Source organism: Erithacus rubecula (genome assembly GCF_903797595.1).
Source record: "Erithacus rubecula genome assembly, chromosome: 11".
Taxonomy (NCBI): Eukaryota; Metazoa; Chordata; class Aves; order Passeriformes; family Muscicapidae; genus Erithacus; species Erithacus rubecula.
The window spans coordinates 14505002-14632747 of NC_136663.1; the positions used below are offsets into that span (position 1 = coordinate 14505002).

General features: G+C 37.4%; 1 protein-coding gene across 1 annotated transcript; it reads left to right on the plus strand.

Annotated features, from left to right (window-relative positions):
* The first annotated feature begins 1286 nt into the window (after nt 1-1286).
* Nucleotides 1287-114232, plus strand: DNER (delta/notch like EGF repeat containing). Its single transcript, XM_079315604.1, has 13 exons — nt 1287-1645; nt 48984-49316; nt 59908-60002; nt 62402-62568; nt 76168-76313; nt 82309-82462; nt 85087-85200; nt 93069-93293; nt 99109-99231; nt 101430-101543; nt 102594-102725; nt 107795-108041; nt 113147-114232. The coding sequence occupies exons 1-13, from the start codon at nt 1406-1408 to the stop codon at nt 113256-113258; spliced, it is 2202 nt and encodes a 733-aa protein (XP_079171730.1). The 5' UTR covers nt 1287-1405; the 3' UTR covers nt 113259-114232.
* Nucleotides 114233-127746: the final 13514 nt, after the last annotated feature.

Below are 127746 nucleotides of genomic sequence, written 5' to 3' on the forward strand. Positions count from 1 at the left end.
AGCAGAGACATCCCGGGGAACGGGGCTGAGGATGGAGGAGCAGAGACATCCTGGGGAACGGGGCTGAGGATGGAGGAGCAGAGACATCCCGGGGAACGGGGCTGAGGGATGGAGGAGCAGAGACAGGCTGGGGAACGGGGCTGAGGATGGAGGAGCAGAGACATCCCGGGGAACGGGGCTGAGGATGGAGGAGCAGAGACATCCTGGGGAACGGGGCTGAGGATGGAGGAGCAGAGACATCCCGGGGAACGGGGCTGAGGATGGAGGAGCAGAGACATCCTGGGGAACGGGGCTGAGGATGGAGGAGCAGAGACATCCTGGGGAATGGGGCTGGGGGATTTTGAGGAGCAGAGACAGGATGCAGGGACAGAATATCGTGGTAAAGCTGCTTGAGAGCCTGCCTAATTTTCAGTTCAATTAGCACCACCAGTTATTTCTCTTCGTGGGAGAGCTTTCGGCCATACGTGAAGTGCGAAAGTTTACGAAAAGTGTAGCCAGGAATCCTCCTGTACCCTACGATAGGGATGTGAGAAGTATTTAGTTATGAGAAATTCAAATACTTCACTTTTGCAGAAGCAAATGAATAGAAGGCCAAAGAACAGGGGTATCTTTCTCTCTGTTAGCTGATTTACAGATCTTGTACCTTAGTTCTAGTAAGAGGCAGTAAAATAATTCCCAGAAGACTGGCAAAATATAAATCGATTTTTAAAAATCAGGCGTAGATAACCTCACTTGAGAAAACACACAGGTTCTTTGCACTATGAGAAATTATAGGATTAATGTTTATGCTTTTCATCTGACCCTGCTTCGGTCTCAACAGAACTTTAACTATCAGCGAATTACACTTGTGAAACAGTAAATAAGCAGCAAACGGTGAGCTGATCTCACGGAGTGTCCCTTCCAGGCTGTGCCTAAGCCAGGGCAGCGCTCGGTCCCGCCGGGGTCCGCTGCACCGGCCGCTTCAGCAACGCGCCGCTCCCGTTGTGCGCCAGCGAGCCGGGGCGCCGCGCCGGTCCCCGTGCCCCGGCAGCTCGGCACAGCCCGGCGCCGCCCTGCCCGGGGAGATGGGGCTGGTGCACGGCCCGGGCTCAGCCGGGCCCGGCGGGTCGGTGCGGCCCCGGTCCCGGCCCCGCTGTCGGGCCCGGCCGCTCCCCGGCCCTCAGCCCGTCCCGGCCCTCAGCCCGTCCCGCCGGGCCCGCGCGCTGCGGGCGGGCGGCGCCCCCTGGCGGTCGCGCGGCGAGGCGGCAGCGGCTCCGCCCCGGCCCGGCCCCGCCCGCCCGTTGCCCGGGGAACGCGGGCCGGGAGCAGCAGGGCGGCCGCTGCCTCCATCCCTCCATCCCTCCTTCCTTCCCTCCCCGCCGGCGCCAGCAGCGGAGCGGCGCCCGCATCCGCACGCCCCGCCGCCATGCCCCGAGCCGCCCCGCTCCTACTGCTGCTGCTCGCCCTGGCCCAGCGCCGCGCCTGCCTTCCCGCGCCGGCCAGCGCCGCGCCCCCCGGCCGGGACCCCTGCCTCAGCCAGCCCTGCCGCAACAACGGCACCTGCTCGCCGCTGCCGCCGCCCCGCCGCCTGCAGCTGATCCTGCCCCAGCCGCCGGCCGGCTACAGCTGCACCTGCCCCCCGGGGGTCACCGGCGACTCCTGCCAGGTAAGGGACGCGCCTCAGCGCCGCCCGCCCGCCGCGCGTCCTTGTGCCTGTCCCTGCCCTTGGGTGTCCCCCGTCTGCGGGGACAGAGCGAATGTTCTCCTCCCGCCTGGCCCCTGCCCCGTCCGCGGGCGGCTCTGCCCGCCCTGCCCCGCTCCGCTTGCCGCCCTTCCCGCTGCCCTGCGCCGCCCCGGCCGGTCCCGGTCCCTGTCGGGCGCTGTCGCGTCTCCCCCGCCCCGTGCGGCCGCTCCCCCCCGGCTCCGCTCCCCTTCGCCGCGGGCACCCGGGGCTGCGGTGGCCCCGGCGCTTCCCGAGGGGCTGCCGGCCCTGCGGGCTGCGAGCCGCGACCCCGGGCTCGGCCGGGGCGAGGGAGGATGGGGCTGAGCTCAGCCGGTGCCTCCTGGGTTAATGTCAGTACTTCAGCACCTCCCGCCGCCCAGACCCGCAGGTTATTTAACACTGACTTACTGGAAGGTGACAAGGATGGCCCTTGGAAGCGGATGCTCCATTGCATTGAATGCTAATCCTTAAATCGCGTCTCCAGTGGTCATTTTCATAGGCTAGAAGTGCTCGCTCCCACGTTACGGGTGCCTTTTGAATTGATTTTAAATTCTGAAAGATCGGAAAGCTCAGAGTAGGGATTATGATCTAAAATACAGAGAAACAGTAACAAACATCTTTCTATTGTGCTTGGTCATATTGGGACCTAATGTAATAACGTATTTGAATTACATTATTGTAACGTGAAATAGTATTTTTTTCCCATCTCTCTTCTCTAGCACTAAGGGTCTTTGTTGTTAAGAAATTCACAAACACTCAGTTTTGTCTATCTCCAGATAAGGAAAAGCAGGTGCAGATACACAGAGGTTTGTTTCCTGCATGTGCATATGCCGGGGTACTTTCTGTCACAGCGGTGTACAAAAGGCTCTGTGGATTGACGACCATTGCTTTGTCAGTGCTCTCGCTTGTAAGTGCGTTTCACACAGAAGTAAACGACTTCAAGTAATTTTTAGTCAGCTTTTTAGTCTTTAATTTCTCATTCTTTTGTCGTGTAGTATCTGAACTCTACTGCTGAATAGATGAAAGGGATAATACGTTTACTGAAGACTTAATGTGTAGTCGAGTGTAAGAGTCATTGTAAAGTGGGAGTGCTATTCACAGTGTTCTCTGCTTGCCTTGGAATGCCTCAGCTGGTTCAATGTAACAATGAAAGTGAAAATATTTACACTAATGAGATTCTGTAAAATCGGAGAGATGAAAGTGGATTAAATAGATTTTTCTTTGGCTATTTTAGATCTTGTCTTAGGAGTTTACTATGTTTCTATCTCTACAAAGAGACAAAGAGAGCACTGTGTGTTTGCTTCTGCATGTTGCTATTAGATTTTAATGACTGAAAGATTAATGACCCCTTTGAAGACCTAGTAAAATGTAACACTTGCTGCCATCACACCTCCTATGAAGTGTTGTGCCTGGGGATCTCGGTTTAATTGTTTTCATAATAAAAGACATAGTCACTGTTTTTGTAGCAGTTATGCATTCTATTAACTAATAACAGGAGCCTTATGGTGTTATACATTTTGTTTCTTTTTATAAAATAGTGAGTAATGACCCCTGCAAGGAATTCTGATAAAGAAATGAGTGTCACTTCTAGTATCACATTGGCAGTTGAAGTGTGGATACCATGTAGTTCTGGAAAGTTAATATGGTTTTGAAATGAAACTTTAACTGGAGACCAGGCAGGGATTTTCAGAGGTGTGGTATAAGCACAGTACACCCATCTTTGAGGTTTTGCTCACTTTATCAAAATAGGGAATAAATAAACATTGTACAAATGCATTACTTGTCATTCAGATATCTCAGAGCTTAACAGATGCCTAATGGCTTAAACTTCTGCAACGAAAGGTCATGTTTTCTAATCCAGTGGCAGTGAATTACCATAATGATTTAAAAACAACTGTAAGGATTTTTTTCATGTACCATTACAGGTTATGAGAAAACTATTGGCTGAATCAGGGTATTACTGGGATGTATCTAGATATGGGCTTTTGTCGTAATGCTTCAGTTATTACTGAACAGTTGGACTCATAGTGGGAAATGACAGGAAGGGAAGAAAGAATAGGAGTTACTGTCTTTAAATACTCAGATTTTGGAAAGTAAGTTTGGATTTTTGGAATTTATGGTGGAGCTGGAGTTCTTTGGGGACTCCCTATTCCCTAAAAAGATAGAATTACTCTCATATTGCTTCTTGTAGTGAAGGCTACATTTCAATGATTCTGCTCAGATGTGTTGAGATTTTAGAATGAAGACAAAATGTTCTCAATGTGCCTATGAGTCAGCTGGGCATGGTGAAGTTGATAATGCAGAAAGATTGCTGAGAGTCAAACTTGGAGATTGCACATCAGTTTTACCCCTGAAGATTTTACCATAACTGATTTTGATGCATCTGTGGATGCTGGTGCTGGTGTGGGAAAAGAATAAAGCTGACATCACGTACACATGAGATACTTCTAGAAGTCCAGAACTTTCCTATCACCATGTTTTTACTGGGGCAAGCCAATTACATGATTTCATGTTATAATTGCTTTAGTAACTCATTATTTATTTAACAACAGAAATTGCAGGTCCTTCTAGTACATCCATCCCCATGAATTATGCATTTGTATATATCTCACATTATTTATGGTTTGAAGATACTTTGGTTTGCAAACTTCAGGTTTTTTTTGGTCATAGATTGTCTGCTTCTTCTTTGTGGGACATTGCTCTAATTTACCTCCATTTATTTTCATGGTTCTGGATATTTTTACTTCTCTTTACAATACTTCTAGTCTGTAAGTCAGACATAGAATTACTGTGTTGAAGTATCTCAAACTTTGGTCTGAGCAAAAAAAATCACTCCCAAGGAAAAAATGTACTCCCAAGGAAATTGTACAAATTTCCCAAGGAAATTTTTTGTAGAATAGGATTGTAGAGTCCAATAAAATAGTTTTTCTTGATCAGGAAACTTATATATAAAAATTAATTTGTGTTAGTGCCTCATTAAATAATTCTAGAGACGTAAGGTACAAAGTAAGTAGTTAGGAAATGAAAAACCTTCATGATCAACTTGGAAATTTGCTTAGAAATACAGAATTGGAACTTAGCTAATTGTATTGAATGGCATGATGTTTATTTGATCCCATGCTAGTGCTAATTTCTTAAAAGGCTATCACATGAAGAAATATTAAATTATTAATGTATTTTCACTGTCCTACGTGCTTTGTTTCAGTTGCTTGTCTTGTTATTTTTTTAAATTTATTTTTTTCCCTCTCTCTTTTGGTTGATAATTTTCTCGAATTCTTTTATTTTGGTGCTTTTTAATATATTTCTAGTTATTTTATAGATTGTCAGTAATCAAAACTAGAAAACAAGTAGTGTCCAAGCCTACTGAAGCAGCACTCTGGCTTTGTAGCAGTTCTCTTCTATCCAGTCTGATTAGTGATGACTGAATGTTCCTCTTCTGAACGCGATGCACTGTGCATTTTTGAATTAGTGTTCAAGTTATTCTTTTAATAGCAAAGAGATCTCTACTGGTTGTATTTCCACACCTGGAACAGAAAACAGTTTTTAGATTCAATTGTGGACATTTTATTGAAAATGGAATTCTAGAAGGATGCAGCCTGAGTTTAAAAAAAATCAAGGAAGGAACCGATATAATAAAAACTAGGCAATAGATTGTATTTTAAATTTTGTTCTTATAATTGTTTTTATAATTTTTGAAGTTATTTTTTATTTCCCCTCCTGAATTTCTGCCTGATTTTTCTTCTTCATTCCCTCCCTTTTGTTATGTACCTTTGAATGCCAGATGAATTTACTCTTGTCTTTGATCACAGTATTTGAATATTTGTAGACTTCAGTGCAGTGATTTCAGGATTTTTTGTCCTTTGACCCCTGCTTTTGTATTTTTATCTTGAGTTGGGTTTTTACTTCTTTTTTCTTAGTATTTTTTTAATCTCAATATATTTCTAGTAATGTGTTTAGTGCTGAGTGCAGAAATTCAGGTTTAACAAACTGCTGCAGGAAGAAGGATTGTTGTTTCTTGGCTCAGTCTAATACTTCAGCGTGAGCAGTATGAATTTCATTGGCCAGGTTATTTCAGGTTGCACAGGGCAGTGCTGTGTAAAAGGACATCTTTTAATCTAACTGCTAAATCACCTTGGTGTCAGTATCCTGATTAATTCCTCACATGATCCTGTTTTCCATTAAGCACTGACATCCCTTCTGAAAGGTCTCTAATCCTGAAATTCGTAATGAATTCTCTAATATATTTAAAATGCTATTTTTCTGTTCTGTACTCATTAATGAAGAGTATATACTTAGATTATGTGGTTATTGTGATTCAAATGTTTTGTGATGTGTTTTCTCCTTTGCTTTTAATAACAGTTACATGTCCAGCTAGCAGATGCCCTTGAATTTTCTTCTTTCATTTGGATGTCCTTTAGCCTGAGTTTTGAGATACCATGTTGTTTCCTGGTGACTAGCTCTTCTCACTCTTGCAGTACTTTAAGATGCAGAATTTAAATATTTGCATTGATGAATATACTATGCATGAGAAGAGTCTGTGAGAGCTCAGTTTGTTTTTCTCGGAGGCAACAAAGGGGGATCCAAGTTCCCTTCTCAGCCACCTAATGGATGGTCATAGAGAACAGGAGCAAGATTTTTCCCATATGTGATCAGTGAAAGGAGGAGAGGGGACACACATTTATAGTAGGGAAAATTCCACTTAAATCTAAAGAAAAAATTCCTTGTAATGATGGTGGCCAAACGCTGGAACAGACATCTAGAACAGTTGTAGGACCTTTGTCCTTGGAGAATTTGGGCTTGAGTGGCCAAAACCCCAAGCAGCTTGCCCTGAGCATGGCTTAGAGCAGACAACTCCCTCAGGCTCCTTCCAGTCTAAACCATTCTGTATATGCACAACCCTGTGGTTTTTTCCCCCGTAAGATTTTGCATTTGCCTATCACTCTTGTCTTGCTCCTCCCTCCCCTTTGCTGGACATCTGAATTATTTCCCTGTTGTTGTATATGTCTGTTTTACATCAAGTTGAGACTACCTGGACGCTGACAAACCTCCTGCCATGATAGCAAGACTCCTAAGATGGCAATGTTACTGTTAGATCTGAGAAATGAGTTTCAGGACATTTAGTTTACATCTCCTCTAGTCACAAATGACTATATTCACATTTCACAGTCATTGTTGAGGTTTTTTTCAATTAACAATTTTGTGTCACATGGAACTTAAGAGTGCAATTTGTTTCCTGTGAGTTCTTGTGGTCTGCAAGTGCAGTGTTGTTCACGTCCACTGTGAACTCTGATCTCCAGGGTTGCTGGAGCTGGTGAAGTTCTGCAATGTGGCAAGGTGTGGTTTCAAATAGCACAGAATAAATGAATGTAAAAACAAGGTTCTCCACCCAATTTATTTTACCTGTTATAACATCTGGTTTCTCTAAGGGTAGTAGAAATGTATTTCAAGTCAGAAATTTAAGCTTTTCAAATTAGCATCTTGCCTTGATGTGAAAATATGTGAGTAAAGAGACTACTCAATAGTTTCCTAAGCAGTCAGAAAGAATTGTGCAGTGATTTTTGCCATGGGATCTAAACAAATTTATTGTAAATATCTGTAGAATAAAACTGGAGTAATGTAATAACCCAAACTGTCTCAGTCATATAAGAGGTTGTTATTTAGGTATCATTTACACATTGACCTTTGGAATCTTTGTATCATCTTTTCCAGCACCTCAAAATGCTCTCTTTAAATGTGTTAAAAATAGTCCTTTTTAAAGGCTAGTCAGGTCATTATATATAGTGCAAACTATTTTGTTCTGAAAAATTTCATCATGTAAATTAAAGTTTTATGTGTTTGCTTTCAATACAATAATTTGTTATGACTAAAGATTACAAAAAGCTGGATCAAGTGTAAAGTAACTGAATATTAGTAGAAGATATGCTACGCTAAGATGCTTCATCTTTTCATATGTTGGATTTTATTGCAGTTTATGGTCTTTGATCTAAGAGAATCAATCCTGTCTGCTTAAAAACCGTCATTGTTTCACTTTCCTTTGAAATAAGGTAACTTGATGTTGTTATGTGTATATTGTGTGGCTCTGGAACTCATCTCCAGTGGAGCAAGTTCCCAATAGAAGTGGAGTTGTATGCCTTGATTCAGTGTTACAGGAGGTAGGATTGCTCCCCTCCTTTTGAGGGCTCCAGAGTCTTGTGCATATTGCCCTTCTGAGAAATACTTATTTGAGACCAGTAATTTCAGAAGTGGCATTTAGCAGGACCTCACTTGATCACAGGGTCATGAATCTAGAAATCCTAGAAAATGATTAATTAAAATTAAAATTCTGTTTTAATAGGCAAATATGGGTCTGCTGAGAACAGTATCCACTTGACCACAAACATAGGTTGATTGGTTTTTAGTTTTGCAGTTGCTTTTGGTGCTCTCAGAACTTACTCTTCTCTTGTTAAATATAAAACTCTTTGATATTTTGTGTTACATTTGTATTCCAGTTAATCCCAGATCTTAATGGTGTAGAAAAAAAAAATTTGCTAGTTTCTATTTTCTGTCTTTTTATTTAATTGCATTCCCCTGTTGTATTTTTTTCCTTTAAAAAATGAGTTATTCCACTCTTCCCTCTGTGTGCATATAGTGAATATTTTTCTTTTTAAATGCTCTTTCTGAACTGAAGAAATCAGTTAATGGTATTTCTGTTGTTTTTTTGGTTAATCTAAAAAAGGGTTTTGTCCAATGCTAAATCCAGTTTTTATGTATGCTTTTTATGCAAGAGATTACCTGTTCTCTTGACAACTGCACTAGAGGGAAGGCTTCAATAATATTAATTTTTTTAATGTATACTTTCAGTTGATGTGGTAAGCTGAGCTCAGCTCTCCCCAGTGGTATGATGATCCCCACGTGAAGGGATCCAAATTTCCAGTGCACCCACATCAGTTGAAAGCACGTTTTTTTTAGCAAAAGTAGTGCTAATTGAATTTAAATTTCTTAGTGGCATTAAAGTCAAAATCTGAAGGTAAAAGCTGTTTATTATGTGCATTTGATGCTGTAGAGCACTGTTTACTGAAAGTCTTGAGTTGTTTTTTTATGAAAACAAAGTATTCAGCTTTTTGTTTCTGTAGAGTTTTTCCAATTTATATGTTACTGGAAAAAGTAAACCCCAAAATAAATGTTCTCTAGAGTGAAAATTTTCACTTGTCAATATGAATTCACAAAACATACATTTTAATTGTATTATTAGAAAAACGATCTTAAACTCTGATTCAATTGTAATTCTCCAACAATTTCATAACAAGAGAAAGGGTACATCAAAATAAACATTGAGGAAGTATTGTTTGTTTGATCAGAAAATTCTTTAATTTTTCCATTGGCTGAGTGTAATCTCTTACAAAGGTGCTCTCAGGTTGTATGCTGCATATGGAGCCTCTTTGAGTTCAGCAATACATATCACTGCCCTATATTATTTTTCAACTTGACCTTGGTTTGCTTTACAATAATACAGGCTGTGAAAATAATTATATATTTTTAGTATTATATTCTGAGGTAAATCCTGAAAAAGTAGCTGTAAATTCTATAGAAAGGTCTGGAATTGATACGTAATGACTAGGAATGGGAATATCAGGATTTGGTGCTTGCAATCCTCACTGCCTTGCTGAGTCACACTGGGTGAAAACTCATAGAACCTTCTTACTTACATTTCTCCTCTATAAATTCAGTTAATCCAGGGTGTTTGAAAGGTTAATTTGTGAATACGTATAAAGGCTCTAAGAAAGCTGAGTGAGAAGCACTTTATAAGGAAGCATAGTATTGAAATGCCAGATTTTGAATTACACATCAGTGATCCTATCAGGATATATTTAAATTCTAATGACAAAAGTCTTCTTATTAAAGAAAAAAAATCAACCACTTGGGCTATTTTTATATCTGGCAAATATTCAGTCTAGCAGTTTACAGATTAATTTAGTTTCATAATGTTCTTTCCCACTGGAAACAGGGCAATATATCAATGACCAGTTTTTCAAAGACTTCAGTAGCAAAAGGTGTTTGTGAACAAGGTGCTCTTGAATAAGGTAAGAACAGAATTTAAATTGACAGTGAAAGTAGGGTTGTTTTACTGAGATAAGGTCGCTGAATGTTAATGATTTTGAGAACTTTGTTGTACTTCATGTATTAGTTCCAACAGCAACTGTATTGTCAGTTTGAGAACACTTTGGGGTAGCTGTAGGAACAATAGCTGTATAGAAAGTAACAAGATATGGTTCCTTTCCTTTCCAACAAGCCTCTCTTTCAGCCTAGGTAGCCCTTATCTGCTCCTTTGTGCTGGATCTAATAAAGCTGAAGCTTGTTGATGACAAGTGTACAAGAGGAGGAATAACTTCAGTCAAACTTCAACCATGCCTATTCTGAATAAATAAATAAGTAAACTGATTCTTTGGAAGGAATATCCATAAGTTTTGGTGGGTGTATGTGATATAATCTTCACTGAGCCTGTGTGTTCAACATGCCATATAAAGATGTGCAGATAATGTCACAAGAGAACAGAAACTGTTCTATAATGTTGTTCCCTTCTATGAACAAATAGTACTTGGTTCCCTGAAATCACATTGAGGTAACTTTATTTACAAGACAGAGAATGCAGAAATAGATAGTACCCTGAGAAAGATTAGTAGATGTGGAAAGATTTGAATAATGTGGGATGGACTACTTGTTCACTTTTGTACAGAGACTAACAGGAAGAGTCTGAAGGTAATCTTGTGACAAGGACAATCCTTTAAAAAAAACCAACATCAGTGAGACAGCTGAATTCTTCTGGGCATCAGCTATTAATGAAATCATGTGGCTAAAGAAAATAAATGGACAAATTTCATAATTTTCTGGGCTTGATTAATTGCTGTGATCTCCCTTTGAAATATGTATTAGCTCTGTTTGTCCATAAGGACAGTAACTATCACAAAGAACCACATGACAATTCTTAGGTTTCTTATTCAGCCTTAATGATTTCTGCACTTAATTCAGCAAAAGAAATTATGCAAATTTTATTTTTATCTTTGCTTTAAAGGTCATTTAAAGGTGATTTCTTCTGCTGAAGAAATTAAGCGAATTGTTAAATACCATTATCAAAATCAAATTAATGAATGAATTTTTGTAATGGCTAACCAAAACAAATTTTTTAGATTTCATACACACCTAGCAGTCTATTAATAACTTGTTATTGACTATATACTTGTACTTCCACTGTTGTCTAATTTTCAGGCAAATTTAACCATTTTCAGACAAACTGAACATTAAACAGAGGAAGGAGGCTGCGTAAAAGTCTAATAATAGATTATGAGCTAAATGGCTTTTGTGTTGAGATTTCTAATTCTGCCATCCGGTTGCAAGAGAGTTTTCTGGCATTTATTGTGACTATGGAACACCAAAGTTGTGCTCTTAAATAGGGGGATCTGAGAAACTTCTTCATTTGAGAATGTCTTTGAATTGCAGGGAGTTGGGTTGCATGAGGTTTAGTGTAGGCAGGGTCTGTAAGATCAGATACTTGATTAATTCTTTTTAAGGCTACAGTGTACTGTGTGATGATGGCATATGTGACAACTGAAGAAAATGGTGTTGAGTCCCCTGGGAAATTAACATGTTTAATTGACGGAAGGACAAATTGACTTAATTTATATAACTGTAATAGATTCTAATGTTAAAATTTGTCTAACTATTGCCTTTTAAAAGTAATGGAAAGTTACTGAGTTGATGCTATAGAAATTGTTGATAATCTTTCTGAGGGTTTGTGGGGACCTGACTTGTACAGAGGATTCTAAAAATGTGGAACATTTTTAGAAGGCTACTTGGGACTTGACTGATATCACTTAAAGGTGGTGTAAACTCACAGTCATTTCTATGTCTATGAAAACATAAAATATAAGTTTAGAAATTGTTATATCAGTTTGTTATTTCAGTAAACCATTTGAGCTTTGGTTTCTTGGGATGTACCAAAGAAATCCTCTAAGGTGAAAGAATGCAGGAACAAGTCAGCTGTGCCACTTGATTCCAAAACTCCTTTCTCCCCAGTTAAACATCTTCCCCTGCAATCATCAAATTCCATCATTTTCTCTTCTGCAGGTGTGTGAGAAAGGATGGATCAATAGTTACAGTGGTTCTGCCTTTTCACAAAGGCCTGCATAAGAACAGCAGGATAGATCTATCAGTTACAGTTTTCTCTCTGATTATCAAGTCCTGATGGTAGCAGTGTGTAGCAAATCAGGGTATGGCCCAAACTTTGCTGGTTTTCATTTAGGAGCATAGAGTCTTTTCTGTTAATGTAACATATTTGTGAGTGATTAAACCATATTTTAGGCTTGTATGAGATGTAATGTAAATCATACTGATCAAATGAATGATACTCTGGAATGACAGCTGTGCTAAGAAACCCTTAGAATGTGACACACAGCAAACGAACAGCAAGTGTAGCATCTTAGTTATTTTTGCATGATGCATGTGCTTTTCACTTTGTAATGAGTACTGCAGCATCTTCCAACTTCAGATTTCTAGTTCTAAGGACATTTTTCTTTACCAAGATACATTTGCATCCAGCTCTATTCTGTATTCTCCTATTTTCTTAGCTCCTTGCCTGTGGTGTGGAAGCTCACCCTGCTTGGAGGTGGGGCCTTATCTGCCAGCAGCTATTGAGTTCTGGGAGCTGCTGGCTGGCAGAGGCTCCTGCAGCCTTCTTGGCACTGAGCAGGGCAGTTCTGTGAAGTCTTGAGAATTCCAAGTTACCCTTGGCAGTCTTATGGCTTTGAAATTCTCTTCTCTGACTTTGAGGGCTTAAGGGGCAGCATTCCCTGATGTTGGAGCAGAGCATTAGTGCTGCAGGAGGGAGGCAAAGTGTCTGTCAGAAACACAGCTGTGATTTGGCCTCCTTGGATCAGAGGTGCCAGCACAAAACTCATTTTAATCAACGAATTGTCATTTTCTGATAACCCCCATGTTCAGCTAGAAGTTTCTATCACTTGTGGTATCTGGAGAGAAGAGTTCCTGAGTATTTAATGGTGTATTGATTTAGATGTTAACTTTGTCATTACCTAATCTAATTTTGGAGATAACTGTAAAACTGTTGAGTACCGGTTGTTCATCTGCACACTTTATTTTTCTCAGTCTTTTTAAAATAACAGAGATGAGGTTTTCTGTTTTTCAAAGGGATTGTAAAGGTGTTAGGTTGATTGCTGATCAGGCTGATCTGATGAAACTCGTATCCCTCATTTTAGAAGAATTTGCTTTCTTCTTCAAGACAAGCATGTCAAACCCAGAGGAAACCAAAGTGTACGTAGGGATGTTTTAGTGCAGAAACTAATTTGCAGTCATTTTACTGCAGTTATGGATGAGTAGAATAATAAGTCATTCATAGTTACTTTAAACCTCATGAAGTAAGTGGGATGAAGATGAGTATGGAATACAATGTTGTGTGTTAGCATTTCTTTAGTTAAGACATGAAATGCAGGCAGCATTGGCAAAAAAAAAAAAAAAGACAAAAGTTAAACTTTATGAATGACTTTTTAGCCTGTGTACCAGATAAGCTGATATATTTTCCATAGATATTCATCATAGAATGAGGAAATCAATACATTTAGGCTTAATCACAAAGCACTTGTGTCTGTGCTCTGGAGCTGGACCCTTACAGAAGCTTTGATTTCATGTACAAAATATGATCTGAGCAAGGGAAGTTTGCATTGCTGTGTTGGCTGGTTTGGAAAGGGAGAACTGGGCTGGCGCCCTGGTCAGACATCCACATCCACAGCACTGCTGCTCCTGAACCACAAAGCTTGTCTTTGACCTTCACAAGGTTTAGAATACTTTTGAGAATACTAGATAGATGAATAAATATATACTTCAAATGGCCATTGGAATGCAATCTATTTGAAATATTTTCTAGGTATGTTTTTCTGGTTTTCCTCTACCTTTATCAGAATAACATCTGTTCGATTCCCAGTTTGTTTGATGGTTAGGCATCTGTTCACTGCAGTTGCAGGAATGTAATTTCTGTAGCTTCTGGTGTTGTCTTTTAACTGTGAGTTGCATAAATAAAGTTGGCTGCCAAAAATAGATTTTATTTTCTTCTTAGACAAAGAGGATTTAGATGCTGAAAAAGTCTGATAGCTTATTCTCTTGCTTGACTTGCATTTCAATGGCATTGTGGGATTTTCCTTTCAGTACTGACAGTTCTTTAGGTAAAACTAAAAGGATAGCTGGTTAGAATTTTCAGTGTCTCAGCTAGGTGAATTCACATAATATATCAGAAAGTTTGACTGTTGGCCTTTCCTTTGGCACCTGCTTATATTCCAGGTCTGAATAAATGCATTAATGATGCTGAATAGTGTTCCAGGTGTCCTTAGCACTCTCACAAGTATGAAAGGATTATGAATTTCTCAGGTCCTATTATAATGTTATATACCATTGTTCATGTGGATATAGCAACCCACATTATTTTTAGCCATCTGTATGGATTTTTGAATTTTGCTTCTTCTAAGGCCTGCATTGTTCTTTAGTACAGAAGCAGACATAGTTAGACATCTGCCATAGGATTTCACATGAATAGAAATATTAATAACTTAATTTTTGGTATTAAGGTATGAATCAGGATATATGAGAAGCAGATAATTTAGAGAAAAAATAGTCAGTTTTCATTGCTGATGAGTTTCCAAATATAATCATATTTATTCTCCTTTCCACTTTTTTTTTTTTTTTTTTTTTTTCCAGCAAATCTGATTTGGATTTCCATAGTGAATGCTAGAGAATTAACTAAAGTGATTCCAGTTAGTTTTCATTTACTCCTATTAGACAAATTATAGACTTAGAGGTAAAATAATTTTGCTCAGCAGAAGTAACCTCAGCAGTGACTTACCAGCTAGAAATACTGCCCACCTTTTAGTTCTAAAAAATTGAGTAAAATTTGCTCAAAAACTTGCTACAAATTTAGTAGATTACCCTGTTTTTGACCATGTTTTTAACCATGACTTTCACTTATGACTTCCACTTATGACTGTTAAGTGAATGTATTTAGATCTTTAGCTTTTTTAGATCTCATTTCCTCTTTGACCAGTAACTAATGTGGAGGTCACATGCATTTTTTCTGAGATAATATTGCACAGTCATCTATATCAACTTGGAAATATGAATGGATTGCATTTGTTCTTATTTCAGATCGAGTGAGAAGATTCTGCTAGAAAAGAAGTTTCCCTAAAATTACCTTTTCTGAAATATGTTAAGAGTCAGTCTTAATAATTCTTCGCTGTCAATAATTTTCAGTTTTATTTATAAGATTGGATTTCTGAGGGATTAAGTCGTTCAATGAGTTTTCCAGTTGTAATTACAATTTTGTAATTATTTTGCTGTTTCTGTTTATTCTAGAAAGGTGTTCCTGGAGCAAGTAGATGGCTCCTATCACCAAAATGGCTGAGAATGGGAATTGTACTTGAAAATCCTATGAAGCACAGAGGCATCATTCTGAACAAATTTGTTTTCAATATTTTACTATAAAATTAAAAATACTTTGTGGAAAATCAGATGACAAAAGAACTCTTACTAGTCTACAATTCATCTTCTTGTTTTGTTTCAACTAACTAGACCAGGTAGCAAGTTTCTTATTTTTCAACACTTGTGATAAGTCAGTGCAGCTTGATAGTGTAAGTAAAATCTGAGATTTCATTTTTTTGAATAGATTTAGAATAATCTATTGTTGAAGCTATGTAACAATAACTTCTTTCTAGCAACACTTAACATAATTATCTACAATTATGCATTTAAGCTGAACAGTTGAATTGGACTCCTATCATTGATATATATGCACATACACCCAATGGAGTGGCAAATGTGGTTTAATTTTTTCACAGTGGACTGTAGTGCTGCTGACAGTCTTCAAGAAGCTCATTTCCCCAGGTTCTCTGAAATGGCTTGAATAGAGCAGTGCAAATCAGAGGCCTTACTCTGAAACCTTGAGTCATTTGGTGTCCTGTATAGATGTAGTAAGCACAGTTTGTTCTAGGTGCCCTTGAGTTTTATGCTTTTTTTAAAAATTTTTTTTTTAAATGTTTTTCTTGTGTATTGCTATAGGGTGAGGTCTTTGTTGGATTCTATGTAAAGACAGAAGATTTTATGTGATTCAAGATGAGATAAATGAAGAAATAAAGAAATAAGAATCTGTTTTGCAGGCATATTTAAATTCCTAATTAAAGGCTGTTTCCATTGCACTCAGTTGATGGTGGATTAGATCAATAAGCTGCAATACTGGTCAATATCTGCAAGATCACATTGTTGGTCAATTCAGATAAAATAGTTCTGGCTGAAAATAATTAATAGATGTAAGGAAAAAAATTCTGTTCTCACCCTGCTTGTTCTTCCTTGTCTCCTGCCTGATCTGTTAATGTTTTTTGATCTAAAGTTTTGGAAACTTGGTATTGCAAGTCTTGAATTATAATCTGCCCCTAGAAATTTTGTCACAATTTTCTCCAACATCAAAAGTTTCTGTATCTCTATAATGATGGAAAAAGATATGCTCGCTCTTCACTTTGGAAATCTCTTAATCTTATAAGAAAAATATAGACCTTCAGACCACAAAATGGACTCTGTATTTTTCATTGCAAGTATTGCAAACTTTCTTGTACAATTTAACAATATGGTGACCTTTTAGAGCTTATAGAGGTCTTCAATGCTGATAGAAGCTGTAGGCTTTTACCTGCTGATACGAATTTACTTACCTTATTGTCCCTATTAGATTTATTCTAGAAGTGTTTTGGTAAATTGTCCAGCAATCTGGTGGATTTTGATGCTATATTTAGTTGTGCCAAAGTCTTAATTTTGTCTCCCTTTGTTTTTAGGCCTTCATTTTGTTCCCCCTTTTTTTTTTTTACTTTTACCAGTTTACTTTCTCACAGGATGTTGTTCTGCTAAATTGTTTTTTTTTTTGTTTGTCTTAATTTCTATAGAATGGTTCTGAATCCCTGAAAGTGTTCCTTTGTGTGGATTATAACCTTAAAGAATTATCAGTAATGGTTAAAACTCATCTCATTATGATGAAATGTTTTCACTCTCTAGTAATAAGCACATCAAATGCAAATTCTATTTTTCACTTTAGTGCAGGTTTTTGTGCATCTGTGACAATGCAAAGGTCTGGTTTCTTCTACTAACTTCCTGCTTTCCCTGTATGTTTTTGGGAAGTTTTGTACAGGAGGGCTGAAACTGGAGCAGAACAGCTTTGGACAAAATCTTTCTCCTGCTAGTAGTCACTTTCCATTATCTGTTATTGGGAAAATAGCATACTCCACATGGAAGAAAGCTCCAGGGTACTGATGAGGATCATGTGGAGTCACCTACATTTGTCTGCGTAGAGCTGAGCTTTATTTAGAATGGTTAATGCTGATCAGGAGCTAACAAAGCTCCTGACTCCCTGCCAGCTCCATGCACAATTACCCCAGTCCCTGGAGTGTGGTGCTGAGGCACTGCAGCTGACTGGTAATGCAGCATCATGCCAGAATTAACCCTGCTGAGCCAGCTCCAATGTTTTCCCCATCTGTAGTCTGCTTATTTTCCACCCTAAAAAATCTGCTAACAAATGAAAGCTGAATGTAGTCATCAAATTGTCCACATGAAATTCTCTTATTTTGTATGAATAAAATGAGCCAGTTCTGATTTTGTGTCTTAGGAAATTTCACAGAATGCTCTTTACTAATTACAGTAACCTACAGATGCAGAAATATTTTTCTGCTCATTTTCCCTGGCTGCCAGGTCAGCTCTCTATAAAGGCTGATGCACATCCAGCTTTCTCCCAGCTGTTTGCCTACAAATTGCAAGTCAATATTTGATCGTCAGCCAATTGCCTTTTCTGCACTTGGCTGAAGTAAAGAAATTTTTATTTTACAAATAATATATTTATAAATTATTATTTATTTTCAAATAATAAATGGAATTTCTTGGGGGTAAGAAATTCCATTTATTATTTGTAATAATAATGGCTTTCTCCTTGCCACTCTATCTCCTGTGCCAACACAGACTTCTGTAACTTGGTCTGATGCAGGGAATGAGCCTTCTCCAGGAGAATCTCCTTACACATAAATATGCATTGTCTTGAAGAAGCCAGGTTTGGTGCATGGTGGCTCTAACACCTCCATGGTTTCTACATCAGAGACACAGTGTCTGTGGAAAAGGTAGATCTTGCTCGTTTCTCCATTCCTCTCCAATTTAATTTCAAGTCTGGGTTACTGAAGGAAGAAATCAGGCAGTTAATTAAAAAAAAAAAAAGGAGCTATCATATAGATTCACAAAGTTTATCCTAACATCTGTTTTTTAATTAACAGTGAGAAACACCTCCTAACTTTTAAACAAAATATGTGAAATTTAGGAACCAGAATATGTATATGTAAGATGCAACTATTTAGACAAAGAAATTTGCATAATGGGTTGGCATTTGTAACAAAAGGTTTTGAACTTGATGTAAAAGCTGTAGTAATAAAAAAAATATTCCAATTATCAGAAGGTCATCTAAATGTCATCTCTTCTTTAGGAAAGCATATGAAAACTAGAAGTTAAAACACATTTTAAAAATAAGAGTTTTAGAAACTGAAGAGTTTTACAATGGATGTGTTTTGATTTATACACCAGTCACTGTCAGGTCCTTTAACAGGACCTGTTTGCCCTTTCCTGTCAGTTCAGGTCAGCTGGTAAGACCAGTAAAAGCATTCAGTGATACCAGTTCTGAGGGTGGTGCCTGAGAGTGTCTTAGGTGTTTATCTAGTAAAATTACCCTCACATTTCAGTAATTTTAAATGTCTATGAGATTGTGCTGAAATATGTCCTAAATCAAGGTCTTTGTCTCCTTAGAATTAATATTAACAGATCCTGCTTCATTCTGAATATGGGTAACTAATTTTATCTGTCTTCTAAAATTTTTTTTCATATTATATATAATTTATATAATAATACTGTTGTAATACAGTAAAAAGTACTGAATGATAAGCATTGTTCTGTTTATCTTGAACTATAATTCAACTCTGTTTTTTAGAAATTCAGAACTATCTCACTTCTGTAAAAAGCATTATGTTTTATCTATATTTGTATTTTGCGTGTATGTGTAATTCTGAAAGTCAAAGTATTTTTTGGTTGTTGGAAATAGATGCATGTGATGATGAAAAGTGACAAAACCAATTTGATTTCTCAAAAGAAATGCTTCTTCACTAGACAGGTAAATGGACACTGTACATTCTTATCTAATTTTATCTGGGGAAATTATTGGTGCTGTCTTAACTGAATGGTTGAATGCTTAGTTGATTATTTAAAGAATGAAATAAGCTTTCTCAGTTGTAATCTGTCATTTGGAAGAATTGCTTGTAAATGCTCTGGTTCTATAGATATCCACAAAGTAATTGTTGTTACTTTGCTGTTTTAAAATATGCTTGAAAAAGCATTAATGTCATATTGACAGTCCAAAAGTATAAAAGTGATACCTGTTGAACCCTAGTATCATAGGCATGTTTTACTATGCTTTCCTTTTCACAAGACATATTGGATGGTTTCAGACTGCATGCCTCCAGTTGAGAATCATTGCTTTATTTCACTAGATTTTCCTGGGTTCCAAAAGGATAGAAACTAAGCAGTACCTCTGGCTCTTAATTGCTCAAATCATTCATGCATTAAGCAATGCACATGCAAAGCAATTAAATGCTATCAGTGTGAAGTCTGTTTATACAATTTTGTTGTAAGACCTGAAGAAGAACTTAAAATAGCAATATCTAATAATAGAGAGTGTAATAGTGTGGAACAATTCTTTCTGCAGAGGGTTTTGCAGAAGGCACAGGGACTGTCTCCTTGTGCCTAAGATACTCATGTTGCCAAACACCAGTATTGGCCAGCTGCCGTGGCTTTTTGTAGCCACAGCTTTATTCCAGGTTTAGCCAGGATTGGTCTTTGCTGCTCCACGGTACAGCAGGAGCACCTGTCCTGCCTGAGGTCTCTGAAGTGCAGCTGTTCCCAGCTGTGGCCCTGTACTGCTCCAACAGGGATGTGATGCCCAGGGCAGAGGGCAGGTGCCAGCTGAGCTCCCAGCCGAGCTGCCCTCCAGCCCAGGCAGGGCTGGGCAGTGCTTGGTGACACCAGGGTTGTCCCTGAGCTTGGCCCTTGGTGACACCAGGGTTGTCCCTGAGCTTGGCCTGCTGCTGATGCTCAGCTGCTGTCCCAGGGGAGCCTGGAGATGAAAACACCGTGCTCAGGGGCACAATTCAGTGATTAACAAAAGCCTTCAATCTGGGAAATGCTTCTATCTGTACCAAAAATTCTCACTGCAATGCCATCTTCATCCTTTGTTTCTTACTCCTGCAGAATCCTCACCTCATTGCTTGTGTTTTATATCTGTTTGACATGTGCACAGTCAGTAAAGCTAATTTATTGTCACCTCTTATGTTAAAATTAAACTGAGAAAGGCTTATAAAATTAGGAAATACAGAGGTTTTCTAACTTGTTTATGAGCTAGGAGGAAACAAGTGTATTTGCCAAGTGTCTTTAATTGTAAAAATGTTAACAGTAGGTCATTCTGATATTGTATGCAGGGAAAGAAGTAAGATATTATTTTCCTGTTACAAATGGGTTAAATATTGGGATTTAAAATGTTTAACCACTTAATTTTCAATCTGCTGATTTTAACAACAGATATTTTTGGTATATGCTTGACTTTGTGCAGAGATATTTCAATCTTCTATTTGCAGTAAAGAAAGGGAGGGGAAATGAAAAAGGAGAAAGGAGGATGGAAGTTCATTTAGAGAAAGGGCTTGCTTTGCTTACTGTGTTACTGCAATGGATGGTAGCACTCAGGTTAGATGAGGAAGAAATTTTAGTTTAAGAAATTACATTGTCAGCTGGAACTCAAATAATTGATTAATTTCTGCAACATAGCTTGCTCATGTCTGCATCTGTGTTCAAAATGAGTAAAAATATTTATGACTTTATATTCAGGCTTACTTTGAAATACAAACTTTCTGCTTTGGGCTGGAATGCTGACCAGCTTCCTTGTCACATTATCTGAGTTCTGTGCTGCCACTAAGGGTAGATTTTTTGCTGGATTGCACAATTTCAGGTAATAGTGATAGTTTCTCTTCAAAACCATCAACCATTTCAGATTATAGTGTCCATTATCAGGAAAATAAGCTTTCTAGCTTGCACTTCTTTCATGAATGCTTAGTCTTGTCCAGATGCAGGGATGTCAGTGAACTGGTTCTTTGATGTAGAAAACCAGGCATATATTCCTAGACACTTCTAAAAATGTAAAATCTTTTGAAGTTTTGTGACAGTTGTAAGCAAAAGTTTTGGGCCTGAAAGCTGCGGTGCTTAATGACTTGTGTGCTTGAAATTAGAGTATTGTAAGGTAAAAAAATAATTACTGATATCACCAGCAGCATATGCAGTATATTCTGAATACAGGAATGCAATATGCATTCCTATTCCATTGCATTTCATATGAGAAAGATTTATATATAAGAGATTAAATCTAAAGAATTTACATCTTTTATGTTACAGGATTATGTTAAAAACAACAAACAGGATTTCTTTTTTCCTAAATTACAGGATGGCAAATTTTCTGACTTTGCAACCTTGTGTCAGGGTTTTTCTAATTCTGAAATGTGTTCTTTTATTTTGATGTCTCTTTTGTGCCAGTGGGCTAGCATAGTATAATGTCACTTCTAATTTCTCCTAATTTGAACGATTTTTGAGATTTTTTTCCTTCCATATCAAAGATGGTGTTTGGTGGCAATCATCCATTAGTCTCAGTTTATTTATGGATTTGCTTATCCCCTTTAATAATACTTCTCAATCTTGTTCCATGTTATATAGAAAGTAAAATATATTAAGAAGCATTCTTTGCTTAGTATTAGAGAAATAATATTTCTAATAACTCTAGAAGTATATTATTTTACTCATCTCTTTCTGTCCCCAAAAGTATCTGATTCTTTGTATAACATGCCTCAATGTTCTTGAGGTGGTAAAATTTGCTATCACTATCACTGCCTTGATTGCTTCAGGCTTTTAGTAATAATGTGTTGTTCTTTCATTTCTCTCTTTGCTTTCTGCTTTTTAATAGGTAGACATAAGATTAAATTTTAACATTCTCTAATAGACATGTTTGACAAGCACAGAAGTTAATGAGGTAGTAACGAATATTTTTAATAACTTTTTACCAAAGTATTTACTTAGGGTTTTAGATCTAATCCTAAATTACATTAACCCTAAGTTACATTAGACCTGACATTAATATAATATTTTTAATTAAAAAAGGAGGCCTAATGAAGGTATGTTTTTAAGCTAGGGGACTTTTTCTGATATGCTGTTTTGGTTTGGTTTCATTAAAAAGTAAATGATCCTACACATAATATTCAATAGATAATGAGTTGTTAGTTGTGGCTTGTAATTTGAATAGAAATGGGGAAGCCTGGCATTATGGAGAAATTGGATCCAAAGGTATGAGAGTCAGGACTAGTCTGTACTTGGTTCAGTAAAATGTAAATAGATACCCTTAATTATTTTGTACTTAACAGAAAAATCCCCACAACCAACCAACCAAACAAAAAAACCCTACTTTTGCATCATAATCTGCTTGGGAACTTATTGTTGAACAAAACCTTTCTGCTGAGAAAAATACTGTGTTTTAGATGTGAGCATTGTTTCATATCAAAATAGGGAGAATTTCAATGGCATACTTTTTTCATACTCTTAAGAAAACAATGAACATTTGCTTTGAATAAAATAGCAACATCTAGATAGACAAAACTGTATGATATAGTGAAAGGAGACATAATTTTATAATCAGGTTGCAAATAAGAAAATGTATAATAATTTTTTGTTCTTTGTTTTGACCATTATCATACGGATGATGCATGGGTTGTACTGGTGGGAGAATTCAACTTTAGGTCTATTGGAGAATTTATAAGAAAAATGGATTAGCGCAATTTTTTAGTTTTTTAGAATGTTTAGTGTTGAGTCTTTATTTCTAAGAGAAACTCATGGAAGGGATGCTGATTTTAATAAAGGATTCAAAAAAGTTACCATCGAACTTGGTTTGTTTAATAGAAAATATGTATTTGACGGAGTGTAAAGAAGTGCATATGAAGTGATATTTCTCCAACATTTTTATTCTGTAAGGCTGTTTCTTCCAACAAGAAAGTAACCCCACTTCTTACTCAGTGATTTTTATGTTGCTCTTTCTGCTTGTAGTTCCACAATTGCTAAACCAATTTTTAAAGTCAATTTTGTTACTATCCTTTACCACAGCCTTTTTTTGGGATGAATATTAAATGGTGTCCTGGTCTCAATTCAAACGAATGTCACTGAAAAGACTTATTTGGTTTAATGGATAAACCTTGTAAACCAGCAAACAGCTTATAAATAATGTACTAATATTGGGCTGGTGAAAATTTAATTGAAGAAATTAGTCTAATCAGCATTGCCCTGTCTAAAAATGTGGAATGTTTCAAAAACAGTCCAGCATAATATTGATATTGCAGAAGATTATATGGGACAGGACTGAAGAAGTTGCCAGAAATTATTAGAAAAACCTTCAGAAAAAATTATTTACCAGAATCTTCTAATGTGCTGTCATAACCAATAATTTTTATTGTTTAAGGTGGATGCAAATTTTAATTGTTTTGAAATTGAATGGAAAAGGGACTTGTCAGTGTATTTTCTGAAAAACTAAGTTCTACCATAGGGGAAAAGTAAATGGAAAGCTTCTGAAGCTGGTAAGCTCATGACCAGAGGCTGCTAAATGCAGTTTTGCCTTATTCTTGCTCCTGGAGCATGTAGATTCTATCAGGAAAAGTGTGTCTTCAGTTACCCCTTCTATCAGACTATCAGGATTTGATTTCTCCTATGTATATGAGTTCACGTATCAGGATCAATTAACTGAATGATCTAATAGTGGGAACCCCCCCCCCCCCCCCCCCCCCAAAATTCACCACCATTGCCTAATGTTGACTAGAGCTGTAGTGGTTACCACATATTAGTTAAATAGCAGTAAAAGGGGGATTATTTTGTCAAATTTCAGCCCACAAAATGAAGGAATATGGTTTTATATGTAAGAATTTTATGCTACAGCAAAGCTTTTGGACTTTTTTCCCCCCAACATACATTAATATTCATCTCTGTTACTTTCTGACAGCTGGCTGTTCACTGTGAATATCCACTTAAGAGTGAAACAATGCTAAATGACAATGAACCCCCAACTTAATTAGGTAAACTACTGGCTGTGACAAAATGTGCTTCAAAATCCTTGTTTACTTCTACATTTCATGTAGGCTGTAGATTTAAAAAGAGGATTTATTTTTATTTTTCCTGCTAGAGCCACTGACCTCCCAATAGATTTTTTTTAATGGGTTACCTGAGGTAATTCTTGAGACATTCAAGCTCCAAATATAGAATGGCCACAATAGAATTCCAAATGAAAGCTTTGAGTGTGTTCCTACATGTTTTATTTAACAGCTTCTCAATTTAGAGTCACATGTTTTGGATTCCAGCTAGTTAAATTTTTAGCAGTCTTAAAGAATGTAATATAACATACAAAGCTCTTGCATTTAGGCATTCTCATGGTAGATATTCTCCAATATGATAGCTGAAAAGCAAAATGTGTTTTTTCCTAAGCTACCTTCAGATAGAATTTCTGAGTTATAAGCCTCTTTCCCGTGCATGTAGACTCCCTTCCAGATAACAATGATGAGTGAGGTGTAGCCTTCCTGGGTCAGATAGTTTTGGGCAGGCAGTGTAAAACACACTTGAGAGCTCTTATGCTCCTGTTGAGAGCTGTTCACGTTGATTTAGCTTGGGAAGGGCTGGAGCTTGCATAGCCTGTCAAATTTGGGTCATTTGAGCTGACTGCAATAACCTTCATATAAGATTCTGACCTTGCAGTCGTGGTAATCAACCAAAACCATCATTTTCCTGTAAATTTACATATAACAGTTCATGTGTGTTTGTAATATCTATACAATTACCAGTGAATGAGAATCCTGCTGTACTTTCATAAACAGAGGGAAAGAATGATTCCAATATGAAAGAGCTACCAGTTTGTCACAAAGAATTTGGGTGGTGGGTGGGAGAGATCTAGCAGTGTTTGCTCCATGGTTGGTTTGTTGTGACAGTGAAGAAAGAGTAGCAGTGAAGGAAATATTTGTGGCTTTCTTTGGAAATAAATGGGAAAGCTGCCTGTCTCCAGTTTAATAATCCTCCTGCCCTATCTACCCTCTCCATGTCTGCCTGCAGCAATGGAAGTGTAGGAGTTTGAAGCAAGAATTCTCTTTAGCAGGATTATATGAAATTCTCCTAAAATGAGAACTGCACAATTTCACAGACACAATTTAAGTTGAAATAACTATTTGAAAACCTATTACAGAAGAGTCCCTGAACAAAGAATGTATCAGTTTAACAAAACCTATTTCAGTTAACCTGGCATGACTTCAGTAACCAGATTCCATGGGAATTGCCTACGTTGTACTAACCCTGTATCAGTGGTTCATGGTTGCTGTATAAACCTAATTTTCTAGCTATAGAAGATTGTATATAAATGTAATTCTTGGAATTACTATCCAGTTTTGACTAATACATGTTTTGCAAAGTGCAAAGTAGCTGTCCTACTGTGAATGGGCATCCTCTTCCATTATTTATATATTCAAATCATTGCTACCTCCAGTGTGTATCCTCAAATGAAACCTTATGAAAGTATCTGATGAAAGACAGCTAAAATACCTGTTTTATTTAAAAATGCCCATACTTTTTCTTTCTTTGCTTTTACAAAGTTTAGAGGTGTGACTGCTTTGGTGAGTTAAGGCAATTCAGAGATATCTAAAATGTTATGTGACATAAGATGAAGAACCAAAACACACAGCCTTGAAATATGACATGGCAGACTTTTTTCTACTGCAATAAGGTAGATTTTAAAAATAAAAATCTCACAGAACACAATAATTTTGTTCTTACCCAAGAGAGATTATATTATTAACTTTTTTGTTTGTTTTGCTTTTTTGTTTGCTTGTTTGTTCTTTTTACTTAAAAGTTCAGCAAACAGCCTGAGCTTTCATATGGTTCTGATAATTGGCTGCTTGATGAAGAGGTCAGCTGGAGTTTGTGAGAGTTTTTCCTAGAGCATGCTTTCTTAACTTGAGTGCTTTTATCTCCTCTTCCTTACACACATTTGTAGTGAAAACTATCACCATTTTTGGATCCTGATGGCATCTCTGTTTTGGCCACTGTTCTGGACCTAGTGTAGGTCTTTTTGGGGAAGTGCAGCACTGCTCTCCCCACGTGAAACACACTTCTGCTGTTTTGGAGACATGACAGAGTTATATCAAGATTGCTAATGATTTCTGTTCCACTGATACATGAGAGTATGTTGAGACAAGAAATCTCCAAAACGTGCCATGAATGCAAAGAAACTAGAAGAAAAAAAGAAAAATAATAAAATTTCTGAAATATGGTAGAGAAAATAAACATTATTCAAATCCACATACATCTAAAGGAATAGAGTAGCAATCAATCTTCATAGTGTCAGGAAGGCTGGGAAATAATGCAGAGCTGATAGTAGTGAACTGAACTCACAACATCTGTCTTCTCATATCCATTTCCCACTGCAGTTAAAAGATGAGAAGCCCTAAAAGAACTAATTTAAAACCACAGTTTTAAATTCTGAGCTGTGGGTTTTTTTTTTTTTTTTGCTTTTCATATGAGAACCTAATGAACCACAGCATGCAGATCACAGTTTTGCTCATTAAATTTTAGGAATGTTCATTTCTTATATGTATTTATAATAAGTAGTTCCTGTTTATAATAAGATACAGCACGATGCTCAATATAATTTTATAAGGCAAGATGGAAATGAGTTGTTTATATCTTGAAAATACAAAAATATATTTGAATGTCTTCTAAGGTTGCAACATCCTTGTTAGGAAAATGTACTTGAATCAGTGGAGTTGGAGCATGAACCAAAAAGGTCTGCATACTTTTAATTTAAAAGGAAAAAAAAGAGGTGGTGTTAGTGGTCCAAGCTTCAGTCCTGAAAAATTCTTTCTACATTACACTGAAGTATTATCCTCTTATGTCTGAGGATGTATTTGGAGGCATTGGCATATAAATATACTGGTAAATATCTTTCTTTCAGAAGGGATGTACTTCTGAGGATTATACAGCTGCAGGAAGATTGCAGCTGTAACTACATTTATTTATAAAATATGTGTATTATGCCTTATAATTACCTTTGAGAGTGTATAAATGCACTTATTTGAAGGAACAAGGAAAAACTTTTTCCCGTGTTTTTTTTTTTCTTTTTATTAACTTCAACTTCCTAGAGTTATGAAGGGTGCTTTGGTGGTGATTGGAGCAAAAGTAAGGAACAAACAGATACCTGGATCAAATTATGGGTTAGCTGAGACTAATTGCTGCAATCTAAATGCTGACAATGTGGATTCTGGTAGGGCTTTTCAAAATATTTATGGCAATTATAAATTTCAGTGTGAGATGCAGAAAGGCCACTGTCTTATTTAAGCCTTGTTTTATACAAAGGAACCTTGAAATTGTTGTAGTCCACATGTTTTGAGAGTTTTCATACTTCTTAGGTTATTATTAGGGAAAAATTACTTCTTGGTCATAGAGAGGAATAATTTAGTTATTTAGTTGTTTAATATAAACGTTTTGAAAGGCCATTTATCTGACAATGGTTTTATACCTGTCAGTTATAAGCAGTAGCCATATCTAAAACAATTATTCTATGACTATTTTGATAACAAAATTCACTATAGAACATGTTTTGAAACCTTTGCTTCTGTATGACACATGCAATTTAAACTAAATTCTGTAATTTAGTCCCACTTAATAAGCAAAATAACTTGTATGTGGAAAAATATGAAATAAAGCTGATTAAATTAATCTAATTTGATACCATTTTGAGGCACAAAAGTTTGGTTTTCTATGTTTTATGAGAAACACATGCAGATGATATTTGTATTACATGGTATAAGGCTATGAAGTAAAATCCACATTGTGCCTGTTTTGGCTAGAGTTGGATGCTTTTAGGTTGTTGCTGTCAGTACTGTTTTGTTCTGAAACAATGAACATGTTAAAACATCCTTAAAGTAATTTTTCCTTCTTTTTAACCCTAGTTATGACCCTTAAGCATAGATTATAGACAGGGCTAAGAATTCTAAGTCAATGTTAGATGACAAAGATATTGCTATTTTACTTTATTTACTGAAAACCTCAAGTGTTTCGACACGGGTGAACTTTGTGATGGCTTCTGAATGGAAGTGCATCTAACTGGAGATTTTATTGTCACGTGTAGCCAAGATACATTCATGCACAAATAAGGAAGCTCAAGTTTATAGACACTTAAATGCTGGAGGAAATCTAAGAAATTCTGACAAATTATTTGCTGCTGTCAAAGCCCTGGAGATCCATTAGAATTGCAAATACTGAGAGCCCATAAAAATTGAAACGGTAATACTTAATTCCAAGCCTAAAGAACGAACCTCTTATAGCTAAAACAAAAGTATTTTTAAATCAGAACTGAAAGAGTTTGGAGAGGTTTTATGGGAAGTTTCCTTCACTTAGAGGAAGTTTCTATCACACAGGGAGGAAAGTCATCCTTGGAGTGGCGGATAATAGAGCTCCTCATATTAAAGTTCAGTCATGATGGAGAGAAAAGGTAGGCAGCAAGACTGGCTGGTTTTGGCACTGTAAACACGTGGAGATCAGCGTGTTTGATGCATCTAAGAAAGTAATTCATGCACAATGCAGCTCCCAGGAGTACTCCAGATTTCAAGAGAATTAGGTAGGATGATGGAACTGTTGTCTTCCCACTTTGCTTTCAGTTAATAAGATGAAAGTAATGCTCACAGTAATTTTATGTGCTCTCAAAGACTCAAAATGTTCTGTGGTATGCTCTGCTTGTTTTGCTGAACTATGCTGGCTCACTTGTTAGAGGACAGGTGAAGTGGTAATTTAAGATAACTCATGAGCTGTTTTTTGGATGATGTCTGTGTATGTCCTTTATAGAGTTCTAGGAATTCCATGGCTTTTCCATGACTAGACTTACTCATTAATTTTTATGTGGGTATGTGAAGTGTCCCCTTCTGTACTCAAAATATCAACAGAAGTTATATTTGTATTTTTCTTCCTTTGTAAGCACATGGAATCTGTGAGGGATGGTGCTCCTGAATGGCTGCCTGGATGGGCAGAAAGAGATTAGGAGGATAAAAGTGTCGAGTTTTTTTTTTTTCCCTAAATTTTCCTCATTTTTATATAATAGAACTTCACATTTTTACCAACCCCAATTTTCAAAGCCCTGGTGAGAACAGCCCATTTCTGTCTTATTTCAAAGGAACACCTTCCTGCCTGACTTTAAATCTACAGGCTCTTGCTCCAGCTGTGGCTTCAGTTCATCAATTACAGTCAGTTCTGGGTGCTGCAGAATTCTGATAATGAGACTTTGTCAGTTTATATAGGTCACCACAAGGACCCAAGGGTAGAAATCAGATAAGAGGGAGCAATTGGAAAGGAAATGTGAAAATTCAGTGACCATATCTTTTAATAGGGAGCTAATTGGGTAAAACTTTTAATCCAGAAGTTTGATTAGCAAAACCTTGGTTAGGATTTAAGACATGATACTTTGTGTCCTTTCCTTTCTGGGTGGAAGACTTTTTGTGATGTCCATGGATTCAGACACTTTAAAATGCAGAGACTTACTGTGTCTGCCAGGTTTTTCCATAGGATCCAGGTAGAACAAGTGTTAGTGAATATTTAAACATTTTGCAGGTTTAACACTGTGCAGAGGACTGAATATTAGAAAGGTTCTCTTCTCCTCTCCCTCCTTTTAAGAACCTTCTTGTTGGTTTAGAGATGTAGTATTTAGCAGCCAAGAATATCTTGGAGTGTATGAAAAAATCTTTGTAGAACCAAGGGGATTTTGCCTAGCAAGTGGATTAGCTGTATAATTAATTTGTAGGTTTTTCTTTGATCTTTGAGAGATTCCAAAATTATGATGATCCATGTAGCAGAGGATCCAAATAAAATTCAGCAGATCATTAGTAAAATAAGTGTTGATGGTAGCACTAAAAGGCCAAGTCAGGCTTGGATTAAACTATTATTTAGCATTATATGAATAAAAAAAGAGATTTTGAACATAGTCCAGAAACTTAGTCTTTTGTAATTATAAGCATCTGAAACACCAAAAAAAAGAGATAAATTCTGATACATGTGTGCTTGTGTTACTAAAACTCACAATTAAATGTTTGTCTTGATTCACTGAAGAAAGTGCAAGATTTCAACAAAGGAAATGATGGGGATATGTGCCAATGAATATAAGTTTTAGATACAAATGTTGGATGCAGAGTCCACTATCAAGGTTTTGTTTTACTTTGTTTTAAGCCATAATTTAAGAATATGCTGTAACCTAGAACACTTATGTATGACTTGTGGCTTATCCACGAAAATTTACTGTATCTTCAAATAAGGGGAACAAAATGTAAATCCCCTTCTGTTTATAAAGAGGTAAATATAAAAAGTCTTCCATAATTTTCTGTGTCTTGTAAGATTCAAGGGTTCCGAGTAAAAAAAAAAATATAGAAATTGAAAGTATTTTAAGCTGGAATACTTTTGGGACAGATACAAAGAGGTGTATTTTTTTCATTTTTTCATTATGTGTAAAGTTCTCTTAACTAGCATGGAGTTTACTATTGTTATATCTTATCTATAGGAAATACTTAGAGAAGTTAGGCTGCATTTTCTTTAAAGGAAAATTAATAAATGTAAGCTTTTACCTTTAAAGGAGCAAATTAAAATTGTGCCTAAATATTCCTGTACACAATCAAAGTTTGTCGATACGTAGTTGTGCAGTTATAGCAAGTGTTCAGAAAGGGAGTATTTCCAAAAAGATGTACTTTAAGAGCTTGGCTTTGAGTAATAGTGGAGTGGGGAGAGGAGGGATTTTTTGTATTTGGCTAAAATAGGACCAAATCTGTGACCTGCAGCAGACACAGTCTGAAATGAGAATTTGTGAACTCAAGAAACTCAAGAATGGGTTTGAGAGTGACACATCCCCTAATAACCAAGACACACTGTAATGTATTCTGCAGGTCTGAGATGATTGTGAAAAGAATAAATTCCTACTTATTTCAACAAGCAGTGCAGTGAAATGAAATATTCTCTCATTTTATCAATGTGGGAAAGGAGGGTGAATGCAACAAGGTAAGAAAGGGAACAATGGATGGAGCTGATGCAGTAAAGGTCAACTGTATGGTAGAAATATTTGATCCTGAAGATGAGTCTCAATCACTCTTGCTGTTGGACAAGCAGAGAGAGTATATTTCACATGTGTGTAATTTTTTTCCCCTTCTCTTGCATAAAGATAAAGCCACATTTCTAAAACAGTTAAGCAGATTTCCACTGTAAGACTATGAGAGCCTTTATAGGATGGACCAACAATGAATCACAGAAATGTGGCTCGTTTCTAACCATCTCAGGCTGAGGTGATCTTTTTTGAATGTCAAAGAGAAGAAATTTTATTTTGTATTAAGTAAAAGTAGATGGGCTACTGCCCCATGAATCTTAAATAGAATATTTTTCTTTACACCAGCCCCTACCTCCCAACTTGCCATGTACTGTGTTATTATTTTGGAAGTTATCACTGATGTATGAAACAGCATAACCAGGAACATTTCTGATGCATTTTTGAAAGTGCAATTTTTGAGGCTGATGACATTAATACACACTGAACTAAGTGGTCTATGGAACACATTTTTGGTTCTAAATAGGCCCTTCATATGTTTGGTATTTATGAAATAATATATATTTTAACTGTTTCATCTTCAAATTTTGCTTTTCCTCTCAAATATCTTTTGACAACAACCTTAGTTATTGTCTTTCAGTTTATTTACTCCTAGCCTTCCATCCCTAATGCAATTTCATGTTGCCAATGCACACTATCTGGTGCTTGGCATTTGGCCTGTGGGTAAATATTGATTGTAAGAAAAATTAAGGTTGATGTCCTGTTTGGTTCAGTTTTTTGCTGTAGAAATCAGAGAGTCTGTAGTATTAAGGAGTGTGCAAACATATATTTAAAATACCTGTGATTTACCAGGTGTTTTGACTTTATCATATCAATTTTGGTAGACTATATTTAAAGAATGTGAGATGTATTTTTACTGGTGTTTCTTTCCCCAGCCTCAGGGGTGTTATTTGCATTGTTAGGTCATTTCTTACTGCTGGCTGCTGTGGGGTGTAACTTGTCATATTTTGACAGGCTATGGAGAAAAGTCTTGATGGTAAATCAAGAGAATTTCTCTCATCTAGCAATGCAAGTACTTGAATATTAACAATGTAGGTGTCATGCACTGCTTCAGTTGTAGAGTTTCAGTATTTCTGATTGAATATAAACTGCTGTCTTGTCATGTCACTAAGTATCTTACTACTTGCTTTGTCAATAAGTAGCTTGTTGTGTCAGGGCTTGATTGTTTTTATAGTAACTACCAACTTGAGCTCAGTTTTCCTTCAGTATAAAAATATTTTACGCTGCTTAGGTGGGGTTTGTAAATAAAACTGATACATTTTGCTAGGTGAGTTTGATATAGCTGGAATATGCTGACAAGCTAAAAATTGTGTTTATTAGGAATTCAAAGGAAAAATTGCATAGTTTATGGGTGTAGTCATATGTAATATGGAGTCAGATGTATTTTTTGGTAAGAGCTCTTTATGGGAAATAAAAATTACAGGGGGAAAGGGTTGAAGTACTCTCTGGAAGCAGAAAATGAGTTAGTTAAGATTAGTGTAAAAAAAAAATGTTCAGTGTATTTTTTGTGTTGGGTAATAACTCCTGGCCACAGAAAGGCTGATACAGTATGTGTCTGCTGGGATGGAGATAAAACAGTAGTTTTATTTTTGGAAATATTTCAATATTTCTATAATAAGCAGAGCAGGTAAATAGGTGAAATAGATATGCTGGCTTTTATCTATTAAAAAAAAAAAAAAAAGAAGGAGAGAAAAAGAAAGAATGCATGATAGTGCTTTATTTTGCAAGATCATGGCAATTTGAAATCTAATAAGGATTGGTGATAAAGAACCATATTAAAATGTAGGCATAATTTTCTACTTAAAGAATAAGTACAGTTGCAGTAGGGTATATCCCAGACTGTGAATGTAAGTTCAATTTCAGCACTCTAGAGTACATGTTTTACAGCTCCAAGATTATTATATTGTGGGATAAGAAAATATGACTAGTTAACAACATATGGAAAGTTATTGTAAAGGAAACAGAGTAATTATGGTAGGCATTTTACCAGATGGTTTGTTATCTAAGAACAGCATTTCTTTGCTTTGCTTTTATTTTTCTGTCTTTGCAATCAAAGAGTGAGCAGAAGGAACATACCCTAAAGAAATTTAGGATGGGATGGTGCCATGCTTCAATCTGCTTGTAATACCAGCCTTTCAGATTCCAAATATTTATCTGGCAGATCTCTACATGTTTGTGATGTAAAATGGCTTTATTTTTTATGTGCTAGGTACCACAGCATGGGGTTACAGGCACACTAACAGAGCTACTTGCTGCCAATCTACTGGTTTATGGGGGAGTGGTTTCTGTGGTTGGCTGTTCAGTTAGTATAGCCAATTTTTTAAAGCTGCATTTCAGACATGAATAACATTGACTGTGTTCCACACAAGACTAAAATTGCAATGCAAGAAAGTCATAATTCAAGTGTTCCTTTGCTTTTTATCGAGATTCAAGTTCTATTTGAGATCATAAATTAAAATGAAATTGCTCATTATTTTGTTCTTACTTGACATTTTTGTGTGCAAGAAATGATTCCTGAATGTCTTCATCAAATACACAGTCTGTTTGAGTAATGGATAATAGAAAGGTAACAGAAGTGTGACAAACCAAGCTGGAAATGTATTGGCAAAGCAATGTCACAAAACTTGTGCACGAGCCACCTGCTTTTATCTTACCTTTCAATCTGTTTCCAAATGCAATACTAATTCACAAGACCAAGAAGATCCCTTGAAACTTTTCTGGCTTGCAGGCTTCACTTCACTCTCTTAATCTATTGAGGGCCAGAGTGTGACTGCTGGATCTGGACTGACATTTAACCTGAATGCACATAGTCACTAAATTACAGTAAAATTGTCTTGGAAGTAATTAATTCCTGGTAAGCTGTTTTTTGAACTTAAAATAAATAGAAATGAAGCCATTGGCAAAAGAACAGCTTTGGATATAATTATGTTTATAATTGGTTTATATTTTGTCTATACTTATGTTTTAAATGCGTGTGTTCTGGCTAATTAATTGTGCAGAAGTTGACACGAGGGCTATGGACATAGTCCATTTTACTGCATGTGTTGTGGTTTTCTAGTGGTCTGTCTCTTTGTTCCACTTGATGTGGCAAAAGCTGATAGTGAAATAGAATTCAGTCTTGCTGAAAGCCCTAGTGAGCAAAATTGTAATCTCATTATCTGATTTAAATGGGAATTTAATGTTTCATTTACTCTTCTTTCTTTTTGGTGTCACAGGAAGTCAGTGATTTGGCAGAGGAGACCAGAAGAATAGAACTCACTTTTTATGTACTGTATCTCTCCACCCTTTAGGCTTCAAATGCAATTTCAGTAGTGTTTCACAAATCTGGACTTATTTCTCTCAGGGGTTAAGACCACAAAGATTTAATATGCATTTGATTGTAGAAGTTTTTTTCTTTTGAAACCACAAATGTATTGTGCTTCTGTCTCTTTTATTTTTTTCCCCCCAGTGTGTATTTGGCCCTGGAATTGAAGGAGGTATTGATAGAGGGTGCATATGAAGACTGATTATCAAAAATTGACTGGAGTTTCTCTGAATCAAATGCAGGAATGTTAGGGTAATGAGTTGTTTACTGCCAAGCAGTATTGATTCTTCCACATGAGGAGCAACAGATCATTTGAGCAGGGAGGGAAAGTTGTATGGATTTGGTAAACTAGCAAAGCAGACTCCAAGGTTGTAAAGAGGGGTTCTTTTTTTTAGTGATTTCTGGAAAGGAGAGTGGATTTTGCAAGCCTGAGTGTAAGAAAGCTTTTGGACTGACTTGTAACCCAAGTATCCTAGTGTAGCCAGTGCAGTGGAAAAGGGATTTGTTCACATACTATTGACTTTCCACCCACTGTACTCCTTTTCTTTCCTTTTCACCCATTAAAGTGGGTTCATGTCTGAAATCTTGGTGTCTGAGTGTTATCTGACTTCATTGTCAGAGGTAAGTGATGAGCTAACATAGTCCCCAATGAAATCCCCTTTGAGGACATATCACAGACTATTCTGAGCTGGAAGGGACCCACTATGAGAGGGTTTCCCCTGAAGCAAGTGCACAGATGTTTGGATAATGATGCCCTTCAATCAGGAGTTTAGAGAGATGTTGGGGTGCCTGTGAAAGGACTTGAACCCAGAGAGACAAGAGTAAAATAAATTGGAGTCAGCAAATGAAATGCTACAGAAACCCTGGCTTGGTAAGAAGTTCAGTCTGTTTGTGAGTATCCATCTCAGAACTCACAGAAGGTATTAAGAATTGTTCACATCTTAATTCCTAATACCTGTTAGGCAGGGTAATGGCATTTTCTAGGATATTTATTGATTCTTTAATTCTGAATCTTATTTTGAATTTGCAACTTATACCTCTTTACTCAAGGATGCAACTATGCATGAATGTCCATGCTCATCAGAAGCTCATTTCCAACATATGTTTGATCATCAAGACCAGTCTCTGAGGGTATAGTTACAGTAGATTTCCCGTGATGGTAGTTCAATTATATTATATTTTAGCATTTACAGAGAACTTGCAGAAAATTTGATCAAGAAGCAGTAGTATTGGGATGAAGAATTTCACAAGAATGTTTTTTTTAAAGGTAAGCAGCATCCTGATTTTTCCTGAAGAACAGAGAAATAGGACTACATTATTTTCAGAGTATTTCTGTTCCAAAATGTAGGTCTCAGTAGTTCTAAAAATTCTTTCTGCTCTGCCTTGCAATAGATGAATTGTTATATTCTTCCTACATATTTACTTTGTAAGTAAAAGCAATAATGGAATGCGTATAGAATATATGTGCATAAGTAACATTTTTGTCTTTAACACTTCAGAATTTAATTTTTTATATCCCTTTCTCCTTAGACCATCATTTCAGAAAATTGTGCTTTAGTGTTCTTAGTATTTTGCAGCTAAATGCTTCAATAATGTATCTGCAGGGGGAGATTTCAGCTTACAGATACAGTACCAAATCTAGCAAGTATAGCTGACTTGTTTTTTAAATGTTTGCATATTTGACATGTAAAATACTTAGGTTCTTCTGTCCTTGCAAGACAAATCTATTTTTGGGGACAAAAAACTGTAGCACTAGCCATATATCTCCCTTTATTTCATCTTAACTCTGTATCTCGTTGCAATTGAGAAAATGATGTTGAGCCCATGATTCACCATCTTAAAATATTAGAAAATCAAGCTTATTCTGTGACTAGACATTTTGATTAATTAATATTTCTTTCTCTTGTATTGGCAAAATAAGTTTATATCTGTCCTGGTCAACTTCTCTTAGCTTTTTTTGCTCTTGTTCTAAACTCTCTGCCAGTATTTATTTCCTAATGTATTTCAGAGTTGGCTCCTTTCTACATTAAGCAAGAAATAACTCAATAAAAGAACTTTTTATTTTGATTTAGAAAACCCACTCCTGTTTCCCAGAAAAATATTTTTATTGGGTCTTTAATTAAAAAATAATTTTTGTAATGCAAAAGGTAAGTCAGTGGGAAGAGATTTGCCAGGTTTGATACCTAATCACGTCATGGTTTATCTCCTGTCTATAAAGAAGCAAACCAAAAACAAGGCAAACAAAGAGAAAATAACTTTTTTTTTTTCTTTTCTTTTTGTTCTCCATACTTTTGTTACCCTTGTAACTACTTATGTAAAACAAGTTTTGAAGCAACAAACAGTGAAAGAACAAGGACTAATGACAAAATTTTTACCTCAGTGAGGTTGTGTTCTATTTTGCAAATACAGCATTAAGAATCTACTCCATTGCACTTTCTATCCTCAGAGGGAAAGGCAGTGGTGTAGTGCCTTGAAATATCATGTAACCTGACAGAAAAAGATGTGTAGGATATGGTGCAGCAGGGATTTAGTAAGCCATTTTTTTGTCCATCACCAGAAGCTTCCTGCAAGGCATGCCCATAGGAATGGTTTAAAATTGTTACAATTATTTTTTTTTTCTATTTTTACTATCTTTTAAAAGAAGTTTGTTGTAGTATAAATGTGTTTGCTGAAGGTCAAGGACTAAATGTTGATGCAAGATCTGTGTGTGTAATTTTCTATAATTTATAAAAAGACTGGCATTTTTCAAAAGATGCCATCTCATCCCGTGACGTAAATACATGGAATGGACAAATTGAATTCTCTGTTGGGCTGGGTGGACCCCCAGTGACAGAGATAGTGTGCAAAAGGTACTTGACTGTTTTGCTATTTGTAGACTTGCTGTTTGGCTGCCTGTTCAAATGTTTCCTGAATCACCATCTTTTGGTAAAGTTACAATAGGAGAAGTGGCATTTTTGATATCGTGACTAACACTTGTATCAGAACTAAACATTCTGAGAGACAGTGTCCAAGTGCTCACTAATGCATGATGTGGAGGCAATATGCTGGGTGATAACCCCAGAAATAACCTAGAATTATTTTACAGTGCCAGGAAATACTCACTTGAATTCTTGTAGCTGTTTCAAAAAGAGATAAGTGCTTTGACCCCTAAAAACCTGATAATCTGGGAGAAAATAACATCAATAAACACTTCTTGCCTCTGGAGTGCTTCAGAAACTCTTATGTGTCTTGCTATCCATTAAATCATGAATCGATATAGAAGAGTGCCTTTCAAAAGCCCTGATGTTTGCCACCAAAAATGAATGTTTTGTTATAGGAACTAATGGAAATCTGGAAAAAAAAAGTACACAGAAGACTATTAATAATGTAAGCATACATGTAGGACTCTAACTGATGAAAGGCTGCTGGGGTGATCTGCAGGAAACACAATTCTGCTGCTGTTGCCTTTGTGTTCCATCCAAAGCTTGCCAGCGTGGTTGTGATCAGAGCTGAAGTCTTTGCCCTGCCAGTTCCTGTGGGTCATTGCTGTGGGTATTGTACAGGTGTGCAGGGCAGTGGGGACATGCAGAACCTCGGGGGCTGCATCCAAACCAGGCAGGACAACCTGGGCCCTGCATAGAGTGAGTAGAGAGCCATGGGTCCTACAGATTGGAAATGATATATTGTGTCAAAACAAATGAGAATTGGTCTAAAAATTGCTTTTAATATTTTGATTACTGTGATGAAAGGGGCAGAGAGAAGAGCTGAAGAATATTGCAATTCCAATGTATAAATCCAAGATGAACTCACATGTCTGGTATTCTCTTTCCACACCCTAAAGGGATACTGAAGGAAAACAAGGTGTATGAAAAAACTTGTAAATATCTCTCTATATCTTTGCTTGTTCATCTCTTTCTCAAACACAGTTGTGATAGAAGTCTCTTAAAACCGTAAGTGATTTGAAGAAGAGCGATGTATTTGCTAGGTATCACAAATTAAGACATAGGGACATATAATAATATATAATAATCAGAAGATGTACAGTTAGTTATTACTTTTAAGATTTTTTAGATGATACGAAGTATTGCATTGGAAAAATATAAGTAATTCATAGCATCAAATCATTAAGGGATCAATTAATATTGGTATTACTAGCTAAAACAGCAGATTTGAAATCATTCAAATGGAGTAATAATGGATTTGGAGAAGCAAATAATATGGGCAATGTCCTGAGACATGTTTCAACTTGTCTGTATACAGACTAACTCATGAATGTAGACTATCAAAAGAGAAATTTAAGTGACATAAGTTGTGGAATGGTATTGTTTAAAACCCACTCTTGTATCTAGAGTTTCTAGGAGACAGCAAAATGACAGGGTACACACAATGCAGTTTGATGACAGATATAGAGTCTTTTGATATATGACCTCAAAACGAAATTCATAGGAGAGCTTATTTGGGTCAGTGCCCTGCTTTCTACAGTGCTAGAAAAACGGGCTGTACAGTACTGTGTCTGATTTAGTAGATTCCAGTGTTTGGACCAAATAAAGAGAGACTTGGGCAGCAGCAGCCCTATAAGGATTTATGCCCTATAAGGACAGGGCCCCTTCATTGTGCCCTTTTATCTAGGAGGGTCTCAAATCCTGTCATTTCTTCCAGGAACTGTTCATTAATATTGTAATACATTTGGTAAAAGCTGGGTTTTTAAGCGTAGATTTAAAGTGATAGCTAATGAGTTTGTTGCTGGGCTGAATTTTTGACTCAATTTACCATTTCTGCCACGTGTCTTTCATCATGTTGAACAATGAATATGCATGGTCTCTTGGAGACACTACCTAAGAACATCTTAAACAAGTTTCCTCTTGACATCTCTGATGTGACAGTGAACACACTGAGAGTTAGATCCCCTATTTATAATGACAAGCTCCCTGCAACTTGCTTCAGGAGACCTGAGATTGCATACAACTATCCTAGAGAGAGAGGCTATGCACCAAATTGTTATTTCCCTAGACCTACAGATTTTTGAATTGTTCTCTTAGGAAGCACATTCCTCTGTACTAAAGAAAAGTCTGTTTATATAACCAGAAGGCCTGAGATTGGTTGAGTAGTAGTAATTAAAAGAAAATAAAACCTAGCATGAGAAGGATTGTGCTTGCATAGGCTAGCAAGACAAAACCCTGAGCAACTGTTACTGGATGGCATGGGAAAAATTATAATCCATTTTATTTGAATACAGTCTTGGAAGGTCTTTTGGACCTCAAGATAAATTTGTTTTTAAAAAAATAAGCCCAGAAAGGATGTTCTACTGACTGGGCAAAACCGCTATTTCAGATGCGGCTAAAAGAAGCACTGCCTCTCGCCACTGAATATAAAGACCTATTTTATGGATCTGCAGACTGGCTGATTCTCAAGGTTCAGGCATATGCTGCTGTTTTCATACCTTAACAAGTTACTGTGTGTTAGGTGCTGTGAAGTAACTGAGTTCACCCAGGCTGTCATAAAATGTGAGATACAACAACGTTGTAGTTGAAAGTGCTTTCACAGAGAATGATGGTGACAATGGCAGTGAGTGCCAACATGAGTGAGTGATGGTGTTTAGCAAATAGGATCAGAGAAATTTGGGGTTTCTATCTCCATCCCAACATTGTTCAAATATTTAATCCAATTCCTTTTTGCAGTAAAATGGTAAGTTGTTCAGGGATGAAGAAGTGGATGTTGATTTGGAACTCTTTGGACATCACCCTTTATCTCTGGGCAGGTGCTTTGTTACAAGATAAATATGCCTCCAGCCCTGTCTTAAAATTAAAAATCACTTTTGGCCAGAAACTGTTCAGTTCCTACTCCAGAAAGGAAAGTTCTGAATCCTTGTCTGCTATAACAACGAGAGGACTGAAGTCAGCTTCTTCACACTGGCATCTCTTTTCATCTGCTCTCTGTTGATACCAGATCTGACATTCCTGCAAGTGTCAGATGCACAGTGCTGTTCAGGTGTATTAAGTGTATTAATTAAATGTATTTAGTAGTTTATTTAACCCCCAATAACCATATAAAAATGTAGCTGGGTCATAGAATTCTAATCATGAGTCCAGAGGATTCAGATCATGTATATATATTACATAAAGAGTTTTTGAAATAGAAATCATGGGGAGTAATATAATCCAACACAGAAAACCAGAAGTGTGTACTGAGACAATGCATTGATGGGTTTGCAATTTTTTTCATTTTTCTTTCCGTGTTTCTCCAACTAGACAATATTTTAACTTTGAATCTGATGGGATGTTTAAGTATGAGAAATAAGAAAAAGCCAGCAGACCACATAGCTGTGATTTACTGTGCTGTCAGTAGCACTGGATGCAGTGCAGGAATGTTGCTTGTTTGAAAGCTCTGGAATCTCATACTCATCTATTTGACTCAGTGCATAAGCATTTGCTGTTTCATCGATTGCCAATGCCTCAGCTGCCAAAATATCTTCTTTTTGAAACAATAACAACTGCTTCTCAAACCTCCCTAAATTCTAATTGTCTTTTTCATACTCGATTTGGAAAATGCAATATCAATGAACCTCTGGTGATGTCACATCTCCTAGGTACCTTATGGAGGTCTTAATTATCTTTTCCTGTTTTCATAGCCTCTTGTGGGCAAAAAACTACGAGAGTAGCCAATTGTCACATCTGCTGAATTTTTCAGGATTTCAGGATGGTTCAAATGCAGTTTTATGCACAACTCACTGTGTTATTTAGTCCTCCTCTGTTCTTACAAGAACTGCATGTCTATTTTGCTGTATCTCACCTAAAAAAGTGTGAAGTCTCAGACCTGGAAATTGAGAAATACCCTGAGTACTTGAACTAGTGAAGTCTATTTTGTATAAATTTGTGTCTTGAGGTTGATTGATGCTGATGGCAAAGAAAATGAGAACATGGTTGCTGTTCTGTTGCTGAACTTTAGAAGGGTGCTGTGTTCTGTAGATAATTAAGTGTGAGCTTACACTGTTCACTTTTTGTCACTTAGAGCACCTGCATAGGCTTCATGCTTTATCTGGGTGCTTGTTCAGGCAATGAAAGTAAAATTTTAAACTATTTTTTAGATTTCTAAAAAACTCTCAAATCTGTTTTGTTCAATATTTTTTAAGGGCTGACAAACATGTAAAACTCAACATTCCTGTAGAGATATTACAGCATACTTTTGTTTTTAAAACAGTTAAAATTTTAGGAATTTAAGATTATCTCATATTGAATAGGATAAGTAGTTTTCTTAGGTAGTTTTGAAAATTCAAGTAGCAGATCATTTGGGATTCCTTTTTCTAAAAAGATTGTTGGACTGTATTTCTGCATGTGCTAGCCCTGATCTCATTGTAACTCAGAATATTAATGGAAGAATTTTAGGATTTTGAAATTATATTTAACCTATATATAACCTTAAATTAGCCTGTGACCCATATGGTTTATCTCAAACTTTTATTTATTTGAATTAATAAATATTTTCTTCAAAAATTTTAAAAAAGTCTTTTGCATGTAAGCTGAAAACTTACTTGTGTGGTTTTTTATAGAATTCTACTCATCATTGTTTTAGGTCAATTAAAGTATTTTAGAATAATATTATATGGGAGCATAATTATTTAATTTCAACTTTGCACTAGTCCAGTGTAGGAATAAAAAATTTTATGAATTCTCATATCATTGCATATTTTAATGTCCTATCATAAAAATATTTTGTGTACCCTTTTGTTGCTCAAGACAGATTTCTTCTAAAAAAGGGAAACAATATTGAAAATAAAGATACAATAGATAATTCTTTCACTGTGTGTTATTTAAAAAATGAAATAATATCATAAGATCTAAACAAACTAGTGCACTGTGTCACCTTGACAAATGTGATGCTTTGCCTTCACAATTGTCCCCTAGTTATGCCACCAGTAATGAGAGAACCACTGGGGTCCCAACTACCAATTAGAGCAGGGTGCCATCCCTTACTGAGCTTAAAATGAGACAATTCTGTGATAAAAAACACCAATGCTGATCTTCAGAGAACTGTTGGTACTTTTTAGATCCTTTGTCTTAAGTAGTCAACCTATCTTTGGGATAAATATCCTGACTTCATTTTGGTTTTTTTGAAAAAGTGTCTTTGCTGAGTATGGGCATTGCTGAAAAAATCAGGAAACTTGATTAGCTTGTCTGCTTGGAATGTAACATTAAATCTGCTGTATTTATAAAGATCTCAAACAGCTTGAATGTCCTTTAACTACTGAAGAAAGGCAAATATATATTTTTAAAAGAGAAGGATTGAAAGTAATCTAATGAGAAGCAGAGAAAAAAAAGTAAGGATCTTGTCAATAATTGTTTATGTACATGCTGACATCTTAGAATTCTCAGTGGTTAGTGTGAAGCAGGTATTTTCCTTTCACTGAGGGAGAGGGAAAGTGTTCTCAATTTACTTTGCAGTTATTTCAGGATACCTTGAGGTAAGAATGTGCCTGAGGATAGGTAGAGCAAAGCAGTTGGTGTCTGGTAACTTATTACACAAGGGTAAACCAGCCATTTGCTGGAGCTCTGTTTTTAAAATCTATCATGCTGTTCAAATTCTGCTGTGTTATGTTTGCTGGTTTTTCAAATAGATTTGGGCAACCATGCTTTGGTTTGCAATTAAACAGACAATTTCTTTAGGCATTTTTTTTCTGCTTCACTGAAGTAAAAAAAAATGTTTTATATCCATTTATTACATTCACTGGCAGTTTCATTACTCTGAATATTCAAAACTCATGGATTGAGAATTGCAGCTTGGAAGAAATCCAAAGTTCTCATTGTTAATGGTGTTTCAAAGAATCATATTCTGAATTATCTGATAAAGGTTACACTTTATTAGATTTATTGATAACTTTCCTCACGGGTTGGACATGGAGTTGAATTGCTAAATGAAAAGAATAAATGTTTACTTCTAGAAAGAAGTTGCTTACATTCTATTTTCAGTATGATACAGCTTTTGGCTTTGGCCTTCTAAAGCTTGATTAAACCCAAATTTGTCTCATATCTTGTAGTTAGTTCATAATGATGGAAGCTGACTTGTCAAAGTCTTGTTTTATGTAATAGAGAAATGTGTTGTTCTGCTTACACTTTAAAAGAGATGGGAAAGAAAGTCCTGATTGCTCTGGCTTCCAGGACCTCTGTATAAAGCACTTTTTATTACCTTGTTCTTGCCCATTCTATTGAATCCCTGATGCTCAGGTCTCAGACTGGTGCAGTTCATTGCCATGGGCAGCTGATTGTATGAAACACCATGATGACACCTCCTTCCTCCTGGCAGCCTGTGACATTCCAGTTCCTGTGGGGACTGGCTGTGATCACAGTGTCACCGTGCCCTGCCAGGCAGTGTGTCACCGTGGCTGCTGCATGTGGTACAAGAATTACTTATTGCTTAAATTCACACATTACAGGCTCCTTTTAGGGAGCAGCCATTTAAGGTGGTGGTACCTGTGTGATCATGGTGCTGATTGTGGTCTTTGTTTTTACATCCTCATGTGACAAAAAGCTCTCATTCATCCTCACTCTCCTAATCAGAGTGTTTCAGCCCCTTTTATTTCTATTGTGCTTGGTCATAGCTGGAAAATGAATGTATTCTTCAGTGCATCTGTTTTGAAGCAAATCTTGTTTTGAAGAAGAATTGTGTCTAAAGATGCAATATTAAGATGGTTTTCCTGTCTATTATGGGTTAATTAAAAGAGTTAATATAACTTAGGATTTTTTCTTAACTTTAAAGTTTGCTGAATAATCCTGTAAACACTTCTTTCCATTGGAGCAAAGAAGTGTTCAGAAGAAACCAGAATTGCCACTGAAAGCAGCAAAAGAGAAACACTATGAAACAAACCTGAATAACCACAGGTTACAGTTTTAGCCTTGCTCAACAGGGATATATTTCTTGATTGTATTTATTTGTATTTCATTGCTGCTTGAAAGTTCCTATTGCCTCTGTCTCTGTGGTTCCCATCCTCAAAAAAATTGCTTTCTAACCAGCCAACACAGGCAGTGGGAGAAAGGAAGAGAAGACAGAAGGGATGTGTAATCCTCATTTTACAGTTGGAAAGAGGCAGAAATGGAATCTGACTGTTCTCAGCTCACACAGGATGTCTCTAGGAGAGCCAGAAATTGAACCTAGATATGTTGCTTGAGTCCTACTGAGTTTCAAGACAGTCTTTTCTCAAAAGAGAAGAAAATGCATTTATTTGGTATACTCATCTCAATGCTTTCCCTGTGGATACTATTTAGAGTATTTGAGGTTTTTAAAATTTAAATTAATCTTCTTTTCTTGCTTTTTTATTTCATAGTTAGCACTAATATTTAATGTGAGATGGAATGAAATTTACAGCTTCACTGTGTGAAGGATTGAATTAGAATAAATTTTAATAATAGTTTGAACATAATTAAACAATTATTTTCAAAGAGATTACATTTTTAGATAATCTTTATTGTCATTGCTATGTAAAAGATTTAAATCTGTTTCCATCTCTTTTGCATAAATTGATGCATATGCAAAAACAGATGATATTTCAGATGTGCTTAAAAGGAAAAATATTTTTCCTGCCTACTTTATTAAAAGCAGATAATGGCTTAGACCGTAGGTTTTAATTATTTTCTTTCTAATGTATTCTGAAGTTGATAATTTTTAATGTACCATGCAAATCTTGAAAATGGTGTGTCTGATCCTGGTGATATGTGGTGGATCTTCCCATGATCTCATCGGGGATAGAAGTTGTTTGTTTTGTACTGGGGAATCTCTTCAGCAATGTAGGTGCAAAACCAGTTTTATTGATTTAGACTTCTCCTAAAGTCTCTTTTTACCAGAGCACATGAAGAAGCTACCTAAGTCCCAGCCACTTGAATAACTCTATATCCACAACAATTTACATTGTAACTGGAAAAATCGTCTCAGGGAGCCATGCAAAGTTGAAAACTTTGGTCCATGTTAGTTTTTAATATCTTCAGGCTGTTTCAGAGGTAGTGAGTGCTCCTGGACACATATGCAAAGTATCAGCCTTTGACATCATTGTCGCAGCTGGGCTTTGTTAACAGGTTAACATTCACTATGTAGAATGAATTTAAACAATCTGCTGAATTCTTAATGTGAGGAGTGGATTTATTGGGGAGTTTTCCCCTATATTTTAGTGAAGTTGTAAGCTGGTGCAATATTGTCTGTGGCTGTAGGCAATAAAAACTGACCCAAATGTTAGTTTTGTACTAACACACCTAGGAGGGGAGTTGCAGGTGGAAGTCAGGTTTGGCACCAGTGTTCAGGAGCTCATCTGTAGCCTTGGCTTTAGAGTTACCATTCTATTTTTTGAAACTCTCTGGAGGATCTACCTGGACTGTCTCCAGGTGGAACAAGTAGAACCACTTTGAAGAGAAGGTGAATGAGCATCAATTGACAAAGGTGTCATCACAAGTAGTACTGACAGAAAGATCTTGCAGATTTACATCCTGCAGTGTTTTATCTTGAACTGAAACCTTAGGAAACAATTGGACTGGCTGGAAAACCATCCATGTTTGTGAGTGTGATTCTTAAACCCAGTTTATATTATACCATATTCAGTCTGCCTTTGGAAAATTAACTGTGATATGAAGGGCACCTTGGAATATATCTGTCTTAGGATTCTATTGGAAAAATGTTTCAGGCATTACAATTGTCCAGGCATATGGAATAGTAATTGCTTGCAAATACATTTTATGCTTTTTAGCTTGGCTCCGTCTGCTGCAACGGCTGGCTGTGCCTGTTTGGTCAAGGGATGTATTATAGAAACAGACAGACTATTAAATGAAAAAATGGGCATGAAAGCAAGAGGCCTAAATAAAAAAATATACATTTTTAATAGTGACTGTGGAAATTCTAGACCTAAAACCACCCTGGATTTTTCAGTAGTGATCATGCTGATTTAGTATTTATTCATGTGCTATATGGATTTGTGTTACTTTCTGCCTTTTCTCTGTGCAACAGTCTCTGAATGTGCCATGAACTGAACAAGGGGTGGCTAAGAAAGGAGCTTGTAATTGTGTACTTGCAGTATACTGACATTCAGCTCCTAGTTATGAGACCAAGGTTTTGGTTTTTCCTTTTGTTTTGGTTTTGTTTAGTTTTTGTTGGGTTTTGTTTGTTTGTTTGTTTTGTGAGCTTCAATAGATTGTTGAAGGTTAAGCCTCGTGCTGTTCACTGTGTCAAGTCACAGATCACTTGGCTAACCATTGCTGCCACCTTGGTGAGGACCAGAGAAACCACAGAAAGATCACAACCAACACAAATTAATCAATTTTACTTGCTTATCTCTTTTTATCTGATAATTAAAATGGACTCTTTAGTTCAACAGAAAACCTAAGCACTAAGGACATTGATTTGTTTTGATAGGCTTATTGAAAAACAAATGAGCTTTTGAATTACTAGTAACTAAGGAATGAGAATGATGATAAAATACTGTGAAGTGCTTCATAAAATGAAGTTCTATGGAAGTCCATGACTGAAGTTCAACATCTATTCATATTTTTAAAGTTTTTCATCTAATCTAAACAATTTTAATTATTTTCACTTCCACTATACTTGAAAGGGTAGGGGTGGTTCCTAAAGCACAAGATGTTCTTCAGTGCATGGCATGGGCAGCACTGAGCAGGACTTAATAATTAATCAAACACATCTGTTTCCAGTCAAACTCAAATCAGTTTGCAGCATTTTTTATTATTGTGCTTGTAAAGTTAATGGATGCATTCAATAATAGGGGAAATGCCCTTTGTGCTTGAAAACGTGATTTTTTCTCTCTTGTTACTAGGTTTGCAGATAATAACCTTACGTGTGACAAGAACAATTGAATTACTAAAACAAAATAGGCTTGTTTTGAATTTGGATTGATTGTGAAAGCATGAGTAAAGAGCTTATCCAACAGTAGGAAATCTGCAGTTCTTTGAAACTCGGATCTACTCCAAGAAACTAGAATATGAAAAAACTGTTGCAAGCAGTTTTTGAACTGGGCTTTGTTCACATGTCAACACATTTTATCTTCAATACTCTTAAAGGAAAACTTCTATGAATATCTCTGGCACTCGGCAGTGGAGCAAGCTTAAAATGTAACTGACAAGCCATAGAACAGAACTACTTCCTTCCTGAAAGTTGTTCTTTTCTGTCACTTAAATATTATCATGGAGAAAAAATTTAGAAGTTTTTCTCTGAGAACTTAGGTATTCTTTTGATTTGCAGGGGAAAGAGACTTGAAGGAGATAAGCCCTTCTGAACATAAAAATCCATATTAGAATTTGGTGTCCCTGGCACCAGACCTTTGGATTAATGGGAAGGTAAAATTCCTAGTGCTGACCAATACTTGTTTTCTACATTAATGATAGTAAAGGTTTTTGTAATTCTTGAGATAATTATAAAAAAATATTTAATAAAAAATAACGGTGCTGCTTTACTGAGAAATATAATACGAAGCATTGCTTATTCAGGGATGAGCAGAAATATTGTACAGGAAAGAATGGAGTAACCTTTAGAACTGGAGCACTTGGGTGAAATTTGCATTTAAAGATGAGGAAATGCCTGATTTCAATGATGTGTTTTCCCTTTGATGTGAAGACAAGTGAAGGGAGAGGCCTGATGGTCTTGGTCGATGACAGCGAGCCAGCATCATGATTTAGCTCTCCTTAAGGCAAGCACTTGTTCTGTATTATCTAGGAAGCTGTTTCCAGAACAAGCAAAAGTATTGATGCTCTTGCAAAAGGCAGTGCTAAACTTTGGAGTCACAGGTGCAAAAATAAACATCTGTCTGGAGGGAAGGGCTTGTCCTTTCCAAGGAAATGGGGGAAGTACAGCTAATTTTTCCAGGAGGTGAAACTTGAAGAGCTTGTAGATGTGTTCTATAAATGCATTATGGATGTAAAATTCAACATAGAAAAGGGAAGACATTTAATCTTAAAGTTAGTGATAACATTAGAAACTACAAAATAGTTGTAGGTAAATTCAAGATAGAAATTAAAGGTATGAAAGCCTCAGGCAGCATTTTTCCTACATTGCTGAGCTTAGTCTTGTCCTATTCTATTAAAATTCTGTTTTAAAAACAGATATGTTTTTTTCCCCTGCTTTCTAACTCCTGTTAGAAAGCTTTGAGCACCCAAATGAATTGGACTCTGAAAATGCTGTCCACAAAATGAAGTGTAGGTAAACGACCCAACTCTTTTACAAAGGAAGTTGTGTCCACAAATAGGATTGTGTGATGTGGTTGGCTCTGACCACACAGAGCTGCTTACGAGTGCTATGCACTTTCCTATTCCTGTTACTCCCTTTAATTCCAGCATATCATGTTTTCCCTGAATAGGTTACTCTTTTAAGTCTGTTTTTGAAAATTCCTGATAATGAATGTTGGCCACATTCCTTTTTTGTGTTTATCTCTTTGCTTAAATGTGACAACAGTGAATTAGCATAAATGGTCTGAGGAAAGTAGTTAATATAGATTAATTTGTATTCTTCTTTAATCCTTTGAATTTACCTCCTTGAAGATACATCAAAGATGAGTTTGGTTCATAAATATGTTCAGAAGATAAATACAGTAAGGGGAAAGAATCCTGTTTTATGGCATTTTAAAAACCAGAAATAAATCCTTTATAATCAGTAATTGACCTATATGATATGTTTTTTTCCAGTTTGTTTCAGACCCTTGTGCCAGCAACCCCTGTCACCATGGTAACTGCAGCAGCAGCAGGGATGGATTCCTCTGTCTGTGCAGCGAAGGCTTCGAGGGACCGAACTGCGAGCGCTCCCTGCCCAGCCTTGCAGCCCCACAAGGGACCCCACAAGGGACCCCACAAGGGACCCCACAAGGGACAGAGGCCACCCCAGCCCGGCACAGCAGCCCAGCCCCGTCCACCCTGGAGCCTGACATCGCCCTGCCCCGCTCCAGAGCCACGGTGACGTTACCCACCTGGCAGCCAAAGGCGGGACAGAGGGTGGTGGATCTCAAATGGGATGAAATAGAGGTGAGAGGATGCTGGCAAAGTGACAATTCACTGACAAAAAAACTTTAAAGCCTTACTTTTGGGTTGTATTTTTGCATGGTTTCATGATGTTCTCTTGAGAAGACTGAAGATATGATCTCTGCCCTGAGTTAATATCCTGGTAAAATTAAAGCAAAAACCCATTTGATCCATGCAATGAGTAATGGACATAGTGTGTTGGCTAGTGTGTTGTATTAGCTACTTCTTTGAAATGGGATAATATTGTTTCTTCCAGTCAATTGTGTGACACCATATTTCCAAAAATCAAATAAATTTAGGAAATTCTAAAAGTCAAAGCAAATACCTTTACTATGTTTTTTTTGTATTTTCCATTATAATCGCATTTTGCTACGTGTTCCTGCATTATTAAGAAAACATCGTTACTTGAGGATTAAAAGTGGTAGCTAATACATTACACAGGGCACAACTCTAGGGATGAAATGACAGCGCTGGAAACATTTAGATGTTTAAATTTCAAACATTTGTTGTAACTCTTACAAGCAAACCTCTGTCAAAACAATATCTAGTAAAACCACAGCTGGAAAGTACACAACATACGATCCTTACTAAATGTGATCTTTGCTTTCCACTGTGTTATACTTCACCCAATTTGTAATGCCTAAATGTTTTGGATGGACTCAAGTATCTGCAAAAATTAAAAACAAAACTTATCAAACTTAACCAAGTTATTGTTAAAATAATAATCAGCTTAGTACCAAGAGCTAGAATAATGAAATTTGTTGCTGAAAAAAATATTTTGATTTCTAACCTTAGGAGAAGAATTAGAGATTTTGTCCCATCTTTTTCTTCTTGAGAAAGGCCTTGTAATTTTATTTCAGGTTATTCAGGAATAAATAGGTAAAATGTCAGTTGTATCTTTTTTTTAAATGTTTCAATGAGTTTGGTTCTCCTGAGGTGTTTTAACATACTTCATAATGAGAAAGTGAGCAGGCAGGAGTTTAATCCTGGAACAAGTGTATTTTTCATCACTCTTTGCTAGCCCAAACAAATTTGTTGACGTTTCCACTGTAAAATTTATTTAATCAATTTTCTAAAAGTAGAATCAGCCTATGTAAAATGTATGTTTGGTATGTTATGACTCTCTGATTTTAGCTGAGGTGTAAGTACTTTTAGGGCTGTAATTCATTTCAGTGGGAGTGCTGGTGGGCAATGTCTGGAGCATATAGCTTTATTTCCTGGAATTCCATCTTCCCTATCTATTAATTTACAGTAGAACAGATGTCAGGCACCAAGGATGGAGTTTGGAGAGAGCACTGAAGCAGAAACAAACAATGATCTTCTCTTATTACTTAGTTTAAATGCAGTCTCATCTCTGCATGGGTGGTCCATATGTCCTGATCAATTAAGGGCATACTCTTCCCTGTACCAGATTTCCCTGGTGTGTCTTCTTCAATCTGTGGTATGGTGTTGTATAAGGAACATTTCTGCCTGGTTTGCATTTTAGGTAGATTCAGTAAGAATTTCAGTCAAACAGATAATTCATTAGTGGATATTTCAGTAGCTGAAATTCACCCTCCTGCATGTTGTCTGTTACCTGAGAAATACAGATAGGTTATCAATTGCTATAGCATGACTAACACTAGCATAAAAATTACTTGCTTTCCTATTACAAAATTACTTGTGTTGATATGTTTTTAATAAACTGTGATGGGTCTTGTATTTTTGACAAGCTCTCCAGTGTGGCATAATGACCTTCTACCTTGTTCTTTGGAAGTCACAGGAGGGAGATGGTTATCTGAAACAAAGAGATTTCAGTTGCTGATTCAAGACATCGTATCTGATCTGTATTAGCTGAGGAGAGTTCATTTGCCTGAAGGTCTGTGTTCCAAAGCCTCTTTGGTGGAGGTTTTGAAAGTAAAATGTGTTAACAAAAACACTACCTTTCCTCATTGCTGTAAGAACTTTGCAAAACTTGATCCTTCTTCGCTCTCTTAAAAAGAAGAGAATAAAGTAGCTGTAGATTTTAAATTGCAAAAATATACTGTTTTGATCTTTGCTGACATTCAAAGAACAACAATACTGGAATTATGTTGTTTTTTTTTTATAAATCTTCCAAGACAGTCTGTTTTCCAAATTATTCTATTCTGATACTGGAAGTGATTTAAAGTTCTTTGGCCCCTTTTGTCTCAGAGAGAAATTTTGCCAGACTCTTTCCAAGTAAAAGCTTTCACTATCTTGCAAGGATGAAGTTTCCATGAAAGCTTTTCTGGGAAGTTTTGGGAACACAAAGAATGAACACCTGAGAGAAGTAAGCTGTCTAGGAGAGGCATAACGTGTACTTGCAGCTGGACAGGTTTTCTGTATTTCTTGGGTACCAGGGGTATATTTAGCACTGCTTGCTGGAATAAACTGTCTCAGTAGTGTCTGGACCAGTAGGTAACACACAGATGTCTTTGGATGCAGTTTCATTTCTTAGAGTGGCCTTCATATAAGAAATTAATCTTTTATTGATATGCAGATTTAGGAATAAAATCATAGATTATAAGCAAGAATACTTTATCTCAGTTGATTTTCTTTAGCATAATACAAATTTGTTTGTGCTCATCCATTGAAAGATAGTTCTTTTTCCTACTTGGGGCAACTGGTTCCCCTTGCAAGAGAGATCCAACTAACAAACCACATTTCCCCAGTCCAATCACCTTTTGTCTTACAGAGTATAAGAGGTATTGATTAGACAGTAATGGAGGGAAAAAGAAACCGTCTCATTAATCCTACTCAATTAATGAATTTAATAAACGTTTCAGAGTACAAAATTGACTGTAAGAATAGCAGTACCATACTCTTATATACAGCTTTTAATAATAGATCTGAAATTCTTTTTCAAAAGAAATCAGCAGTATTATTCCCATTTTGCAGACTGAGATGCTGAAGCACAGAGCAGTGAAGCGATTTGCCAGGTGCGCAGCCAGAAATTAGAATGCTGAGCATGTGAGTCCTAGTCTAACCTTCTATTTATACTGCAATTTTGTGCTCAGATTCAAGGGTTTGGAACTAATGATTAGAGGCTACAATAAACTTCTAATTCCCCTTGCAGTGGGGACAGCATTTGTTTTACGTGTGTCCTAAGTCAGTAAATTGCAAACCTTTACAAAGAGTGTGACTGAATCAGGTGCAAAATCCTAGAAGAGAGTGTTCCTGCTCTGCAGCAATGGCAGAATTATTCCTTAAGCATATTCTTGAAACAGAAACCTTTAAGTCTTGACTACTTTGTGTTGCTAAATGTTTGTGCATGTTTTTGTCTCAGTATGGTATGGGTGCACAAGGAGGAACAGAACAGAATCTGAACAAAAGTGGAGGAGTGATTCATCTGAGATTGGTAAATACAGAATAGAAACTTGATCCTTAGAAATGACACCTTAGGAAAATCTTTGACATGGAAATGGGTGAAGGTTAGAATATATATGCTTGCTTTTTTCTTACCCTGTTTTCTTGGCATTCCCTCTTAGGACTGCTGTCAAAGTGCTGCAATGTGTATAGTTTTGGTTTGACTTACGACAGCTCTTCTAACTGTATATAAGATTTGTTTTGGAAATCTCTATAAATTTTTTTTTTGCTCTGACAAAAAGATGTTTGAGTAACACATAAGAATGAAGGCAGCACAGATTTTGGTAGCATAATATTAGCTTTCTTCTAGGATAAATCTGTAACTTCACCAACTCTCCCCTCTACAATATTAGTTTATAGAACTTTTTGTTTATATACAAACACCATTTTCATAGACAGCTTGATGTAAGCATCTCTGGATAGGTGCTACTCTTTATTATATTTATTTTCTAAATAAAACCCTAAATGTCTCTAAATGCTCAATATGCTTAAACAAAACTTATGTGAACTTAATAAAAACCTCAGTTTCTTATGTTCCATTATTAAATCATATTTAATAGATAGTAATAAATACTGAGTTCCTAAAAGCAAAGCTCTTTAAGGCAGAAATTCTAGTGAGTATGTGAGTGAATTACGTCAAGATTTTGAAGGTCTTATCTTCTGAAGCTATACTGGTGAGTGGGCTCAGGATTTTTGGTTACCCAGAGCTGTTTTTGAAAAGTATCTAGATTAGTTTAACTACGTCAGGAATCATCCTGTTTTTAAATCATAGAGAGTATGAGGGAGAAAGAGGGGGAAAAATAAAAGCCTGATGTGTTTACTGCCTTTCTGTGTTTTGGTGTAGAAATATCTATAGCTGACTTGACAGTCTTAGGTTGAAGTTTATGTCCCAGCTTATCCTCCAGTGACCTGATCTCATACACTGCATGCAAAGATTTGACTATGTGGAATTTTTGCTCAATGAACTCGTTTGTGCAGTGTTTACCTTTTTTGTGAGAGCAGCTCCATACACTCTGGAATATAAATGACTATTAATTGTTCATGGAAGTAATCTCTATTGAATGACTGGGCTGTGATCTAAGCAGAGGATAGGCAGCTAAGCCTCACACAGCCACTTGCTCACTGCCCCATCCAGTGAGACTGGAGAGAGAACTAGAAGGGTAAAAGTGGGAAAACTCATGGGGAGATGAAGACAGTTCACTAATTTAAAAAAGGAGAAATAGAAAAGGGAAAACCTGAACAAAACAAGTAATGCAAAAAGCCCCAATTACTCCCTACCAAATAACTGATGCCCAGCCAGTCTCTGAGCAACAGCAGCTCTGGCCAACTTCCAGCTTCAGTTTTACTGCTGAGCATGAGCTCCTGTGGTGTGGGATGTCCCTTTGGTGATTGGGATCAGCTGTCCCACTGTGCTCCTTCTGCAGCCCCAGCCTGCTGTGTGAACACTTTAGTGATAACTAAAATATCCCTGTTATCAATCCTGTGCTCATCACAAGTCCAAAACACAGCACCAGGCAAGCTATTGTGAAGAAAATTAACTCCCTCCCAGCCAAAACCAGTACAGACTGGTACAGACTGACTGAATGTCAGATTTTTATGAAGCTGACAGTGAACTTGGTGGATGGCTTGAGACAAGAAGGCAGCTTGCTAATATGATCATTTAGGTAATCTATCTGTCATTGTGCAAGAGAGCCTCCTGTGCCTGCTGATGTATCTCTCTCTTGGAATTGATAGTCTGTGACAGAAAAACAAAGCTTTATTAATGTTTTCTGGAGAACTGCTGTGCATTGGAATGTGCTGGATCCTCTTGGTGCTGTGGTTGCTGACTCTACAAAGTGACTTTTGCTCAGATGAGCAAAGAAACAAAGACTGCCAGCAATAGAATTCACTGGGTGGATGTGCAGCCTTCCTTACACCAGGTTTCAGTGCTACAATGTCTGGTAAGCTTTCTTCATCTGCCATTGTTTTTGGATGCAGTCTGTCAGTCTCCCCCTGGTGTTCTCCAGAGGGGCACTACTCCTACTCTAAACACTTTTGCTTTCCTCTCCTGTTAGAAGTAAACCTTGATTTTCTTTCTGTTTCTGTTTTTTTTTTCCAAGCATTGTCCCATCTGAAAAGAAATAAGTGCAGTGATGTGGAGGTTAAGCTAAATGACACTAGATTTTTCAGAAGCAGTAGTTTTTCTACAGTGCAAGGATACTGGAGCTGCTTTTTTCTTTATTTTTTTCCTTTTTCTTTTAGAATTTTGTTCTGTGTTCAATTTCTGTGCTAGAAATGATCCTGCTTTGTTGCTTGACATCGTGACATTGTTAGATAGTACTAGATCCCTCTCCTATGATTCTATGCTGTTGCCTTTTGTTTTCTTACTTCTCTTTTCATTTTTTGTTTGCCAAAAGCTGTTCAAGATCTATAGTTAGAACCAAACATGTTTTATTTCTTTCATATATTATTTTCCCTTGCATGAGGAAGACTTCCAAACATGTTATATTTCTTAGAAAATAAGGGATGCCTCTTGCCACTTACAGGGTCAGAAGATAATAAATCCGGCAGTCCCTATTCTGATAGAAAAGTAGTTACCTGTTCAGAAAAACAGAAATTGCACATTATTAAATTTGCTTTATTGAACTGAAATTTACTATGATATCCCTTGGAAAAAAAATCTGAAAGAACTAGCATTTACATGACCATTCCCCACACTGCATTTTCTTGACAGTTTCTGTCCTATTGAAGAACTGAGAAGTTTTCTTTCTTAATAACCATGTCAGTTTTCATGGAGCACCACCCCAAAACACAGCCTAGCTTTTCTCAAAAAATTAATTTTCTCAATCCTTCCATAATATAATGTCTTTTGAAGTACTTTTAAAATTGTAGTTTGTTTTTATTACTTTTAAGCACTGATCTTTGTTGTAGGATGAGCTTGTATCCATCTTTTATTTAGTTCAAGAATTATGTGTGGGTTCATATACTCTGTTTAATACCTGACTAATTTGCCCCAGTTTGCTCTGGCTGCAAGACCATGAGAACTCTCTGTTGCTCCACAAGGAGGTAAAAACAAGAGAACAGCTTTTTGAGATGGAAAAACAACAGATTAACCAAAGAGAACATTCTCAGAGCAGGAAGAAAGTACCTGAGTGACAGGCATCTGTGTGTGCCTGAGTGTGCACACGTGCACACATAATTATTTGTGCTACATTTGGGGATATTTTCAAAAGCACTTTCACTGTGTGCTGTAGTGGGGTTTAGTGAAAGCTGTGGTGTCACTGAAGTTACAATTAACAGGAAGGATTTATAAGGCAACTGGCTCATGAGGTGAGTTTTCACTGATAGCATCACAGTGTGGGTGAGGTTCAAGGCATCTTTGGATTTTTTCTTGGTCCAAGCAGGGTCAGCTAGAGCAGGTTGCTCCAGACTTTATTCACCTGAAACTTAAATAACTGCAAGGATGGAAAGTCCACTAGGTACCTGGGCAACCTCCTCCACTGCTTGGAGCTATCTGTTGGTTTTCAGAAATATTCATTAATACCTTGTTAATAGGGTAGTGAGGATTTTCTAAGTCTCTTATGAATTTGGCCATTCCACTTACAGACCACTTTTAAATTTGAGGAAGTGTGGCATATTTTGCAAGAAGTAAAAGCCTTCTGCCTTTCTATGAACTTGGGGTTGAGATACAAAAGAAATGCAAGCATATCATGGCAGCAGAATGGCTGGAATTTGCACTGTCAGGATTAGTCTGCCCATGTTGATAAGGCCTTGTAGAATTACAAATGTCTGCTCAACTTTTCAAGAAATCTACAATGAAATTTCATATACAATAGCTGTCTTCAGAGAACTAATTTCAGCCCTGAGAGGCTGCATAGATGTAGACTTATAATCTGTATGCTCCTCTTCTTAGCCTTATTGAATTAAAGTCTAGTACACTTAGAAATGTAATAAAGGCACTCACTCATGTAAAAATATTGCCTTGGGATTTATGTATGTATTTCAGCACTTGTTGAATTAAGTGTATAACTCATTATTCTGGTTTTATAAGGCAGGAGAGTATCTGTCTAACTTATGCTATTTAATTTCTTCAGAAAAGTTGTAATATGGAAGAACAGTCTGTTGCTCTTTTAGGTACCAACCCTGATTTTCTTTGCAATCTCTTCTATACCACTGCCATGGCCTGGTAAGGACATCTAACAAAATCACTGCTGTCTTGTTAAGGTCCAGGTAGAGATTATAGGAGTAAGAACTCAAGATTTCACTCTTGCTTTCTCAAATGATGCTGCTCTTTTACCTATGTAAAGTCTAAATGCATTTGAAGCAGAAATATAGTTTTATACAATATGTTGCATTTTAAGAAAAATGTCATTATTTAGGTGTTAACTTATGGAAAATTCATGTATAGAAGAATTTTGTATTTACTGTCAATAGTTTGATATTTAATAATTTTGAACTCATTGAAGAGTGGTCTTGGATGTGTAATCTGTTGACACAGGAGCTTATCTTTGCAATCAGCTCCTAAACATACTTTAGACTCTGGAGGGTGCATGAAGGTTTTGTTTTCTTTGGTGACTATTTTTAAAGTAGCTGCATCATTTGTGTAAATGTTTATAAGTCTTTTCCCCAGAACCTTCTCACTGTCCTGACATTTCTGTACTATTAAATACTTCAGGAGAAGTGTTGGATGTCATTGCAATTATGTTATGGGTTTTTTAAAATTGTCTTTAAATGACATTAGATACTTACTCTATTTGTATTTTTACTTTAGACTAGGAATGATTTTTATTTTTTCCTCTGGAAATCATCGAAGTCTATTTTCTAGTGACTTCAGTTTGAAGTATCTCCTACCTGTTCTAGCAGCCTTTTTTTTTTGTGAGTGAAAGCTGCAGATTGTTTTTGTCTTGAGTGTCCTTTATTGTTGTAATATATTGGTTGTCTTTGCATTCATTCTTCAGTAGTTCAGTTTTGCAGAGTGCTCTGTTAAGACATGAAAGAGACACACTTAAAAATCTTTAGAAAAATTTCTCACAGCTGTGAAAAAACTGCAATTTGTTTCTTAATTCAGGTGTCAAAGCTGTCATTTTTTGTCTCCACAGTACTTGACTGAAATAGGACACTGCTGAGACAATTTTTTTTCCTGATAAGAGTTACTGCTTCTTCCAATGTTATTTGTCTGATCCAAATATCAGGGTCATTAATAAATAAAAATTTCAGATTTAAGCTGTTATAAAATTCTGGATTTATTTTACCAAATTCTTAGAGAAGGAAGTCAGGGCCAATTACAAATAGGGTTCCTAGAGAAATACATTGAACACTACAGATCTCTTAAGAGAGGAATCAAAATCATGCATTTTGTCTTCACTCTTCTAATAATCTTTGCAATATTTTCTATGTGTGCTTTTCCTGCTAAGTAATCCTAAATTCTGATATTTTTGCAAACTAAAGTATTTTTTTTTGTGTGGTTGGGGTTTTTCCCATTTTTTGAAGGTTAAATCTCAGTGTTCTGCAGTCATTCAGGTCTTGCTTCTACGATTCTTTTATTCTAGTTGCAAAGGCATAAATATCTTTTACTTTAACAACTTCTAATATTAAACAGTAAGGTAAATGAAATGCTTAAATTACAATTTTCCCCTCTGTGTTCCAAGATAATAGATGCATGAAATTGTTAAACTATAAAAATACTATAAAAAGAGTGTATTTTAGATGTATTATAAGATTGTATGAGAATATAGATACTTTTTTCTTTTTTCCTTTCATTCCAGTAGGCATGCAGATTCTCAAAGAAAAAAGTTGAAGTGTTGGCAAATGTAAAAGGAAGAGTATTTGCCAAACTGATTGTGGATGTATTGTACTTTGGCTGTTAGGTCCATACTTTTGACTTCTGAGATTTAAATAATGTAATGGCTATATTATCATTTTTCAAAATTCTTTTGAACAAATGCAATAAAATTACATCTCACTTTATTTTCATGAACTATGTGTATTCATATTATATACACCAGGGGATTCAACAGTGAATTCAGTAATCTACACCCTGGGAAATCATTCACTTGGGAAATGTGAATACTGAATATTTGTCTTGCCAGAGTCAAGATAAGCTCTGAATGTCCTGAAAATTATTACTTGCATCATATTCTGGACTTCTGTTGGTCATTCTTTTTACATGTGTTTCATTTCATTAATGTAATGTTTAAAATGTGAATTTGAATAGGATTTAAATTTACAAATTTTATTCTGGCTTTTGCTTTGATGTAAAATTAATTCATGGAAGTGTGTCAAGTTGCATTTTTGTATTTTCAGTAAGATTGATGTAAAAAGTTTGCAGACATTCTCTATGGCTGAAAGAATAACATTGTAAACTGCCTGGAAATTTGAAGATTAAACTGATTTGTTGCTTTTTTTTTTCCAGTGTGACATTTTATAAGCAAGTTGATGAAGATACATGAAAAGTTATTTAAAACTTCTGATGATATTTAGTGAGAGAATCAATTATGCCACACAAAGTATTACTTATTTAAAATAAATATACCGTTGGAAACACTAATAATTTTCAAACTGTCTTTAGGAAATGAGTACTTCTGAAGATCTCAATAATTAAGGAATCTCTGTGATTCTTGTGTGGCCTAACACTGTGTGTGGTGTCTGGTTAATGTGGTAACTGATTTCTGTGCCAGTAGGCATCACTAGATTTGGCAAACTCATCTTTTTGCTCTCACTGTGATCATCATTTTTCTTCCATCTGAAAGCATTGTTTGTCCAAGCATTTATCACTTGGAAAGAATAGTAATGGGCAAGTGTGAGAGTGTTTTTTAAAGGAAACCTGTGTTTGGAAAAAGCATATTTCCATATGGTAGAAAGGCAAGGTATTTTTTACTATAAATCCTCAGTATTGCATGAATTATTGATGCACTATTTCTTGGATATAATAAATGTTAGAGCATTTATTGTTCTAAAAGACCAGAAAACTGTTCATCTTTTTCTAAATATGTTAAAGGAAGATGCCTTTAGAAGTTCACACTTTTGTGCAGGAGTTTTATGTTAAAACTAAACTCTGAAAGGACAGTTTTGTGAATTTTGAACACTTTTGCTGGCAGCATAGAGTTTTCAGTGAATATTCCTGAAGACTTTTAGAAGATGACTGTGGACTATTAGTGTTATTTGTAAAAAAAAAAAAAAAAAAATCTTTCATGTTTTATTCACTCAGATTTAATGGTTTATTGTTAAATAAAGCTATTTTTATTTTCAGATTACCCCAGATGTGGCTTGTGGAAATGCCAGTTCCAATACTTCTGCTGGAGGCCGGCTTATCTCCTTTGAAGTTCCACAGAATACATCAATAAAGTGAGAATATTCTTATATGTGATGAAGTACAAAAGCACTTTTATTTTCATTTGACTGGATATTTTAGACAACAGTTTTTGAGACAGGCAAATTTGTCAAATGACTAAAAGACTATGAGAGAATTCATGCAGACTTCAAGCATGTAGCAGAGCCATGACAGCTCTTTCCTTGGCATAATTTCTCCAACATATTTAATGTTTTAGAAGATGTAAGCATGTAAGCTGTCTCTGGGCTATCATAATACATTAGAAATTAGGGCAGGTGTGTTGAAGATGTCAGTTTGAAGAAGATATGACATTTCCTTTCTACTTTGTACAGTGAACAATTTTCCTCCTTTAATCTCATGATGAACTTGCTGAGAGAAAGTGTTATTGTTGACTAAGTGCCTGTATATTGTGCATTTTTATTTGATTTCTGGGTTATTGCTTTGGGTGTCATCATCAGTTGTAAAGTCTTTGTGTATGTCCTAAAAACAACGTTTCTCAAAAAATTTGAACTTATTCTGTTACTCACTTTTCAAAATCATGCTTTTTGGATCAAATATTGTTTCGTTACATTTAATTAACAGAACCTGACTTCCTAGAAAGATCTGATTCTGTCAGCTGAAGCATTTTCTTATTGGAAATTTTCTTTAAAAAAAAAAAAAAAATCTGCCAACGTAGTTCTCTGGCTCACAGCTTTGCTGCAATTTTAGACTTACATTTTCCCAAAATAGCCTGCTTTTCTCATACTGTCATCTTATCTTTCAGAATCCCATGTTTCTGTTAAAAAAGGCCATGCTCACAGGAAAAAAATCAAGTGATGCAAGCAGACAGGCTGCAGAGAGTTTGGAGCAGTAACTGTTAAACGTGGGGCCATCCCACCCTTCCCACGGGGTTTGAATTGTGCTCATTCATGAGCCTGAAGCCCAAGTCAGGCAGATCTGGGACTGTGGATGTCCTGGCTGGCTGGAATCTGAAAGCAAACAAGTGGCTTTTCTTGGAATCAGGAAAAAGCTGGCAATTGTGGACCCTGAAGTTCTATTTAAGAGCCTTGATGGAGAAACCCTGTTTTAGAGGAGGTTGCAGAGTACACAGCCAGTTTTGATCATTTTTACACCTTATATTCAATAGAGTTTTATACCTGTGCAGATTAATGCAAGTCAAGATAGATTTTTATTTAATTTCATTTACTATCTTAAGTGCCCAAGTAACTTGCCTGATTCAATGGATATCTGTGAAAGGAAAATAATTTCAATTTAATAAGTTGACTTTGTTTTGATTGTCGTATGAGACTAAACTGTGAAACTAGTTGTTATCCTGTTCTAAAAGTGAGACAGTTTTTGGAGTAGAAATTGGGGTTGCTCTTAAACACAGTGCAAATACTGTAAAAAATTTGCTTCTTATGATGCCTAGTTGCAACCTTTTTTCAACTTCTGTCACGCAGGATTGCAAAACTTTGTTTCTCTTGTTTTGAAATCAAGTAGCAAATGACCAGGGATAAACTGCCTTGTGTTTTTAGCAGGATTGAAACAATTTCAGTACAGGAAATTGTGGATTTAGAGGTTTGTTTTCAGCAGGATAGAATTATCAGTATTTAGCTGTTGGATGCAGAAGTGTTTGTGTTTTTGGAGGATTGTTCAAACTCATTTGGGATTCCTTCATAGGAAATTAATGCAAATACTTGGGACCTTACCAGAAATATGACAGATTTTTATTGTTTCTTTATGGAGGTGAGTAGGAAAAAAAGTGCCCTGTGAGTAAAAGGCTGGCATAATGTGGCTCCCTAATGGAGCTGACAGTGTGGATGCAGTAGTAGACTTTATATCCAATCTGTCAATATTCAGGAGGGCACCATGGGCTCCGTGACCTTGGGAGCATTACATGACTCATTTGATTTACAGGAATAAACTGTCCTGAATCTTTGATCTGCTGTGCCAAACAAATGAGGATTTCTACCAGGATCTGTCTCTCAGTATTGAGTGAACATTGAATGTTCTTCAGTAAACAAAAGGGATGGAGGTACTTCAGGGGCAGCAAATGATGGCACTGTAGGATGGAGGCAATACTTAAAAAACCATAAATACAAAGACTGTATAAGGATTATTTATGAGGATATACTTTACTGTGATGTGATGTTTATCTAAAACTCCTCTTGGACATTAAGATGGTGACCTTCAAGTATTGGAAATTGGGATTCTGTATGATTTAGTCTGCTGTTATATAAACCATTATGTAAACCTTACAATTGAAGGAATTTTAAGTTTTGCAGACATGCTGAAAACATTCAGGATTTTTCCAAATTCCATACTTGCTAGATTTAAATTTCCCACCTTTGTTAAGGTTCAGTTTTTCAGTGATGTACTTCCTAACTACACTGATTTCCCTCAGTGCAAATATTCTCACAATTTCTTTTCTCAGAATAAGGCAAGATGCTACTGCTTCTCTCATCCTGCTATGGAAGGTCACAAGCACTGGATTTAAACAGTGTTCACTTATTGATGGCAGAAGTGTCACTCTTCTCCAGGCACTGGGTGGACTTGTGCTTTCTGAAGAAATGCTTGCATTAGGAAACAATTACTTTATTGGTGAGTAATGTTCTTTCTGTCCACCACCTCTAGGTGACAGTTGATGGTTTACTCAGCATTTAGAGGAACAAAGGACTAATTCCTTTAAGTGCTGAAAGATCCTGATGGGGTAATGGAAAGGTGTTTCAGACACTGATTGATTCAAACTGGACAAGAACACACTAAATTCTTACACAGTGTAAGATCTACATGGTCATTTTTGTCTGATAGCTTGAGATGATGCAAGTTATTTTATATGTTCTCTTTTAATAAACTTTTTGCAAATGCTGGAGTATATAATTAAATGCTTGAAGTATTTCTTTGTCAGGTATTGTGTCATGGGATGCTTTGTGAAGAAGCTTAAGTCTGTAGACAAGAAAATTGAAAAAAATATATTACAGGATCAGAATTCCCATTATGTTTTAACAGTATTTAATTGCCCTACTTTTTTTATCTTCTAGTGTTGTCTCTATGAATATGGAATCTTAGAAATATACTATTTATTTCACTTGGAAATTAAATGTTAAGCATCTTTGTGGTAGGAGTATAATGAAAATAGCCTGATATATCATTTTTAAGGGTATGGGAAAAAACACAGATTTAATGCTATATTTATGCATAGACACAATAGACTTAATTAAATTGAGATTTCTGGGCAGATGTTGTATTATAACCATGACATGAAACCAAAGTTATTGTAATAATAGCATTTATTGTTATCTGCTTGAAATGCTGTATATTTTTAAAGGAACTATAAGCTGCCACAATCGTTATTTGGAAACTTACCATGTTAATAAATGTAAAGTTAAGAATATTCTGATATAGAAACACTGGGAAAAATTCCAAATGTGTAGCTAATACAGAAAATCCCCAAATACAGGAGCAGTATCTCGTTCTCTCCTTTTTCAGCTATTACTTTCCAAAGACACTGCTCGAAGGTTGTTAGTAGAATAATTTAATTCTTATCATCAGTGGTTTCTTTTAGTGATGTTTATTTCCTTCAAATAATTTTCCACTTTCTTTCTTTTAATATTATTATTCCTTCTAAGATACTTAGTTTTAGGCTCTTTTTTTCCTTTTAATCTTGTTTTGCATTTAATTTGTCAGAGTTAAAGGCATGCTCTCATGTCTCTGAAATAAATTTTTGCATTTGCTTTTTGGTAGTTAATGTATGATAAAAGTGTCCTGAAGACAGGATAATTGTTAGCTTTTATGAAATGGTGAAAATGCCTAAAGGCACAGCTTGGTCTCAGCTCCTAAGCAGAGGGCCTGAGTTGCTCAATGAAGGCTCCACTTTACTGTACAAGCCATATAATACAGATCATTAACTTAGATAACTGAAATATGTATTGTGTTACCCTTTCATAGTTTGTCTTGTCCTACTCATCTCTACAGCTGAATTTCTGTCCCTGGGATTCTTTGAATTTTTTATTGTGTGCTGAGTAACATGAGGTGAAAATGGGCCTTTTCCTAGATGAATATAACATGAGGTTGAATTCATAAAAATTGTTTATTTCGAGTATACTGAGACTTCTTGCTTTATTTCCATGTGGTTTTTGATACTTTCTTTGGTCTTTCTTTTCAATTTCCTGATATTGAAATTCTTTGTAAAATTTTCCAGCTGCTGAAACTAAGGCATGATTTTTTTTAGTTTAAGAAAGAGCCTCTGAATTTTCTTCTCAGTTGTACGGAAATATTCTGTTTACTTCCCATCAACAGTTTTTGTCCAATGAAGTATAAGTCTTGGGTGTAAAACTTAAAAAGAAACTCAGTTATTTGGTGTGAAAATTAATTTTATCATCACTCAACTGAAATCCATAATTCTGCCAAGGCTTATAGAAAAATAACTTGATCTTTACTTCAGATTTGATCCAGATGTGTGGAAGAGGTCTGTCAATTTGGCATGTGTCACAAGTTTTTTAATAATTTAGCTTTCAATAAGTCACTTCAATAAAGTTTTTCTTATAGACAAATTTACATGTTTCTTGATAGACATGAAAAAGTACAATAACTTAAAGTGGGTGATTTTATATGAAAAAACCAATAATGTTGCCAGTGCTTTTATTGATGATATTTAAGATAGAATGATATGAGAATGCTGTTGGCTTCTTTAAGCAGTCATACAGTAAGACTGAGGACCATGTCAGTCGATATATTTACTTTATATAATTTCCTCCTCCTTCCCCCATGCTTTTTCTGTTTATTCAAATGTGATTTTAAAGGTCTCTTCTAATTGGTGAATTTTGTACAAGGGCATTTTTTTAACCTTGTAAAAACTTTTTAATTAGAAGCGTAAAAGAAAAATTAGGAATATCGGAGTGGGCTTTTTTTTGTTTGACTTTTTTTGTGTATGCCTCTTTTTGATCTGCATCCTTTTTGAGTCATTTCTCACCGTGTTCCTTCCAAGTTTAGTTACTCAGCAAGGTACTTTAATTTCCTCTTGCAAATCTTTCTGAATAAGTTATTTATGTAAAAGATAAAACATTTGGGGAAATATTATTTGTTTTGCGTTACCTTGTGGTGACACAAGTTTAAAGTTGTTTACACAAGATTGAAAAGACTCAGAAGTCAGCAGTAATGTGCTGATTTGCTGATCATGTGGTTCAGGGCACAGTGTCTAGAAGTTGGGAAGAATGCTGTTTCTGAGACCTAAAAATAGACCCTGTCAGCACAGAGCTGTTCACCCCAGAGACAGTACCTGCACTGTGTGAGAATGAAGGGGAGAGTGGAGCACAGCTCACCCAAAAAGAGCACTCTGTTCTGTGATGGGATTTATAAAATGGCTGCTGCATCTGCAGACAGTCTCTTGAGTGCAGGGACAGTGATGGTGCTGTGCTCATGCAGCACGATTATGTGGTTCAATTACAGCATTTACCCAGCTGTGGCCAGCAGAAGACTGGATGAGACATTCTGTAACATGTTCCTTCCATGCTTTGCTCAGAGGATTTTTAGAGTTTCTCTGTAGGATTTGCTACTACACTTGTGCCAGTCTTCTAAAATAATTTATGTTTTATTAGAGAGTGTGTACCTATTAGCCAGTGGGAAGAAACCCCAGTATGGTTGAGGCTTTAAAGTGAGCTGTGTGGTTTAGGAATAGGATGGAGCATGTGGCCCATGCCAAGGTGCTGGTGGCTTTCAATGCCAGGTATCTGCTAGACAGATGTGCTTGGCCTGTAGGATAAGCCAGGTGAGCTGTTCCTCTCTGCCCGTGGATTGCAGCAAAAATGTGTCTTTTGAAACCAAGATTTAAAAAAGGTGTTTCATCAAGGGAATTTCTGAACAGGAAATGTTTTTGGTATCTATTCTGTGGAGTGCTAATATTGGCCAAAGAGATAGTGAGAAACTGAAGGAGGAGGGATTTAATAGTGCCTTTAAATAAGAGATGGAAATTAAGGGTTCAGCATTAAAAAACATTATTGTAGTAAAAGGCAGGCTTTCCATCAATTAGACTTATAGATTTGTACTCTGTCTCAGTGTTCTTTGAAGTTAAAGAGTGATTCCTGCATAAACTATTTATGATATTTATAAAATCAAAAATCTTATCAATATTGGTTTTATTTCTGGATGTTCATATATTGCTGCTAGAAGTTAGGGTACTAGAACATTTGAAAATGAGTTAACAGCAAACTTTACATTGTTAGAGTCACATACTTATTCTTCATTGCAATATATCTCGAAAAATTGAAATCAGATGAAATGCATTTTATAAGTCTGAGAAGTGAGATAAGAGTTCCCTGATGCACCGTCAGCTGGTGAAGGAATCTTTCAGAAGTTCTCATGAATTCTAATAGGTACAGCTAAGGATCTCTGGGGTGAGTTGAAAATGCTGCTTGCTATGTGTTTTGGGGGAAATCTAATCTACCCAGCCTTGTGCACTTCTCTCTTACAGGGAATAATATACTGGATTCTGGAATGTGTATATATTTTTCTATACAATACTGCTGCAAATGCAGAAGATTTACTGAATTGATTAAATAATAGCTGTCTTGAGAAAAAATGCTGCATTAACATTTTTCTTAAAAAAATAAAAAAGGCCTTTAAAGGGCATTGAAGGACATTCTCAGTTTGTATGGCATCTCCCACAAAAATAATTTATGATTTGTTGCATGCATCTCTTTTATCCAAGCATGCAATCACGCTCTGACTGAGAACTGGAACGTTAATTTTGAGAACACGGGTTGCTGTCAAAATACTGAAAAAACCAAACCCAATGCAGAATAAAAGTATTAAAATATTTCTTTTTTTAATGCTCACATTTTAGAAGTTTGACAGTGATTATACACCATCTGCTTCTGCACGAATCAGGTAATTCACCCTGGTGCTAAATTAATATATGTGTTTACTAAGGCAACAGTTCTGTGCTTCAGGGGTATCCAAAGGTACACCAGTGGCTGGCAGACTTGCAGTCAGGCAGGTCTAATTTCACACAGTTTCCAGTCTGCTTGGAAAACTGGTACATGTACACCTGTGTGGCTGTACAGATAGCAGATCATATTTAACAGTCCAGTTAACAGCTAGGACACAAAACAACCATAGCTTCTTTTTAATGAATTTGGAAATTGAGTAATAATTGATGGAATCATAGAATATGCTGAGTTGGAAGGGACCCATCAGGATCACCCAACTCCTGGCCCTGCACAGGCACCCCAAGAACCCCACCCTGTGTCTGAGAACGTTGTCCAAACACTTTTTGAACTCTCTCAGCCTTGGTGCTATGAGCAGTGCCCTGGGGAGCCTGTCCCGTGCTCAAACACCCTCTGGATGATAAATCTTTTCCTGATATCCAACCTGAACCTCCCTGACACAGCTTCATACCATTTTCCTTTTCATGCCAATACAAAACTGCATATTATATGATTATTGTATGATTATTACTTAGCTTTAAGGAGTGTTTATTTGGAGGTTTTGGGCATAATGCAGAAGATGGAGCTGGCAGTACTGACTCTGTGTGCATGCAACCTATTTCCTTTCTTTCTCATAATGACATAAAAAAATGAAATTATGTGTTCAGGTCTTTATCATGGCTGTTAGGATATTATTTCTGTTGAAAAAAAGATCTTCTTATCAGCTTTCATGATAAAATGTTAGAAAAATTGCTTTTCTGCCCCGGTGTGCCCAGAGCTGAAGCAGTAATGATGGGAACACTTTCAGAAAAATAGTAAACCAAACAGTTGGGCATTTGTATGCTGCCTCCATTTCCCCATAGGTAATATGATAGAAAATGTGCATAGAATTGTAAAAAAATGCTTGTAAATAGCTTAAAATTACTTACTTTTAGACTTTGTGCTTTTTTTAGCAGTTCCACAGTGCTGCTTAAGCAGCTGCTTAAAAGGAAAGATGCTGCTTAAAAAGCAGCTTTCATGAGATACTGCTACATTAGTTTTTTCAACTTATTGTCTGCTTATAAAATCAAAGGAAGACATTTATAAGGAAAACTGCTATTTCTCAGATAAGACTTTCCAGATAATAAGGTAGAAAGTTTAACATTTAATATGAATTACTATTTTTATCTGAACAGAAAATAAATCCTGAAGCACAACGTTTAAATTATAATTCTTATTTTCATCACAGCAGACAAAAACTGACGTAGATTTGTCAGTTGACATTACTTGGCATGTTGTCTGGTTTTCTCCAAGATGCCCAGCCTTTTAGATAAATACAATATAATTAGCTGCTTTAAACTATAATTATCAAGAATTTAAAAAATATTTCCTTAAATAAAATTGGTAGCTGTACAAACGCACTTGAAAATAGGTGTTCTAGCATCTTTGTGGTGAGATGAAGAATACTGATGCCATTCAAATGCCAACACCTCTAAGGCAGCTTGCTTGAATTCCATGAAACTTCTTGATATTTGGCTTAAAAAGGAAAATTAATGCATGGCTTCTGAAGCACAAGATATCTGCTGCTTTTTAATAAGTGTGGGAGCCATATGGTTCTGTGTCAGGAAGGGTAATATTTTCCAATCCAAAATGCTGTCCTTCCTTTCAAATGCAACAAAGTATTTTATTTTCTAACTCTGCCCTGAGCAGTTATTTACTCGTCTGTTGTTCTTTGCTTATTCAATGAGTCCCCCTGCAAGACCTCATTATGCATTAATGAGTAGTCACCACCAATACTAGTGCAGCTATATTGAATAGGCAAAATGAAACAGTGTAAAAAATACTATCTGGAAAAAAAATAATACAGAGAGATATTTTGAGACAAGTTGATCTTCTCTAACTCTTTTTGTCTGGCAATAGGATTTCAGATTAGGAGCAAATCCTAGCTGAGGCTTTGAGATATTGTGTTTTGTGTTGTTACAGATCTCTAAAGCTTGCACACATTTGTCTAAAGAAAGCAGTTTACTGCAACTCAAAATTGCTTTCACTTAAGCAAAAAATTAAATAGGACAATTTTATTTCATAATAGTAGATGTGTGAATTGAATTCACTGAAATCCATGTAATTGAGTTGCCGTAACTTTAACAAGTTGCCATGTGTCAGCTGAGCATGTGTGTGAGCTCCCAGTCCATGGCATATTGTAGTCATTCGACTCAACCCCTTTCACTCTGGGCCAAATGAAATCTCTGTGCCCTGCACACAGCCCTGTGGTTGGGGTGTTCAGCCGTGCTGGTGCCCAGCTGACGTGCAGAATCTCTGTCCGAGTGCGTGACCGTTCCGCTCCTCTGTGCAAGCGGCTTCACTGGGGGCAGTTGGTGACAACTGCTCCACTTAGAGGGGCTCTCACTTGAAAGTGTGTAATTTGCCTGGAAGGGCCCTATTGTCTGCAGATTTGAGCATTGTGCTCGACTGAACATTTCCCTGGGGTTCTGGGCACAAGAGCTAACCTTGCAGAAAATGGCCTTTTGGTAAACAATAGCAGCAGCAGCAAAGTGCGAACAGCAAGAAAAGCGCAGTGAGGTGTTAATTTCAATGATTTCTTTTTAAAAATGGCCTTGTAAGGCAAAGAAATGAAGCATTCAGCTGAAATCCAAACCATTCTGAAGAATGCTGTTGGCCTATATAAGAAAGGGTATTTTTATAAGTATGATAAAATAAATATCCTGTATCTCGTCTCACATGTAAGTAGGTGTAAACATCAGAGGAGTTACTATTTTCATACATAATATTATGCTTTAAATTATCATTTAAATAATTTTTACTTTTTAGAGTAATCTTTAATTAATCAGTAAATTATTCAAAATTAATTTTTATTCACTACTATTTCTAGCAAATAACAATGGGAAATTATTTTTCTAGCTTTTGGAGGTTCATCTACTCCAATTTGTAATGTTTGGTGAAACACCTTTTGTTTGTTTCTTTAAGATTCCTCTTTCTTCAAATAGGACTTCTGTGACCAATTCACAATCAAGATATTTATTTTAAGTTCATCACATGGTTGTTTGCGTGATAAGATCTTGGACAGACTGTTTAACCTGATCTGTGGAATACAGATATCATTGCATTAGTCGTAGTATGTGCAGTGTACCTCTGTGAGAGACATTTTAATAATGCTTGTAAAATGCTTTGAGATCTTCAGCTAGTAGTGCAGCACACTGTAATGTGTATTTAAAAGTAGGGTAGCCACTCACAGAGCCTCTCAGTTCAACCAGTCACTACTGATATATCCTAGCCAACCTTGCCATCCCATCTTCTGCAGCTCCTCTTAGTGCAGCCCCAGCTATGCCACTTGTATTCCACCACACTTACCTGCATTTGCAAACTATGGAATCAAAAGATTCTAATGGTCTCCATTTCAGCCCAAAATAGTTCTCTGCCAGCTTGGCAACTTGGCTGAAATGCTGACAAATAAAGATATATTGGGAAATTGTGATGCATGAAATCTTTTAGAAGAAAGTCTTGTCACCCTTGTCTGGGCTTTTGCCATTACTTTGGACCATGAGCAGAGTCCTTGAAGCTGTAGGAGAAGGTCACATGTTAAGCTGTTGCCACAGCTCCTTAATAAGGTGAATGCAAGTGGCTTTGCAAGAATAAGGGTTCTCCTGCTAGCTGACTGTTCCATAATTCTGTCTTGAGGCTTGGCCCAGTCAAGCTATAAAGTCGGATAATTGTTTAAGTAACAGTGAAATTCAGAAATTGACATTTGTTATAGAGGAGATGTAGTGGAATGTGGGACTTTGCTATGCTAAGTGAATTCAACTGGTTTGCTCAGTTCATAAATATATTTTTACTACCAGTCCTGCAAAACTGGCCTCCAGCATGAAAGGCAAGCTGTGTGCTGTTTCTTCCCAAAGTTTTGGTGATAATTTTCTGACACCCAAATTTTGCTTTCTCTTACAGCAGTATAACACTATACTTGTCAATCTGTGGTGTTGTTACTGAGGATGTAACTTGAGCAGCAACACTCTTACCTTTCAGTGGTTATACCTGAAAAGAAAGTGTATGCTTGATTTTAGGAGCTCAGACTATTTTCATTGTTAGTAGCAAAGGGAGAAAGCATATCCATCTAAAAACTGACTAAGACTATGAATGCAATTTGGAGAAGACAGTGAATGTGATGAGAAGCTTTTCAGTCACTCCCAGGAAAAATTCTTTAAATTGTTGTTTCATGTGAGTTTGTGAAAAAAAAAAAAAAGAGATTTGAGACAGTTCTTGAACTGATTCTCATTAGAATAGATACACTTTCAAAATATACTTTCAAAAGCAGTATCTGACCAAGGCTTCTGCAAATAAAGCACAGTAAGCACGTTGATCTGTATAGAATTTTGGAGAGTTGTGTCACCTATAAATAGTGCTATTTGTGGACAAAATAGCAAGTTTGCTATTGCAGCTGTATTTTTGTGTCCCCAGATGCTGTGTTGCCTAGCAGCATAGTTAGAGAGTGATCTCAGATCACAGATCTGTACGGTGCTGATGTCACTGATGTACTGCATCAAAGATTGCAAATGGCACTGATTACCTGCTTCTCACTTCTCATTTTCTTATGTGTGATAATCATCCTGAGGCAGCCCAGGAAAGGATTCCTGACCCATTTTTCATATTCTGTAGAACAGGATTGGTGTCAGGGTCCTGAGGGAATTGCTAGGCCTTAATGACCCTGAGTATTAGTGTCCTGGAAAGGGAGGTGAATGTTTGTCCATTTGTAAATCAAAAGCAGGCCTCTACTACTTCAACATGTAAAGATAAATTTTCAGAATTATGTGAATCAAGAGAACATCTTGTTATGCCTTTTCATTTCTTAGGCCTCTAAAATGAGTTGAATATGACTTGTATAAACAAGAGAAGGATTGAGCTTGCTTAGATTTGCTAGATGGAAAACTATTTGAGATTCTGATATGCAGTGACATAACAGAGGAAAATTGGTCCATATAGTTAATTTTCAGCTTCATGCTTGGATCCAAATAGGCACTGAAGCATGGTGGTGATTAGAATAGACCTCTGTTTTCATAGTAATTTTCATGGTATTGAATTTTTGCTGTATCTCGTGATACATGGACATGAAATACTCTTTGAATAAAATTTGGATATCAAACATTTTAGGAGGAAGAACTAAAATTCAGGTATTCCTTTTTTTTAACCTTTTTTAAAAATTTTTTTGATAAATTCTGATGGCTACTGTAGTAAAAATACAGTTCTCTTTCTTTCCTAGCTTCCTTTCCTTGAAGTATTCTTATGTCTGCAAAGTTCAATGGCTGTAAAAGAAGAGATTGAGCATTTGACCACCCTTGTTTAGCTTGCTGGATAATATTTTCTCTTGTGGTGGGAGACATGGTCAAACAGAAAATTCCTCTGTACTCTTTTGCACTTCAGGTTAATTCCATGACTTTCCATAATCTGTGCATGAACTATCACATATGCTTACAAAGCTTCTATCCTGGACCAGTAAGGTTTATAAAAGATGCTCAGTATGCTCTGATACAGCAGAGGTTTGTTTAGAAGCTGAAATCTGATCTGGAGGTATCATAGCTCCACTGTGTTACTGCATGACAAGAACTGAAGATACTGTGCAGGCACATCAGGTACTGCTGCTTTGATCCTGAAGGAAAGACACGAGCTGTTTATCTTCCATTTAACTATATTTCAGTTACCCATTTTCCAAATAATGAATAGCTGACTGTATTGTACATGGGGAATGGAGTAAAGAATTTACATCACCTTATTCTGGGGTCCTCTTTCATTTTTCTACCATTTTGACTTACCAATGCCCTTGGTGCCAGGGCTGCTTACTGTGCAGGGGAGCTGTAGGCACTTAGTGTCTTTGAGAACTTCACTGCTTTGCAAAATGTTGAAGTTGGCTACTGACCCCAAAAGCTTTTGGTGTGGGAAAGTGTTGAGAGAGAAAAAGAGAACAGATGGAAACTGATAGACATCCCACTGCTGTCTCATTTCCTTGGGAAACCAGGCTAAAAATAAGTTGAGAACTTGAGGACTGGTACTTTGTTGTGAGTGCCCAATCCCCTTGGCAGTCATTCTCACTCATCCAAGAAACCTTTAGGTGAACTTAAAGATCTACACTTCTGTGAACTGGAACTAAAAGGATAATCTACTGTTTCAACCGAAGGTGAATATCTTTGTATCACCTGTATTCACTGTGTAGAATACAGAGAAATACAGTTGAGCCAGATGCAAAAAGCATTGATGTGTGTCAGAGCATGTTGGGTGCATACCAAGAGTTAGTGAGTGATTTCCAGTGAAGTGTTTTGCCCTTCACTAACATTATGTACAATATGACAACCTTCTCGGTGGTCTGTTAGCTTCAGTCTTCCCTATTTTGACTGCCCTCTGTGGACCAGCTTGCTGAGCTCAGGCTGCTGGGCTTAGAAGGAAGGTATTGCTCAGAAATGGGGCTTGTGAGGGAAGCAAATCAGCTTGTGTGGTCTAGAAAACATAGACTCAATTAGTGTTTGAGTACTGGTAATCTGAATGGCATGATATGATCATCTGAAAGTATTTGGACATAATGATGACACCTGTCATCTTTTAGTTTGACTTTATTCCTTATTCTTCATTGTTAACTTTCTTGATGTGAATGAAACAGGAGCAACTATACTTTGTGCTCCCAGATATAGGTGTGTGAACTGCCAGGGTGGAATGATCTGTAGTGTATTTCGCCAAGCATTCTGCCAGGGAAATTGTGCAGGCATTTCCAAGACTATAAAATATGTGTGCAAAAAGCTTGAAAATGCCTCCTCTGCAATCTAAATGGCTATTCACATCACATAATCATTTATTAGGCTTGAGGATTGTTTCTGTAATATTACTGTAAATAACTCAACCCTGAATTCTGCAACTAAAAATGCTTTGATACTATTGTGTTTTAACTGGCTTTAGAAAACCAGCAAGGTTGAACTGAACAAAATTACCTTTTGGTATAAACTGCTGTAATATTTTTCTCCAGACCTGAGATGAAAGTAGCTGTAAATATGGTTCTGAAATTATTCTCCAATCTAGAAGTTAAAAATAGAACTTAAAGCTCACAGTAGTTCAGTTGCTGTTATGGGAATTGGGGAAGGAATTAATTGAAGTGCTATGACCTGAGTTAGGCAGGGTGTTATATTTAGATGGTCAGACAAGCTTCTTTTAGCCTTAAAACCTAGAGATCTCACAAAGTTATATGCAACCTCTATACAGTAAAAATAAATACCCATGTTTGTATTTTTCTAGTATTTACAAATTAGATGAGATAATTAGAAATTGCAAGAAAATATGTGGCATTCCAGAGAGAATAATTATTTTTACAATGGTTTGCCTAAGGGCTTTTGATACCAAAATAGGAACAAGATTCAAACTACAAAGAAGGTTGATTTAATATTTCTTTAGGGACCTGTCCTGAAGAATATGTAACAATCTGCTTCAGAAAGGAAATGTGAACCCAAAGACATTTTCTAAATACCACATTCCAAGCATTCTCATATAATTGCATGACTGCCAGTGACAATTGCATTCAATTGTTAAAGAAAAATTCTGGCTGCATCTTTGAACAGATGGGTAAAAATGGGGTATGTATTGAGGCCAGAATAAATTGGCTTGCTTTGAAGAGGTCATCAGATTACAATAATCTTCACTAGCCAAAACAGACCATTAGGCATTTGGAACTATACCAAATACATGTGTGGGTTTTTTTGTTTTTTGTTGGTTTTTTTTTTTAATCTGATCCTTTGGAACATTCAGCTAACTCGTAGTGGCTGTACTCAAGCCAATGACGTCTATGTAGGACATGAGATTTTCTTGTTTGAAGGTAGGGTTTAGGGATCTAATAGCTGAAAGAATGCAGCATTTTAAAAAGTGAAATCTAAAAATGAAGAACAAAGAATGGAAGTCTTCCACATGATTTTGTGTGGAATTTGTAGAGCTAGTCATGCTTGACACTTTCCTATGCAAAATGTAAGTAATGCTTAGCAGCTGTTCTGAAAGAAAACTCACTTGAAGTTCTGTTTCATGAAACTTTTATTTGTTCCTGTTCATAAAAATTGTTTTGTTTTACTATTTTTTTCTCTTGACTAAATGTTGTGCAATCTACAGTCTATAATGCAAGAAGCTGAACTGCATCTTTGAAGCTCCTTAGAGGTTTAGGCTGTAAATGGATTTTGCAATTTGAAGTGGAAAATCTAAGAAAAAACATTAAATGTCATACACTGCATCTATTTAGTATTGTTCTCTTAAAAATTAATGATATTTGCTTTAAAAAAGAAAAAACAACGATCAATTTTTGCTTAAATTTGTTTAAATTCTCTCTCTATTTTCTGTGGGTTCTGTGCCTGCAACATTCCATTCTGGTACTACAGTCAGACTCTTTGGAGTCTGCCTACGTGGAAAATAGTGAAGTCAAGGTTTGACAGTCTATGGAAGGATCTCTGGAGGTTTTTTTATGCATAAATTCTGCATACAGTATGCACACCATACCAAACCCACGTTTTTGTGTCAGTGCACATTTATTTTCCCCAAACCAAGCAGTTAATTGATGCCACACATGGAAGGACTGTGGTCCAGGAGTCCAATCAGTGTGCTGGAGCAAGGCAGTTCAAGCATGAGTGAAGTACAGGAGCAGGGGCTGTGTATTTTGACATGAACTCTGACTTTATCCCATCTGTCCTGGGCTGTGTATGTGCCCCATTTCATCTTTCCTGTTGTCCTTCTTTTACTTTTCAGGTAAATCTGATAGGAATATGTGTGATAGTGATGTTGTTATGCTCCAGTGTGTTTTAATAGCTACCAACCACAGTTTTTCCATTCCATGCAATTACAGGTGCTAACCAGAGATTCATGAATCTTCCTGCTCCTTATCCAGTGTTCCTATTTCCATGTTTAGTTAATCTCTACCTGCTATATCAGTTTGTAGAGAGATCAAATCAGACATTCACAAATGCTTGTGTTGCAAATACACAAAGAAATGCTTCAAGTGGTATAGGTGTATTCTTGCAAACTTCATAAAAAACAGAGCCAAAGGTATTCTCCATCTTTTACCAATGTAATGAATCTGGGTGCTTTTTAGCTCTGAAAGCAACTCTTATGAATTAATTTAAACCTATTTCTCCACAAAATTTGATTTTAACAGTCATTGTCATTAAAAAAATGAAATAAATATATTTTTAAACGTATTTGTTTATCTAGCTGGAGAGCATTAGCAGCATCAGCCGATTTTGTCATATAACAAGAATATTTTCTTTTTGTTGTTAAGGTTTTTTGAACGATTCAGTTACCAAGTGCATTGTGGCTCTACGCTTGACTGTGGTGGTGAAAGTGAGCACCTGCCTGCCTGTGGGGAGCCATTCAGACGACCTCCCATGTTCAGGGAAAGGGAAATGCATCACCAAGCCAGATGAGGTAAGGTCAACTTACCAAGACATTTCTGCAACGTGGCAATTCTATGATAATCTAAACTGAGGGCAAATTGTCCTTGGGGTTTATACCTTGCAGCTGTGTAACAGCTTCAAAAGCTCACAGGTGTTATTAAATAACAACAATATTTATCTGCTGTACTGGAAAATCAAGCCCTTGAAGTAAGAAAATAACAGAAATGCAGAGATGCAAAGAGTCACAGCCTGCCCTGGCAATAAAAACAATTGTTCAAATCAGGTATAAGGGAATTTGTACTGCATCTTACAGCCACTGTAGAAGGAAGTTTCTCTAAAGGAGGACCATTATATTGGCCACTTGGGATCTCCAGTCTCCAGACCAACGTGCTCATGTTTGTTAAGTTCTCAACCTTACCAAAGGTTTTAAGCCAGCTTTAATCTAGTGCTTCTCTCTCCACATCTTAATAATTGCTTACTCAGAATAGACTGACCAATGCAATGGAATTACCTGACTGTAATTATGAGAAGAAACAGAGTGGAGTGATTTGGTAGTGGTTGTAAGGTTTCCTGTACAGCTTTGTCCTTTATGTAATGCTGCCTTGGGGGATTACGATGGCAATTGCACTGGACACTGGGGATTTTGTGTAATCTAGCAACGTAAGAAAATAAGAACTGAATCTGTCAAATTTGCAATCTGTATTCTGCTTTTACGAAACCAGACTGGGCTTTTGATTTAGACACTGTTACCTTCTATACATGTTAATTTTTATTTCATGGATTACAAGTCATTTACAGCACAAATATGCACAGTTAATCTTTGGTTTTATTAATATTCATTTGGGAGATAAAAGCAGTAGTAACTGTTGAGTAAATATTAACAGCTGTGAGCCTGCTGTGAGCACAAAAAATTTGGCACATTGAGTGAATTCACTTTTAGTTCATCTGCTACCATTTTCTCATTTAAATTCTCAATAAGCATGTTTGATAGAAAATGGTGTTTTGAATTGTAGCAACAATAATTGAATTGACACAATAATCTATACATACATGACAGTACTAACATCTGGAATAATTATCTGTTTTATTTCTCAAAAATGAATTTTGTAAAATGCTTGAGGTAATGTGCGAACATAATTATTGAAAGATGAATTTAGAACTAAATGCTACTTTACTGTATCAGCTGGCTGGTATCCAAATAAATTATTCATTCAGACATAGTGTTTAATTTCATAGTCCAGTTTAGTTTTTGTGCTTTACTGTACTTGTCATTTTTATTTTATAAATTCAGTATTTTGAATTTGAATTGCATAAATAATGGTGTTCCTCAGGGGTTTAGAGTCACCATCCCTGGATGTGTTTAAAAAAAGACTGGATGTGGCACTTGGTGCCATGGTCTAGTTGGGGTGTTAGGGCATGGGTTGGACTTGATGATCTCAAAGGTCTCTTCCAACCTAGTCATTCTGTGATTCTGTAGTATGTTCAAGTTTACTATGCATAACAGCATATCAAAATATTCTCTTTTTCCTTTTTTTTTTTTTGAGTAAAATCTTGATAATTTGAGAGTTAAATCTTTTGATAGATTGCCTCATTTAGTGTATTTTCATGTTGTTTGTCCAATTTTACGACTCTAATTTCTTTATCTTGTTGCATGTCATGTTACAAAATAAAAATAAATTGCTTCCTATATACATGCAGAAGAATTAGTGCTTTTCTGTATTAAGGGAAAAGCATATATGGCCTCTAACAATTATCCACATCTTATTAATCTTTTAAGATGTAGTAAATGAAGTTTTCTTTAAAAAAACACAGACAGATTGGCTTCATAGCAAGAAAGAGAAGCAATTATTTAACTCAAAAAAAGATAAACCAGTATCTGTATGTTCCTAGCTGTAATCTTGACATTGGAGGTTTTATGTTAAAGCCAGAACAGTGAGTGATGAGAGAGCCCTGCCTTGTGCACATGCAGGCTGTTGTTTTCCCTAGCAAGTGAATAGAAAAAATTAAGATTGTTCATATCTTTCCACTATTATTTCTCTGAACCTAATAACAGGAAAATTTTTTAAGGCAATGTTTTTGGTGTGGCATGCACTATGCTGTAGTTGACCAAAACCTTGTAGCTGAAGCTGTGGGATACAGAAACCATACCAAAATCCACTTCTGAAGAGTATCTGTTGATTAATGACAGTCAGAGATCAAGAATTAGCAGGATTCTCAATATGTCTAAATTAAAAAAAAATATTAAATCTATTTATATGACCATAAAATAGATTTAGCTATCTTAAAATAAAATTTTAACTTCAGAAATGTAATTGCTTCTATTTTTGCTGTCGCAAACTGCTTCTGAGCTTTCTAGAACGTGAACAAATGAGGAATGCTTCCAGTGATCCTCTCAAATGCCTCCAACCTGTGCCAAGTGCCTGCTGGGCTGGGGCAGCTTGCTAGAACATCAAATACAACGACCAAAATGAAGTTAATTTATATCCAGCCTCCTACTCCAGGGGGGAATCAAAATGCCATGTTATCTTTTTGTCCGTATTTTATTTCTAAATCTGTGATCTCTCCCTGCTCTTTAGCCTATTAGGGGCATCAGAGAACTTCAGACAGGAAACTGCTTCATGCCCAGCATAAGATAAAAATAGAAGGTGCATATTTCATTAAGTAGAATGTTCTTGCCATTGTTAAACTCAAATTATGTGAGATGTGCTCTAAAATATCTTGATGCTTTCCCTAATGATGGAGCAAGCAGCTGCCAAGTTACATACTCGACATGACAACCAGTGTCTGTTTCGCACGACGCACTTCTTCTTGCAGAACACAAACTTTAATTTTCTTTAAATTTAAAACGTGCCCTTTGTGATTTGCTGTTTGTTTTTATCCATAATTCATTCTGTTTTGCACAATCTAGTCTTGCAGGATGAGAAGCAACTTCTTAGAAGAATACATAAAAGGCCCAGTGCTGTGAGCAAGCTCAGAGCTCTGCTGGCTGTAGCTATTGCTTCCAGTGCCAAGAAGATTAATGGCTGTCTTTGGGGTTTTATGTACTTCACAGTTTTATTTCAAATCTAGTAGAATGTAAAAGAATGTAGGAACACATCTACCTATCGGGAAATTTAAATGTAGTGAACAATCTGCAGTGATATAAGAACGGGAAGTTGCTGTTATGTTTATAGTGCATGTGACTACAAACAAAAATGAATTCTGGTCTAACCTGGGAGCCTTGGCCAGTTTTTACTCATTCTTTGCTGAACTATAACTTGACTTCTACTCAGCTAGATGCATTTTATAGAGTGTGGTTATGAAAAGTAAAGGTCTAATGCAAAGTTTTGTTTCTGATTATTGTTGCTTTTGAATGGGGCATACATTTCATCACTTTGTGAAGTGAGGTGGTGCTGACCTCAAGTGATGCTTTTTCTTTCTTCCATATGAGCTTTGTACCTGTTTTGCTGCCATGCTTGCCACTTGTTCACAAGGGAAACAGGGATGTGTCAGAAGCTTAGCACTGCTCTTGGCATCATCACAATATAAATACCTCTCAAATTCAAGTACTCAGCTTTACAGCAGGATGAGTTAGCAGTTCATGGAAGAGAAGTTTTGACGTCAGCCCAAAAGGGAGAGATTTGTCTGGTGTGAATTTCCTATTTAATGTGAGATTTTGGAGTGAACTTGGGCCATCCATTGATTGTGAGCGACACAATTTTGCTTTCATAAGTGTGTGTTTCTCTCAGAGATTGCTCTGTTCAATAACTTTGGCTCTCCCATATAAAATATGGATGGGTTGACTGTATAAATGTGAAATTTTATTGCTAGATTTTGAACCCATGATATTTACACAAAAGTATCTTGCCTCTGCTTGCATTGAGAAATAATACATTGAATGGAATAGCAATGGTTTCCATGCCTTCTATGCAGGCTGTAAACCTTGAGAAAGATGCATTTGATAATAATCTGTAAAAAGTTAGATAATAAGACCCCTCCTGTATACCTGAAGGTATGCTGTCATGCATTTGGACTTATTTTCCTAAGTACTGTATGCTCTGAATTATGTAATTATCATGCAACTTTTCTCAAATATTATGGTAACTCACTATGAGTTGTACGAAATATTGAAAGAGAGAGTAGACATTTATTTTGTTCTGGTCATCTTAACAACTTCTTTGCTATGGTAATAAAAAGGATTTATTACTCTCCTAATTAGAACTATAGTACTATATTCCAGCTATATTTATAATACAGTAGAGGTTGGATAATAGCAAATTATTAAATAAAATATTTCATTGCAATCCAAAATTGTACAATACGCTTGCACTTAATCAAGTGAAATATACAGATGATCTCTTGATTGATAGTAGGTAATTTTTGAGTTCTTAGTGACATATATTCTAGCATACTGGCAGTGTGCAGCTGCTTCTTGACTCAGTTTTCCTCCTATATATTAGTACATGTTATTTAAACAGAAAAAATGTAGTATCAATTGGGTAAGTGATGATAACCTGATTTCCTCCATAGAATAACTTGTCAGCATCTTAGAACTGTTACCTGTCATTAGATACTACAAATTGAAGTGCTACAATGCTTTTCTTTTGCAGCTTTCAAACTCCATTTTGTTAACTACTCTTTATGATAAATTGATCCCTATATCAAACTCTTGGAGAGATATATTATCCGAGTCTTTTTTTAACTTCCTATTTCACCACCATTGTTGAAGCAATGACTGATGGTTGCATTGTTTAAATATATTAATACCTACATTGTAATGATGAGCTTTTAGTGCAGACAGAGCCATGCTGCTTGTATCTCTGTAGACAGCTCACATGAAATATCTTTAAAGATAGTTACTTTGCTGTTTGAGTATAATAATTTTGTCTCTGTTTGACTTGTCTGCCTTTCTATTGAAATACAGCCTTGTTTGGAAACCTGTCATTGATGATGTGTGAGATATTCAGAGCTGTTTTGTGAACAGTCTGGGGTAAATTCCAGAACATGTGTAGACTGTACAATTCAGAAGGTCTTCTGGCACTCCTGATAAATATCATACTCATGGTTTTGAGTTTTGAAGCTGTATCACATTTATTCTTGTACAACTCTGCCAGTGTTATTTGTAAGGAAGAGTGAAATCTGGAGTTGACTGAGTGAAGTTTTCTATTTATGTGAAGATGATTGTTTTCTACTTAAGTCACAGCTGTTTATTCATATAAAGCAAAACCAAGCAAAATTAGAAGCCCCCATCTCTTTGTTTCTGGTTCCATGCATGTTCTGCACTTTGCATTCCAACGTTTGTGCATGGGACAGCTGCATTCCAGCACTAAAGATCCAGCTTGGAAACAGAGAGTGAGTGATGTTGCCATCTAGTGTTTATTGAACAAAGATTCAAACGCCACATGAATGTATACCACAGAGGAGACAGCTTTCCTTGCTGCTTTTTCTTTGACCTTAATCTTAGTCACCTAAAGAGTTTTTAAATCTGATTTTAATATTTATTACCAACAAAAATGTGCCATATCATGTCTCCTGTAGGTGCTTTAAACCTCTAAGAGGTGTAGTAGTCTTGATTTTTATTAAGCAGCAAAGTTCAGAAAAGTTAATGAACACACTGAAAAGAAGACATATTTTAACAGAATTGAAATGGGCTGAAGTACCTTTCTGGGAGCCTGTCATGTAAAGAGTGCATATCTGTAGCAGGATTTTGTTGCAGTAAATCTGCACATTATTCATTCTGACAGTTATTTCAGCCTGTATCTAATTTCTGAAATGCCAGAAAAAATATATAATGATTTAGATATTATGGATATGATCCTAGTCTCCTTGTCTAAATGAAATGACCCAACATTTTTAAAAATTCAAGCTGAAGAATTGGTGCAGGTTTAGTATTTCAAGGAGTAACTTTGTTCAGTTGATGTATTTATGGCAACTACTGCTGTTATGAACAGGAAAACCAAACCATCTTTGCTCAGAGTTGTAGTAAATGAAAACATAATTTTTGACAATTTATTGTGAAGTAGAAGTACAACCCTCTTTGTTTTTAGGCAACATTTTTTTGTGAATGTGAAGATGCATATAAGGGCTCCCTGTGTGAAGAATTTGATGCCTGTCAGAGCCAACCTTGCCAGAACAATGCAACCTGCACTGATGTAGCACAGAAACACGACAGGAACAATTTCACCTGCAGCTGCCTGCCTGGTAGGTTTTGAATTCTTGAATCATGTAGCTTTGCTTGACATCTGGTGCATATCTTTTTGCAGAGCACTGAACTGTGCAACTTCTGATACCAGAACAGACAGAAAATGCAGTAACAACATAAGGGCAGTGGAAGGTTCTTCACTGGTGAAAAATGCCATTGAAAGCACATGTCTGAACTTTAACCCTATGAGGGAATGAATCATAACTGGTGGAACTTTACCTACTAAAAACACAGGAGCAAAATTTAGTTTACATCAGCTTTTTCTTTATCAGTTTTTTTTTTTTTTTTTCCCAGAAGTGTTCTATGACCACCACACATAAGCTTAGGTTTAGCTTTTTGGTTTTTTAAAAATAATTCCTCTTGATTTTTTTTAATATCAAATGTCTAATGTCATTCAATTGGCTCAATCATTGTCAAGTTCAGTGGTTTGTGTTTCTGCCCATAATTATTTTATCCACCAAAATTTGTGTCCACGCACTGAAAAACAGTCTGGAAAACGAAATGCTTTCATATAGCTTTGAATTTCTAAAAAATATTAATTCCATATGAAAATATTAAAGAAAATTGTGGGTAAGAGTTTAATTATCTTATCTGTCTCCATATGCAAGTTTCAGAAACATTTGTATGATAACATGATCATGTTTCCCAAATTCTGATAGAAGAAAATATCATGAAGTTACATATCAGCACATAATGCAGAGGTGTAACAATTTTCAGTGTGTGTCTCTGCCAAAAATCTGTTTTTTTTCCCCCCCTTCTCCGGTGATAAATACCTCTGCATTTCTAGTCCCTGCAATGTATTTAGGATGCCATTCCTGAATCATATTCTCTTTCAGATGGACAAAACCTGCACTATAGATGGTAATAAGTTAGGACATACTTATTTTTATAAATGTGTCATAAAATATTATCTCTTGTGGGTTTTCCTGCAAGCTGTAATGATAATTGCAGGAAGTCCAATTCTTGAAGCAAGATTCAGGGCAGCACAATCATTTTGGCCTTCGTGACACATTCTTTCAGATACATGTTGAATTCCAGGGTAATTTTGAACATTCACAAACTTGGTAACAGTTCAAAGATGGAAGAATATTTAAATTACTTAAGCACTTTCAATACTGCATTACAATTCATAAAAATAATCAGCTGAATGTGCAAACTAAAAAAGCTGTGAAGCCTATAGATGAAAGAAGTCGGTGGATGCAATCTTCTATAATACTTCATTGTTGCTTTTGTAAAATTTATGTGAATTTGAGATCAGTTAGCATTACAGAAGATCACTAGTTTTCCAGAGTGAAGCTGAGATCCGTCCCTGCACGTGCTTCATCCCAATCAAGAGGACCTGCCACATGCTCTGTTTCAACTTCATTTTAAATTGATTTAATAGAATCATTTTACAATATACAGCAGTTTCTTTTTCCAGGTTTTGCATTGCATATTGCAGAGAATAGTTTTATAACTTAGCTCTCTATAGCATGTAAAAGTGCAAGGTACACAGAAAGTCTTATAGATGTTTTTCTGTAGAAGTGCTGTAGTAACTCTAATAATCTGTGTTGGCAGCTATTTTATGGTGACATCATAAATTTAAACAGGTATGGGTCTTACTGTGCACAAAAATCATACCAATTTTTATTTTGACTGCATTAAAAATAATTAGTTAGTAAAACCGTGGCTGTTTCCCCCCTGTTGTTTGATTTGAGGGGATTTTCCCCTTCTTTTTCCCTTTTCTCCCCTGCATCAGCTAAATCCTATCCATGTAGTGTTCATCTGGTCATAGCTTCCTAGTCATTAACACCAGCTATTCAGTTAAATATGCTCATTATGGAAGATATTAAAAATTTTTGGTAGGGTTCTCTTAAAGAAAAAAAGTGTCTGTCTGTAGCAGTAGTTTTTTTCTTCAGTCATGCATCCAAGATCTTTTCTTGGAGGTAATTCAAAATTAGAAAAGGGGAATGTGTGGTATTTGTTATGAAATTTAGGTATGGAGTGTAGAATAATTTAGATTGTAGCTTAAGTTTGTTCATTTTTTGGGGATGTGTTGCAGACATCAGACATATGGAGGAAAGCAAACTTATGGTCAAGTAGTATAATACACACAATCTGTAGCTTGTGAACTTTTAGAAGCTTATTTGGAAGAATTTGCAACTGTGCTGAGCAGTTCTTCACAGCTCCCACTTAAAATAAACACTTTTTGAAGCCCAGAAGTAGGAGCAAATGACAGTCATTCAGCATATGCACAAATAATTCATAGTGTTAAGTTCTGTTTAAAGCCTTGCTAACGATTATTGACTTGAGATTCAAGTTGCATTTGAAAAGCATTCCAAAATGACTTTATTTTTTTGGTTATATGAGTACCAATGAGGACCCAATATCTATTGCCAATTCACCAGTGATGTCAGAATATTGTGGTTGGTAAAATGCAATGGATGCAGTATGCTTCCCCTGTGAAGTATATGTTTTAATTAGAAACCACATTTTATAAGAAATAACACTGTCTTGGATTCTTTTGCTTAATTGGTCAATTTGATTCAAGAGAAGTAATGCTACTATTCAGATGGCCGAGCAATGTTTAGTGGTAAACCCTTGTTTTTGCTCCATCTTCTGAGTATTGTGAGCTGTTTTGTAGGTTACACTGGAGAGCTGTGCCAGTCAGAGATTGATCATTGCATCCAGCAGCCATGCCAGAATGGAGGGACCTGCTCATCCCACCTCAGTGGATTCAGCTGTCAGTGCCCAGAAGGTAACCAGCAAACACCTCTCTTGTACCTTGTACAAAGTGCTCCTTCTTGGGGTGCACTTACTCTAAATTTTCAGCTATAGTGACATGTAGATATATGTATTTAAATGTTTTTACAATTGTGCCTTAGCTTCTGATAGTTCACAGAAAAGAAAACAAGATGAGAAATCGTGTTATCATCAGCAACAGGATATGAAGTGTTGTAGGAGTTGAGTGTTTTGGTGTATATGTGGTGCAGAAATGTTCTTTCATTTTACAATAGAAATCAGGCTCCAGCACTGATGAGAAAGGTGAATTTGAGGAGGCTTGGGTGTGATCTGGTTTTTATGCTGTCCGGTAAATGTGTGAGAAAAAGATGCCTCCCTTGTACATTTTGCACATTTCTGCACGTTACAGTTGGCTAAAATTTGTGTAAAAATAATAACTAAAGGAATTATTTCAATCCCCAAAGTTTTAATTAATTCTCCTTTCCATTTGGACATATTCCTTTCTTGACATGAAAGCTTCTTCCTGATTCTCACTGGTAAACCTTTTAAATGTGAAACAAGGACACCCCAATGCCAGAGTGTGCTTTCATAACTCTGACTGCAATGACAGATCCTTAAATTGCACATGAAAAAATTACCATGAGTGGAAGCTTTCAATTATGAAGCCTCCTATTAGTTATTTATAATTAAGATTAGAACTTTGAACTAATTATACTTCTGTCCTTCCTTGATCTGTGGATGTTGGTTTTGTTCTGCCAGCACTTTAATGCTTGCTCTAAGGGTGCAAGTCTTTGATAACTGCTCTGCTAATATCTACTTGCTTAATAATGAAGATCATTTGTAGTTTATTCAGAGTGCTATGCTTTAACACTAAACTGCTGTGTTGAAACACAGACTGACATATTGACAGCTGTGCAGATCCTGCATGTGAAAAATGTTTGGGAATTGTTTTATAAATAGTAGTGAAATTCAGGAGAAAAATATTAGATGTTAGACTTGGTCAATAATTTACTTGCGATTTTCTTAAGAAATCTGTTCAACAACTTTAAGGATGCAGTGCAGGAAATTATCTTTCCAATGATGTTGGGAAGAGCAGCTACCGGGGATGTTTAGCTATCTCTGTGGTGAGATACTTGATTCCTCAGTCTTGTTGCCAGCTTTGATGCCTGAATATTTATCTTTTCTCCTTTCTTTTCCATGGAGCCATATTCGTGTTTGATAATTTTCCAACTGTTTGTTTTAAGTTTAATTTTGGCACTGTTATTGTAATATCTTAGTGTTTAGGCTGTATACACTGCTCTTTTCCCTTCTGGGCACATTTTTATCATCTTCTTAGTAATCTGGTCTTTTTGTTTGTTGGCACTTCTGTTTTTCTTATGTCTTACAAGCTTGTGCCTCTTTTCTGCTTGAACACTTGAGGTTTTCTATGGACTTGTCTTAAAGACACAATGTGATTTTTGACCCTCCCAGAGGAAATAAAAAGCCAAACTGGTTTCTTAGTGATTTCAAGAAGAACCTTTCTGCTCCTAGGCTTTGTTGATAGGCAAACATGTTTTTTGGGTCATCTTCCTGAAACTTTCCGTGCAGAGTTATCAGTTCTAGTCTCCAGTATTACTTCTGTACTTCTGACAACAGCTGTGTTGTAGAGCAAAGATGGAATTGGAATTGCTACTTTGGTTATTCATTTATATGTCTGACATGCTCACATGGTATAAATGTTTTCAAAAACACTGGAGCAACAAAAGAAAAAAGGTTTTTCTGAAATACACTTACAACTCCTGTTAAAATCAGGTGTTGTACATTGACCTGCATTATTTCCAATGTAGAAAAAGCCTCTAGAGGGGATAGAATGTTTCATAAATCACTTTCTGGACTACCAGAATTATTTATTTTAGAAAGACTAGTTTTATATTAGTTCCTTGGACATAAGAAAATCATTCTTAGGTTTGTAGGAACAAATGACATCTTGTGTGCATGGCTGCTCTTCTTGTGTCAGTCTGTGATAACTCAAGAGCAATCCTAAAGCTTCTCCTTGGCTCTCTAACAGTTGCTGGTGGTTCAAAGAGTGTTTCCTATGAAGTTACATGTCTGTGGTTGTGATGGGGGCACACAAGTGGCACAGCCTGTCTGCAGGGGCCCATCCATTGCTCTGGAGAGGCCTCAGGGACATGCTAAAGTAATAAGATGCTGCTTCTTCATTTTGTTCTGGAAGCTCAAATGCCCATGAGCTGTAGAATTCAGATATCTTGTGGAAGGAAAGAGAGAGCTGATTTAACAAAATGTATTGTCTAAGTTTACTAATGACTGTTCCCTGATCATTTTTACATCTTTTGAGGTGTTATCCTTTCACAGAGGCATAACTTAGGAGCTTTGGTTTGGGTTTTAATCTCTGAAGAGATTCAGTAATTTCTGTAAATACAACAGAATACTACAAAGAGTAGTTAATTGGAAACTGCAGATGCAGTAACTTGCAAATTTGCCTACAACCCCCAATTTTCTAATTTAAGTGAGGTCTCTTGCTCTGCTGCTATTCTGCAGTACTTAATAGTAATCACTTGTTGAGAAAAGGTTTTTCTTTCTGTAGTGCTAATTCAGCTCAATGGGGAAAGGTAACTGAGGAGCTCATGTTTTGTGTAGGAACTACAGACTGCAGATATAATGTGGCTTGGAAAAGGGTAAGAAAATGTGGCAAGTATTACGTGAGGAAAAGAAAAAGATGGCAGATAAAGGAATGAGATGGAAAAAATTAAGAATGATCTTGAGATTGTGGATTTCTTTTACAGTATCTGTGGTTCATGAAAAAGCACATGATAAGTGACAGAAGGCCAGATCTGAGGCAGTGAAAAAGCAGCCTATCTCAGATGTGAACAATTCATGATGATTCTTTAGGCAATTTTACTGTCTTAAGAGTCCTCTAGTAAAGAAAATTTCATTATGCTTACAGATTCCATTTTCTGTAGGGTGCACTGTAGGTTTCAATATCCAAAATATGTCAGAAAATAAACTCTTGTCTGAAATTGTTGAATCACATATACTAAAGAGAAAATTGGATTTTATACTTGAATTTATAGTGAAGAAGCATAAGCAATACTAAAGACCAAAGGTTTTGTTTAAAATTTTGACACTGTTACCGTGAAAATAATGTTTGGGTCTTGTGCTTGCTTACAGTTGGGTAGGGATCTTTGATTGTTTTATTAAATTTTATGTCAATAAACAAACAATTAGTAAATATTACCTTCAAATGATTGTGTAAAGGAACTTCTAGACATTCTAAAACCCTACACATAGTAAACAGGCCAACCTGAGAATGGACATTTGAAATCTATATTCTGAATAATCCCATCCTTATCATTAGATATCTCCTCTCATTTTCTTCCACTTATTGTAGTGTGTAACAGACTATTCCATTGAAAGTAACATTAATGGATTTTTTAAAAACTGATTGGGGTACTAGTCATTAATTTCCAAATTTTGTTATGTGTATTTCCAAAATACCCTGAAGTGGAATTAAATATACAAATGATAAGTGGAAACATAACAAACCCCTTGTTGGAATAAATAAATGTCAACACATTAAATTAATAAACCAATATTATTAAATAAGTCAACATATGTTTTAGAGATGTTGAAGCTCTTTATCCTTATTTATGTAGGTATTGAATTCACAGAAATCTTTGTTAAAAGTTAAAATAAAAAAAACCAACTGTATGAAAACTATCTGATTATGTGGTGAGGAAACGTGCTCCTTCTGGACACAAATTTTGTAAAATTAGATAGAATTAAAGACATGGTACTTGTATGTATATTTTTTAACATGTTTTAAAGATTTGGAGACCTTTCGTTAATTTTGCTCATATGATAATTTAGTAGTGGACTATGGTTTAGAACAAAGCCAGACAGTAATGACCAAAGTGCAGATCAGTTATAATAAAGAAATAAACTTCTGTTGCAAGATGTTTCTGAAGTTCTGTTCCATGCAAGTTTAATGTCCTGATGATAAGTACAGATTAACTGACTTCAGTGTTATAGGAAAATATTAATCTTTGATAAAAATAGCTTGCATTCAGCTGGCCAACCCCATCAAACTGGCCTGGGTTCTTGAGCTGTTCCTGCATGCTCTATGTGGTGGTCACAGCTTGGACAGAAGGAGCAGAAATATTTCAATTTGGATTAATATGTTTTTGTAAAATGGTCATCAGCAATAATGGATGTCAGCCATCCACTAGAACAAAAGAAGACAGAAAACAATACTAGGATAAAGAGTTCAACATATATAGATTACTTGAAATTCACATTTTAGCATTGATTTTTGACAGTTTGATTTGAGGAGCTGCAGGTAACTACTGCTGGCAGCGCATTGAGCAAAAGTGTCCTGAAATATCTGCAAGTGTTTCTGAAAATACTGGAAAGCAATAAATTTATGAATGCTCTTATTATGGTTTCTGTGGTTTAGAAAATAGAGTTTGACAGCTATAGAAGATGCTAAGTTGTGATTCATATGTGTTGATTTGCAATAGCAGCTAGAAAATGCACACTGTCACCATGAATCTTAATTGGCTGGGAGAACAGAAGTTATTTACCAAGACTTGGAATAGTTTAAGTTTCAAGGTTTTCACTATTTTCTCTCCTTCATTGTTCATGTAAAAGTCTTTTTCTCTATTACATCTTGCAGATGTCATTCTAACTTCTTTAGATTTACATAGAACAAACCTATTTACAATCTTGATTGTAGGAAACTGGGTCACACAGCTGTTGCATATGGAAGATTTCCCAAGGTTACTGGTGATCAGAATGCAGAATTCTTCGTGTTACCATAAGAGAGTTTAATTTACCTGAAGAACATTTTGTTGTTAATTAAATTTTTTATGGCTGTTTAGTTTCTGGTACTTTCCACTAATCTAATGTTTTTACCTGGCACCTTTCCAAATTGCTCTTATTTTTAACAGACTTCTTCTTAATGCTCGAATGGGTTTAGCCTCTATTTGTCGTTATCCAGAAAGATTTAGCTGGAGTGAATTTCAATCAAAATCTTAAAGCAATTTAATGATTTCTTGATCCTTCTGATTAGCAACTTTTTTTTCTTTACGGAATTCTGATGAAATGTAATTTATTTCTATTTCCTCACAAGACAAATTTGTATAGGGAAAATAATAAATTGCTTGTATTTGTTTTAGTGCTTATCTCTGCATTTCAAAGTTAAAGATTTTGTAATCCTGAGCCCTAGCAAATCACTGACTTAATTTTTCACATACTTGTAATTCTTGGAATTGGGTCTAATGTAACATTCAGACAAGTCAGTTGTTTTACAAGCTGTATAAAAGGCAGTTCTGTGGTGTCTTCAGAAAATGACTTCCTTGACTTACACATGGCTCTTTTTCTTTCAGTAGCCTAGTAATTAAAATCCCACTGTGATGAGAAATTTGGCTTTTATTTGGAGCTGTTCTGTCTCTGAAAACATATTTCTGATCTAGTTTCCATCACTGCCCTGGAGGTCTGTAGCAATTTATAAAGCATATCACCTAACTTAAGGCTGTTACTCTTCTTGACAACTAGCCAAATGACCTGACCCATGTAAGCTCAGATATTGTACTGTGGGTTTTACCAGTATAAATACTTTCTATTCCAGCCTTTCTCCTTTACCATCTCTGGTATTCCATGGTAAATTTTGTATTCAGATCATTCAGATTACCACTAGACTCTGCATTTCAGTCATGTCCCTTTTATAGCAGCAATAATCTGCATGCAGGGTTGAGTCCATGTTAACTAGTTGAAGAACAGTTCAGGGATATTTTTCTGCAGATAAACAATGTTGATTTTTTTCATCTGGAATTTGATTCAGTTTTCAGTCAGTACACCTCTGAATTTGATTTTTATAGTTATTACTTGTATTGTTTTCAACAATTGGACGGGTATGGATTTAAATATGCATTCAGAAATGGCAGAATAATAGATTTCCATATTTTCTGCCTTGAGTATTCTCAGATATTTGACTCATGCTTGAGATCTGAACTTCCAGAATCACCTAAATGCATTTCACAGTGCAGTCAAAGATAGCACGAGGGCAACATGTTTTGGTGTATTTTAAACCTGCATATGTTCTTGAAGTGCTTTGTCACTTGAAACATTAGCCATCTGCCAGTAACCCCCTCTTTGGAGGGAAGATTACTGCAAAGGTTGTAGCATTACAACAAGTGGCATTAGTGTCATCGTGTGACCTCAGATCTCCTTGATCCTTTCTAATCTGGTTTCAGAGTTACTTGAGAGATTTCACTGGACTCATTGCCTGATCTCCTCCTGCTAATAGTTAAAAGTCCTTGCAGATTCTTTTAAATCTGACCAAGATTTTATTACAGCAGTACAGGCTTTCTTAATTTGTCAGTGAACCATTGCTGGAATTATACCCTTGCTTTTGGGGTTTCTGTTCTTTGCAGTTTCTGATGGTTAGTTATCATCTACAGGAGGGAGCTTTAGTATAGGATTCCACAGTATTTGTTTCTAGACTCTCAGTTCAGCATGGGTGAGCAGGTGGTCCTGACAAAGCCTATGAAGCAATTGGAACCATAGGATAGCAAAATGGGGAGAACAGAAGGCTTCTGCCTGTTCTTCATCTGTGCCCAGTCAGACCTGATTTTCTCTCCTGGTCTGTTGCAGAGACTGTATGACAAAACTTAAAGTCCAATCTGCATGTTATTTCTTTTCTTTCCATCTTTCTAGGTGTTTTTTTTTTTTTTGTTGTTGTTGTTGTTTTTTTGTTAATGAGATTATTTTTTCCATGTTTTTCATGCCATAATTCTGATGTAAGACTTATGGACATCTAAGGGAGATGTGGTGTGGAAAGTCATTTGTCCAGCACCCAATATTTTTAAGATGCCCCTAAAATCCTGCTGTCTATTGTTACCAAAAAAATTCTACTTTGTCTGGAATTCACAGAGCAATTGTGGCCTCCCCATATTTTCTTAGTTTCATTAATAGAAGTTTTGTTAATTCTGTGAGTAAATCTCTGTAGTATGCTCTGTGTGGGTTACTCACATTTGTTTATTATTCTACTGTAATATTAAGAGCTTTTTTACAATGTAAGATATTCCAGGGAATTTTAAGCCTGAAAAGTGATGGAGCAAATACTTATTAACAAAAAAAATATAACTGAGTGGAAAGGCCAGTTGCCCCTTTTATTTGGAAGGGTTCTAGAATTTGAATATGCTTTTCTGACTTGTTTTAGGATACAAAAACCATGCATTGTGTTACTGCATAGATGATGTATGTGTATATATAGATACAAGCTGCAGTTACTGCAATTTATTAAAACATTATTCTTCCCTATGTCTGATTAAAAGTTCCCTTTCAAGAATATCCTTTTCCTTATGTCTATTTATGGCATGGTGTTGCTTCAATAAATCATTGTCTCTCCTGCTAATGAGGAGTCTGTTCTTGTAAAAGATATTATTTGAATTATTGAAACTCAATAAACCCATGTTCTGTTTAAGAGGTTGTTATATTTAACATACATGTTAACATTTAGGGAAAATAGGTCAGTTTGGACTTTTTTTTCCTAGGCTAGCCAGCTCTCCTGATCTTTAGAAAATCTCTTCTGCTTTTCAAAACAGATTCACTCAGAAAGCAGATAAGCACTGTCAGTTTCAGCAAATATTTTTGAAATTCACTGCCTTAATCATTTACACTATGATTTTAGCTGAAGCATCTCTTTTTATAGAATGTTAATGGGCAAAATTAGAGTTTATTATGTAAGAAGTCTAAATTTTTATAATATTTATAGAAAAGAGGAAGGGAATAAAGATCTCTCAATGGCTTACTTTAACATGCTCTAGTTATTAGAATGTGTGCATATCAGGATGCTTACTCATCAAACCCATTTATTTCTTTCAGGGTTTTTAGGAAACACTTGCGAGGACAAAATAGACCCTTGTGCGTCATCTCCCTGCCAGAACAATGGGACCTGCTATGCAGACAGACTTGCCTTCTCCTGCAGCTGTAGTCCTGGATTTACAGGACCTACATGTGCTCAGCTGATTGACTTCTGTGCCCTGAATCCCTGTGCACACGGCATTTGTCGCAGCGTTGGAACCAGCTACAGATGCCTCTGCATCCCTGGTTTGTACCAACAGTTACATCTCTAAATCTTCCAATATTTTATATGTAGGTTCCATATATAGCTTGAAATGACTTCCTTTTCTTCTTTTCAGCCTATAAAACAGATTGAGCAGATGTTCTATCTGTTTAGAGTAATGATAGGAATCTACACATCACACTTGGAAAACCAAAAATTGCAGCGTGAGCACTGAAATACCCATTGAGATCCATATGGTTTGAGTGAGCTCTACAGCTGTATTACAAAACTGTAGTCTGCAGGATAAATCTTTTTAAGGCAAGGCATCAGCACTGTTGGAATTACAAAATTTGGTAGATAAAATGGAAAATGTGACACTCATCATTAGGGAAAGAGGAAAACAGACAAGGTCACTGAACAAAGGTAGAGGGTTTAGTTCTGCTATCCATGTTTACATAAATTGTTTCTCTAGAGAAGATCCAGCAGAACTGGTCAGGTGAGTTGAGTGAGAAGACTCAGCTGGGAGCTATTTGACAGCACAGTCTGACAGTCATGGGGTCTGTGTAGCAACTGGTTTAGCTCCAGATTTTTTTCATCCTTGTACCAATATAACAGAATGTTGGGGTGCTTATAGCTCCCTTTATCCATTTCAGCAATGATAATTAGTAGGTGAAGTAGCAGCTAAAATGTCTGATAACCAGTGCTACACATCTGCTGCTGCTTAAGCACTTACAAAGTGAGCACCAATCTCTGTTTTCACTTGAACAATTTTTTAAACTTGAGGACTCCTAGGTTGCAATTCCTAAGAAAACACTCACACTAAAATAATGACTACAAATCATAGCCTAATACATTTTTGGTATCTCTGTCAGAAAGCAGTTTGCTAGACTGGGTATATAATGCAGTTATATCTCTGGTATCTGTTATGTTGCTTGCAAAGTGAAGGAATAAAATTTGTGTACAGTTTTAGTAGCATTATCAAGGGTTAATAATGAGGATATTACCAGGAAAGAAATGGTCTCTTCCTTGTGACCTTGAGGCTTTCTGTCTTGCAGGCTCTCAGCATCAATGTGCCAGCTCCTAGACCAGTGACTTCTTTGCACAGGAGGCTTTCAGATATATCCCTGAATTCCTACACTTTTTTTTTTTTAGCTATTTTAATGGAAAGGTTGTTAAATGACATTTTAGAATTCTCTTCTGTATTGATTATCTGACATGACTGAAAAACAGTTTTAAAAACTTGGGAATCTGTCATTTAAATTTTGTGTTCAGCTCTAGGAAGTATTTTGCAGAGGATATAATTTTCTAATACAGAAAGAAAGTGCCTAAGAGTTTTGCTTATGTGTGTGACCTGAATGCCATCCTTCCTTTATGCACTGTTTTACAGTGTCAGTTGGATTTTGGATTTTCATCTATGTTACTTCTGCCTCGAAAATTAAACAAGAGAGGAATTTTAAATTGTTCCAATTAGTCCAAGGACTGTGCAAGTCTCTTGCTTGGTAGGCAGTTTGGCTTCCTTGGATTTTTGGCCAGTGTACAGATCTGAAGAATGATAAATGGTAGTGGTTATACTTGCATAGCTGCACAATTTGCAGAACATGAACAACCAGACATTTGCTACTAATTTTTTTGTCTGTGTGTTGGCTTTCATCTAATAGCTTGTAGAGGAAAGCTAATCTGTATAAACTACCTTGAAAAGCAGTCTAATACTTTTGAATGTTCCTATTTTCAGAGTGGAAGGAAAAGTGTGTAAGTTATTTCCAAGTTGAACATACTTCAAATGTCTGCTGAGGGGCTCTGTGAAGTTCCCAAACCTATGCAACCATACCTGCTTTTGTGTGTGATTTTTCAGTTGCACATGAAACTTTACCTTAGATCTTTATTTATATGCTTACACACCCTAAATATTAATACTTATCACCTCTCCCTTTACAGGTAACAAATAAACACTTAATGTTTGGCCATTGGATTCAAAGTTTGTGTCATGTTTTACTTCTTACCTCATATTAAAGAACTAAATCTAATAAAAGTTCTTGTGTTCATTTGTTGGATTTCTCATCTAGAGTCAGTTTGGTGAAACTAGTGGGACCACTTTGTGTCTGTTTGTAGAATGTTTATTTAGTCCCTGGATCCCAAAACAGTTTCTTCCACCTCTAAACCTTTTTACCCTTTAAATGCAATTGGTTTAATACAGCCACCATTATACATTTCAAATGGAAATATTTAATATAGTATTTTTAATTTTATCTGGTCCAAACTGGAGAAATGTAGATGGAAATTGCATGGCTTAATATCACAGCAAAGTATTGGATTTTATTTTTTTAAAGATATGGATTTTGAAACTGAAAAGCACGTGTACAGACATTAACACCTGCCCTCTATATAAATATATATGATGGCATATATAGAACATTTGGGAAAAAAAAGAAAAGAGGAGTTTCAGAAAAAGTGCTGCAGGGTATAAAAAGTGTCTGTAACTTCAGAAGTAGCACCATGGAGTATGTTCCCTTGATTTTACTGCTCATGCGGCTTAATAGATAGTTCTAGGAGCATAGGTTTATTTTAGTGCCTTAGCAGAGGCCAGAGCAACATTTGTCTGCAGCACTTGCAATTTTTCTTTTCTCTGTCTTCTTCCTTCTTACATTTTGTAACTGGGGCAGGATATGTGAGCTCTGGAAGAAGTGACTTTAGGTTAATTCCAGTTCCTGGCTGTCTCTGAGCCTGTTATTTCTTCTGTTTCCTCATCTTGTTTCCACTTGTACGTTAAGACAACCTTCCATGCAATCTGGCCATGGCTGATGAGCATGGCTTCCTACCTTCCTGCCATCTGGAGCAGTCTTCTCTCTTTCTCTTATTTAATTGCTGTATAAGCTCAGGCTTTAACAGAACACATTTATTTCCCTACTGTATAACATGCAGCTCTGTTAGGGAACAGCCATGTATATGAACTGCTGCTGTTCCCTGCAAAATGAAGCTGTTTTGCATTGTACCCCATTAGGCATTCCCATAAAGATGGGATTTATGTTCTGCTGCCTTGATTGGGTGAAATGTTAAGTATGGATAAACCTAGGAAATCACTACTGAGGAGTTAGTTTCTAAAAAGGCTAAAAAGATTTCAGCATTGTTCTTTATTAATTTCTAAAGGGAGAGTAAGCTTTTGCCTCTTTCTTTTGTTAACTTGATGGTACAGATATCCTTGAGGGATTATTCTGCTGTACCTTTTGCTCTTGAAAGCTTTGACAAAGACCATGTCTTCTCATCAGCCCGTGTGACACAGATTGTGGGCTCCCTTTCCCTTTTTCTCCTTCTGCAGTTTTTAACAGCCATGTGCAAAGACAGTGTGGTTCAGCATGTAACTGAAGGCCATGCCAAAAAGCATCAGGAAAATAACCTGCTCTCTTCCAGGCACTCTTCTTGTTGCTTAAGAAAGAGGAAGAAGAATTTGAGGATCAAGAGCAAAATGGCAACAGATGTGTTTCTGCTTTTGTAAGGACTGGTAGCAGAGGAGATGGTCACGTAGAGGGAAAAGGGGTTACATGGGGACATCTCTATTTTAGGGGCTTTTAAGTTCCCTGTCCATTCCTCAGCCTCTGAGGAGAGCACATCAAAATCGAATCTTCATTTTCAGGTTTTGCTTGAGTTCATGAAGATTCTGTTACTGAAGGCTTTTCCAATTTCATGTGACCCAGAAAAGTTGCCCTTTTTTTAAGCCACAATGCCTCCTGTGCTTTTTTATTCTGTTCGGGACACAGTAGCTGGAGAAGTGTTGTTGTTAATGTAGGTATTTTTTTCTTTCCTTCTGAATATGTCCACAGAAATGTTGCACACCACAAAAGATGCAAAGAGCTGCATTTGACAATGCCTGTAAACATAAAAGCAAAAGAATGTAACACAACTAGGAAAAGAGGAAGCAACTACACTGGAATCCATTACTCTGAAGTTATTTATGAAAAATGCTCCTGTTTCAATCTAAATTCTTCAACAAAAAAGTAGAAAGTATTTATGTAGTACTTTTGAAGATATATCTATGAATTCAGTGTACTACAGGGTTTATATATCAGTATAGTTTAAAAGCAGTAATACAAGGAGAAATGCTCATTAAGAAAGAGAAGGCACCTCTTATCTCCCTGAGGAGTAGCATGCCATTTCCACAGCAGAACTTTCTCCATCCCAGCAGTTGCAGCAGAGGAAGCTGCTGGTCCCAGGGTGAGGACAATGAGGGTGAATTGTGTGTGGGTGAGACCTGCCCTCTCGTGGAGAGAGGAAACATCTTTCCCTGCCTGTGTGCAGTGCCTGGCAGTGTGGGCTGCCTGCAGCCTGAGGAGGTCATGCCATAGTTCATAGTGATTTTGGAAACTATGCAACTATTTAGTCACTAATTCCCTTAATTCTCTTGGAAAGAACTGGAAAATATTTTTTTCTGAGAATATTGAATTGCATTGATGTTAAACACTGGGAATTCTCATCTGCTTTTCTTTCTGATTTTCCCATCTGACTGTGGTGGTTTGTATGTTGGCTATAGATTTCACTACATAAGAATATTTCATATACTCATAAGCTAGATAAACTTCATTGTAGGCTAGCAAGAAAACCCATAGCATTTAGCATAATTAATTCTCTACTGCCTGTTTGACAGCTTTGGAGAAAGTAGTTCAGAAATGTTTCTAAATACCTAACTAGTCCTACTATTTACTATGAAAGGACAGTATTTTGAGAATCTTAATGGATGGTATTGTATATATATCTTGAGTAGTACTAACAGTTGTATTTTTACAAAATTTCGTTTTGAATTATCCATAATAGGGAGGGAGAGGGTGAATACAAATGATGTCTGAAGGTAGCATTTTTCTGATTTTCTATGATTCTATGAGAATTTTGGGGAAAATTTAGACCAGGATACTGAATATTGATTGCCACTTACTAAGATGAGAATATGCCTCTGTCTTTGGTTCTTTGCCCATGAAAGATACCCTTCTTTCATATCTATGAGTTTTGCTACTAGCTAGAGATTACTTTGAGAAGTAAAATTGCACTGCAGAATCTACACTTTGTATTTTAGGCCTTTTTCCTAGCACCTGTATCCATGCCCATTGCATATTTATTCATTGCCGTTTCAATCATCTAATGATTTTTTATGTAAAGAGGAACTTTTATAAGCACATGAATGCTGTTCCAGTGCATGGTAATATATCATAGACTACACTACATCTGTAATTTCAACTACTGTTAATATTAATGGGTGTGTGGCACACTAAGTAATGAAAAAGGTGCTGTTTCCAAGTGGATTAACTCCTTTCTTATCTCATAATACAAATGTCTCAGTGGCTGTTAACAGGTTATATAGCTTTTCTCTACTTTGGCTTTCTTTGTTTACCTAATCAGCTCATAGTACCTGCCTGTGGCTTGGGAATGCTGTAAAGATGGAATACCTTAATGCTTCTGGAGTGCTAAACATGTAATGCTAAAACATGTAATCATTCTAACTACTGTTATACAGTTATCACCTCTTTGGCTTTGATGCAAGGATCCAAAGGAGCTGGGAAATAGTCAATGTTCCTGAATTTCTTTTCACAATCAGAGTGTGGGTATTCACATTGCTGCTTCTGGGCTCTGTCACCAGCCTCCATCCTTACACCTCATTGTTCTTTATCACAGGAACTGGGAATTCTCTCAGAACACCCTGCTGCCAATGTTTTCTGGGTAATTTTGACCTGGGGAACAGATGCCTTTAAAATCAGTGTCTTAACATACATCAGTTTAACTTAGCAAGCATCTGCCCATGGTCTATTGTTGCCTAATTGTTAATTTTTACTGCAAAGTGTTTTATAACTATTTTTGTTTCCTTTCCATGTGATTTAGGTTACCATGGCCTTTACTGTGAGGAGGAATATAATGAATGCCTCTCTGCACCCTGCCAGAATGGAGCCACCTGCAGAGACCTTGTCAACAGCTATGAGTGTGTGTGCCTTGCTGAATATGAAGGTAGGCTGGGGTCTGCAGTTTTCTCTGCATTTTTGCTGGTGGGTACTGTTACAAACAGAGAGATGCTGTGTCCTGAGCAGAAATATATCCCTCACGTTAAATTGATAAAGAAAAACTTCAGTATTGATCCTGATCCCTTAATCTGTATTGGAATTAATAGTTAAGCTTTAGCTCCTCTGTGAGGAATGCATGTCCTGATCTGGGCACAAATGGATTTTCTCTGTTCTTCTCAGGTGTGGTTTTTTCTGCTGTTTTTTAAGATTTGTTAAAAATGATGAGATTTTTAAAAAACATAACTGTTAAATAGACGTTTTCATCAGTTGTGGTTGGAGCCTTTACACAGCGAGCTTTCAAGTTATTTTTTTAATTTTCTCCAGTGAAGTGACCTAAAAATATAATAATAAAAGATCAGTATTTGAAATAAATTAGTACAAAGGAGTAGAAATAAAATTTTATCTTGATTGTTCATTTAGAAGACTGTAAAGCCTAAAGAGAGTAGTAGGTCTGTGACTGCTTTTCCATGTTAACTGCAGTTATTCTTAGATGTGTTCAAATGCAATCCATCTTTTGCATTTCTTAAATAATGTATAAAGTAGATGAGAAGAGTGTTTGTTTGGCTATACAAAATCTTTTCTCCCACAGTAGATTTCAGCTGTAAACAAATTAACACGTATCAGTGGTCTGTGACAAGTCCTTCTGGGGAAGGCTAAAGCAATCCTCTTTAGTGTACTCTGTGTTGAATCGTGCTGCGAGAACACTTTGAATGTAATTTTATATGTTATTAGAATTACAAATAAATAAATATTCTACACAGGATGACTATGTTTTAAGGAACATTGCTCCAGCATTTTCTCATTAAGCATATCAGTCCTTATCTCTGCTGATAACTAATGCTCACTTAACAGCTGCTAGAGGCTAAATATGTGTTTCATGCTGGTGATTGCACTGCTCTTTGACTATAGATACAGAATTCATCATTTTAGAGGCCTGGTGAGGAAATGACCCTCAGCTTTCACGACAGTTTAAGTGACACTTAACCATAGTGTTCATCTTCTGTTCTGACCCGAGCTGTGTGTGCAGCTGGGAGCACTGTGTGCACAGCACACTGCACTGCCCATGGAAGCAGGACACCTGCTCCTGCAGGCAGCTCCTGCTGCTCACTGAGCTCCCAGCATTGCACTACAGCAGCTGTTGAGTGGCACCAATGCACAGACCCGAGGTACCAGCTCAAGATCTGATGTCAGCCATCAGAGGCCTCAGTCTTGGCACTGCCACCCCAGCCCTGCCCATCTGCAGTGCCCCTTCTGTGCCCCCACAGCCCGGGCTGCCAGATGGACAAGAGCTCTCAGGAGCTTGTGGCAGCAGGTACCCCTGGGCTGCTGCCTCTGCTGCTCCTCACCACAGGATGCTCAGCCAGAGCTCTGCCTTTTTGCTGCTAACACTGCAAATGCCAGCAAAATGATTTTGGCAAGGCTGTAGTGAGCATGTGTATGAGTGTATACATATAAAATACACATATATATATAAATAATTTTTATCTGAACAGTAGACTCCAAGAAAATCATGCTTGTAGCAGTGGCATTGGAGTCTCTTTCCCAGCCTCTAGGTGAGAATATGCTGTATTATATGTTTTGTATGCCAGGTGCAGCTAGCACTGTCTTCTGCAAGGCAAACTTGCTGAATTCACAAGGTCTACACTAGGCATGAAAGAGTGAAGGTAGTGGGACAAAGCAGAGTCATCCAGTTATCTATTTTTAAGTATACATTTGAATATTTTTTTTATTACCTTAGTAATATTCCTCATTTCCAGCAACAGGTAATGAGAGGCATCGGAATGTATGTAATTAAATAAGTTATTACATGAAAGTCTTAATGAAGACAATTATTAACATGTTACTGAAGAATTTTAGATAGCTGGTCCTTTTATGCTTCATTGTATGCTTCATAGACTTTTACTAGTTCTAAGCAGAACATGCCCTGCCTCTCCTAGCCCACAGCCTGTGGGAAGAGCAGAGGGAGGGACGAGTGTAAAAAGTTTAAAGCCATGTGGTTTATGCTGGCTAGTTATGGACATCATTAGCCCAGGAGGGGTTTGGAGTCTGCACACTCATCCAGGTGAAGTCAAGTTATCACATGTACTGATTCCATGCTGCCAGTATCAGTCATGTCAATGGCAATTACTGATTTTTCCTTTTCAGGAAGGCACTGTGAATTATACAAAGATCCTTGTGTTAACATCAACTGCCAGAACGGTGGCACTTGTGACAGTGAAGGTCTAAATGCTACATGTATTTGTGCACCTGGATATGCAGGCAAGTGATTTGTGTTACACAGAATATCTAGTTGTCATTGCTCACCTGTCTAGGGGAAGGAAAACACCAAGACTATGTTTCTTCAAGAAAGGAATTAATTTGGGCTCTGCTGTATTGTGAGCAGTCTAATGAGAAGGAAAAAAAAAAATATATATATATATTACTTACATCTGCATTGAACTTTGTAGCAAAAAAGCCTGTTACTGAAGTGACTTGACAAAGCTAATAGCTATTTAGCACAGCTTATGACCTTACTACTTGAGACTAGATTGCATTTTAAAAATGGTATTTTGAGGATTTCCAGGTAACCCAGTATACTAATTGGACACTGTTGAAACTAGAAAATGTTTTAACGGTGACCTTAGTTACTGTGTGCTCAAGAAACAGCTTATTCCATTGTCTTAATATGCAATTGCTAAAAGCCCTAAAGTACGTGTTATTAATCAATTTACACTTTCAGAGTACTGGTAAGAAACTAATTTAATCTTTTGGCCTTGTATTTACATTGATGTGATTGGTGTAATCCAAAAATCTGTAGTCAAGATAATTTACAATCAATCTGATGTTCTGTTAGTCATGTAAGGTAATATCCAATGTGAGAATAATAGATAAACCCATTCATAGCTAGTTTATAGTTAATAGTGCTTTTTGTTCTCTTCTAATTAAAGGGCATTTTTTGGAAAAGAATTAGCTTTCCACTGTACAGTGTCAGTTTCTCAGACACCAATTATCTACATTATTGTATAGCATATCAGAATATTCATGATCGTCTGTTATACCACATTATCTTGGGATGGAAATTATATCTAGAGAAATGAGACAGAGTCTGTGTGATGTTAGTCAAGTCCCTTAGTCCACAGGCTTTATTTTCACCTAGTTGAATAAGGATAATATTACCTCCTTGGAATCCTTTTGATGTTCTGAGAATAAAGATGTATTGCAGGTGATTTGCAGCAAGAGAGAAGTTAAATGACTGAAGATGTACTTGTTACATCAGGCACTTGCCTCACATAATTGTAGTTTTGATTTATTTTTTTTCCCCTACATAAGGTGAAGAATGTGAACTTGATGTAAATGACTGTGACAGCAACCCATGTCACCACTCTGGAACTTGCATAGATCAGCCTGGTGGTTACACCTGCCATTGTCCTCACGGATGGGTTGGTGCAAACTGTGAAATACGTAAGTTTTGTAGCTCTCTAAACGTTTCTGAAAACTATAAGTTATATTAAAGAAGTTTTTATTTATCCCTAAATACCTATCTGCACGAATACTCTGAATTATATGTAAATGAACAAAATCCTGGTAAATTAATTTTATTTTTGGCCATTGCATTTCGAAAGTGGTTGTGAAAGTTAGAAACTTCTGTTTCTGGGCACTCTGCTTTGAGATGTGACTGTCAGGGATGCTGTCTCAGAGCTGGGCACTCAGTTTGCCTTTTAATTGTGCTTCACAGTTTCCCTGCACACTTTGGGTCAAGAGTGTTCCACAGCAGTATAAGCATGGTCCTAACAGGCCTGTATTGACTTCTGAGCAACTGCAGCTCTAGTGATGTTTCAGCAAAATGTCTTGGAACTTGCTTACCTAAAGGAAACTGGTTCTTGTGTGTGTAGGCATTTATCAACTTTTTCAGGAATAACTTTCCCAGCCGTAGGCTAATTTGCTCCAAATTTGTTAGAATTCATTAGAGAGAAGCTTCACGTTAAGGGCACCATTTTGGACAGTGAAGAATCCAGGAGAGGCAGAAAGTATGAAGTCCAATTGTGGAAGAGTGAAAATGGAAATTAGGCTTCATTAGTTCTGCTGTTTACAGACCTGCTTTGTATTTCCTTGATGTTTTGTTCTTGAGCTAGAGATGTTGTCTTTGCTAGAGAATTCAGCTGTGTATTTAACTGCTTGAAGGCTTGGGTACTGTGGTCAGAGATCCCTTCAAGTCATTGTATAGACAAACAGGTTTGATAGCACAGTTAAGGTTGCAGGGGTAGGTGATACATTAATAAAACAAACACAAAGGATGGATTAAAAATGTTTTCTATATCTCATTTACACAAGGAGCATGTGAACTTTCTATTTCTTACTTTTAGTTAAACTTCACTTGAACATATCGACTGCTTTTTTCAAATTGATTCTGCTTTTGATGTTCTTGATGCCCTTAGTTTAACACAGTACATTCAGTTTCAGAGCTTTCTGGTGTAAGCAAAGACTGCAGAAGACCATTGCCAGCTAGCCCAGAGAGGGTGACAGCTCTGCCTTTTTTGTTGTTTCTGTGGATGTCTCACATACTTCCCTGGGCGGTGCAGAGCCAGCAGACATTGGGAGCAGAACACTGTGTGCCACATTGCTGATGCTAAAATATGCTCAGATGAGCTTTTCCTGACAAGGTTGATGTTGATGACACCTGCAAGATGCATGTCCAAGTTGATCAGCAAGGCAGTATAATTCTGCCTGCCCTTGCTATTAAGTAGTTGGCTGACAGACAGATGGGTTTAGTTCTTGGAGAAAGCAACAATTATCCTGGAAATGCATTTCCTGGAGTCCCTGATGAAGTAACAATTACATTTATATTATGTTATGGAATTACAAAGGCTCTCATGCTTTCTGAGCCTGCAGATGTGCCACAGGAATTCTTTGGTGCATGTTCTGGAGTGCTCTGGCTGTCATGCTCCAGTCACTCAGAGTGTGGCTGTTTGCACCACAGATACACAGTGAAGTGCATGTGAGCATATGGGAAAAGGAGAGAAGCAGAAGAGAGGGTGGAAGGAGCCTCTCCTACTGTCCAGCTACTCAATTATTTATTCTTTCTCTGTTAGAGAGGAGGCAAGTTCTTTTAGCTTGTGACTGCTGTGATGGAAAACAGGGAATTATCTGGATGTTAACTGGAATTAGTAACACTGCAAGGCTGATTCTCAACCAGAAATATTCAACCTTCCCTTGTTCATGGCAATTGCTTTCAGCTGAGGAGGTTGAAATTACTGAGTTTTTAATACAACACATGACAGTGACTAATAGAGTGTATATATAAAATAATAGAGGAGATATAAAAATGCAGTGTAAAAAAATTCTGTTTTGAACTGGTCTTGAATAAAAATGGGAAAAAAATCTTCTTATAGCCACAAACAATTACATTTTAAAGAACAAATATGTTTAAAATTTGAGGGTTACCAGTCTTTTTTTCAATAAGTTTCATTTCAGCAAATGTCTGATGTTCCCTTGCTATTCAAGTCACTTTGCCACAGCATCAAAGTATAAGCATTGTGGTTATGGGACACCATAACAGATAATGCTACCCCAAAACAGATAACCATGGACATGCAGCCTCTCTAACCAGTGCAGTGCCTTATGTGCAAAGCTGGAGAAGCTTTCCTAAAGAACTCAGATTTTAACATATATATAAAGGATTATGCAAACAAGAGGGATTGAGTTTTGAAGAAATCTCTTTGCAGAAAGAATTTTAAAGTATTTTGATCTGCAGATTTTTCTTCTACAGGTCCATGTAGCCATGTGAAGATCTTTGTACTCAGTCTTTCCCTAAGCTGTGAATTAGCAAGCTGAAGGAAACTTAATTCTTGTCATATCTAGAAAGGCCATATCATGCTTTTTTATAAACAGGTGCAGCACTTCTGAACTCACTGGAGCTGAGACAAAGGTGCAGTGGATTTCTTTGAGCTCTGAAATATGAATCTATTAGTGGATGTGTTTCTGTTCATCTTTCCAGTTCTCTTTGCCATATTTATTATATTCTTTTAGCAGTTTGTACATAATGGTTGATAATGTGATGGAAAATAAATTTAAACACTGCATGCTGAGTTTGTATTGGACCATCCCTCTAAATTCTAGAAAAAAACACAAAGCCAGGCTTATCAAGAACCTGGTGTTTGGAGGTCATTTGACTAAATAGATCACATTTTATCCTTTGTGATTTTTTGTTGCTGGCCGTGAAGGAGGCTATTGGTACTTAATCTTTTTTGTAGAACCACCCTATTTATAGTTTCCCACTTTTCACTAGCTGGTTTAGCTGCTTGAAGTGACTACCTTAACAGGATTTCAGGGTTATGTTCTTGTCAGACTGTTATTTTTAATTTCCAAGTGCTGTATATACAACAAACTAGACAAGATGTACGTTGCCTGGATGAATTGTGATATTTTTAAATGTCATCTTATGGTCCTTACCAGAATTAGCAATTCCAATTAAATAGAATTAAATTTGTCTTAATTATAAAGAGGATATTCTTCCTTTCAAAATGAAATACATTTGCCTAAAAATTTAATAGAGCATTCATTGTAAAAATGCTTACAAATGTCTTATATGAATTCTCTAATGCCTGCTGGTTGTTTGTTAATATCATTACCTTTGCCACTTTTGTAATTATTAATGTAGTTACTGAAGTATGCCAAACCATGTGGTTACTTGAAAACTAACATTATGAAGAATTTCTAGTTCAGACCGTGGTGTGCATTGAAATATTGATTAATTTTATGAACATTAATATAACAATGGAAAATCCTGTGATTTTGAGCTGTCATATGCTATTTCTAATCTCTGGAGTATAAGCTGTTAATCTTTCTATTTTGATATGGTGAGGAAAAAGGGAAGAAATTTTTCTCATTTTTGTCATCCAGAGATGGAAGACATGGAATCAGAAGTGTCTTGCCATATATCTGCACACATTAGATCTGAATTCAGCCTAGTCTGACAGCCTGGCAGAAACCACTGTGTGTGATAAATGTGCTGCAGAACAGGCACAGAAGCCCACCCCAAACTGCACAGAGCACAGCTGTATTCCCTCCTCATATCCTGACTGGTCAAACTGCAGCAGCAGCACTTTAGAAACACTAAATCAATGAATGATTCAGGCTGATCAAAACTTCACTGACTTCTGAAGAACATGAGAGAAACAATCAGCCACTCCTTAAGCTCAGCTGACATTTGTGGACAAAGTCTGAGCACACCTAAGCTGGGATGTGCTCCAGGACAGCCTTCCCTCTTGTGACAAAGAGCAGCCATTTCTCCAAACTGAATCCCCTGTTACAGCTTTGAGCCTTCTTGCCACCTCCCTCTAAAATGGATTTCTTTTTCTCCCCATCCTTGTACATTCCCTGCATTTCTACTAAAGATCAAGATTTTATCCACAGATGCCACTGAACTGGAGATTTCAACTCAGGTGCTTGAATTATCTGCCATCATCAGCATTCTTGAGAGGTGGCTTCTCAGAATATCTTAACCTCCCAAAGCATATGCTTGGAAGCCCTGTTCCCAGATTGTTTGTGATTGAGAAAAGAGTTTCTAAATCAGTGCAAAGCAGAAGTACATTTGAAAAAGGAACAGGCACCTACTAGAAATAACTTTTGCAGAGTGCTACATTTCTGTAGTCAGGATGATTCAAGTCTGTTCCTGTTTTGAAATAATATGAGACCATAGGCTTAGAAACCTGCCAAAAATGAACCCTGGAGGGAAGTACAGGTTAATTAGAAATACTCTGACCCATGCTAGAGAGAAACATAGGCAAACATGCTGAGGACATAGGCAATTGATAGAAAATCTGTTTTGCATAGATATAGTTTGAGGATGAAGAATATTTATACAGAAGATCTGGAACACATAAATATGAGAAGCTTCTCCAGATTGCCTTTACTTTAAGGTCTGCTTTGAGAATCTCAGGGAAATTATGCTTGGGAAGAGACTCCAGTGGGTTCCCTACTAAAGGACCTTATGAGGTGTCCTTTTTGTCCTTGAAATGCTGAAGTCTCTGCAGACTGGTGGAGATAAGCATAAGAAAGTCTGTGTTTCAAATTAAAAGCCAAGTGTGTTTAGTACATGTTAAATAACACTTTTTATTGGAAGGCTTCACTATTAGAACAAATTGCACAAGAGGACTGGTTGGTTCCTAGAAGCTTTTGCATAAAACCTGTCTGCCTTTAGAAAGCCTATAGTATAAAATAATATAATACAAGAATAACTCGATGAATTTCTTTTATTTGGATTATACAGGAGATCAAACAAGATAGGTGTTGCTATATGAACTTAAAAATCAAAAGAAAAAAGTGGGTGAAGGTTCAACTTAGCCCTATTCAAATTTGTAGCATGTTAGGCCTGGTGGTGTATTGGTAACAGAGCCTGGGAAAGTTCAAATTACCTATCTCCATAACTCCAAACGTGAGAAATATGGAAAATTAAGACCATAAAGTAGTTTTATTCAGCAGGATGGATATAAATTATTAATTAACGCTAACCTTTTACTTCTTACTGTCAGATCTGCAGTGGAAGTCTGGTCACATGGCAGAGAGTCTCACCAACATGCCCCGTCACTCCCTGTACATCATCATCGGGGCGCTGTGCGTGGCCTTTGTGCTGATGCTGATCATCCTGATCGTGGGCATCTGCCGCATCAGCCGCATCGAGTACCAGGGCTCCTCCCGGCCAGCCTACGAGGAGTTCTACAACTGCAGGAGCATTGACAGCGAGTTCAGCAGCGCCATCGCTTCCATCCGGCACGCCAGGTTTGTGCTGGGTGTGGTGCTGCCCTGGGACTCGGTGCTGGTGCCATCTCAGGCCATGCACAGAGCACCAAAGTGCCATGGGCAGAGTGAGCGGGTGGCTCTGCTGGGAAAGCACCAGCACTGCTCACTGTTCTCAGCTGAAGTGTGACAATACAGCAAAACAACTTGAAAATAGGTGTTTTTCTGACTTTATTTGGTGTAACTGGTGAAGTGGGACAGATGCAAAGTTCTCAGGCTGTTAGATCTTCTGTTAGGGATGTAAAGATTCTTTAGCTGCTGCACACAAGAGGTATGATCAGATAGGAAAGACACATTGATTTTTGTGACTGTTTTACCAGATTATTGAATGAGAATCTCTTAATTTTTGTGCTCCTATTTGCCTTTCTTACTTGCTTTCCTAGAGACAATAATTTTTTTACTTTGAAAAAAGTACTTGCAAGGCAGGGCATCAAGTATCAGAATAATACAAAAGTAATAGTGGAAGAGATTTGAGAGCTCAAGTGTAAGCCATGGCACTAATATGGCATTAAATATACCTAGCTCCCTGCCAACAACTGTCTTAAAAAACTTCCAAAGGAGTTGAGTAGATTTAGAAAAGGGCTTTCCTAAAATCTAGCCTGAATTTTCTTTGCTATTAACCTGGCTGCTTCCTTCTCATGGCTCTTCAGGCAGTCACGAAGGATAATTTATCACTGTTCATATCACTTGTATATCAGGTGCTGAGTCCTCTAAAAACAAACAAAACAAAGCAACTGTTTTCTTTCCTAGATTTAACTAACCCGTTCTTTCAGCATCTCCTCTCAGACCATGTCAGCATCTTTATTGTCTTCCTGGGACTCACTCCAGATTGTCTTTTTTTTTTTTTTTTTTTGAAGGGAGGTCCCTAAAGCTGGAAGTAGTCCTCTGTCTCAACATTTATGTGCACCAAATAAACTGAGTAATCACCTCCTGCATCTTATTTATGGCATTCCTGTTCATAAATCTGAAAAAGAAACTTGCTTAGTTTTTTCCTTTTTTTCCTTCTTTCTAGTGACAAATGGCATGCTTTTGTGACCTGTTAGACCTTTTCCTCATCCCAAGATCCTCTTTGTCATTTTGCTTCCTTGCCAGCATAATTTCTTCTTGTTTTACTTCTCTTTTAATAGGGTAGAACTTTCATTTTTGGTGTTTCTTTTTCCCATTTCTTCCATTTGTCAAAGTCTCTTAAAATTCCAACAGTGTATTCATGTGTGTTACCATTAAAATGCTCTTAAAGCAACTGAGGGAGACATGTTCCTGTGCACTGGCATGCAGATGTGTGCATTTTGGTTGGTGATTGCTGATAATTAATTTTCTGAATGCTCCAGTTCTGTTTCAGTGAAGATGAAATAGGTTAAATTGTACAACTGCTGAAGTCATCAAAATTATCTGAAATGGGTGAGGTATTCCCCCAGGCTTAGTTAATCACATCACAGCTTTGGGTAGTAGCCTTCAAAGTGTTCCAACTTCAAAAAAGTTCTTAGACTGGGATAGATTAATGAAGATTTTTCAAATCCATATTATGTAGTTAGAAATTATTATCCATTGTGGGTTTCCCTATCTTGGAAAAGATATTTCTACTTAATGCAAATGAAAATAAATGTTTTCATTCCAAACAAATTTCAATGCCTCCAAGAATATGATGCCTTATAAAATCCAGGTAATTCATGGAGGTTTATTGTGGAGATTGTTGTGTATAATTTGGGTTCAGAAAGATATAAACCACTGTTTTGGTAATTTCAATTCAGGAAAAGTAGCAAAACTTTTACAGTTATTTTTGCATAAGTTCTTAAACCTACATATATAAAGGTCTGAATTTTTAGAATTGCTGAATCTAAGAAATCTACTTTCAAATAGCAGAAAGTTCAGCATTTTCTGAAAATAATTCCCTTTCACAGTTAGATACCAAAACTTGCTAGTAATTTTGGAAAATGAAGGCCAAGGGAAAAGTTAGAAGATTATTTTCTTTAAAGGGAAGGTTTCTGGTAAAGTCAGCAGGTGTCTGGGGGTGTGGATGCCTGGTACATATTTAGTAAATTATTTTTAAATTGTTCATGTTTATCAGCATTTTTTTTCTGGATAATTTTTTTTATGATTTGATCTTTACTAATCAAGGTCTTTGCTGTAAGACAAAACCAATGTGCTGGAGGATCATTACTAATAAATATTTACTTCTGCTGAATGTTCCTAGGATTAGCAGATGAAAACTAGGTAGTTTTCTGAGCAGATGAAACACAGTTGTCTTTAGGATTCATTATGCAGACAGTAAGGAAATATTCCTTTTATGTTAAAATTTAAAGCTGGAAGAGAACAGTATAATGAAATAGTTGACTGCTGGCTATGGCAGCCATAAGTTCCCTTCATTGAAATGGATCCAAGATCTGTTATTGGAACAGAACTGTTCACTTTAGAAAAGCATTCAGACTGAGTTAATGGATTATCTGGTGACAGATTACACTACAGTTAGTTCTGTGTGTGCCCAGATATCAGTAGCCTTCATGCACCACTTACAGTGTAGCTTATTTAATTTCTATTTTCACATGCTGATCTGTCCTGTCTCTGTGTCAGTTGAGGAGTCTGGTTCATCAGGCTCTGATTAAGTTCTCCTGTCACAGCAGGATCAGCTTCTCTTGCTGCATGTTCTCCCTGTTCCTGTGGAGTTGCCTGTGTCAGACTGATGCCCTAAGCTTTCTGAATCAGATCCTGCTCATTTCTCACCATTTCCTGGCACAGATGTCTGTCAGCTGCCTTTTTGTAGAAGTGTGATCATATACTCTGGTCTCCACATCACCTACCAATTGCTTAATATACATCCTCTGCCAGGGTTAATTTTCTGGGAACTCTGGGATTATAGCTCAATTATTCTAAGCAAGGAACAATACCACTTGCACACCTTTTCTCTGAATAATGCAGAGGAAATAAATCTCATTCTCCTCCTGTGGAAGCCAAAATAATCCCTTCCTCCTCTCTACATGTTTTATCCTTTTAAAAACTTCTAATGTCTCTCTTTTACTTCTCTTGTTTAAATTTTATTTGTGGACTCCTTTTGCCAGTTGCTGGTTTGGAGCAGAGTAGCAACACGTAGTTGGTTTCTTTATTCTGTTTCTCAGTAAGTCTGAACTTCTGCCCATCCCACAGAACTTGGAAGATACCATTTCCTCAGGTTTCAGCTGTCCAATGTTCTCAAAAATTTACTTGATGGAATCTTGTTGAGGTTAACAACTCTCCATATTTAGCCATCTCTTGAAATGTTGTTCTAAGGAAGTGAAGGAGCAGGACCATTCCAAATGTGAAGATGATTTGCAGTGTCTCACACACACACACACATACAGTGTCTCACACACACACACAGAGCTGCCTTTGCCAAGAATTGCTGCAGTGAATGTGTGCTCAGAATTGTCACAGAACCCACAGTTTCTCTCAAGCCTCACAGGTCTCTCTTGTTCAATGCTTCATTGCAAAATATATTTTCTGTTATTTCATGTACCTTGCTTTGTGATTATCTTTGTGGTGTGTATTGTTATATACTGGTTAGCCTGTCTGATGTACACATTGGAATATCACCATCACCACCCATGAATGAACATGCCAAAGCTAAATGTTGAGCCTAAAGAATTCCCCAGTGCTACTGATACACTGCTTACCTGTCCAAACACATAATTATTCACAGTATGGCATTGAAGCTAATGTTAAAATGATTATGCATCGTGTCCCTCCAGTCTTTTTCCACTCAGTGCTTCAGGATGGAGATTTCCCCACGCAGTGTATACTCTTTGTTAGATGAATAATCTTGTGTTTGGTTGCCCTGGAAAAAAAACTTTATTCACTTGTTTGTATGTGCTTTTTTTGTAAGCTGGCAGTTAATTGATCCAGCACGCTCTGTGGCAGGAATATGCATATTCTCACTATTGATTAGCCCTTGAGTCATTACCTTTTGCACATTGTATTGATAATTGCTTTGTGAGTTCCTATGCACAATCATTGGACAGAATTCCCATTTAACACTTCTGTCTTTAACACAAACCTCTGAGGTTGGTGATAGCTGTGTTTGCTGCTTTGGGCAGTGGCTGACTTCTGAGCCACCTGATCAAAGCAGTTGAGTGGTGGAGAAGCTCTGTGGCTCAACCAGACCATAAACAACTTGCACATGTGCTGTGCTCTTTTCTCAGCCTATTCTAATTAGGCACACATGTCAACCCTGACCTAAAGGAGAAAACAGATTTTGTCCTGCTTCACTGTGTAAAACAAGCCATGTGCTCTCTACTGTCAGAAAGGGAAGGTAGACTTTGACTGAAATATTTGGAGAATATTCACCATAATTTGTATCTCTGCAAAGCTCTATTTCCTTTAAACCCTTGGGAGTGATGGTGGAAAAGGGTGATTCAGAATTCAATGCTGCCTCTGATTTAGTAAGATGCCATGACTTGATTCCTTCATTCAGTTCTTGAAATTTTATTTCATTTGTAGAAAATCAGGTTTATCCATCATGATAGGGATGAGCAAATGTGACCTGTCTGCATTTATTAAAATAACCTATAGAAGAAGACAGACATTCATGCATGGGAATGAATCTAGTGTAGCCTTATGGACAGCTGAAGTACTTTGAAAAATGAAAAATTCACCATATATATCATAATGCTTTCAGTCATTTCAGTTTTGTCTGCAATTCTAAATCACTGAAAACAGGCAAGAATGAAATTGGAAATCATGACTCTGCATACAAGTCTTGGAGAAAAATCAAGTTAATTTTGGTTGCAGCTAAATACTATCCTCAAAACCTGAATTTTCTGGTTTTCACTTTCCAGTGTGCAAAATGTAAATTAATATAAGCTTAATATAGTACCTAAGTGCATAAAAATCCTCAGTGTGTATGACTACATAAATAATTCTCTTTTCTCTGCATCCAGTCAATAAGAAAAAAATACTTGACCATTTTTTTGCCTCAGTTTCCTGTGATTTCTTTTGTTATATAAAGTTTATCTAAGCTATCTGACTTTGTTTCTGTTCACAAGCCATAACTCACTGCATTGTTGCTTTGAACTTATTCATATTTCTGTTTGTCACCAAAACTTTTCTTTTATTTCCAGGTTTGGCAAGAAATCCCGACCTGCAATGTACGATGCAACCCCCATTGCTTATGAAGATTACAGCCCAGATGACAAACCTTTGGTTACACTGATTAAGACAAAAGATTTGTAATCTAGTGTATCTTTTTTGGATTATTTTTCAAAAGGATGGGCTACTAACCTAATTTAAATATTTTTAAGAAGAAAGCATAAGTAATTTAAACCATTAGATGCTTCAGAATTTTCTGTAGAATATTTAAGAACCAATTTTCTGCAGCTTTTAGTTTGGAAAAATATTTTAAAACAGAATTTGTGAACTTCATGATTTACATTTTAATGTACCTTGAGCTCTATAAACTATAAGCTTATGATAGTGTGTGCTTTTTTCTTGGTAGACACTATTACTAAACCCAGATGAGTTTCTTGTGGTTGTTACAGAACAGAAAATAATAATTAATGAGGAGTTCTTTATGAAATGTCAGTGCCAGCTTTCTCAGTAGAGGTAGGAAAAATGTGAAGCATAATATGATATATAATATATCCATTAATTAAAAAAGTCTAAAATGTTTGTGTTGTGAAAAAGAAACTAGTAAAAATTATTATTCCTAATCTGAATGAATTAGCTTTTGCCTTATTCCATGCATGGATAGATAACCTATTCCTCCATTATTTCCTAAAAGTTGCTAAAACATACTCTTGAGTTGATGTTTGACATTTTTGTAATAGTTATTCAGGCTAGGCCTTGTATAATAATTAAAGTGCCTCTTGAGGCAAAGTAAGGGCATGATCCTTTAAACATTGAAATCAATGAGAGAACTTCCATTGACTTCACTGGGTATGGGATTAGATCCTACAATTGGACTGAATCTATATTTTTCTTTAAAGGTTAAAGTTTTTTATATTGTGAGTAAACTAAGCATATGGTTTGAGTTGTTTGTTTCCTAAAGGTTGTTGATGTACAGTATTGTTTCATGAAATATTGTGTATTTCTCATAGTGCTTCTTATTTAGGATCAGTATGGGGTTTTTGTGGCTGTATTTGATTGCTTATGGGCGTCTTAAATTCTTGCTTATTTCGGAAAATACTGAATAAAAGTTAACCAGTGAAGATTGCAGCTGTTTCTTTGTTTTTCTTCATTTCAAACTGAAGTGTTATCTATAAATTTGAAAGGACATGAGCATATGATGCACTATAAATAATGCCAAAAAATTATATTCCAGCTGTTAATCTGAAAAGGGAAAAATGGTTTGTATTCTCAAGGCCATCTCTGAAAAGTGAGATAAATGCAGCTCCAGAGTAAAGGGTGGATGGTGGATGTGCAGGTTAGTAACACCATTCTGTGTCTGTCTGAATTACAGAAATGCCAAATGCTCCTCAGAAATCCAGAGTACCTTTCCTGACATCCTGTATCTGCTGCCACAGGCTTTCAACGATGGTGGTCCAAGACAGTAATTACTAAAAAGAGGACTTAAGAGCTCAGATCCAGATTTAAATTAGATCCATTCTTCAGGCATGATTTTCTATGACAGGGGTTGTAAATTTGCATCTGGTGGCTGTCAGATTGTTTTTTTTTTTTTATTGGTACAGTTTTTTGCTGTACCAATATATTGAAACTTTTGTTTGCTGTGACTTCTAAGAGTGTTTTGAGAACTGTTGAGAAAGAAAAATCAAGAGCAAGCTGTACCATGTACCATTTTTGGTAACTTGAGCAGAAAAAGGGTACTGTTGTTGTAATTGATTTGTTAATCAAAGGAAGGGAAATACTGATTCTTCAGAATTTTTGGCCTTTCAGTCAGTAAACTATTGGCTTGCAAATCTATATAAAGTAGGGAAACAAACAACTCTGTTGTTCTAGGGAGCATACATATTCATGGTCCATATTTTACAAGAGAGATGTTGCAACGAGCAGCAGCCTTTCTGCATACAAATCACACCTTGGTAGCAATTCTTGACCAACCTATATTTCTCTCAATTGACTGACCTGAACGATAAGTAATTTGTGAGGAGCTATTTTCCTGTCAGCTTGAAGCCTCTAGCTTCTGTAAATCATCCTGTGCATCCCGTGAATTGTATTCTGAAAATTACTTTGTCTCCTTCCAATTTATTTTATTGAGCTCTGATGGCATGTTATGCATGCACTTGTGAAATATTTGTGAGACACTGCACTGCCTGCCAGATGAAACTTCCCTAAGACCTGGAGGGAACAAACCTATCTTGTGTTTGTATCCTAACTGAATCTGCAAGAGCAGTTTGTTACTGTCTTTATACACCAGATCATGTCCTCAGGACATACATGAATGTGGACAAGGGACACTGGTTATTTCATATTCTTTTCGCCAACCATATAAGGTTTGTTCTGTACAGGGAGTAAATACAGATGTATAGCAAATACCACTTGCTGTTAATGCACTTTTTTTTTTTTTTTTTTTTTCTGTAAATCATCCAGTTGCAGAAAGGGCTGATTGTACATAGTCTTCCCCTAGCAATGGGCTAACAGACTCCAGCTCCTCTTGGACAAGACAGAGACAAGTCTCTGGGCTTTTCATTAACCTCTAGTACTTCTGCACTCTCCAAGTTTGGTTATTTTTCATCTTCTTCCATCTGGAAGTAGGAAAACATCTTTGAGCATTTTCCCCAGAAGCATGCACATGTATTCTTACTTGTTTCTTGGGGTGGTGTGAAACTTGCCTTTACATCTCAGAGTTGTGATACATAAACTAACAGGAAAATGTCATCCCTTACATGGATTCTGGACAGAGTCAGTCCAAAATGATGGAGACAGTGACCCTATCCATATGGTTGGGCTAATTGCAGTATGGCACAGATACAATGTCTGAGGGAGCAACAGTTGAGTACATCAGCTAGAAAACACATGTTGGCTAAAACCACACAAGTTATCCCCATAAAAACCTGCAGGTGTAAACCTAACTTTAGCTGAGAAAAATTAGACCATTGCCACAGCTTCCTCCTCACTTTGGTGTCTTGTTTCTGGCAGATGCTTTGGGAATCTGCATTCCTCCTGTGTGGGCTCCAGAGGTGACATCCTGCCAAACCCTCAGGTGAGAAGTATGAATGAAGAAGAAAGTGAAAATGAAGGACAAAACCTTTGCCCTAAAACTTTTATTTTATTAGATATATAACAAGTTATGTATAAGTTTTTCATCATGTGATATTACACACTTTTATTTAAACTTATAGACTTGTGATTCCAGTTTTATCATTCAGTTTTGGAAGTTTTTTCCATGGCCTCAGGTCAAAAGTTGTGTTTTCTTGGGGGCGAGTGCTTGTCAGCACAGAAAGTCTAAAACTCTCAGTTTCCAGGGATCCAACACATTGTCAGTCAGGGCTGGGTAACACCCTCTCCCAAACCCATCAACCTGATCTTGCTGCTCTCTCTCTGCTGCAGCTGTGGCCAAATGCTACACTGGTGTGAGGGGAATGAGAGCTGGAAAGACTTCAGCTCAATAAAGTGCATCCTCTAACACTGAAAGTCTCTGTGTAGTTAATCCCTTTGAAAACAATAGGATTTAAAGACAATGTGTGTGATGTTTTGGGGGAAAGCAGCTTGGTGTCCCTGCACATCTAAAAATATAAATGATATGACCATAGGAATAAATATTGCTTGTTCTGGTGAAGTCTTGTGTAGTGACACTTCAGTCACAGAACTGATGTTTTCATCTTGTCTCAGCCTCATTTCTGGAAATAGCACGGGTTTTATCCAGCAGGGCTTTGTTGAGAAATTCCTGAGCAGTTATGACATTCCTGAAGATGTGCAGTTTCTTCTTTTATAGCAAGAAACACCTGATGAGGAATAAACTCAACACCTCTGAAAATTATTCTCTGTGTGAATGGCTGAGAGGAATCGAGAAGCCAGTCCTCACTTGTGTTGCCAGAGGAACTTCTTTTCCCCTTCATGTGGCTAAATCCTTCTGTGTCCAGAATTTCTCTGAGATTCCCTTCTCATGTTGCACACAACCACCCAGCTTTTGCAGAGCAGACAGGCAGATTACATCAGACAGATGCAAATCCAGCCTGTCCTCCCCTTGGGTGCCTCCAGCCTGGTTTCAGTGGGAGGTATTTGCTGTGTGACCAGCTTTGGGAACCTTTTTGTTCAGTAGTGCCATGGTTTTTGAGGTTCATGTGCTGCTCAGTGCAGCTGGGCTGAAATTGCAGTTTGTATGGTCCTCTGCTCTTGTATCCCTGACCTCACAGGGGGTGCAGAAGTACAGTCCTCCCGTGGATCATGAAGGGCAGCTGGATGCCAGATTAATTCAGGGAAGGCTTTAGTCTCTCAAGCTATGCTCTGCTATGAATAGTTAAAATAATGAGTGTATTATCAAGAGCTAATGAGTTCAGACATCTTCCCAAAATAAAAAATGGGAGTCGGGGCTGTCCAGTGTGTGCTTAAACCTTCTCTTTAAACCTGCTGAGAGAGATGTGCACTGGCTTGCAGCTTTCAGGCACCCTTTATTTTAAAACAAAATATAAGCAAAATTCTTGTTTAAAATTTCTTTTCTCTCTCAGCATCCATTACCCTTAGGAAATACTCTGCATGAGCAGGGGAGCAGTGAGAGAAGGACAAAGCACAGAGCTGTGCCAAACAAGAGACATGGAGCTGATCTGCTCTATCTCCTCCCTGCAAGTTTGTCTCCTGTCCCTTGAGACTTTGGCTGAGCGTCTGCCAAAACAGTGTAGTTCTGTGGGATCAGGAGGGGTGGCATATGGCAGATTTGAGACTTTTATGTCCATCTTAAACATCTCATCATGGAGATGAGAGCAGCCAGTCTGGTATCTGAGCAATCAGATGCTGCTGCTACCTGAGAATGCTGGAGATTGCTGCCAAGACGAGCAGAGTGTGATGTGCTCTCAGCTCCTGCTCAGTCTGATGTGCTGGTCACTGGAGAGGTGTCCCTCAGAAATCATCTTTGCACCTCTTGACTCTGTTGTTTGCACTAGAGCTGATCCCTCTGGTGCAACTTTTGTGCTGCTCAATCCCCTCTGTAGGACCCAGCATCTGAATCCTTTATAACTTTCCCCCCCTCATATTTTGGAACGGCTCCAAATAGGTGAAGGTGATTCCTTCCAACAGGATGTGGGTCAACCAGTGAAAACAAACAAAACTTCAAAGCAGTTATGCCACATCCAGCTTCATCTGGGCTCAGCTGGCTTCTTTTCTTCTGCAGTGCAAAATGGATAACAAATATGACCTCTCTGGAAAAGTCAGATTTCTCTGTTATTATGAATTCCAGTTTCAAATCCTCCTTTTAAGACGTTTATGATAAGATGATTATTGTAAATAAGCTTCCCCTTTAGCAAAGAATAAATCATCAAATGGGCTTTGTTTGGTGAGATCTTTGGCAAAGGAATGTAAATAAATAAGCTAACTGAATAAACTTCTTTATCTGATGTGCTGAGCAGAAAAGGCAGCAAAGTTAATCATTTAGGAAAATAAGCTGGACTGCTGTGCTTTCTTCAATAACAGATCAGTCTAAGGGAAACAATCTGCTCTATCTCTCTGACCCTGGAGTTTTTGCTAGCATCCCACAGACCATGAGAGATCGTGTTTATCACTCTGGCAGCAATGCTGCCTTGTCAAGGAGATGTCCTTCGGCCTAAATCTTTGATTTGTTTCTTTTCCTGTGGACTGATCTACTTCCTGTCAGAGGTAGCTCCTTGCAACAGAACAGAGATCTCTTATGAGGTCAGCTGTGGCTTCTCTTCCATCTCCTGGAAGCAGAACATACATGGACAACAATCTGAATCTGCAGGGTATTAAACTTTGGACTCCATTCATGTTTCCATATGAGAAAGTTTGCATGGACTCTGCATGGATCTCAGTCCAATACCACTCAAGGAAATGAGTGTGACTGTTCCAATTTTCACCATGTTTTTTTATTGACTTATGGATTTGAACTAATCTGAAGTAAATCTACCTGGAATCTGAGCCTATAAGCCAGACACAAGATGCACAAGGTAACAAAAATGCATGTAGCTTCTGTGAAAAAGCAAACAGCCTAATGCAATGGAGGTTATTTTGGCATGTAGGAGCTGCATTACCAATTACTTTGTCTGCAGAATACTTTGTTCTTACCCCCATTTGTAATTGTTGGGTATGTGATCACTGCTGGTGCAATTTGGTCTCCTAGAAGCTGATTTTCTGTATTGCATTGGGACAGAGGGAACACAAACAACAGGTTCCAGTTATGGCTCTTTCTCGCTGAGAACAGAGGAATGTATGGGTATGTTGCAGACAGCAGAAAGCAGCACCAGCTTGCTGAAAAGGGTGTTTGTAGATCCCAGTGTATGGCATTGTTATTTATTCTACAGATCAGTCTGTGGTTGTTTGATTTGCTGTGTTGCATCTGTCATGTGGAGTAGGTAATCAGCTAGTAATATGTCATGATGTAGAATAATTTATTTCAAGGATTTTGCACCTAAAATGTTATGCCCACAATGCCTTATTTATGGTCTGTACATGACACTGGTTCTTCTTATTAATTTAATTTTAACATTTATTTTAATTATTTTGCCATTGTATGGCATTTGCTAGAAAGGTCTGTCAAAACAAAGCTGACAGAATGTCATGTAACTAAGGACAGATCTGCTTTCACATGTGCCTATTATTCCATTTCACTTTCTTCTTGCCATGAATTTGGACTTGAGATTGTTCTACATATAAATGATGGCCAGTTATTTTTATCTCATCACATTGCTTCCCTCTTTCCCAGTGCCCTGTCTGTCTGTGTACAATAAGGACAAAGATAGAGGAGATATTTGGAGTGCTGAATTAGGTGTGGAGTTTATCCATTTTCCTCAGTCATTTTATTTCCATGGAGAGAATATTTTACAATTCCATGGAGATGCCTTAATCCCTAAGCACTTTGAAGGGTAATTTTACTTTAATGCATGCAAGATTTAAATAAGGTAGTAAGCTAACAGTATTGACAGACAGGTTTAAATCAAAATGTCTCACAGCTCTGATTTACTTGGTGATATATGTTGCTGAATTTTGGAAAATTTCATTTGGAATACATTATTCAATTGTTTAATGGTAAATATGGTGATGTTTTGATAACATTTTGGAGTTTTATGCAAGACATTACAAAATTTCTGTAAAAACTGATCAATACTATCTAATTTTCCCTCACTTTAGGGGACGACCATCTGCAGAGAAAACCAAAATTCCCAACAAAACTACTGCCCTACCCTGGCATTAGGTCTGACACTAGCCATATTTTTCCAATTGTTTTTCAAGAAACCCTGATTTTGCATAAGAAATGAAGTCATCTTCTCTTTCCCCATAAGGCAGTACCTCTCAAAGAGGGCAGAAACTGTGGATAGAGAATTATCAGACTTCATATTAAGTTAAATATTGTCTTCATTCAAAAGCAACTCAGCCTTGAGATTTCTGAGAATTCATTGTCTCTTTTTTGTTTGTGTTGTCTCTGACTTACATCCCTCTTCTTTAAACTCTAGTGTCAAGAGTGATTTATGAATGCAATTTTCTGTGCAATATTATGTAGCAATAGTTGGCAAATCCCTTCCCTCAACAAGGGGATGTATTCTTCTTTGTCAGACACCAAAGAGGCACGCAACCCTTAAATTTCTTTAAAAAGATAATTCTTTTTGAAAGAACAAATGAAAACCCCATCTCATAATAATTAATCTCATAATTACTTATAGTATGTTGCATGTACAAAAACTGCTCTGGCCACTGGCATTGGCATTTTCATGTGATGGATCCACTGGGAATCCCTCTGACTGTCTCAGGTCCAGTTCTGTGCCCAATCTCTTGCTTTTTGCTTGAAATAAGCTCTGCACAGTGCTGAGCAAAGCCTGGGAGTCCAGCTGCATTGCTGTGCTGGGCACTGTTTGTGATGGAACACAAGCATGAGCTTAGTGAAGGACTTTGGGGGTTTGTTAACTTTCTGTTATGTATTTTTGCCTCTTCTAGGGTTGAAGTATTTTTACAAGTTGCAAGACTTGGTAAAATCTTGTGTGAAATGTTGATACCGTCAGCCTTATATTTTCTGTGAGGGCTCTACATTCACTCTGGTTCCCAAAAAGTTAGAAAGGACTCAAGCCCACTAAATTATTGTACACAAGAGGGTGATTCTTGTGCTTTTCTGGATGATTTGTAGATCTCCATTTACAATCTTTATGGGCATTTGCCAGAAAATCAGTTCACATCCACCCAGTGACATGTTAAAATTCTTCCTGAAAATGAGTGCAGTGCCCAGGTTAGGGACAAAGAGGATGGCCCTTTCCAGCTTACCTGTCTGCCTTTTCTTGGTTGGGACTGGGGTGAATTGAAGTATAGTTTAATCCTTGAACTCTGCTCTGTTTCCTATGTCACACATTTTACAGTCCATGACCACTGCAGAACAGGGAATATGTGTCCCTTGTCCTACACTGGGTTTCTGCACCTTTGTGTGCTTGGCCACACTCTGCCATTAGGGTTTTACTGGTACCAGCTGTTGGCTGTGGGGGACAGTGAGTGCATTAAACAAATGCCACCAGTGCTGTTGCACACTGTGCCATGAGCATTTCAGCAGTGTAATTTGAAAATTACCTGGGTTTAGCTCTTACACAATGCTTGTGTGCACAGTCACTTCCAAGAGAATTTGGATTGTTGCAGCAGCACTCTATGTTCCCTTGCCCAAGTGGGGGAAAGAGAAACATCTCCTGGATTGCCACACAGCTGACCAGTCTCCTTAAGCCTATGAATAACTGCTTGGATGTGTCACTGAAATAGGAAGTGTGGCTTCTAGTAACTTCCTATTTCAATGGGTAAAAATGGGTAGCTTGAATGGTGAAATCTAGATTACAGATTGCCAAATCTCCTTCTTGCTATAATGATGCTCTGCAAACAAAAGTTTTGATTTGAGACTATCAAAAGTCTCGTTTCTTGGTAAATTTTCTTACTCTGAGGGAATATCCAGTGCATGTAAAACTGTGCATAGTATTATTTATCATTTATCATTCTTCATTCATTTTTATAATTTCAGTTTCTTCAGTGCTCACTCTAAAAACAGCTTATCTATATAGACATGATTAGTCTCTTTTTTTTTTAATCAGAATTAATTTGAATTAAATTCACTGAGTCACATTTGTGTAACTCAGAAAAGTGTCATGACCAGGAACTATTCAGATGCCATGGATTTGACTTAGTGTAAGATTGGTGTAAGGGTCATCAGGATCTCTGTACAGATTTGTGAAGGTATGTATTTCTTTTTGTCACTGACACATAAGTACTGATTAGGGGTAATTATCAAATAAAGACAACACAGTCAGAGGTGCACAAGGTTGACAGGGGTCTTAACAAGTCTTGCTTCAAGTTTTTCTGGACTAGGAGAGAGCAAATGTGTAAGCATCTGGCATGTGTCAACCCAAAGATTTTCTGGCGTTCATTTTCTGCTGCTTACAAGATTAATTGGTGCATTAAGAGCTGGACTTGAGCTTCTTTAGATGGTTAATGCAAGATTTGCTGTTGGAGGCTGCCTGGGAAACATCAGCGCTCCCGCACGGAGGTGTCTGGCCCGCAGCTGTGCCAGCGGTGACGCGTGAGAGCATTCCCTGCGGAGGAATGACTAAATCCTCCTGTCCCTGTCCTCTCCTCCGCCCTGCATGTCACCGCTGCCCCACACCGCGGGTCTTGTCTTCTGCAGCTCTGAGCCTCGGGGTTTTGCCCTTGTGCACCCTTCTGCCTCCCTGCTCGGGGTCCCTCCTGGCCGGGGTCCCGCCAGGTCCCGCTGTGCTCGGTCGCTCCCCTCCGCCGGCCCCACGCTGCGCTGCGGGCACTGCCCGCCTGGCTGCCCTGCCTCTCCCCATGCACGGCTGCCCTGCCTCTCCCCATGCACGCTGCCCTGCCTCTCCCCATGCACGGCTGTCCTGCCTCTCCCCATCCACGCTGTCCTGCCTCTCCCCACCCACGCTGCCCTGCCTCTCCCCATGCACGGCTGCCCTGCCTCTCCCCATGCACGCTGCCCTGCCTCTCCCCATGCACGGCTGCCCTGCCTCTCCCCATGCACGCTGCCCTGCCTCTCCCCATCCACGCTGCCCTGCCTCTCCCCATGCACGCTGTCCTGCCTCTCCCCATGCACGGCTGCCCTGCCTCTCCCCATCCACGCTGTCCTGCCTCTCCCCATGCACGCTGTCCTGCCTCTCCCCATGCACGGCTGCCCTGCCTCTCCCCATGCACGGCTGCCCTGCCTCTCCCCATGCACGCTGCCCTGCCTCTCCCCATCCACGCTGTCCTGCCTCTCCCCATGCACGCTGTCCTGCCTCTCCCCATGCACGCTGCCCTGCCTCTCCCCATCCACGCTGTCCTGCCTCTCCCCATGCACGCTGCCCTGCCTCTCCCCATGCACGGCTGCCCTGCCTCTCCCCATGCACGGCTGCCCTGCCTCTCCCCATGCACGGCTGCCCTGCCTCTCCCCATGCACGGCTGTCCTGCCTCTCCCCATGCACGCTGCCCTGCCTCTCCCCATGCACGCTGCCCTGCCTCGCCTGGCGCTGTTCAGTCCCGCTCCTGCCCTCCGCAGTCGCTTTTCTCGCCGCCCGCGCGGCCCAGTTTCGCTGGCCTCAATTCCCCCGGGCCGGCTCTCGCTGCCGCTGGCGCGGCGCCGCCAGGCGCGGGGCCCAGAGGCCGCAGCCGGGCAGCGCGGCCGCTGCCAGCGCCCTCAGCCTCGGCCTTTCGTCCCCGGGCTGGCCGGGGACAAACAGCCTTGGTGGTACCGACACCAGGGGCTCGGCATGCCCAGAGATCCACCCTGTGTTTGCTGAGAGCCCTTCCTTCTTCCCTCCTCACCCTGCGGCGGTGGAGGAGCTGCCTGGCAGAGGCAGAATAAAACTTGTTTCTCCTTTCAGGTTCATATATTTTCTCCTTCTCAGAATTGTTGTGCCCTTTTAAATGCACACAAGACCTTTGCAGCACCCTTCCTTCTGCGCTTGCTGACCTGCCGTGGCTTTGTACTTTATTTTCACTGCTACTGTGAGCAGGACCAGTACGGTGCCAACATGAAGGAAGAGCAAGACCTACACCTACACGATCAGGTGCTGAATTTCAGTACTGGAAAATACTGAAAACAAATCAAGGGCCTGTGAGGATAATATGGTCTGTACTTTCCCAGTACTTTAATGAAACATTCTTACTGTTGAGTTGCTGCTGATTTAACAGTGACCACGCCTCAGGAGGTCCCTGGTAAGGAATCAGAGACAGACCATTAGATGCTGCTGCTCCCAGCAAAGGGTGTGCATCTCTCATTATGTGTATATTGAAGCTGCTTCTCAATAGCCTCTGAACTCTGCAAATGTTTGAGACCCCTCAAAACCCAGGTTTCTGCTGTCAGTGTTTGCAAACTGCCTGTGATCTGGTGCTGCCTCTGGCTACCCTTGCCCACATTCCGTGGCTGACTGTGGTGCTGGAGCCCCAGCCTGACTGTGCCCTCCCCAGGTGATGCCCACCCTGCCATGGGAACTGGAAATCTCCAACTTGGGTATTCCCTCTGTCATATTTATAGGACATAAATTTGAGGTCATGCCATCCCAGCCAGCTTTGTCATCTGCATAAGTTCTACATAAAAATACATTTATTGTTACCTTGAATGTTAAAATGTATTCGTTGTCAAAGAAAACAGTTTGGATTATTTGGATAGTGTATTTTGGTTTGCTTAGGCACTAAATATTTTTTTCAGAGAGATATTGGAAAGCTCAGATGATGTGACTGGTACCATCTATGCAGGGTAGTTGCATTTGCTTCAAGAGGTTTGACAAAGTGTTTAAGAGTAACAAGCTTATTTAGGTTTTGGAAGTATGCTATTAGTTACAGCACTTTACAGAACATTAAATTTGTTAATTAGGCAAACACTCTACAAAAGCAAACACAAGGTAAACGGAATTAGTGATTAAAAAAGAGATGTATTTAAAGACTTCAGTATGCTTTGTAAACTTGCATAATCAAAAAGAGGATCTTGGAAACAGGACTTGCAAAGTCTGCAAAATATTTGGGGAAGCACCATTTAAATAACTGAATGACTCTTCTAGTTGTGTTTCAGTGAGAAATAATAGTGGTCCTAAAGCTAAATGGTGCTTTTGAAGTCAAATAATTCAATGAGATCTGCAATTGGACAAGTTGAGTTAATTAAAAAGGCAATGCTACAGTTAAAACAAAAAACTCTTTTCCTTTTCAAATGCAGAGAAGCTGTGTTGCTATAAAGACCTTAAATAAAATAATCCTCATTAGGGAATGAGATGGTTCAAAAGGAAGACAAACTCAATAACTAGAAGCCATTAAAAGAAACAAAATATCCTGGAGTCACAGGAAATGCTTCAGATTTACTATCTGAATAAAAGTGCAATTGGTCCTATTGCATCCAATACTCCCTTTTGAAATGCAAGATCTCCCCTGGCTCCACTATTTCTGTACTGTGAGCACTGAAATTATGGAGACTGAGAGAAGTGGAACCAACCTGTGTAATGTATTGCAATCTTTGGAAAGAATTGTCTTAACTCATTCTAAGAAGAGAAACTCCACAATTTGGCACAGTAAAAGGAAAATTAGTAGAAAAAAAAAATCTGTATCTTCTTACAGGCACAGGAATACAGTACATCCTGGAAATAGGAATTCACACTATTTATTTAAGTGAAAGATCTCTGACTGCCTTGGAGCAGGACCTTACCTAATGGAGAACAGCTTAAATACCAAATAAAAAATGATGCTTGGATTAAAATATTAGAAAGTCAAGGTAGAAATTACCTCATCTTAGTGAGATTGTGACATGAACTCACCCAAGTTTAATGAATCATTTCCTGAGCTGGGCTCTGGCTGGTGCCTGGCCACCCCAGCAGCACCTGGCCCAGCTGAAAACCAAGTTTCCTGCAGAGGTGTCAAGGGGCACATCCAAAAAGGCAAACCAGCTGAATTTCCTGAGGCAGCCCATAGTACAGAGCACACCTGGAGACTAAACCAGCATGAGTAGAAGGGCTCAGTAGCTCTCTTGTCCCTACAGAGCCACTTGCTGCTTTGGTGAAGGGTAAGGCTTGGGGAGGATGCTGGTGGGGCTCGGGCTCACTAATCAACCAGCTGGGTTTCAAAAATTTCCAGCTGAGCTACTTCTCCTCATGTGTGGGCATATTTCTATCTTCCTCTCATACAACTAAAGCCTGAAACTTACAGCATTTATTTGCTCTTATTTTCATATCCTTTTTTAAAATTAAGTGATTAATTTGTCCTCATAGCGTGCCACCCATTTCGTAGCAAATGCAGATTTCCCTCCCCAATTGTTTTAGTTTGTATAAAAGTCATGTAAACTAAGAGAGAAGCAGCCTTCAGCCCCAGGGTTGGTCTCCTCCTGCTAATTGCAGATCCTGAACTTCCTTTGTGTGCCCTGCTGCTGACAGGCTGGGCTGTGCCAGCTCCTAGCTGGTTCAGGAAATAGTGGTGGGTGGATTTACTCATATGGGAAGGATCAATGAAGCTCCAGAGTTTGCTTGAGGAAGAAGGAGGCTTTTAGAAAAGGCCCTCATGCAGGAGTAGGCACCTTTTGAAGAGACAATGGGCCGTGGTGCTCGGAAAGAGCTCTAGTGGGCATCTCAGCCAAGAGCAGAATGGGTGCTTCTCTTCCTGGAGGGAGGTGGGTGATGCATCAGTAAATGGAACTGCAACAACTAAATTGCTTTAATTTGGCTATCACTGCCCAGGGACATACTGGTGGAGTCTTTCCAGAAACAATGTAAAAGTTCATGTTCATTGAGTCTTGTTCTGATCACATCCAGTCTCACCCAGATCCTGCAGTGTGTCTCAAGGTGTTGGTCCTCGAGAAGGATCCTGTGGCAGGGCTGCCCTACCAAAGGACATGGTTGATGCCTGTTTTCTAAAGAAGATTCGCTTCGGCACTGCTTTTCCTTGCTATTAAAACACTGGCACAGAAGATACCCAGTGTCCCACAATACATTGGAGACTGGCTTGCAGCCTGTGGGATGTAGTGATCAATGCTTGCAACAAGTATGACACAGGGTCCTCTGAGTTTTTAGCAAATCCTCCTGCATCCAAGCATGGGGCATTACCCAGGCAGCCTCAGGTGAGCAGGGAGGGCCAGAGGCAGCTTTTGTGTCTGGAAAAGAACGTTCCTTGGTGTAGCTTTGGAAACTGCAGAGACTTTGCTTTTCTGTGGCATTTCTGGCCTCCACAGGGAAGAGCAGTGCTTGCAGCTGGCGTGCTGGGCACAGCTGGGATGCCCAGCGCTGGGAAACAGCTGATGCTGGTTTGGTGCTGGCCCCTCGGGGAACCCTCCCGGCACTGACTGGGCCGGGGATCCTGCCCCAGCTGGTGGCTCCTTACAGAGCCGTGACACGTCCTACGTGCTCGGCAGCAGCTTGAACCACCCACAGAACCGGAGGAAAAAGTTTCAGTTGCGGTGAGGCAAAAGTCCCTTGGGGAAAGCTGCTCTGGGGTTAGGGCGGCCCACGGGGGGCCCACCCTTTTAGGCAGTGAACAGCGAACGCCAGTGAGGAGGGAGACCGGCACCGCTGCCCGAGAGCGCCATGGGGGCCGCGACACACCGGGCTGGGGAGAGGAGGTGTCCCGGTCACCGCAGGTGTCCAGGTGGGATGTTAGCCGT

Bases quoted from the DNA above. Each gene is read 5' to 3' on its own strand.
- DNER (XM_079315604.1), top strand. From the start codon at position 1,406: ATGCCCCGAGCCGCCCCGCTCCTACTGCTGCTGCTCGCCCTGGCCCAG. The intron at 99,232-101,429 runs GTAGGCTGGGGT...TTTCCTTTTCAG, and splicing joins GTGCCTTGCTGAATATGAAG to GAAGGCACTGTGAATTATAC. The intron at 108,042-113,146 runs GTTTGTGCTGGG...TTTTATTTCCAG, and splicing joins GCTTCCATCCGGCACGCCAG to GTTTGGCAAGAAATCCCGAC.